This window comes from Neophocaena asiaeorientalis, unplaced genomic scaffold, assembly GCF_003031525.2.
Source record: "Neophocaena asiaeorientalis asiaeorientalis breed wild unplaced genomic scaffold, Neophocaena_asiaeorientalis_V1.1 scaffold629, whole genome shotgun sequence".
Lineage (NCBI taxonomy): Eukaryota > Metazoa > Chordata > Mammalia > Artiodactyla > Phocoenidae > Neophocaena > Neophocaena asiaeorientalis.
Window position 1 is genome coordinate 1 of NW_020175468.1, and position 129,416 is coordinate 129,416.

Here is a 129,416-nt window from a genome sequence, read left to right on the forward strand (position 1 = left end):
GCCACAATGGTGAGAGGCCCGCGTACGGCAAAAAAAACAAATAACAAACAAACAAACACATCAGCACAGAAAATTCAGTTGCATTTCTATGCCCAATGAACAATATCAAAAACTATTAGAAAACAATGCTATTTACTATAGCATCAAAAGGGATAGAATATTTAGCTAAGGAGGTAAAAGACTCGTACACTGAACACTGCTAAACGTTGCTAAAAGAAATCCATGGAGATACAAATAAAAGGTGCCCTGTACTCATGGACTGGAAGACTTATGAATCTTAAAATGACAGTATTACCCAAAGTGTTCTATAAATGCAATAGAATCCCTATTAAAATTTCAATGGCAATTTTTGCAGTCATAGAAAAAACAATGCTAAAATTTATAGGGAATCTCAAGGGACCCCAAGAGCCAAAATACTCTTGGAAAAGAAGATGGAGGCCATCATTTTTAGATTTCAAAACATATTACAGGGCTTCCCTGGTGGCGCAGTGGTTGGGAATCCGCCTGCCGATGCAGGGGACACGGGTTCGTGACCCGGTCTGGGAGGATCCCACGTGCCGCGGAGCAGCTGGGCCCGTGAGCCATGGCCACTGGGCCTGCGCATCCGGAGCCTGTGCTCTGCAGCGGAAGAGGCCACAATAGTGAGCGGCCTGCGTACCGCAAAAAAAAAAAACAAAACATATTACAAAGTAATCAAGATGATGTTGTACTGTCAGAAACGCAGATACATAAAACAATGGAGGAGATTAGAATACCAGAAATACTCCTTGGTATATATGCAAAATGTACTGACATGGATGCCAAGACTGTACAACAGGGAAAGGAGAGTCTCAATAACAAATGGTGCTAAGAAACTAGATATCTACTAACAAAAGAATCAAGCTGGAACACTGCCTGCATCAAAGGTAGAAACTGTGTGTCAAAGGATGCAATCCAAAGAATGAAAAGACAATTTCTGAGGAATGGAGGTGTGAAAGTGATTTAAAGAATTTCCAACTGTCAGAGATTTAGGCTGATTTCAGTTTAAATTCGATGATGGACTAAAACACATTCTACCACTGACGTCTGTCTCTGAACTGACCGTTTCCATTCCCTATTATTAAGAATTTGAAGTCAGCTACATTTAGTTTCAATTGCCTTAGAAAAAGCCAGAACAAATTTCTCCTAATTGGTCTGATATCCAGATTTTACCACGTATTGTGCATTTTAAGACCTGACTTGTACGTGCAGCTTTTTTTTTATAACATCTTTATTGGAGTATAATTGCTTTACAATGGTGTGTTAGTTTCTGCTTTATAACAAAGTGAATCAGCTATACATATACATATATCCCCATATCTCCTCCCTCTTGTGGTTCCCTCCCACCCTCCTACATGCAGCTTCTTTATCCTGGTTTATAGAGAGCGGACACTGCATCCACATGGGACCCCAGAACAATTCCTGCTGCCCAACAGCTCTGACACCACATCTCCAATCCTGCCCAGGACTATCAGGTCTATGCCCAGTGGAAAGCATTGGCTCTCCTCGTCCAGATCACTCTGTCATAGGGAAATGAAATCTAAGTGGAGCTGACAGGGACTGCGGGAATGCTCTTGATGACTGTGAAAGTACAAGTGTCAACCAGGATACTTCAGAGTCAGACAAGATTAGCGAGTCCAAAGAAGTGCATTTCAGAAAGAACAGACTGAGAATCAAATGAAAATATGACTTTACCTGAGAAACAGCCATTCCTGACTCCTTTTCTTTCCTCTCCCTCCTCTTCCGGGCTTCTTCCTCAGGCAACATGAGTCTTCAGAGGACAATCTTGAAAGATGAAAACATGCTTAGAATCAAAAGACCCCATTCCTGTACCACAACCATAAACACAAGGAAGATCTCTCCATGTGGAACAGACAGTCTGCTGCCCACTGTCCCAGGAGGGGCTCAGGACAGTAAACTCCCACACAGAGACCAACACAGGAGTTTCCCCACACTTTCTTCAGATCTCGCTCCCCTCCTGGTGAGGCCCTCACATACCCAGCAGCAGCGGGCACCTCAGCTGGACCCGACGATCCCCCGCAGGTCACAGACCAGCCCTGATCCAGCCCCACGCAGAGCAGAGCCCTCACCCTCAGCCCAGATCTCAGCCCTCAGGAACGGGGGGACTCAGAGTCACGATGCTCAGTGATGGATACAGAATGGAATCACCTCGGACACTTTAAATACTATTGAGGTTGGACCACATACCAACTATATGAAGGGAAATCTCTGGTCAGAGGGTACAAAACATGTATATACAAAATGCCTCAGCGATCTAATGGGAAGCCTGGGTTGAGCACCACTCAGAACAGGCAAGCCCAGCACACCTAGCACTTTAGTTTTCTTTTGCAGCTTTACTGAGGTATAGGTGATAAATAACAGTGCTGTACATGTAAGGCACACAATGTGATTATCTTACAGATGTATACACTGTGTAATAATTATCACAATAAAGTAATTTACCCTTCCATCAACTCACAATTACCCATGTGTGTCTGCGTGGTGAGAACATTTAAGTTTTACTCTCTCAGCAAATTCCAACTATATAGTAACACAGTATTAACTACAGTCAGCATACTGTACATTACATGTCCATGCTTTACTTATTCACTTCACAACTGAACTATTTGTAACCTTTGGCCAACATCTCCCCAACTGCCCTACCACCCAAGTCCTCATAACAACCTTTATACTCTATGGTTCTATGAGTTTGACATTTCTAGTTTCCATAAAAAATGTGTGTCTTCTTCAACCGAAATTATGTCAGAAATAATAACAGTAATGCCAGAATGTCATAATAATAATTTATGGCTGATATAAATTTCTATATACACTCATTTGTCAACAGACATTTTGGTTCTTTCTACATCTAGACTGTTGGGAATAATGCAATAATGCTCATTGGAGTGCAAATATTTCCTTCACTGGAATGATTTTGTTTCCTTTGGATATCTAGTCACAGGTGGGTTTCACAAATTGTGTGCCTGTTCTTTGTTTAATATATAGGAAACTCCATATCGCTTTCACTAAGAGCTGAACCAATTACATTCCCACCAACAAAGCATAAGGGCTCCCTGTTCTCTATACCATGTGTGCGTGCGTGTGTTTTGTTGAGACAGGTAGGGAGAGGACAGTAGAAGAACCAATACTGGCCTGGGAGCAAGAAAGTAGCAGCTACATTTTCCCAAGGACGTGCCTCTGGAATGCAGATCACTGTGGTGTTGCTGGTACTCTGATTCTTGGAACAATCTTTCCTACATCAAAGAACTTAATGGCCCTTCTCAAGTCGTGCCCACAGATACATACCTACCAGAATCTCTCTAATGAACATGTTCTGCCATTTGAAGCTTACTACTCATAATTTCCCTTCTGGGCTCAAGTAAACTTACAAAATCTCGTAAATCCAACACAGTCTCCATATGACCCATATTCACTCATCCTGCTATAAAATACCAGAAAACATTCCAAACTCTAATAAATCATGCCTGATGGCAAAATACATATGAGACACCCAAGGAACCACCAGACACAAAACACCACATTTTTATTCACAGTGGCCACAGACCAAACACGGATCTCATAAAGCTATATATAAAAGAAAGGTGCTTCCAGTGGTGCACATGCCCCCGTGAGAACCTGTAACCAAGAAGGACCCTATGGGGACTTCCCAGAACAGAGCCCCCCTCGATGCTCTCTCTCCCTGCCTTTTGTCTGTAGAAAACTTTAGTCAAAGAAAAAATTTAATCATAGAAGTGAGAAAATGCAGAAAGAAAGGAAAACAGTCAAACAAGACAAAATAAGAATACTTTAGCCATTAAACAACATCAAGGACCTTTAGTTTCTCCTCAAGGACTATAGGTAACATTCTGAGACCTGTCCTTTGAGCTGTTTTGCAGATACTGAAACCCCCACCAGGTGAAGAAAGTTAACTGTCTGCTGCCCATAAGGACGTAGACCCCAGACTGGTTGGAACCAGAAGTTTGATGATGTTGACTCCCAGTTACCTCACCAAGCCATCAGAAGAATGTCCACAAGCTGATCACGCACCCCACAATGCCCCTCCCTCATCCTGTCTTTAAAAGTCTTTGGGGCTTCCCTGGTGGCGCAGTGGTCAAGAATCCTCCTGCCTCGGACTTCCCTGGTGGTCCAGAGGTTAAGACTCTGTGCTCCCAATGCAGGGGATCCAGGTTCAATCCCTGGTCAGGGAACTAGATCCCTCATGCTGCAATAAAAGACCCAGCACAACCAAATAAATAAATAAATAAATATTTAACAAAAAAAAAGAATCTGCCTGCCAATACAGGGGACACAGGTTTGAGCCCTGGTCCGGGAAGATCCCACATGCTGCAGAGCAACTAAGCCCGTGCACCACAACTACTGAGCCTGTGCTCTAGAGCCTGTGAACCACAACTACTGAGCCCAGGAGCCACAATTACTGACGCCCGTGCACCTAGAGCCCGTGCTCTGCAACAAGAGAAGTCACTGCAATGAGAAGCCCACGTGCCACAATGAAGAGTAGCCACTGCTCGCCGCAACCAGAGAAAAGCCCGCACACAGCAACAAAGACCCAACACAGCAAAAAATAAAATAAATTTAATAAATTAAACAATAAATAAATAAATAAAAGGGCACAGCCCCGCCTCAGGGCTTAAAAAAAAAAAAGTTCCCAGAAAGCCTTCAGGGAGTTCAGGCCCTTTAAGCACAAGCTACCTGGACTCCTTGCTTGGCAGCCTACAATAAATGCTGCACTTTCCTTCACCACAACCTGGTGTCAATAGATTGGCTTCACTGCACGCAAGCGAGGGGACCCAAGTTTGGTTCGGTAACAAACCCAACATCTACCAGGAAAACATTCCAAATTCTCTTTTGTATCTTTCACAGTGGATCTGAAACTTTCTTCATTTGCAATCCCAAATACTAAATAACACTGAAGTATCCTGAATCCCTCCTGTGACAGTGGGCAAATGATCTCTGCAATTTTCCCTATATTACTACTCTAAAAACTGCATGATGATTCTTAACCTCCGTAACACCCAAGTCACCTGTGGAATAGATGCTGTGGGGCACCCTCTGGAGTCATCATCACCTAAGGACAAGGCACCCATCTTCCTGCACCCAAAGATCCCTGTGCACTCAGCTCAGGCCACACTTTTTTTAACCACAATGGAGGAAAATGTTTCTCTTTGCCTAAATCTTCATTCCTCCTCAGGCAGGATCATGAAATACCCAATTAAACCAATGCATGTAAACCTCAGTGTCAGCAGCTAGATCCCAGGGAACCTGAGCTAAGAGACTATGGCACCTCAAACCATGCAATGCACCCCACAACTACCCATAAACCCAATTCCAGGTGCTCCAGCCAGAACTGAAACACCCTTTGCCAGCAGTTCCACACACCCCACAAGGGACAAATGCAAATACCATTCATTGGGCTCATCTTGAAGCTCCCACTTGCTGCCATATCCCTCCTGCAGACCACTATAGGCTCCCTTCTAATTCCCCATTTTTCTGCCTCTTCATGCACTCATGGGAAAACAGGGCTAAAAGGCATAAGGACTGCTCAGCAAAGGAGTCGCAACAGGAATATTCACAAGCTACCTCCCAAAGAACACTGGGCATTCACTTGACCTTCAGTATGAAGGTCAAAAATTGGCCCCCAGGATTCTTGTCTCCTGTTCTCCACACTCACAGGCAATTTAAAAAATACCCTAGCTGTCTGAGGCGGCGCTCCTTCACGCCCCATTAGGCTCTAGACTTCTGCCCCCACTTAGCACACTAAGCGTGTGTGTGCTTACACACACAGAAATCATTATCCGTGATTCTGAGCAGAGGAACTGCTGAAAGGCAAAGCTCCTGTCCAAGGTGGCGACTGGTCCCTGGATGTGCACAGCCTGGAACACTGGGGGCTACAGCGGAGCAGTCACACAGCACACTAAACATGGGGACATCTCATGACACTGCACGAGGACACCAATTCTGTAAGGCTTTTTAGGACTCCCTACATCTTTTGGTTCTTATTTTGAGTTATTAAGTAGCCACATGGGGTAAGGATCAATTACAGTTGAAATATTCAAAACAAACATGGGAACCATCCTTATCACCTACCCTGTTCACCTGGTCTTCCCTGAGGATTATTTAGCCCAACCCACAGTCTTAGCATCTAAACACATCCCCAGAGGGAGATGCCGCAGCCATCCCAGAAGGAAGAGAAACACTACTCCCTCAATGGAGGAAACACAATAAAGACTCCAAAACAATAGAAAATGGCATTTCTGATGATGTTGATTGATACAGAGGCAATAAAACCTGGTCAACGTGACAGAGATTGTCGGGAAGGGATGGAGATAACTCTCTGAGCCTAATCCTGAAGGAGCACAAAGGGCCTGAGCCACTGGGATTTAAAGGCAGAAGGTAAGAATGGGAACTAAGATTTGAGAGAGAAACGGTTTTGGTGTTTGGGAACTTTTGGGGTAAAGTGAACCATGGGAAAAGGGCCAGATCCCACGATGAGGCAGGAGACACTAGCGGGGCCCTGAGGATGTTACAGGGGTGTGTAGCAACAGTGAGGAGTTCGGATTTTGTCCTGAGGACAAATAAGAGCCAGTGAAGGTCTGAGTGCCAGAACTGATATAAACTCTTCAAATTTACACTTAACGCAGAAAAATACATCTGACTATGGTCACTTCCCCTCTGACCCTATGTTCTTGTCTCCATTCTAGCATTTTGCTTTTGTTTTTCATTCTGGGAAGACAGGGACCCATTCAAAATTCTAAATAGAACTGGACACTCCTCTCTAAAAAGAACTGCCACACACAGACACATACACAATTTGGCCAATCATTTCAGGGCTCAGAGTTACCCAGGCTGAGAGTTTCTGGTCTAGTCTCTCATCTCCATGTTGCAAGTGGGCTCCCTGAGGCCCAGAGGGGAGACACGTATGAGAAAGTCCAGGTTGACTGAGCAGAATTAGGCGGAACTGAATTCTGAAGTGGGATCCAGAAGGGCCAGTGGGCAGAGTTTGTCCTGATCATCCTTCCAACCTAAAACACCAGGACCATCTTTCATTTGCCTCAGCAAAGGAACCTTCTGTTTCAAGGTCTGATCCGGTACCAAGCATTTAATTCTTCTTTTCCAGAAGACTGCAGTAAAATCTTTTAAACATGCAGATTTGCAAAAATATACCACTGGTGAAGAAAATATTGGAAAGAGTCAGGTTAGAAATCAGCTCTGAGCAAACTTCATCATGAATAGAGGAGCACTGATGGAAGAAGGTTCCAAGTCACTATACCCAATCCTTCAATATCTGTAGAGAACACACAAGAGGGACCTGAGGGAAGCATCTCCCTATCACTTCACAGCTCACTATCTTAACAGATCAAATACAATGGAAAAAAACTGAATATTAGACTAACTGGTTAAACTAGGTTTTGACTGTTAATATAAAAGACGATTGACATCTTAACATCATCTTAACTCATCATAACAGTCTAAAATTATTTAATAGTTACCAAAGAATTTTTCCAATACACAAGATAAAGAGGAGACAGGAGGCAGGCCTCAAACAAACCTTAAACACATTTTAAAAAGAAATATTTTGTGAATTTTTTAAAAATTCTGGTGTGAAAGTTAAAAAAACTAAGAATATATCATATTTAGAAAAGAATCACATGAGTTGATTATACAAAACCAGCAAAGCTTATTTCAGAAGTTTATAATTACTTACAGAGAAGTAGAAACTTAATGCACCAAGATTTATTCCAAGTTATAAAAAGAATTAAATGTAAAAAAAATGAAAAAGGAAAGAGAAAGAAGTGATTCCATTAGAAAAAAACTCACTTTTAATGTTCCTTCAAAGAGGCACCATGGGGCTTCCCTGGTGGCGCAGTGGTTGAGAGTCCGCCTGCCGATACAGGAGACGCAGGTTCGTGCCCCGGTCCGGGAGGATCCCACATGCCACGGAGCGGTTGGGCCCGTGAGCCATGGCCGCTGGGCCTGCGCGTCTGGAGCCTGTGTTCCGCGGTGGGAGAGGCCACAGCGGTGAGAGGCCCGCATACCGCAAAAAAAAAAAAAAAGAGGCACCATGCAGTAACAGAGTCACTTCTCTCCCCTGTGCTCTCATGCCAGGAAAAGGAAAGGGGGTGACCCACAGCTGTCTTGAGTCAAGTCACTGCCCCCTGGCTGAATAGGGACTGGAGATGGAAGTTATCTTCTGATACAAATAACTGCAAAATGCACAAACCTTATAAGGAAGTTTTCCAATTCTCACGCTCATCTGTATAGTTTAAGCAAACAAATTTAAAATTTACTACATTCTGAAACCACAGATCATACATCACAGCTTAATCATCCACATCCAAACAACTCACCACCACCCACCTGGATCCAGTTTCCGCTCTACCTGCACCACTAGGTGTTTCCATTTCATTGTTTATTCGTCTCCCTATATCATCTCGGTCTGTGTCTCTACTTTTGCTCCCCTCTGCTCTCCTGCTGTTCCTGCCCTCCTATTTCCTCCCTCACACCTGGCCTGCCCGACTCTGCAACCTGTTCCCCCCCTCGATGCTCTTTCTTCCCCCACCTCTGCTCCCTCTCTGCCCTCCGGGTTACATCCCTTCTGTCCGTGATACACGCCCTCCCCTCCTCACTCTCTGGCACCCCAGGTGGCTATGGTTCCTTGGTGTTGTTCTTTCTTCCTCTGCTGTTCTCTCTCCCAGCACCTTGATGCTCTGAAGGCCATGGTCCCACCTCATTTACCCTCTGCCCCCGCTCTCTGTGTGAAGGGCCTCATCACTGTTGCCTCCCTTGCTACCGCTGAATCAGGGCCCCTCTAGCTATGTTTTCCTCTAATCTGTGGCAATCCCTCTGTATAATTCACTTCTTTACTTTATCCACCTGTTACTTGCAAGGCTTAGTCTCTCTCATCTTATTGTCTCTTTACAAGTCCCTAAGCCAATCCTCTACGTCTCTATTGGTTCTCCCTCATTCTTTTCTCATCTCGGTTTTTCTATTGCTCTCTCAGTCGCTCTCTGTCTCAGCTTCTCCTGGTCCCCCTCGCCCACGTATTTACAAGGATGGCGACTGAATAAGATACCCGCCTACCGGAAAAACACATTTTCCAGCGGGGAGACAGAAGAACATTGGGTGTCACACGGCTGGCCAGGTCACCTCCCCCTACACGGGGTGAGGGGAAGGCCTGACTATGAAGGAGAGGCCTGCGGAGCAGAAGGACCGGCCTGAGGAGACGCGAGGACAGAGGGGCTGGGGGAGAGGAAGGGGGTATCAGGAGGGGGGCGGGCTCTCCAGAATCCCGGGACCCGGGAGAGGACGCGAGCTCTCCGGGAGCAGGGCGACCGGCGCTGCCCTCCAGGGTCCGAGAAGGCGAGGCTGCGCAGCCGCGAATCCACCTCGCGGAAGAGGGCCTTACAGGGGGAGGGCGGAGGCAGTAAAGGGCTTTATGAAGGAAAAAGAAGCGAAAGGTGGGGTCTACCTGGACCTAAGGCAGAAAAGCCAAGGGCTCAGGGACCCACCTCAGAGCGCTTTCAAACGCAAAGGAAAACACCAGACCTGTGACGGCGACGTCTGGATTTACTGGGGGCGAAGGCCGGGTGCCGGCATTTTAAGTCCACAGTGACTCCCAAATCGCGGAGGCTGAGGCATGGTGGACCACGCAGCACAAATTTACACTAGAAAGGAGAAACTTACCTACTGGAGCGCGTGACTCCCAAGACGCTGAGGGTGGGGTATGGTGGACCACGCAGCACAAATTCACACTAGAAAGGAGAAGCTTACCTAATGGAGCGCGAGCTCCACGCCGAGCTCTCTGCTTCCGGTTCCGTTAAGAAACTGCGCACGCGCAGAGTTAGAGGCAGGGCTTCCAGGGACTTGAACTAGTGGAGCCCGACCGCGAAGGGCGGGGCAAGGGAGCTCACAACCTCGCGGAGATCGCCAGGGGCGTAGTAAGGGGCTGAGGTATGTTACTTCCCGGCGCTTTGAAAGTGCCGATTTTAAGTTACTATTGTAAGGTCCGTTGGCCCGGGGGGTAAGAGAAAACATCGACCAGTATGAGGTAGGAGAGGCATCGGGACATAACGACCTCACCTGTTCTGGGAATCAACAAGAGACTCTAACTTCCTGCCCAGAAAACAATGTGGCTGACGGGAAGTGGGGCTTACGCCCCACAACAGACCAACCAACACCTGGCCCTGCTGTATCCTCACCAAATAAGGAATTACCCTGTATAGCAAACCACCCCCTCCCCTTGCAAGCCGCCTTCTGCTTTTACCCCCAATAAAAATCACCTTCATCCAGAACTGGGCGCGACTTCTCTGGCCCCTTTCTCTCGGACCAGTGAACCTCGCCCGGGAGCGCTCCCTAATAAAGCTCACTTGAAGCTTTCCTCTGTTTCGCGGTGCCGTTTGTTAAGATCCGACCTTACAACTATCATCTAGAAGTTTTATGCTGTCCAGGCGCCAAGAATAAATAAATAAACAGAATAAAATTTAGAAGTTTTATGGTAAAAGCTTTCCAGCTGTGTGAGCCACTGATGTCGTAAAACTAACGTTTCCTCCTAACGAGTTGAAATGGCTTCGATAAAAAGCTGTGTTTCCCAGCAGTTATCTTACAACTATCATCTAGAAGTTTTATGGTAAAAGCTTTCCAGCTGTGTGAGCCACTGATGTCGTAAAACTAACGTTTCCTCCTAACGAGTTGAAATGGCTTCGATAAAAAGCTGTGTTTCCCAGCAGTTTGCTCGCATGCCGCGTTCCAGAGGCTCAAGCAATTCAGAGGTTGGGAATGTGGGTCTCCGAGTGGTAGCTGTAGGGCAGTGGTTGGATCTGGGAACATTTCCTGCAGTTAGAATTAACTGAAGCGGTTTGAGGAAACAAAAGCTAGGTTTGTCTCTGTATAACAAACTAGAATGAGAAATACAAAATTCTTCCTAGGTAGAATGTTCCATTTCATACTGACATTCTACAGAAGCGCTCTTCCGTTTCTATTCCGCATTCAGCCAGGAGACCAAACTCAAAACTCTTGCTCAGTTCCAGAGACTCAGGTACAAAACCTGGGGTCTGAGACTGGAGAAGTAAGGCATGTGATAATGTTCCTCACTAACAATTGTTCTGGAAAAGCAATACATTTTTTTAAATTGTTATAAATTGCATTGTTCTTTCTTTCGGCTAAAGTGTTTTATTTGCCTTTTAAAACCACCCCCCCCCAGTTTTATTGAGATGTACTTGACATACATCACTGTATAAGTTTAAGTTGTACAGCATAATGTTCTTACATATATTGAAATAATTACCAAAATAAGGTTAGTGACTAAGTGGTAAAGAATCCGCCTTACAAGGCAGGGGACGCCGATTCGATCCCTGGTCAGGGATCTAAGATCCCACTTGCCGCGGGGCAACTAAGCCCACGCGCCACAACTACTGAGCTGGTGCACTTCAACTAGAGAGCCTGCGTGCCACAAACTACAGAGGCCACACGCCCTGGTGCCTTCGCACCACAACTAGAGAAGAGAAAACAACCCACACGCCACAGCTAGAGAGATGCCTGCGTGCTGCACCAAAGAGCCCGCGCACTGCGATGAAATATCCTGCAAGCCTCAACGAAGATCCCGAGTGCTGCAACTAAGACCGGACGCAGCCAAAAATAAATTAAATAAATAAATCTTAAAAAAAAACCAACTGCATTATTCATTAAAATACCTGCTCTATTCCACACTTGTTTTGTTGTTGTTGTTGTTTTAATTTTTGGCCACTCCCAAGGGTATGTGGGATCTTAGTTCCCTGACAAGGGATCAAACCCAAGCCCCCTGCACTGGAAGTGTGGAGTCTTAACCACTGGACCGCCAGGGAAATCCTATTCCACACTTTTGAGAGTTACCTTTAAATATCTTTCAGAAAAACTTATTTATGAAATTATAGTTAAGTATATAATAAACAATGCAATTTCAAACTGACTATATGTTCATTATGAGGGTAATTAGAAAGTTTCACTTTCTATATTCAAATTGTAATATATTTTAGCTCTTTGTTTTTTTATTTCGAAAAGTTCTGTCAAGTGTGGCTAAAAGAGCCTATAAAATATACAGCCTTTAGAAGACATTGGGATTTATTTCCATCTAAAGAATAATTAAGTTGCAATATTTCTAAGGGTATTTAGTAAGGAGAATGTCCTGGTGTAGCACATATATAAATACAAGAAGATATATCACATTTTAAAAGTTGCAGTGACTCAAATTTTGTGAACCCTATTAGGTAGATTACTCTGTATTATACACTATTTCTAACTAGCCATGTTGGCAAAAAAGCCATTTCAGCATGGACTTCCATGATTCCAAGCAAAGAAATGAGTCGATAGTGGAACTTTTCATTAAACACAGAAGAATAGAGGAGAAGCCAATTTTAGGGGAAAGTCATTTTTTGAATGGAGAGTTTCGTTGCAGGAAACTAAATATATTCACAAGGGAAAAAAAACCCCTAAATTTCCTAAATCACAGGAAGATTTTGATATGTCTCCCTGTATTTCATTATGAAACAGATGCAAACAATTCAAAAATGTAAAAAACACAAGGATATAGTTTGAGACACACACACAAACCCTGTCCTAGAAAATTAAAAAATACACATTTTTGAGTTCAGATGGAATGACTGAAATATTTACCACTGTCAGACTTAGGTAGGGACAGGTTTTATTCCAAATGATTATTACAATATAGAGAATGCTCCAGCCATAAAATCTGTAAAGCCTTAAAATTCAGACCAGAAAAGAACTTTTTTTTTTACACCAAGAGGTCAACAAGTGGGAAAACTCCCATATGGTGGAGTGGATGACCAGGTGGCACGAGCTTACATACCTGGGGGATGTTTTACACTAAAGTCACCCATGCTTGGTTAAGTTCCGGTAGCGCTGTTCTGAATTACCATGCTTAAAAGGGGTTCAAAACATAGGCCCCCTGGGAGAGGAGAAAAGCATAAGTAACTTTTGACTAAATCATGGTAACTGCCATTATATCCAGAGGTAACTGAAGACAAACAATAAGGCCATGGATGGGAATTTGGAGGATTCTCATCTGGCTGGTTTCTAAGTAAACAAGGGGGCTATCAGGAGTCTTACTGAAATTAACGGGGAAGTGTACTTCTTAGCAAATAAACTGTTTCCTCCCACGCAAAAGAAGAAAGGGAGGTCTTTAACCTTCAATATTTTCCAGAGTTACAGACTTGGAGTAAAGTCTAACATTGTCTCTACATAATATGATATCAAGCAAAATTCAAAAAATAATAAATACACGTTATATTTGAAAAATGGAATATTAGAAATTTAAGCCGATAATGATAATAAAAAACTGGCCCAGGAACCTCAGCATTCGAGTTTGAATGGTATTGAAGGACCCTGTATGCTCATTGTGCCTCTGTTGTGTCTGTCCCTGTCCCGTGCAAGAGAAATCATTGTGTTGAAAGATGTTGCTCTAAATCATCAAGTCAGAGGTCTGTGAACTATAAACTGAATAAAAAACCCTAGAGGTTATTTTAAGACCAAAATTGTTATAACTCTATTTCTGTTTTGTAGGTAAGTTCATTTGTACACTTTTTTTTAGATTCCACATATAAGCGATATCATATGATATTTGTCTTTCTCTGTCTGACTTCACTCAGTAATCTCTAGGTCCATCCATGTTGCTGCAAATGGCATTATTTCATTCTTTTTATGGCTGAGTAATATTCCATTGTATATATGTGCCGCATCTTCCTGATCCACTCCTCTGTTGATGGACACTTAGGTTGCTTCCATGTCCTGCCTGTTGTAAACAGTGCTGCAATGAACACTGGGGTGCACGTGTCTTTTCGAATTATGGTGTTTCAACTTTTTTTTCTAAAAGTCCCTGGGCAAGGTACCACTGCTGGGGAGGGGATGCTTTCCTCCCTCCACAGAGCACCTCCTGGTCCGTGCTGGGCTGGTTCTAGGCACGGGAACTGGCTTCAAAGTTTCACCACGTGCTGCCTAAGCCCGCCGGAGCACATTGAAGAATTTTCACCATCATCTTCAGTCAATATCACACCCTTTGCACATGAGAAAGTTGAGTACCTCCCCCGACCCCGGCTGTCACCACAACAAAGAGACATCAATAAATGAAACTAATAAAAATACGGTAATATATGAAGGAAAGCAAAAAACAAAAATCAGCCCGCCTCAGGCTCCTCCAAGTCAAGCAACAATGAGTTCACAGGAGCCGGATGGCAAGTGCAGCAGTTCATGACCAAGAATTTCCCTTGTCTCTGGTGGAGCTGCAGCACCAATGGAGGATGAAAGAACACATTTATTTTACATATGGATGGAGAAAGTGATAAGTTAGGGACAAGAAAATTTCCTATGAGAGTTCAAATAATAAATAAACTTCTGTATTCCCATAGAACTCTTCAAAGAGGGGAGAGTTTCTCAAACACTATTAATAAGGAGGCTTCCCCTCAGCCCTTCTGAGATCTGACCTGTGTTCACACTTCAGTACATCCCCAAAGGTATTCACCTCACTATCTACAGCCTAGGGCTCTTTCTCTTGCTACAAAGTGGGTAAAATATTCAAATGAAACGCAGAAATTCTTCCACGTAGGAAAAAAGAAACATGATTTGCTGTGGCTTTTCCTGAAAACTAGTTCTTTGTTCACCTGAGGATTGAGGACATTACCAATGGGTCTAGAAAAATATTTCAAAAATTCATCCACTACTTGCCTCCTTCTGAATACACAGGGAACAGTATAATATGCAGAAATGAAGCTCTTTTCCTAGAACTCCTAAATTGAAAGCACATGGGTAGAAGACAGGAAAGTGGGTATGTTAAAAGTTTGCCATTGAGCTTTATAAATAAACTGTACTCATTTGCAGAAGACATCTGACCATTGTCTCTCTTACTCTGACCCCCCCATTCCTGCCTCCATCCTAGCATTTTTGTTTTTCTTTTTCAGTTTTGAGGACTGAGACCCATTTTAAATACTAAGTACAGTTAGATACTCTCTCCAAAAAGAACTGCCACACACAGAAACACAGCCAATCTGGCCAATCATTTCAGGAGTCACTGTTGCTCAAACTGAGAGTTTCTGGTCTAGTCTCTCATCTCCATGTTACAAGTGGGCTCCCTGAGGCCCAGACGGGAGACATTTCTGAAGAGGTCTAAATTGAGTGAATAGAACCCTGTGTAATGGAATTCTGAAAATGGCCACCTGAGGGGGCCAGTGGACAGAGTGTGTCCTTATTTCCCCTCTCATTTAAAACACCATCTTTCAGGCGCTTCAGCAATGGAAACTTCTCGTTCAAGAACTGATCACACTGATTACCAAGCTTGAATGGCATTCCAGGAGCTTAGGCTTCAGGTTGAGGGCTACAGGGAGAAGGGGAGGTTTGTATGTGGAGGAGTGAAGGCCTCTTACAGGGAACAAATGGGAGTGTGGGCAGATCCAAGACAAGGAGATAGCGATGGGCTGTTGCACTGTCCAGCCGAGAGAAGATGGAGTCCTGGAGAACATGGGTGCAGTGATGACAGGAAGAATGCTGGTAATTCTTCTCCAGAAAAATCACGGTAACGTAAGTGTATTTTTAATGTATTTATTTAATGTATTTAATGTATTTTTAATGTGAAGTGGACTTCACCCCGTGTACATTAAAAATACAGGATAGCAAAACATAGCTGAAAACCTTTTTAGGGGTCAGCTTAGAAAGAAACTATGAGCAAACTTCTTCATCATGAATACAGGGGCTCTGATGGAAGAAGGTACCAAGTCAATCCAGTCCTTCCTTCATCATTTGCAGAGGACAGTTAAGAGGGACCTGATGGAAACGTCATCTCACATCTCACCATTTCAACAGATCACAGAAAAAGGAGGAAAATGGAATAGAAGGGAACTGGTTAAGCTAGATTTTGAATGTTAATATAAAAGATATTTGACATCTTTGCCAAGTACTCATCAAAATAGACTAAAATTATTTATCACTTACTGAAGTACTTTTCCAAAGTCTCAGATAAAGAGGAGGAAGCACACAAACATCAAACAAAAATGTCAAAGATATTTAATGGGAAATAATTTGTGAATTACATGAAATCTAAAATTTCTGGTGTCAGGAATTCACTGGCGGTCCAGTGGTTAGGACTCTGCGCTTTCACTGCCGAGGGAGCGGGTTCAATCCCTGGTCGGGGAACAAAGATCCCGGAAGCCATGCGGCGTGGTCAAAAAAACATAAAAATAAAAAAATTAAAATGCTGGTGTTAAAGATTTAAATTATTGAGAATCTATCATATGTAGAAAAGAACGACATGAGTTAATTACAGAAGGCCACCAAAGCTAAGTTCAGAAGTCAGTAATTATTTATAGAAAAGTAGAAATTGGACATATTAAGATTTATTTCAAACTCCAAATAATTAACTGTAAAAAAGAAAAAAAAAAGTAAATTCAGTCCAAAAAAACCCCCAAGAGTTTTAACATTTCTTTAAAGAGGCACCTTGTGGTGATAGGCATTTCTTTCCCCACTTCTCCTCTCCCCTGTCCTCTACCCCATGTCAGGAAAAGGGAACGGGGTGACGGACAAACTGTCTGAGTCAAGTCACTGCCCCCGGGCTGAACAGGAATTACAAAAGGGTATTACCTTCTGAAACAAATGATTACTAAATGCACAAACCTTATAGACAGTTTTGCAATTGTCATCCTCATCTGTATAACTAACCTAAGGCAACAAATTTGAAATCAGATTCTGAAGCCACAAATCAATTTATCACAAATTAATCATCCATATCCAAATACACCACCCACCTGAATCCGGTTTCCCCCCTCTAAATACTCTACTATGTATTTCCATTTCATTCTGTTTATCTATCTCCCTATTTCTTTCTCTTTCTTTTTGTTCCCCTCTGCTCTACTGGTGTTTCTCCCCTCCTATTTCGACCCTCACACATGTCATGCCTGCTCTACAACTTGTTTCCCCTCTCATTGCTCTTTCCCCTCAATCTTTGACTGCCTTAAATCTCTATGTCTTCCTGCCTTTCTTTCCCATCTCTGCTCCCTCTGTGCCTTTGGGGGTAAACCCCTTCTATCCCTGTTATGCTCACTTCCACCCCATTCTCTGGCACCCCAGGTGGCTATGCATCCTTCCTGCTCACTCTCTTCCTCTGCTGCTCCAATCACTAGTTTTCCTGCTTCTCTCCCAGCATCACAATGCCCTGAATGCCAAGTTTCCAACTCCTTTATCCTTGCCCCCCGACGCTCTGTGCGAAGTGCTTCACCGCTGTTGCTCCCCCTCCTATCAGACTCAGGACTCCTCTCCCTATGTTACATCCTACCCCTGCAGATCCTGTTTTAATTACTTTTTTAATTTTAGAGAACTGTGACTTTCAAGGTTAAATTTTTTATGTTACTGTCTCTTTGCAAGATCCTCAGCCATCATCTATATTCTCATCCGTTTTCCCACATTCTTCTCTCCTCAGTTTTTCTCTTTCTCAGTCCTTCTCTGTCTCTGCTTCCCCCGATCCACCTCGCCTACCTATTTGCAAGGATGCGACTGAAAAAGATGGCTGCCTACCAGAAGAGCACATTTTCCAATTGCGCTGAATACAGAAAAACAATGGCTGTCACATGGCTGACCCAGGTCACCTCCACAACGGGATAAGGGGAAGGGCTGGCTGCAAAGGGGAGGCCTGCAGACCAGAAGGACCACCCACAGGAAGACGCAAGGGTCTGGGAGGAAGGGTGGAGGGGGCGTGGCGAGCTCTCCAGAATCCCAGGACCAGGGAGAGGACGCGGCCTCTCGAGGAGCAGGGAAGCCAGCACCGCCCTCCAGGGGCGGAGAGGTCGAGGCTGGGGGGTAGATGTAGTAAAGGGTATTTACTTATTTATGCAGCGCACGGGATCTTCGTTGCCACGTGCGGGATCTTCCTTGCTGCGTGCGGGATCTTCCTTGCAGCATGCAAGATCTTTAGTTGCGGAATGTAGGGAACTTTAGCTGTGGCATGCGAACTCAGTTGCCGCATGTGGGATCAAGCTTCCTGACCATGGATGGAACCCAGGCCCCCTGCATGGGGAGCACGGAGCCTTAGCCACTGGATCACCAGGGAAGTCCTGGTAAAGGGTTTCAAGCAAGAAAATGTCGAAAGGCAGCTCCCACGTGGACGAATGGCAGAAAAACCAAGGGCAGGGACCAGCTTCAGGGTGAATTTAAACCCAAAGGAAAACATACACGACCTGCAACGGACCTGTAGGTGATGTCTGGATTAACTTGTATGCCGGATGCTGGGATATAAGGTCGAGCCTTTCCCAAGACTCTGAGGACAGAACAAGGGGGACCACGCAGCACAGACTTACAGAAAAGGAGACTGTTAAGTGTGGACTTCACCCCGTGTACTCCAATGCCGGTTCCAGAGGAAAGTGTGGGCGGAGAGAAGCAGGGCTGGGGGTGGGGCGAGTAGGGAGCGCAGATCAGCGCAAAGAGGACTGTAGGGCTAACCGGGGAAGGTGCTTCCCTGGACCTTGACCTGTTTATTTTAAATTACTATCTGTGACAGTTTTTGGTGCTTTTTAAAAAAATATATTTATTTTTGGCTGCATTGGGTCTTCGTTGCTGCGGGCGGGCTTTCTCTAGTTGCGGGGCGCGGGGGCTACTCTTCCTTGCAGTGCGCGGGTTTCTCATTGTGGTGGCTTCTCTTGTTGCAGAGCATGGGCTCTAGGCGCGTGGGCTTCAGTAGCTGCAGCACGCAGGCTCAGTAGTTGTGGCTCGCGGGCTCTAGAGCACAGGCTCAGTAGTTGTGGCTCATGGGCTTAGTTGCTCAATGGCATGTGGGATCTTCGAAAACCAGGGCTCGAACCCGTGTCCCTGCACTGGCAGGCAGATTCTTAACCACTGCGCCACCAGGGAAGTCCTCTGTGACAGTTTTAAGGTAAAAGCTTAAAATTTTGTGGGCCACTTACGTTGGAAGCTGTTTCTGCGAGACAAAAACGGTTTCAAAAAAGCTGTTTAGCCAGCGGGTTGCTCCCATACCCTGCTAGCGAGGAGAAAGCAGTTCAGAGGCCTGGAAACTTGGGTCTCCAAGTGGTTGCTGTGCGGCAGTGGATTCAGAAATACTTCCTGCACTGGGCGTTTCTCTGTATTACAAACTAGAATAACAAATACAAAACTCTCCCTAAGTAGTAAGTGCTAATTCTTCCTCACACCCTAAAGAACAGCTTTTCCATTTTCTCTTCACATTCAAGCAGGAGGCCAACCTCAACACTCTGCTCAGCTCCAGAGACTCAGGGACAAGACGTAGCATCTGAGACTGGAGGACTAAGGCATGCAAAGTTTATCTTCTTATCATAGAAGTAAGCTGGTGAGGACTTCCCTGGTGGTACAGTGGTTAAGCATCCGCCTGCCAATGCAGGGGACATGGGTTCGAGCCCTGGTCCGGGAAGATCCCACATGCTGCGGAGCAACTAAGCCCGTGCGCCACAACTACTGAGCCTGCACTTTAGAGCCTGCAAGCCACAACTACTGAACCCACGCGCTGCAAATACTGAAACCTGCGCACCTAGAGCCTATGCTCTGCAACGAGAAGCCACAGCAATGAGAAGCCTGCGCACCGCAACGAAGAGTAGCCCCTGCTCGCCACAACTAGAGAAAGCCTGCGTGCCTCAAGATGCAACGCAGCCAATAAATAAGTAAATAAAGGCTCAACTTAAAAAAAAAAAAAAAGCTGGCGAGACATGAGCTACTCTTTTTTTTACTTTTTTTGATGTGAACCATTTTTAAGTCTTTACTGAGTTTGTTACAATATTGCTTCTGTTTTATGTTTTGATTTTTTTGCCGCGAGGTATGTGGGATCTTAGCTCCCCAACCAGGGATCAAACCCACACCCCCTGCATTGGAAGGTTAAGTCTTAAACACTGGACCAGCAGGGAAGTCCCTAAGCTACTCTTTATTGATGTGATTAAGGGTCTTTTGTTTTCTGTTACCTGGGAAAGAGAACCACATGTGACTTGTCATTTGCATTGGGCATGGAGAGAGTACACACATGTGGATGAACTGGATATTATGTTAAATCTTTTCCAATGCAGACATACCTGCTGGTAAGTCTTCATGTAATCCTGCAGAGGACCAATTGAGGATGTATCGAATCTAAATGAGTATACAATAACTGACCTGATTTATCCAATAAATAATCTTTCTTTCACATCAACACTGTGGGGAAATACAATTACAAACAAAACCAAAATGTAAGACCAATAAATTTCCTCCACCTAGGTAATGTGGAAAGGAAACAGCTTTACTATTGAATAATCATTACTCATGATTACAACACACAACCCGCTTCGTATCCTGATCCAGCCACTTGCTGGGATGGAACTGAATGAGTCTTTAAACCTGTCTTTGTCCTAAATTCCTTCGTTTCTGAAACGAGAATACGTACTTTTTTCAGAGATGAAGATTCAGTAAGTTACTATGCATAACGCACTAATAACAGTGACTTGTATTTGAAATGTAATATGAAAGACAATAGAAATAAAAATTAAGATCACTTATTAAAGGGGACTTCCTTGGTGGTGCAGTGGTTAAGAATCCATGCTCCCAATGCAGGGGGCCCCGGCTGGATCTCTGGTCAGGTAACTAGATCCCACGTGCATGCCGCAACTAAGAGTTCACATACCACAACTAAGGAGCCCGCCTGCCGCAAATAAGACCCAGCACAACCGACTAAATAAAAATTTTTTTTTAAAGATCACTTATCAAAGAATCTGTATTATTTTGGTTAGTAACAAAGTCTAAGTGGAGCACAATGGGTATCAGTTGTCATGCTAAAAATAGCACAAATCTTATTTTCTCTGCAAGGAGCTCTGCCTTTGAATGTCAATACGTCACTGGGAAATGGCAGAATGGCTTCCAGGCATTTGGCAATGGAGACTGTCTCCTTGTTACAAACTATAGTTGGACTCTCGGGGTCTATCTCATTAATCCTTTTGGTTTCATTGTGTGCTTCCTAAACTCCACATACTGGATTTTGAAACACCTGACCACAGCCAGCTCCCACATTAAAAGATTTCAGTTTACCCTCGTGACACTCTAAAATGAACTAAAGTCCTAAAGGCTTCCATGGAATTAAAGTCCTAAAGGAACTCTCTTCATATTTAAAGTGCCTCTCATTGAGTTATGTTCAGTTTCATTTCACAGGAATCCTAAAACAACCCACTGATTTAGAGATCCTTTGGTTTAAAACAAGGGAAATATGTGGGGAAAGAAAAAAGTCATGCTAAGAAAAAACTGTATTCAAAAAAAAATTTTTTTCTGGAATTCCCTGGCAGGCCAGAGGTTAGGACTCTGCTCTTTCAATGCAGGGACCGGGTTCGATACCTGGATAAGGAACCAAGATCCCCTAAGCTGCATGGTGCAGCCAAAAAAATATATATATATCTTACAGTAGAAAACCATGTAAGACCACATTGCTTAATACCACAATTTGAAATTGAGATTTTAGGAGCCTATCAATAATTGCTCTTCTAGTAAATTGCTTATATTATCTGATAAACACATCCAAACACCCATTTTTATTAATCTAGGATAAAAATACCTTAGGCAATTTATTTAAATTTTTATAAGCATTTTCAACAACCACATTGCAGTGAGATGAATGTGTGCTGCAAACAAAAAAATATAATAAATTATTATCATAAAGAAAAGTGTGGTGTTCCTTATCAAGAAATCAGGAGTTTTAAGAGCAAATATTCACTGTTTTGTCAAACAGTTAGACTCCATTTTTCAGTGTTTGATTACTGACCCCTTTTAATCTTCGGGACAACATCTTCCCATTCCTCCTGAGCAAGCTGATAAAAAAAGCCAGAAGGGTCCCTTCTTTGACTTAACCTGGAAGTTCAAACGTCAAGCCTCATCAAGTAATTTCCTTAACACACCAAACCAATCACCATTCCCTGTTCTCTCAAACCATTTGTTGAACACCTTGGAAGTCTCTAACATGTGCCTATAAAGTTGAATTATGTAACATTCTTATAACATTTCAATGTTAATATCACCCTCAATAACCAAACCCAACTTGGGGTGGGGTTCTACTATACTCCAGTGAATGACCACAAGTGCAAACTAGCAAAAATAAAAACATTTTTTAAGGGTGAATATATGAAATTTCTAATTTCTCAAACAAAAACATTCCCATTGTATAATACTCATTTTTAAAAGAAAATCCATGAACACTGATCTTTTAAAATTAATACACTGATGGACTGCCCTGGTGGCGCAGTGGTTAAGAATCCACCTGCCAATGCAGGGGACAGGGGTTTGATCCCAGGTCTGGGAAAATCCCACATGCCACGGAGCAACTAAGCCCATGCGCCACAACTACTAAGCCTGTGCTCTAGAGCCTGCAGGCTGCAACTACTGAAGCCCATGTGCCTGGAGTTTGTGCTCTACAACAAGGGAAGCCACTGCATCACAATGAAGAGTAGCCCCTGCTCGCCACAACGAGAAAAAGCCTGCGGTCAAAAAACCATTGTATGATTTTTAAATTTTCTAATATTTTGCGTGTGTTTACTATATTGCTATTTTCCCATCATGTAAATCAAGGTGCACGTCATGACATTTATGTAAAGGACAAATGTGAAATTGCATGATTTTTAAATTTTTAGTGTTTTGCATACACTTACTACATTCCTGTTTTCTCTTCATCTAAATCAAGGTGCAGGGGGCTTCCCTCATGGCGCACTGGTTAAGAATCTGCCTGCCAGTGCAGGGGACAGGGGTTCAAGCCCTGGTCCACATGACACAGAGCAACTAAGCCTGAGCACCACAACTACTGAGCCTGTGTTCTAGAGGTCTCGAGCCACAACTACTGAGCCTGCGTGCCACAACTACTGATGCCCAAGCGCCTAGAGCCTGTGCTCTGCCACAAGAGAAGCCACCGCAATGAGAAGCCCACACACAGCAACGAAGAGCAGCCCCTGCTCGCCAATAGAGAAAGCCTGCACAGCAACCAAGACTCAACAGAGCCAATAAATAAATAAATAAATAAATAAATAAAAATCAAGGTGCACACCATGACATTTATTTAGACGCATGAAAGAACAAGAAAAAATACATTCATATACTGCATATTCAAGAATGGAGGCAGGTATTAAGGAGCGTTAAAAAAAAATACAACGGTCCCAAGGTGGAGAACAGTTGTAACATTCTGTTCAGTATGGACTGTCTTATGATTAGTGAGATGTGAGCCCCGAGTAAAGTTTTCTCTCCCATTCATAACATTTGTGAGGTAATCTCCAGAATGAATTCTTCGGTAAATAAATTCCTCGTTTAAAAGACAGGACACAATAATTACATTTGTCTGGTTTCTATCCATAATGAATTTTCTAATAAAGCCTAAGATGGGGACACCTGCTAAAAGCCTTGTCACATCAAAACATTATTGAAGTCTCTCACCAATATAGATTACCTGATGGTATTAACTTGGGCTTGAAAGCACACTGAAGAATTTGCCATGCTCATTATATCTGTAAGACTGCTCACTAGTATGTAATCTCCAATGACTTGATAGGGTTGAACTTTGACTAAAGGCTTTGCCACACTCATTACATTTGTAAGGTTTCTCTCCAGTATGAATTCGTTGGTGCCTTCTAAGGGCTGGCTTCTCACGAAAGGCTCTGCCACACTCATTACATTTGTAAGGTTTCTCTCCAGTATGAATTCGTTGGTGCCTTCTAAGGGCTGGCTTCTCACGAAAGGCTCTGCCACACTCATTACATTTGTAAGGTTTCTCTCCAGTATGAATTCGTTGATGCCTTCTAAGAGCTGGCTTCTCACGAAAGACTTTGCCACAGCTGTTACATTTGTAAGGTTTTTCTTCAGTATGAATTCTCTGATGAGCTGCAAGGTTTCCTTTCATACTAAAAGTCTTGCCACATTCATTACATTTGTAAGGTTTCTCTCCAGTATGAACTTGTTGATGCCTTCTAAGGGTTTGCTTCTCACGAAAGAACTTGCCACACTCATTACATTTGTGAGGTTTCTCTCCAGTATGAATTCTCTGATGATTCACAAGGACTGATTTTTGATTAAAGACTTTGCCACATACATCACATTTATATGGTTTTGCTCCTGTATGGATTATCCCATGTTTCCTGAGGCCTGTTTTAAAAAAAAAGGTTTTCCCACACAAATTACATTTGTAAGGTTTCTCTCCAGTATGAATTCTCTGGTGGCATTTAAGGTATGAATTCTGACCATAGACTTTATCACATACATCACATTTATATGCTTTTGCTCCTGGATGGATTATCTCATGTTTCCTGAGGTCTGTGCCACAAAGGAAGGTTTTCCCACAAAAACTACATTTGTAAGTTTTCTCTCCAGTATGAATTCCCTGATGACGTTGAAGGGATAGATTCTGACGATAGACTTTGCCACATATATCACATTTATATAATTTCTCTTGAATGTGTGTTATCTGATGTCTCCTGAGGTATGAGCCGATAGGAAAGGTTCTGCCACACTCACTGCATTTGTAAGGCTTCTCTCCAGTATGAATTCTCTGGTGAACTGCAAGACTTCCTTTCTTATCAAAGACCTTTCCACACTCATTACACTTGTGAGGTTTCTCTCCAGTATGAACTCTTTGATGAATGATAAGGTATGAATTTCGGCAAAAGACCTTGTCACATACATCACATTTATGCAATTTCTTTCCTATATGGATTCTCTGATGACTCCTGAGATTTGAGACCTGATGAAAGGTTTTGCCACACTCATTACACTTGTAAGGTACTTCCCTGTGTGGGCTCTGGTCTTGTGTCAGCATTGAAGGATGCATAAAATCACTCCCATATCTGTTAGAAATGTTGTTTTGGACAGGAGGAGAAATTCCCTGAAGTGGTGAAAATGAGGAACTACTGCTGATACTCTTAACAGCTTTATTAAATTCATCGATTTTCTGTTTACTTTTAAACATATGCAGTTCGTCCTGAAGGCTTAGCACAAGTCTATTTCCAGTAGGCTTGTTCCTTCCACCATGTGGACTTCTATCAGTGACATCTTGGTGACAGGATATGGGGACATTTCTGTAACTTCTTCCATCATCTCTCCACTGAAAACCATGGTCATACGTATTTTCCTGAATTTCCGGGAGGTAAAAATGTTTGATTCCCTGGCTTTCATGTCTTTCCAACATCAATGTTTGGAATACTCCACCTTTATCGGTGTTTGACTTTAGTTGTAATTTCTTGATCACATGTATATGAGAGATATCTACAAGACATAAAGAAACATACATGACCTACTCATTACAATGCATGAATAAATGTTTCATGTTAAATACATGATATTAAACCAAAAGTAATACTTAGAAACAATCAGTTATGAAACTGTGCAACCATTATGTTCAAATTTTTAGAAACACTAAATAGGATTACTTACTAAAGAAAGTGATAACACGTAATTCAAATTAAGTTTAGGGTAGCCTAGGGGATTGGGATTGACATATATACACTAATACATATAAAATATATAAGTAATAAGAACCTGCTGTATAGAAAAAAAAAAAGTTTAGGGTAGCCTAATTTGAAACACACTATGACAAAACATTCAAACTGTAAAAACTTATATGAGCTCTCAAAAAAAGTGTTTTTCCACCATGACCACAAAGGACATAGCAATTAACATTAAACACACAAATACCAGGAGTTTAGAGAAAAAACTTCTGGGGAGATGCAAGGAGAAGTGACCCATGGAACTAAAAACATTATTCACTCACCCCTACTTGAAATAGTTTCTGAGTCATCATAACTGCACATAATGATTTAGGTTGTGTCCTGAGAAAGTTGTTCAATGGATGAACGGGGATCATTTTTACAGTGTGAGTAATGAGGCAACTGAAAATACTGAAGTTAAAAGAAAAGAACTGGCCTAGCAAGTAACATAATACTGCTCCATTTTTAACAGCGGGAATTACAGTATAGGTATGGAACAGACACCGAAGACATTTAAAAACAGAGAAAATGAAGTATTATAGAAACAAAGCAGGTTTACATCTATCACATTGTTTCCTATGTAAGGCATAAACTGAATATTCCATAAGTCCCATTTCCATGCATATATTCACAAAGAGCACACATAATATTCCGTAAGATGTACAAGAATGTTCTTAGCTGAAACTTGAAGGAAAAGCCAGAAGAAGGCCATCAAAAACAGATGAATGAGTTTATGCTATACACAAACATACAGATATAAAAAAATCGAAAACTGTAAAAGTTCCTCAACATATTTTAAAAAGAACAAAACTGTCATAGAATGCAGCAATTACAGTGTTGGCAATATATCGAAACAAATGAAATCACTGTCTTAGAAGATACCTGCACTCCCACATTTATCAGAGCAGTAATCACAATAGCCCAGGCATCAAAACAACCTAAGTGTCCAACAGATGAATGGGGAAAAACCCTGTGAGATACATATTCACCCGTAAAGAAGAAAAAATTCCTACTAGTTTTAACAATACAGATGGACAACAAGGGTATAGACTCAGTAAAATAATCTACAGAGAAAGAATAATACTCAATAATCTCACTTATGTGTAAAACATATCAAAAAAAAAGGGCCAAACTAAGAGCCACATAGAGTAGCATAGTGATTACCAAAGGTTAGAGGTTAGTAGAATGGGAAGATATTCGTCAAAGGAGTAAATTTACCGTTTTAAGTTGAAAGATTTCTACGTATTTAATGTACAGCATGGTAATTATAATTATCAATACTATACTATATGCCTAAAAGTTGATAAGATGGTAGACCTTAAATGTTCTCACCACACATAAAAAACTGTAATTATGGGCTTCCCTGGTGGCGCAGTGGTTGAGAGTCTGCCTGCTAGTGCAGGGGACACGGGTTCGAGCCCTGGTCTGGGAAGATCCCACATGCTGTGGAGCAACTGGGCCCGTGAGCCACAACTACTGAGCCTGCGTGTCTGGAGCCTGTGCTCTGCAACAAGAGAGGCCCCGATAGTGAGAGGCCCGCGCACCGCGATGAAGAGTGGCCCCCGCTTGCCACAACTAGAGAAAGCCCTCGCACAGAAATGAAGACCCAACACAGCCGAAAATAAATAAATTAAAATAAATAAATAAAATTAAAAAAAAAAAACTGTAATTATGTCACAGATGAATGTATTAAGTGACCTACCAAGGTAATTATTTTGCAATACAACTGGATCAAATCATTACCCAGTACACCTTAAACTGATAAAATGATATATATTAATTAAATTTCAATAAATCGGGAAAGAGAAAATACAAATAAGTAGACAAAAAAGGTCGTGGTTTACCAAGTAAATAAATTTCAAGAAACTTAAAAAATAAATGATTTAGAAGTAGAAAATATGCCAAAACTAGCAGATGTAAAAAGCATTAGATTACAAATCAATGAAATAGAGAATAAAAACTACATAAAATCGCAAGCTCACAACTTGGTTCTTACCTACATCTAGAATAACTACCAAAAAGAGTAAAGACTCAAATTACTGAAATCAGAAATGAAAGAGAGGACATTACAACTGATTTGACAACAATCAAGAAAATTAGAACAAAATATTAAGACAATTCTATTCCTAAGTATTGGATAAACTAGAAGTAGTAAATAAATTCTTAGAAAAACAACCTATCAACGCTAACCAAAGAAGAAATTAAAATCTGTATGAACCAGTAACCAGAAAAAAGATGGAATCACTAATCAAAAACCATTCAACAAGAAAGGCCAGATACATTCACTGCAGAATTCTAGACAACATTTCCAAACAATTAAGAATACTCTTCCTAAACTCTGCCCCCAAAGAAACACAGAGAAAGGAACAGTTGCAAACTCTATGACACGAGAATTGCTCTAACACCAGCGCCAGACAGACATTAAGAAAAAACACAGACTAAAATCTCTATAATGAATAATCATGCAAAAAGCATCAATACAACAATGGTAAGTTAAACTTAACACCAAATTAAAAGGATTATATACCATAAAAAAAGAGAATACATTCTTGAAATATCAGGATGCTTCAACATATGAAAACATTCAGTGTAAAACAATGTATTAAGAGAATGAAAAAAGGACTTCTCTGGTGGCAGAGTGGTTGACACTCCGCCTGCCAATGCAGGGGACACGGGTTTGATCCCTGGTCCAGGAAGATCCCATGTGCCATGGAGCAACTAAGCCTGTGCACCACAACTACGGAGACTGTGCTCTAGAGCTCACGAGCCACAACTACTGAGCCCGAGTGCCACAACTACTGAAGCTCACACGCCTAGAGCCCGTGATTCGCAACAAGAGAAGCCACCGCAATGAGAAGCCCATGCACCTCAATGAAAAGTAGCCCCCGCCTGCTGCAACTAGAGAAAGCCCGCACACACCAATTAAGACCCACACAGCCAAAAATAAGTAAATAAAATAAATAAATGTATACAAAAAAGAGAATATAAAAAAACCCTACATGATGGTCTCAATTGATGCTGGCAAAGCATTTGAAAAAAGTCAACAGCCTTTCATGATAAAAGTACTCAATAAACCAAAAAAAGTTTTAAAAAGCTACCTCAACACAATAAAGGACATGTATTGACAGCACACAGCTAACATTATGCTCAATGGTGAAAGAATGAAAGCATTCCCTCTAAGATCAGATATAGGACAAGGATACTTGCTTGTACTTCTAAAAACTTATTCCTGGAAATCCTAGTAGGAACAAGAACAAGTAGGGAAAAAAAGAGATGAAAAGTACCCAAATATAAAAAGGAAACAAAATTATCTGTTTAAAACCAATATGATCTAATTTGTAGAAATCCTGAAGATTCTGGAAAAAAACAAAAAACCCTGCTAGAAATAATAAATTACCAGACATTTAATCAACATGCAAAAATCAATGTATTTCTATACAACAAAAATTCCACCATGAGGGGGCTCTTCCCCAGTCAAACACTCACATGGAAAATAGAAAACAAAAACACTAATAGTAACATCAAATACATAGACCTGATGATAAAATTAATAAAATCAAGACCACTTGTTACCCATAGAAATGTACAAAATGAAAGCAGCAGTGCTGTAAACAAAAAAATGATAGCTCACCGTTGATAAAGTATCACTCCACAAACTGTCTCATTAAGACGCTTCAAAATTAGCTGTGACGGTATCATGAACAACAGCACACACAGGCAACAAAAAATATGGCATGACAGTTGAGTCAATAACCTAACACGAGAACGTGAACTTGGACAATGTTATCCCTAGGAGAAATTCCTATACCCTTTCTTGAGGCTCAAACGATGGTAATTATTACATGTGAACAACACTGTCACAGTGCCTTTGAGACATGTTTTGGTGATATTCCTCAAAGCCAGAAAAAGAACTGCAAAGACTTATTAGGGTCTTACAACATATGAGGAAAAGTATTCTCCATCAAAAATTTTCTGTTACACAGCAAACCCATTCCACAGTATACACCAGAAGTTGTCCATTAACTACAGGTACATTATCAAGGCAAGAAACAAGATAAAATTTCAGTCCCTAGAAGCACGTCTTTCAAAAGCAACTTTCAAAGGCAAAATCATGCAAACTTAGGAGAATATTAAATCAGAAAGAATATATATTTCCTGACTAAGTACAGCAATAAGAAATGAAAAAAATATAAGATACGGGGTTCAGATATTATGGGTCCTTCACATGGAATCACGAGCTCAACCCATAGATTCCAAGATAAAGCCAGAAAGATTCATAAGCTCTCCCCGTGTAGGCCTGGGGATTAAAACGAGGATCTCTCTGTCCACCGTCTTTAGAGTTTCCGTAAGTTACAATAACAGAAGATCTAATGCACCTCCCTATTACACACATCCCTGATGGGTGTGGCAAAGTCAGAACAGAAGAAATGGCCGACAGATCTAAACAAGCAGACAGGGCTTGAGAAAGCTCCATGCAGGTTCTGAGGTGCCAGATGGAATGAAACAGCAAGCAGTGTTTTCCCATCTTATAATTAGATCTTCTAAAAAATACCAGATGGGGGTGTAATCCAGAAAGGCCCAGGGACTGGAGTCTGGAGACATCAGTTCTGATCTATATGGACTGAAAACTGAGCATTCAAGAGAATCAAGTCCAAAAGGAGAGATGAGAGAGCAAGAGACCCCTTTATTTTAAAAGTTTCCAGTTGGGTGTTTTAAATACTTAAGCACTGGAAAAAACTCCTGGTGTATCATGAAGTGGGCAGACCATCTAAAGAAATGGCACCTTTAAACTCCTGTGGTCTGAGACATCAAGGCATTGAGTTCAGTTAAGCAAGGCATGGGATTCCAAAAGGCAAATAAGGGTAAATGCAAAGATACCCTCCCAACATTTGGAGGGAAGTTATCCTCACCCACAAAGATCAGGTTTCTGTAGGTCTCCAACATCACGTCCCTGTACAAGGCCCTCTGAGCAGGGTCCAGGCATTCCCACTCCTCCTGAGAGAATTCGATGACCACGTCATTCAGTGTCAACTGACCCTGAAAGAAAAACACATTTCACCAAGTGTGAAAGAGTTTATTTGTGTATTCCACTAATAAAACACTGATTCAGAGGCTTCCCTGGTGGTGCAATGGTTAAGAATCCGCCTGTCAGTGCAAGGGACACAGGTTTGAGCCCTGGTCCGGGAAGACCCCACATGCCGCGGAGCAACTAGGCCAGTGCACCACAACTACTGAGCCTGTGCTCTAGAGCCCGCGAGCCACAACTACTGAAGCCCGCACTCCTAGAGCCCGTGCTCCACACCAAGAGAAGCCACCATGATGAGAAGCGCACGCACAGCAACGAAGAGTAGCCCCCGCTCGCCGCGACTAGAGAAAGCCCACACGCAGCAACGAAGACCCAATGCAGCCAAAAATAAATAAATAAATTTATATATATAAAAAAATACAGATTCAAAATTAGAAAAGTTATTACTATTATACATTAATTTAACAGATTCAGAAAAAAATTATCGCAATAGTAAAGTTAAAAACTTACTGGAAAATTAAAAACCATTAAAAAAAAAAGGAAAAAAATCTTGCAATTAAGTAAGAACATTTCACCGAACATGATGATCAGAAGGAAACATTCGGAGAGAAGTTAACGCTCTTACACTGTTGATGGGAATATAAATTGATGCAGCCATTATGGAAACCAGTGTGGATGTTCCTCAGTAAATTAAAAATGGAGTTGCCATATGTTCCAGCAATTCCACTCCTGGGCATATATCCAGACAAAACTATAATTCAAAAGACACATGATCCCCTATGTACATATGATCATTATTTACAAAATTCAAGACATGGAAACAACCTAAATGTCTACTGACAAATGAATGGATAAAGAAAATGTGGTGTACACACACACACACACACACACACACACACACACACACACACACACAGGAATATTACTCAGCCATAAAAAAGAATGAACGAATGTCATTTGCAGCAACATGGATGGATCTAGAGATTATCATACTAAGTGAAGTAAGTAAAAAGACAAATACCGGGGCTTCCCTGGTGGCACAGTGGTTGAGAGTCTGCCTGCCGATGCAGGGGACACGGGTTCGTGCTCCGGTCCAGGAAGATCCCACATGCCGCGGAGCGGCTGGGCCTATGAGCCATGGCCGCTGAGCCTGCGCGTCCGGAGCCTGTGCACCACAATGGGAGAGGCCACAACAGTGAGAGGTCCATGTACAGCAAAAAAAAAAAAAAAAAAGGACAAATACCATGTTATCACTTATATGTGGAATCTAAAATATGACACAAATGAACATATTTACAAAACAGAAATAGACTCACAGAGAACAGACTTGTGGTTGCAGGATTGTGGTGGGGGGAGGATTGCAAGTTTGGGATCAGCAGATGCAAACTAGTATATATAGGATGGAGAAACTACAAGGTCCTACTGTAGAGCACAGGGAACTAAATTCAATATCCTGTGATAAGACATAATGGAAAAGAATATAAAAAAGAATATATATGTATAACTGAGTCACTTTGCTATACAGCAGAAATTAACACAACATTGTAAATCAACTATATGTCAATAAAATTAAAAAAAAAAAAAAGAGGGAAATACTCAATGCATTCCCACTGACATTACAGTGGAGTGAAGGGGGCTGGCAAGGGCTCCTGACTTTCACCACGGTACGGTGTGGCTGAGCAGGGACCACTAGAGGAAGTAACAGAAGGAAAACAGAGAGCTAGAGCAAGACACAGAAACAGCATGTCAGAGAGTTGAAACTGTTAACATTCACAAATCTAAGGACACAGAAAAGCTAAAAGTGAAAGGATGGAAAAAGATATTGCGTCCCAAAGATAGCAGGGATGACTGCATAATATCAGACAAAATGAATTGAAGAGAAAAACTGACATAAGACAGAAAGGACATTATATTATCATAAAAAAGGGTAACTCTCCAAGATATAACAATTATAAATATTTAAACACCTAACAGAGTTCCCCTCAATACCCCAGTGTTAAGTACTAATGGAAGCAAAGAGAAGACCAAAAGGAAACAGAGCACCCGAACAACACTATAGACTCACAAGACCACAGAGATCACCCCATCCAACAAAAACAGAAAACACATGCTTCTCAAGCACACATGAAACGTTCTCCATCACAGACTACATGTTAGGCCACAAAGCAAATCTTAGCAAATTCAAGAAGACTCAGATCATAAAAAGTACTTCTCCAAACATAATGAAACCAAACTTCAAAAAGCCAGCAGAAGGAAAACAGAAAAATTTCAAAAACGTAGAAATTAAACAATTCATTTTTAAACCAATACTTGAAAGAAGACAAAGAAACTTTAAAAATATCTAAATGAAAGTAACAACACAACATACTAAAAATTATACAGTCAAGCAGTACAAAAAGCGAAGTCTACACTACTGAACATCTACAACAAAGAAGAGAAGAGAACACAAATCAGGAATATATTCACTACAAGGAAGGAGAAAAAGAAAAAACTAAACAAAAATTACTAGAAACAGAGAAGAATGATTAGATGAGAGATAACTGAAACAGAATGTAGGAAAACAAAATAAAAATCAACCAACCAAGAGTTGGCGTTTTAAAACTAGGCAGGAAACAGATTGCAACTGATGTCACAGAAATGTTTTTGAAAGGAAGATAAGGGAGAACTATGAACAATAATGCCTACAAATTACATAATCTAGAAGATACAGGTAAATTCTTACAAAAGTCAAACCTAACCAGGCCTAATCATTACAAAATAAAAACTTTGAATAGAATTATAACTGGGAGATTCAAGCAATAATCAAAAATCTCAAACAAGGAAAAACCCAGGACAAGATAGCCTCACTACTGAATTGTACCAAACATGTACAGAAGAATTACCTCTAATCCTGCTAAAATCTTCTTGAATTGTCTCAGAGGGAACACTAGCAAATTCCTTCTATGGAGCCTGCTTAACTCTGATAACAAAGCCAGAAAAAGACGAAAGAAAAGAAAACTACAAAAACAATATCACCCGCACACACGGATGCAAAATCCTTAACAAAATACTACAAAATCAAGTTCAACAGCACATGAAAACGTATTCAAATCAACACCAAGTACATTTTATTCCTATAATGCAAGGCTGACTCAACATAGAAAAATCAATTAATGTGATATAACACGTTGACAGAATAAAGGAAAGAACCACATATGATCATCTCAATTGATGCAGAAATAACCCACTTAACAAAATGCAGCAACCTTTCAAGATATAAACCCTCAACAAACCAGAAACACTAAACTATCTCGACATAATAAACACCAAATATGAAAAGAACACAGCTAACATTATACTCTACAGTCAAAGACTGAAAGGTTTTCCTCTCACATCAGGAGGAAGGCAAGCATGCACACTCTCTGCTATGCACACTCGCTACTATTCAACGAAGTACTGAAAATCCTACCAAAGCCATTAAATGGAAAAAGAAATCAAAGATACTCAAACTAAAAAAGTATTATCTTTTCTTGTGGGCGACAAGTTTTATACGGACAAACCACAAAGATACTACAAGAAAACAACTATGTCGGGACTTCCCTGATGGCGCAGTGGTTAAGAATCCGCCTGCCAATGCAGGGGACACGGGTTTGAGACCTGGTCCGGGAAGATCCCACACACCCCGGAACAACTAAGCCCACGCGCCACAACTACTGAGCCTGTGCTCTAGACCCTGCGAGCCACAACTACTGAGCCCGTGTGCCACACTACTGAAGCCTGTGCACTCTAGAGCCCATGCTCCGTAACAAGAGAAGCCATCGCAGTGAGAAGCCCAAGCACCGCAAGGAAGAGTAGCCCCTGCTCGCTGCAACCAGAGAAAGCCCGCGCAAAGCAACGAAGACCCAATGCAGCCAAAAATAAATAAATTAAATTAAAAAAAAAAAACCAACTATGTCAAAAAAATTTTTTAGAAAAGTTGGATAAAAAAATTAACATGTGGCTTCCCTGGTGGCGCAGTGGTTGGGAGTCTGCCTGCCGATGCAGGGGACACGGGTTCGTGCCCTGGTCCGGGAAGATCCCACATGCCGCGGAGCGGCTGGGCCCGTGAGCCATGGCCACTGAGCCTGCGCGTCCGGAGCCTGTGCTCCGCAACGGGAGAGGCCACAACAGTGAGAGGCCCACGTACCGCAAAAAAAAAAAAAAAAAAAAAAAAAAAAATTAACATGCAGAAATCAGACAAATTTCTATATGGAATGAAAAATGTCAAAAAAAATTAAGAGAACAATCCCATTAACTACAGCATTAAAAAGTACAAAATACTTAGGAATAAATTAGCCAAGGAGGTAAAACACTTGTACACTGAAAACTACAAAACTTGTTAAAAGTAATCCAAGGAGATACACACAAATAGAAAGATATCCTGTACGCATGCACTGGAAGACTTAATACTCTTAAAATGACCACAGTCCCAAAGTGTTCTATAGATACAACAGAATCCCTGTCAAAATTCCAATGGCAATATTTGCAGTGACAGAAAAAAACATAGTACAAAAAAACATGCTTTGCAGTAATACAAAAAAACATAGTAAAAAAACATGCTAAGAGAATCTCAAAGGACCCAAAATGGCCAAAATACTCTTGAAACAGGAGGGAGATGGAGAAGGCCCGTTTTGAATATCAAAACATTACATACAAATTAATCAAGATGGTGTGGTACTGGCATGAACACAGACACATAAAGCCAAGGAACAGAACAGAATGCTCACAAATAATCCTTGGCATGTGTGTAAAATGTACTCACAAGGGTGGTTAAGACTATACAATGGAAAAAGGACAGTCTCAGTAACAAATGCTGCTGGGAAACTGGGTATCTACCAGCAAAAGAAGAAAGTAGGAACCTTACTTGCATAAAACAGAAAAACCTCTCTGTCATGAAAAAGGCAATCAACCGAGTGTAAAGACAACCCCTGAGAAACGGAGGGGAAGAAAGTGACTTGAAGAATGCAGAGAATTTTGTTGATTTCATAGTTTAAAATCGATGATGGAATAAAACACCCTCTATCACTGACATCTCTTTCTGAACTTACCATTCCATTTTCCAATCATTCAGATTTTGAAGTCAGTGACTCACTCGTTTAGCTTCTAGTGTATTATTAAAAAAATCAGAACAAATTTCTTGTTATTGTTCAGTTTTCCAGAATTTACCAAGTATTGTGCATACTCAGATGATTCCACGAACAGGATGGGTCACGGAATTTACAGAGAGCGGACAGTGCACTCAGATGAAGCCCTTAAACAATACCTGCTGCCCAATAGCACTGAGACCCCATCCACAATCCATAGGTGCGAAGCCCTGCCTAAGACAATGTCCACTGGAACCTCAGGCGAGATGAAATCTAAGTGGACATGACAGGGACTGAGGGAAGGCACTAGATAAGGGTGAACGTACACGTGTCAGGAAGGATACCTCAGAGTGAGACAAGATTAGCAAGTCCAATTGAGGGCACTTCAGAAAGGAAAGACTGAAGAATCAACTGAGAATATGACTTTACCTCAGAAACAGCCATTCCTGACTCCTTTTCTTTTCCTTCTCTTAACGGCTTCTTTGTTAGACAACAGGACTCTTTAGAGGTCTACCCTGAGAGTTGAAAACATGCTGTTTAATGCTTAGAATCAACACACCCCCTTCCTGAGTCACCACCACACGCACAGGAAAGCCCTCAGCATGGGGAACAGACGGTTCTCTGCTGCCCACTGTCCCAGGAGGGACTCAGGACAGTAAACTCCCACACAGAGACCAACCAGTGAGTTTTCCCACCCTTTCCTTCAGATCAGGCTCCCCTCCTGGTGAGGCCCTCACGTACCCAGCAGCAGCGGGCACCTCAGCTGGACCCACGATCCCCTGCAGGTCACCGAGCAGCCCTGCTCCATCCCCACGCAGAGCAGAGCCCTCACCCTCAGCCCAGATCTCAGCCCTCAGAAACGGGAGGACCTGGAGCCATGATGCTCAGTGAGGGATCCGGATTGGAACATCCTGGGGCACTTAAAGGATTACTGATGTTGGACCCCATCCATACTACTGGAAAGCAACCCTCTTGTTATATGAAGGGGATATATGAAGATGCCTTCCTCAAAGCAATGTGACGTCTGGGTGGAACACCACCTAGAGGGGGTGAGCCCAGCACACCTCCCACGTTCTTTTTTACCCAAGCTCTATTAATGTATAGTTGATGAATAAACATGGTGTACATATAAGATATACAATGTGATTATTTGGCAGATATATACACTGTGTAATAATTATCACAAAAATTACATGTGAAGACACCCAAGGACCCACTAAACCTAAGATACCATATTTTCATTTACAATTCCAGCCCAAACACTGTCATCTCCAAAACCTACTAATTAAAAAAGAGACACATGCTGGGCTTCCCTGGTGGCGCAGTGGTTGAGAGTCCGCCTGCCGATGCAGGGGACACGGGTTCGTGCCCCGGTCTGGGAAGATCCCACATGCCACGGAGCGGCTAGGCCCGTGAGCCATGGCCGCTGAGCCTGCGCGTCCAGAGCCTGTGCTCCGCAGTGGGAGAGGCCACAACAGTGAGAGGCCCGCGTACCAACAACAACAAAAAAAAAGAGACACATGCAATAATGCACATGCCACAGTCAGACCACAACCTCTCCCAATGAAATGGCCCAAATTCTCCACTGTATCTTTCAAAGTGCATCTGAAATGGTCTTCACTTACACAATAAAATGCTCAAAAATACCAAAGGTAACCCACAAAATGATCTCTAGAATTTTCTGTGTATCACTTTAAGGGTTGCACGATGATTCTCCCACTCTCAAAGACCCAATGTGAGTCAATGTATAGAGTGGATTCTGTGGGGCACCCTATAGATCCATTCCCTCAGGACCATAGTGTCCATCCACCTGTACCCAGAGCGTGCTGTTTGCACAGCTCAGATCATATCTCTAAGAGCATAGGAGGAAAACGTTTGTCTTTCTAAATCCACTGCCTTCATTCCTACTCAGGTGTGACCATGAGTTATTCAATGCAACCAATGCATGCAGTCCTCAGTCTCAGCATCTATGTCCCAGGGAACCTGAGCTAGGACTTTATAGCAATTCAGTTCGTGTAATGAAGCCCACAACTACACATACCACCTCAAGGTGCTCCAACCACAATTAAGACACCCCTTTCAAATAGCTCTCCAGATGCCTTGACCCCACAAGGGACAGGTGCCCACACCATTCACTTGGCTCACCTTGAAGCCCACACTGGCTGCCACATCCCTCCTGAAGACCCCTACAGGCTCCGCTCCAACTTCCCAACTGTTCTGCCTCTCCTCCATGCACTCATGGGCAAACAGGGCTAAAAGGCACAAGGACCTCTCAGCAAAGCCATCGCAACAGGAATACACACAAGCTGCCACCCAAAGGACACTGGCCATTCATTATGAAGGTCAAGAAGTCGGTCATCCTGGGAGAACTGACCAACAATTGGGAACGTCATCAAGTCCAGTTACAAAGGCATTTGAGTTCATTTACGGAGACTCAAAGCAGACAGTTCCCAAGTTTCTTGACTCCTGTTCTACCCACTCACAGGTAATTAAAAGATACCCTAGCTCTTTGAGGGAGGCCTCCTTCATGCCCCATTAGGCTCCAGACTTCTGCCCACCCTTAGCACAGTGAAACCACTATCCTGGACTCTGAGCAGATGACCTGCCGGAAGGCAAGGCTCCTGTCCAAGGTGGCGACTGGTCACCTGATGTGCACAGCCCGGAACGCCTGGGGGCTACAGCAGAGCACTGACACAGCACACTAAACATGGGAACACGTCACCCACTGCTTGAGGACACCAGCTGTACAGGACTTTTTAGGCCTCCCTACATCTTTTTGCTCTTGAGTAAACAGACACATAAGGTAAGGATCAATTAGAGTGGAAATGTCCAAAACAAGTGTGAGAACCATCCTCATTACCTGCGCTGGCACCTTGATATTTCCTGAGGGGTACTCAGCCCAATCAATAATCCTAGCCTTGAAAACAGCCCCAGAGTGAGGTGTTGCAGTGACCCTGGGAAGATGATGAACACTGTGTCCTTCAATGGAGGTTAAGCACGAAAGACTAAAAATAATCAATACACAAGTACATTTCTGTTGAGGGTGACTGATACAGAGGCAGTAAAACCTGGGTAATTTCACAGAGGTTGTCGGAGCAAGGGGAAGTGGACACATCTCTGAAGTAAGATGTGGAGGACAAAGGGCCTGAGCCATGGTGACTTAAAGGCCAATGGTAAGAACAGGAACTAAGATCTGAGACAGAAAACGTGTTGGGGTTTGGGAACAGAAAAAAGGTGAATGTGTGCGGGGCAGAGTGAACCATGAGGAAACGGTCACTTCCCAAGATGAGGCTGGAGACACTGGCAGGGCCCTGAGCATGATACAGGGCTGTGTAGACACAGTGAGGAGACTGGACTTTGTCATAAAGACAAATAACAGCCAGTGGAGATATGAGTGCCAGGACTGACTAAACTCTCTTCAAATTTAAACTTTCTGCAGAGAAATACATCTCACTATGGTCACTTTAACTCTGAGCCTATGTTCTTGTCTCCTTTCTAGGGTTTGTTTTACTTTTACATTCTGGGATGACTGTGACCCATTTAAATTTCTAAATACAACTAGACACTCTCTTCAAAAATAATTGCCACACACAGCGGGTGGGGGTGGGAGGTGGGGAGGGATGATGGGAGATTCAGATTGACATATACACACTACGATGTATAAAATATATAACTAATGAGAACATACTGTATAGCACAGGGAAGGCTATACAGTATGTTCTCAGTGCTCTGTGGTGACCCAAATGGGAAGGAAATCCAAAAAAGAGGGGATATGTATACATATGGCTGATTCACTTTGCTGTACAGCAGAATCCGACAGTCTAGCAATGTAAAGAAACTATACTCCAAATAAAAAGTGCTACTTATACTTTTTATTAAAACTTTATCCAGGGCTTCCCTGGTGGCGCAGTGGTTGAGAGTCTGCGTGCCGATGCAGGGGACACGGGTTCGTGCCCCGGTCCGGGAGGATCCCACATGGCGCGGAGCGGCTGGGCCCGTGAACCATGGCCACTGAGCCTGCGCGTCCGGAGCCTGTGCTCCGCAACGGGAGAGGCCACAACAGTGAGAGGCCCACGTACCGCAAAAAAAAAAAACAAAAAAAAAAACTTTATCCATAAAATAAGACTATAATGATATATACTAAAAGGTTAATACCATCACCATCTTTTTTGAGTGGGATTAGAAATGATTTCCATTTTCTTCTTTTTGTCTGTATTCTCACATAGGCTTGATAGTACCTTTGCAATAAATATATACTCGATGAAAAAGAACTGCCACACACAGACACACACCCAATTTCACCAATGAATTCAGGGGTTAAGGGTTGCTCAGACTGAGAGTTTCTGGTCTAGTCTCTCATCTCTATGTTACGAGTGGGCTCCCTGAGGCCCAGAGGGGACACATTTCAGAAAGTCTGAACTGACTGAACAGAATCAGGTGGAAATGAATTCTGAGAAGGTCACCCGAAGGGCCTCTTCCTTTCAAGAGGTACCATGTGCTGACAGTTTTTTCTTACCCAGTCCCCTACTCCCTGACAAGAAATGTAAGGGGGTGAAGGACAACTGTCTGAGTCAAGTCACTGCCCCATGGCTGAATAGCAACTGAATATGGAAGTCACCTTATGATTCAAATAATTACAAAATTCACAAATCTTATAGCCAGTTTTTCAATTCTGATCCTTGTCTATGTAAGTCAAACAAACAAAATTTACATTTATTAGATTTTAAAGCCAGAAATCAATATATCACGACTTAATTGTCCACATCCAAAGAACTCACCACCCATCTGGACTCTGTTTCTCCCTTGTACCTGCACTACTACATCTTTACATTTCATTAGGTTTACCTGTCTCCCTATTCCTTTCTCTGTGGCCATCTTTTTCTTCCCTCTCTGTTTCCTCCCTCACGCCAGTCCTGCCCCACTCTGCGACCTGTTTCCCCTCCTGTTGCTCTCTCCGCCCAACCTTTCTGACTGTCCTAAATATCCGTATCTTTCTGCATCTTTCTTCCCAATCTCGGCCCCGTCTCTCATCCCCTGGTTACGGCGTTTCCATCCCAGCCACAGTCCCTTCCGCCCCAGTCTGTGGCACCACCAGGTGGCTGTACTTCCCATCGGCTCTCTCTTCCTCTGCTCTTCTAGTTCCTAGTTGTTCCTCTCTTGCTCTCCCAGAGCCACTTGGCTCTGAAGGCCAAGGTTCAAACTCCATTCTCTCCGGCCACTCTCTGCGTGAAGTGCCTCGCCACTGTATTGTCCTCCCTTCTACTGGTGATCCAGGGCCCCTCTTCCCACGGTGCAATGCCATGGGTTCTCCCCCATTCCTTCAACATCTCAGTTATTCCTACTTCTCTGTCAGTCGCTCCGTCTCTACTCCTCCTACTTCCCATCGCCCACGTGTTTCCAGAAATGGCGACTGAATAACATACCCGCCTAACGGAAAAGAGATATTTTCCAGCGGGTAGAATTCGGGAAGAAACAACACTGGGTGTCACACGGCTGGCCCAGGTCACCTCCCCCTTCGCGGGGTGAGGGGAAGGGCTGACTACGAAGGGGAGGCCGGGGGAGCAGAAGTATTGGCCCTTGGAGACGCGAGGACAGAAGGGCGGGGAGGGAGGGAGGGAGGGGGTCTCAGGAGAGGGGCGGGCTCTCCAGAACCCCAGGACCGGGGAGAGGACGCGGCCTGTCTGGGAGCGGGGCGGCCGGCGCTGCCCTCCAGGGGCCGCGAGGGCGAGGCTGGGGTCGCGAATCCACCTCGCGGAAGAGGACGTTACGGGGTGGGCCTGGGGGGGTGGTCACTGAAGGTTTGAAGCAGGAAAACGGCGCTAAAGACCGTGTCTACGTGGACTGAAGGCCGTAAAGCGAAGGGCAGGGACCAGCCTCAAAGCGATTTCAAGCCCAAAGGAAAACATACCCGACCTCTAACGGCGACGTCTGGATCTATTAGGTAGGAGGCCGGATGCTGGGATTTACGGTTCATAGTAACTCCGAAGCCAGGAGGTTGCAGTACGAGGAGCAGCGAAGCACAGATCTTCACTAGCGATGGGCAACTTACCTCTGCATCTTACTTCGTACCGTGACCTTCAAAACACGGCCCGTTTCCGGTTCCGCAGGTAACTACTAATTCGGGGGGAGAGGCGGGGCTCCCGGGGCGGGGCCTGGGCGGAGCAATGTGTGCGAGGGGCGGGGCCAGGAGAGAGCCCAGATGCTGGGATGGCCAGAGGGCGGGGCTGGCAGCAGGGAGCAGGGCAGTCACTTTCATTGAAAACTAAGACGTTTACTCTTAACTTAAAAACGGTTTAAATAAAAAGCTCCCCCACTCCGCCCCAAAACGGGTTGCTCTAAAGTCTCGTTAGTGAGGCTGAAGCAATTCAGAGCTCTGGAAACTTGGGTCTCCAAGTGGTAGCTGTGGGGCGGCGACTGGAGCCTGGAACATTTCCTGCAGTTAGAACTAATAAAAGCAATTCAGGAAACAAGAGCTGGACTTGTCTTTCTATTACAAACTAGAATGACAGAATTACAAAACTCTGGGTAGGATGGGCTTTTTCACACTGAAAACGCTACAGAACATTCTGTTTCTATTCCCTGCTCACTCAGGAGGCCAAACTCAACGCTCTGCTCATTTCCAGACAATCAGGGACTAGACCTGAGGTCTGAGACTGGTGAACTAAGGCATGTGATAATTCAGGGCACTAACCGTTGCTACAAAAAGAGCAATAAATTGTAGTATTCTTTTTTAGGTAAATTTTTTGATTGTTTTGCTTCTTTTTGCCTTTTAAAACCTGCTTTCCCCCGGAGTATAATAGAGAAATACTTGAGATACATCACTATTCAGTAAAGGTGTACCACAGAATTCTCTGCCTTAACGTATCTTGTGAAAAGATTAGGACAGTAAGTTTAGTTAGCATCCAGCATTTCATATAGATACAATAAAAAGAGAAAGAGAAACGTCGTATTCCTTTGATGAGAAGGCATTACCCCTTAAAATACTTCTCCTATTCTACACTTAATAATTTCCTTCAAATATCTTTGAGAAAAACTTCTTTATATCATAGTACACTTAAGTCAAACATAACTAACAATAATTTAATTGTAATTAGAAAGATTTTTATTTTGAAATTGTAACGTATTTTAGCTGTTTCCTTTTTTTAATATTTATTTTTTAAACCTTACTTTATTTTTGGCTGCATTGCATCTTCATGGCTGCACACGGGCTTCCTCTAGCTGATTCAAGCAGGGGCTACTCTTCGTTGCGATGTGCAGGCTTCTCATTGCAGTGGCTTCTCTTGTTGCGGAGCACAGGCTCTAGGCACACAGGCTCAGTAGTTGTGGCTCACGGGCTCTAGAGTGCAGGCTCAGTAGTTGTGTCTCTCAGGCTGTAGAGTGCAGGCTCAGTAGTTGTGGCACATGGGCTTAGCTGCTCAGTGGCATGTGAGATCTTCCCAGACCAGGGATCAAACCCGTGTCTCCCGCATTGGCAGGTGGATTCTTTTTTTTTTTTTTCCCCCACTGTTGAAGGTTTATTTATTGTTTTAGTTGGTATAACACTTAGACAGTTGGCTGCATTATTTATGTAGATCTTTCTTTTTTACATTACGTGGCAATGTACACTATTCTGATACATATAGTACATAAAATAAGATTCTTTAGAACAGTCATGCACAAGACATACAATACTGGGTTTATAATCAATCCCAGAATGTGATTAATTGGAGAAAAAAAGTTGGATTAGGCATCTTGGCTAAAGGAACCAGAAGTTATATAACACGAGTTAAATACACATCTGGTTTGAAGGGCAACTGCAGCATCTGCGACACCGTCAGTGGTACCACTTGAGGAAGTAGAGCTATTTTGCACGAACCAATTTAGGAACACACAAGATAAGTGCCATGCAGCATCAGGATACAGCTGCAGGGTTTCATGAACCATTCCTATTGCTAATGTTAGGAAACTGATGTTTTTCCTAGGCTGTCTTAACATTACTGCTTTAGTCACAGATCAGATATAAAGGACAATATGCACCACCCTCAACTGAAATCCTGTTGTAGCCTAGACAGTGAAGTGGTATATTAGACTTTAAAACTGCAGCTCTTTCTGGATCCCCCAAAGTGTATCTGCGCTCTTCTTCAAACAGGCCTGTTCCTCAGGAGTCAGAGTCACTTTCACAACATCTGAGGTTCCATTCTGTCCCAAGATGCAAGGAACACTAAGGAACACGTCCTCTTTCATTCCATAGAAACCCTTAAGCATGGTGGGAATCAGATGTACCCGCCTAAGATTCTTCATTATACTTTCTGCCAAATCTGCCACAGACAGTCCAGTGGGCCAGGATGTGTTCGTAGCCTTTCAGTCTGATCACCTCAAAAGCACTGTTTGTGAACTGCCTTCCACTGTTCCTTATCTGCATCAGTGCCTAATTCGGGGTGCAGATTCTTCAGGGAGACACCAGCAACATTCACTCCACTCCATACAGGCACACCAGAGTCTCCATGCTCCCCAAGGATCCACCCATGACAGCTTAATGGGTGAATTCCCAGCCTTTCCCCCATGAGGTAACAGAACCGGGCTGAATCCAAATTGCAACCGCTTCCAATAACACGGTTTTTGGGAAAGCTGCTTATCTTCCAAGCTGCATAGGTCAAGGTATCCACTGGATTGGAAACAACAAGCAACTTGCAGTTTGGGCTGTATTTTACAACATTAGGAATGATGAATTTAAAGATGTTCACATTACACTGGACCAAATTAAGACGGCTTTCTCCCTCTTGCTGGCATGCCCCAGCTGTGATAATAACCAGCCTGGAGTTTGTTGTTACATTATAGTCTTTGCCAGAGACGACTTCTGGTGTTCTGAGGAAAAGGCTGCCATGTTGGAGATCCATCATCTCTCCCTTCAGTTTGTCTTCTATGACATCAACAAGAGCAATTTCATCTGCCAAGTCCTTCATTAAGGTACTGATGGCACAGGCCATGCCAACAGCACCAACACCAGCCACTGTAATCTTATTCTGGGGGACATGTTCTTCCTTAATAAGATTCTGAATCAGCTGATCCTTGAGAGTTGCCATACTGGACTTAGAACCGAAAGGAATCAGGAGTGCACGTCGGGCGGGCTGGACTCGGAATTGGCGGTAGCTGCTCGGGTAACTCCGAGTGGGGAGCGGGAGGGGCCTTAAATAAAACCGCGAGGCTGACGTCAGGGGGGAGCCGGGAGGACGTGCGGGAACCCACCGGCAGGCGGATTCTTAACCACTGCGCCACCAGGGAAGCCCTAATATTGATTGTCTGATTGATTGATTTGGTTGTGCCAGGTCTTTAGTTGCAGCAACTCCTTAGTTGCGGCTTGCAGGCTCCTTAGTTGTGGCATGCAAACTCTTAGTTGAAGCATATACGTGGGGTCTAGTTCCCTGAGCAGGGATGGAACCCAGGCCGCCTGCATTGGAAGCGCAGAGCATTAACCACTCCGCCACCAAGGAAGTCCCTAGGTCTTTGTTTCTATTTTTGAAAGTTCTGTTATGTGTGGATGAGAAAGTTTGTAACGTATACAGTCTTCAGAGGAAATTAAGATTAGTTTCATCTAAAGACTAATCATTTTTACAATGTTTTAAGGGCATTTTATAGGGAGATATATTCTCTTTAATAATACAAACCCTAAAGAAATTAAAACTAGGCTATCAGCTATGCAAAAACTTCATTTCAACCCTCGATATATTTATGGAAGTAACTGATAACACCTACAATGTATGTTTTGTCACACGCCTACATGATGATATTTACATAGGGAAATAACCTAATTACAATATTTTCAGGTAAACAAATAACCTGCCACAATTCACCCTTATGAAACAGATCGTTTTGAGTAATTACTTTGAATTACAGACTACATTTTTTTTTGGGGGGGGGGTACGCGGGCCTCTCACTGCTGTGGCCTCTCCCATCGCGGAGCACAGGCTCCAGACGCGCAGGCTCAGCGGCCATGGCTCACGGGCCTAGCCGCTCCGCCGCATGTGGGATCTTCCCGGACTGGGGCACGAACCCCTGTCCCCTGCATCGGCAGGCGGACTCTCAACCACTGCGCCACCAGGGAAGCCCCCAGACTACATTTTTAATTTGAAAATCGCCACCACCCAGAAAACAAATCTAAAATCACAGATGGTGGCCAGGAGAGGCTAGGTAAAATACTCCATAATACGGTGATCTCAGCATTTATTTGGTGTAGGCAACTGGCCAACAGGGATCTCGATCTGACTCAAGCCTTTCCCCTGACAACACATCCTATGGAACAGCCCACAGAGTCACAGCAAGTTTAAGTTCCTGTTATGACTGACTCCCCCAGCTGCCCTTGTGATAACCATTTTCCCCTGTCAGCCAAGGCTTTCGCCTGGTTCTTCTTTGGATGAGACACGCTTCCAACAAGGAAGCCTACCAATTCCTGTTTTTTTGGTTTGCACTGACAAATGCAGCCTGAACCCAAGAAGCCAAAACATTTCATCCACGGACCCTAACGAAGGTACGTGCCTCAGGGCATGCCCCATGCTCTCTGCCTGCACCCTTCCTTGAATTCTGACGTGTTCCCTCCAGCTGTATCTTGTACCTCCTCCAGGACCTGTGAGTAATAAACGCCTCCATTTCATGTTCCCTTGCAGTCTTTTACTGAGTTGCGGCTCAACCATCGGTATCAAGAGGCTCTAGTTAACAAATGCTAAATTTAAAAAGTCACAAGAGGGATATTAGACAATTCTATCAACTGTATGAAGAATAATTAACAGTAATTCTATACAATTATATTGTTCCTTGTTCTCTGTCGTGTGTGTGTGTGTGTTTGTGTGTGTGTACACGCGAAGGTCTCACACAGGTAGGGAGAGGACCGTAGAGGAACCAGCACTGGCCTGGCAGCAAGAAAGTAGCGGCTACAGCTTCCCAAGGACGTGCCTCTGTACTGCTGACCACCGTGGTGTTGCTGGCCCTCTGATTTTTGGAATAAATTTTCCCTACATCCAAGAAGTTACTGGCCTCTCTCAAATTGTGTCCACTGACACACACCTACCAGAATCTATCTAATGAAAACCTTCTGCCATTTGAAGTTTATACTCATGATTTCCTTTCAGGATTCAAATGAACTTACAAACTCTCATGGGGTCCAACACAGCCTCCATACAACCCATAATGATCCACTCCATCCTGCTATAAAATACCAGAAAACATTCCAAACTCTAATAAATCATGCCTGAGGAAAAAATACATATGAAGACACCTAAGGAAACACTACATGCAAAACACCATATTTTCATACATAGTGGCCACAGACCAAACACTGTCATCTCCAAAAACTACATAAAAGAGATGTATCCAGTGTTGCACATGCCACAGAGAGACCCCACCATTTCCCAAGGAAACACTCCAAATTCTCTCTTTCTTACCTTTTGTATCAGTGCATCTGAAACTTTATTTGCAACACAAAATACTAAAAAATACAAAAGGTAACCCACAAAATGATCTCTGAACTTTTCCCTATATTACTCTAAAAATAGCAGTGATTCCCTCCCCATGCCCGCCCCTGGACAAGGAAGGATTTATTACTTGCAGCAATTAATAACGACACCAGAGTTCTTTCCCAAAGCAGTGCCCCTGTACAATGATCCTTGATCTCCCAAAAGACCGACACAAGTCACTTGTGGAGTGGATGCTGTAGGGCACCCTCTAGCTCCATCGCCTGAGGACAAGGCACCCATCCTCCTGCACTGAAGGATTCCTGCAGGCTCAGCTCAGGGAACACATCTAACATTGGAGAAAAAATGTTTTTCTCTGCCTAAATCCACTGCCTTCTTTCTTCCCAAGGTATGACCATGAAATATCCGAATAAACAAATGCACGTAAACCTCAGTGTCAGCAGCTATGTGCCAGGGAACCTGAGCTAAGACACTATGGCACCTCAAACCATGCAACGCCCCCCACAACTACCCATAAACCCAATTCCAGGTGCTCCAGCCAGAAGTGAGACACCCTTCGCCAACAGCTCCACACACCCTTTGAGCCCACAAGGGACAGGTGCACACATCTTGATGCCCCGACTTGCGGCCATGTCTCTGCTGCAGAGCCCTACAGGCTTCCCTCCGATTTCCCCAATTTTCTACCTGTTCCCAAAGCACTCATGGGCAAACAAGGCTGAAAGACACAAGGACCTCTCAGTAAAGCCATCACAACAGGAATACACACAAAGTGCCACCTAAAGGACACTGGCCATTCAGTATGAAGGTTAAGAAGTCGGCCCTCCTGGGAGAACTGACCCGCAACTGGGGTTGTTATGAAGTCCAGTGACAAAGGCATTTGAGTATAGTGAGGAAATCTCCAAGACAGACGGTTCCCAGGGTTTTTATCTCCTGTTCTCCCCACTCACAGGTAATTAAAAGATACCCTAGCTCATTGAGGGGGGCCTCCTACATGCCCCCTTAGGTGCCCAACATCTGCACCCTTAGCACAGTGAAATCACTATCGCTGACTTTGTGCAGATGACCTGCCAGAAGGCAAAGCTCCTGTCCAAGGTGGTGACTGGTCCCTGGATGTGCACAGCCTGGAACACCTGGGGGCTACAGTAAAGCAGTGACAGAGCACACTAAACATGGGGACAACTCAGGACACTGCATGAGGACACCAGTTCTGTAGGGCTTTTTAGGACTGCCTACATCTTTTCCTCCCATCCTGGGAGGAAAAGAAACACGGTGCACCCTTCAACGAATGGAAAAGGGGAGACTCCAAATGATCAATGGAAAAAGGCATTTCTGATGGGGGGGTTGACACAGGGGCATTAAACTCTGGTGAATGTGACAGAGATTGGCTGGAGGGGATGATGGGGACCTCTCAGAACCTAGAACTGAAGGAGGACAAAGGGCCTGAGCCATGGTAACTTAAAGGCAAAAGGTTAAAACAGGAACTAAGATCTGACACAGAAAAGGCACCCCAGGAAGGACCCTGAGTCAGACCAAAAATGGAGCAAGCCAGATGACTGGCCAGAGACAACCCAGAAACTAACCCCACGACCATCAACCTGAGACTGAGAGCCACATGACAGAGCCGTCCTCCTGGGGTCCCTTACTCTGATGCTCTTCACTCAGGCACCCCTTCCCAACAAAGTCTTTTGCTTTGTCAGTACGTGTGTCTCCTCGGACAATTCGTTTCCGAGTGTTAGACAAGGGCCCACTCTTGGGTCCTGGAAGGGGTCTTCCTTCCTGCATCAAAAGCATGAACGCTACACATGCACATTTTTACCAAGTGGGTTGAACAAACTAAAATTAATCCAGAATTACAGTGGCCATTATGACTATCATTCCATCTCCCAACACTCGTTTTCCTTAAGACTAAATCTGAAGATTGCAGTTCTAAAATTAAACAAGACGAATGGTATATTTATTTTCATGGGTACCTGGAAGCTTCCAAACAGGAATAAAATTCAAAAATTGCCTCTTTGCGAAACACTTTCTGAACTGACCAAACCAACCAAAAAGCTAGAAATGAACAAAATAGCTTCTGAAGCCTTATGCTGCGAGTCTTTTCCTCCCCCAACTTGACAACTTGTGTGTTTTCTCAGAACCCTTTGTTTCAGACTCCACCATACAACAGTGGGAACCTTAGCAGGGCAGGAAGGATTCAGCACAGTAAACTCTTACACAGAGACCAGCAAGGCAGTTTTCCCACACTTTCCTTCAAGTCACTGTGGCCTCTGGTGAGACGCTCAGCTGGACCCAACAATCCCCTCCAGGTCACAGACCAGCCCTGATCCATCCCCACGCAGAGCAGAGTCCCCTCACCCTCAGCCCAGATCTCAGCCCTCAGGAACGGGGGGACTCAGTCACGGTGCTCAATGGTACATACAGATTAGAACATACTAGAGATCCTTATTATTTACAAAATGCCTCATCCATCTAATGTGAAGACTGCATTGAGCACCACTGACGGACAAACTGATAACGAAAATGTGGTGTATATATATAGAATGCAATATTGCTCAGAAATGTTGCCATTTGCAACAACACCGATGGCTCTAGAACGTACTATGCTAAGTGAAAAAAGTCAGACAAAAACAAGTACCACACGGTTTCACTTATATATGGCATTAAAAAAAAAAGTGGAATACAGTGAAGAGAGACTGGTAGAACAAACATATGATTTTGAGAAAGGGGTAAAGGGGTGAGATAAGAGGGGCATATTTCAGGGACTTCCCTGGTGGTCCAGTGGCTAAGACTCCATGCTTCTACTGCAGGGGGTTCGGTTTAGATCTCTGGTCAGGGAACTAAGATCCTCCATGCCAGGCGGTACGGCCAAAAGAAAAAAAAAAAAGTTAAGAGGATCACATTTAAAACTGCACAATAGATAGGTCACAGTGATGTAACATACAGCATAAAGAATATGGTCTATAACGTCATAATAATTTTGTTTGGGGACAAGATGGCTACTAGACTCATTGTGGTGATCATTTCATAATGTATACAAATATTAAAACAGCGCATAGTGCACCTGAAACATTATATTGTACATCACCTGTATTCCAATTAGAAATAAAAAGAGAGGGAACTCCCTGGAGGTCCAGTGGTCAGGACTCGGCGCTTTCACTGCTGAGGGCCCGGGTTCAATACCCGGTTGGGGAACTAAGATCCCACAGGCCATGCCGTATGGCCAAAAAACAAACAAACAAAAAAATTTTTTAAAATAAAAACAAACTCCATTGTGGAGAGATACCATATAAAACTAATGTATGCGGCAAAGCCAGGAACCAGGGCTCATACCTCACTTGGTATCAGAATATACATTTTTGAGAAAAAAACACACAAATATATGGCAAAGCTGATCCAAATTTTAAGCCTTCTGGAACATAATAGAATTCTTTCCAGAAATTTGACAAATGTAATGAGTGTGATCAACTTTGTAAACAATACACAGCTTTGTGGTCATGGAAGCATTCATATAATATGGAAACGGTACAAGTGAGTCAAGGCCTTTCAGCAATTACCTCAGCATACGCCACGAAGAATTCATACTAGAAAGAAATGACAAATGTAATGGAGATAAATGTTCAAACAATGCTCTCAATGGACTTAACGCTAAGAAAGTTTACACTCAGGGGAACTAGGTTCATTACTTATAAAGATCAACCAAAAAAAAAAAAAAAAAAATTAAGAAGATCAACCAGGATCAGATAGGACTCGGTGCTTTCACTGCCATGGCCTGGGTTCAATCCCTGGTCAGGGAACTGAGATCCTGCAAGCAGCATGGAACAACAGGAAGGAAAAAAAAAGGCTACTTGAAAAAAAAAATAAAACTAGAGACTGTAATAGAGTGAAGTCAGAAAGAGAAAAACAAATACCGTGTATTAACGCATATATGTGGAACCTAGAAAAATGGTACAGATGAACCGGTTTGCAGGACAGAGATAGAGACACAGATGTAGAGAACAAATGTATGGACACCAAAGGGGGAAAGTGGCGGGGGGAGGGTGGTGGTGGTGTGATGAATTGGGAGATTGCGATTGATACGTATACACTAATATGTATAAAATGGACAACTAATAAGAACCTGCTGTATAAAAAAAAAACTCATGAGATGGTGTCTATCAATGAAGCAAGGATACCCGTGGAAAAGTCTAATTATCTGCAAATTATTAAATGTTTTTATTCAATTATTTGAAGTTTCTTGAAAACGGTGTATTCTTATTAACGACCTATAACCTGAAGTTTGAAATCTGCTGTTATTCTTTCGTTACTCGCTATTCTTTTATGACCATGATGGTTTTAGGGAAGGGATGGGTAAGATGAAAGGACCTACTTCATTAGGTGGGATTTATTCATACCCAGATTACTGTGAAAAACTAGGACACTCACTTTAAGGTGCAATGTTATAAATAAACTTGACAGCATGGGGAGGGGCAGAGTATAGATATAAAGCTATTATCTGAAATATAGTGCTTTTTGCGGTCATTGCCCCTTCTCTAGATTTGCTGTGACTGAGGGCTATTGTTGATGATTATAGGAAAGGGTTACCCCACCAGATGATCGTGAAACACAGGACAACTGGACACTGAGAGAATGAAGTTTTCTTGAGTATCACGATGGCAGAAAAAATGGAGGGGAACAATGGTCTTCTGTCCTCTTAAAAGGGAATAGCTGTTGTATATCATTTATTAATGAAAATTAGTATTATTTCTAGACGCTGAAGACATGGTGTTACAGAAGATAGTTTAATGAAAGGAACTAGAGTAAAGCATGCTTGTGAGGGATTCAAAAATTAATGTAATGTAAACTTTCCTTTATAATCCTGAATGAGTCATAAGCTTTCTATTGACCCCAGAGTATCCCACCTCTTTGGGGCACTTCATAATACATAATACGTCGTTAGGTTCTCTAGGTTGAGGGGCATCTAAACAATTTCTTTCCATGTTATATATAAAATGACATTCAACTTTGGAAATATATATTCATAATCTGCATTTGACTTATGAACTCCTAAGTGTATCCCTGATTATTTCTGGGACTACTATGAAAATGCCAAGTCGGTGAAACTTCAGATTCAAGCTCCCTACAAACTGCCTCTCCTTACCTGAATATACACAAGATTATATTTTTACAAGCCTTTTTTAGTGCTGAAGTTAGACCCATGGTTTGCATACCTACATGAAATGAAAATAGAAATATAGTAAGCATATGAAAACTATGAGGAAATAAAAGAACATTGCATAAATAAGGATTAAAAGGACACAATCTATCTTTTGTGTTGCAGTGCTCAGAGAAATAACCGGAAAAGATCAAGGTTCATGAGTTTCCTCTAAGAATGAACATACACAATGGGATTTATAAATTATAAATTTCACGTATGCACTCTCCAAAATATTTGTTGGGTTTTTTTTAAGGATTTTTTAAAAGGGTATTTTTTTTTAAATACATTTAATTATTTTTGACTGCGTTGGGTCTTCGTTGCTGCGTGCGGGCTTCTCATTGCGGTGGCTTCTCTTGTTGTGGAGCATGGGCTCTAAGCATGCAGGCTTCAGTAGTTGTGGTGCACAGGCTTAGTAGTTGTGGCTCGCAGGCTTTAGAGCACAGGCTCAGTAGTTGGGGCGCACAGGACTAGTTGCTCTGAAGAACTGGGATCTTCCCAGACCAGCGCTTGAACCCACGTCCCCTGAACTGGCAGGCAAATTCTTACCCACTGCACCACCAGGGAAGCCCTATTTGTTGTTAATTACTTTTGCTTTTTTTGTTTAATTAATGAATTTATTTATTTATTTTTGGCTGCGATGGGTCTTCATTGCTGCGTGGCTTTCTCTAGTCTCTGAGTGGGGGCTACTCTTTGTTGCGGCGCCCAGGCTTCTCATTGCGGTGGCTTCTCTTGTTGCAGAGCTCCGGCTCTAGGCACGCAGGCTTCAGTAGTTGAGGCTCGTGGGCTCTAGACCGCCGGCTCATGGTTGTGGCTCACAGGCTTAGTTGCTCCGCGGCAGGTGGGATCTTCCTGGGCCAGGGCTCGAACCCATGTTCCCTGCATTGGCAGGCGGATTCTTAACCACTGCACCACCAGGGAAGTCCCTGCACTTTTGCTTTCTCTGCTGGAAAAAGATGGAACCCCACACAAAGTTTAGTTTGGAGGGCTTTCTGTGGAGACCAGGGTGGACCAAGTTGTTCCCAAAATGGCTAGAGAAAGCAGAGCAGAGAATGGTGATGTTCTTGCGTTACAGTGGATACAAGACTGGGCTGTGGTGATGGTACTTGCTTGTGGTGTGAACCTACAAGTCCTGCCAAGGGATGGAGTGCTCAGGCTTTATTATCAGCCTGCCCTGATAACATGGGCAGAAGAGGAAGAGCTTGTACCGAGTCATAAGGTGTCTGTAGTCAGACCTCAAAAATGGAGTCAGACTCACAATGTTTTGGATTCATTCTGTACTTCTACCTTCCTGAACAACAAGAGCATAAATCTATGTTGATTTAAGGCATTTAGTTTGTGGTAAGTTGTTACAGCAGAAATAGAAATTTTAAAGAAATGATGTATATGGAAAATCAAAAGAATGAATCTACAGGGCTTCCCTGGTGGTGCAGTGGTTGAGAGTCCGCCTGCCAATGCAGGGGATACGGGTTCGTGCCCCAATCCAGGAAGATCCCCCATGCCATGGAGTGGCTGGGCCCGTGAGCCATGGCTGCTGAGCTTGCGCGTCCGGAGCCTGTGCTCCGCCACGGGAGAGGCCACAACAGTGAGAGGCCCGCGTACCACAAAAAAAAAAAAAGAATCTACAGAAATTTCTAGAAAGGGTATACGATGCAAGGTGTCAGGATACAAGTACACCATGCAAAAATTTATTGAAATTTTATATAGTAGCAATTTACAAATGAATACTGAAATTAAAAATCTAGTATCGGGGCTTCCCTGGTGGCACAGTGGTTGAGAGTCCGCCTGGCAATGCAGAGGACACGGGTTCGTGCCCCGGTCCAGGAAGATCCCACATGCTGCGGAGTGGCTGGGCCTGTGAGCCATGGCCGCTGAGCCTGCGCGTCCGGAGCCTGTGCTCCACAACGGGAGAGGCCACAACAGTGAGAGGCCCGCGTACAGCAAAAAAAAAAAAAAAAAAAAAAATGTAGTATCTTCTTTAAATGCTCAGAAAAGTAAAACTGGAAGAAAAATGTGTAAATCTAACAAAACATGGACTTTTATATGAAAAACTACAGTGGTCTGAAAGAAATCAAAGATGACATTTAATTTAAGTCATTTTAGAGAAACACACCACAGTGAATTGCTAGAGAAACATAGCATATTCATTGAAGGTAAGACACAACATAGAAATGATGACAAATCACCTCAAATTGACATACAGGTTTAATGCATTTCTCCACAAAATTTTTGAAGATACAAACAAGATTTTTCTAAAATAAATATGGAAGGCAAAAGAAATAGAAGAGCTGATATATCTGAAAAATACTATGTGGGCAAAAAATATACCTGAAGTGGTTGGAATCACTCCACACAATAACAAGATTTATAATACAGTGACAGTAATCAAGACTGTGTGGGATTTGTCGAGTGACAGACACACAGACCAACAGAACAGAATGAGGAAACCAGAAACAGCCCTACAGGAGTACAGCGTACCCTTGAACAACACGGGTTTAAGCTGTGTGGATTCACTTATAAGTGCATGTTTCCCAAAACACACTATCACAGTACGACAAGGTCACAACTCAGTTGAATCCAAGGATGCAGAACCACAGATATGGAGGGCCAATATTAAGTTATACGTGGATTTTTGACTACTCGGGACTCAACACCTCTAACTCACTGCACTGTTCAAGGGCCACTGTACTTCCAACAGATTTTTGACTAAGGTACCAAGGCAATTCAATAAACGAAGGATTTTCAAAAACTGGTAGTAGTCAATAACATGTTCACAATGGGGGAAAAACTCCATTTAAACTTCACACCTGTACAAATATTAGCTCAAAGGTAATCACTGGTTTAAAGGTAAAATTATAAAACTAAACAACAAGACATTTAGTAAAAACACTGCAGAATAAAATTTTGATACCCTATGGATAACTGCTCTTCTAAAAAATTGCTTACATATATTATCTGGTAAACATTTCCAAACATTAATTTGTTTACTGAAGTATAGTTGATTTACAACATTCTGTTAGTTTCTGCTGTACAGCAAAGTGACTTAGTTATACACATATATACACTCTTTTTAATATTCTTTTCCATTATGGTTTATTCCAGGAGACTGAATATAATTCCTTGTCCAAACATTAATTTTTATTAACCTAGGGTAAAAACACCTTGGGCAATTGATTTAAACAGTGTTTTACAAGCATTTTCAAAAACCATATTGCACAATGGAACATACGTGTGCCTCAGGTAAAGAAATGTAATACATTATTAGCATGAAGAAAACTGTATTGTTTCCTAATCAAGAAATCAGGAGTTTCAAGAGTAAACGTTCGGGGCTTCCCTGGTAGCACAGTTGTTGAGGGTCCGCCTGCCGATGCAGGGGACACGGGTTCGTGCCCCGGTCCGGGAAGATCCCACATGCTGCGGAGTGGCTGGGCCCGGGGGCCATGGCCGCTGAGCCTGCGCTCCGCAACGGGAGAGGCCACAACAGTGAGAGGCCCGTGTACCGCAAAAAAAAAAAAAAAAAAAGAGTAAACATTCGCTGTTTTGTTCAACAGTCTGAATCCATTTTATGATGTTGGACTACTGACAGCTTTAGGCAGCAGGACAACCTCTTCCTATTCTACCTATGTGGGCAAACTAATTAAAAAAAAAAACAACAACAACCTGAGGACTCCCTCCTTTGATACAAACTGAAAGTTCAAATCTCATCAAGTGATCTCCTTAACACACGAAGCCATTGACCATTCCCTGTTCTCTTCAACCATTTTTTGAACACCTTGGAAGTCTCCACCCTTCCCATAGAAAGCTGAATTATATAACAAACATTCTCATAACACTTCCATATAAATATCAGTCTCAATAATGAAACCAAATTCTGTGTGGGGTTCCACCCTGTTCCACTGAATGGTCACAAGTGCAAACCAGCAACAACAAAAACATGTCTTAAGGGTGAATACATGAAATTTCTAGTTTATCCACCAAACAAAAATGTCCCCATTGTATGTGGTTCATTTTGAAGAGAAAACTCATGAACATAGAACCCTAAAAATTATTTCACTGAGCACAATAAAGGAAAAATGTGATACTGCATGATTTTTTAATTTTTCTATTTTGCATATGCTTACTATTTTCCTAGTTTCTCTTCATCTAAATCAAAGTGTATACCATGACGTTTATTTAGACACATAAAAGAACAAGAAAAAATACATTCATATACTGCATACTCAAGAATGGGGAGCAGGTATTAAGGAGTGTTTAAAAAAATAGCATCCCAAGGCAGAGTGATGCTGTAATGTTCTGTTCAGTGCGGACTGTCTGATGATTAGTAGGATGTGAGCCCCAAGTGAAGGTTTTCCGCATTCATACATTCATGAGGTAATCTCCAGAGTGAATTCTTTGGTGAATACATTCCTTGTCAAAAGGCCAGGCCACAATAATTACAATTATTGGTTTCAATCAGGAATGAAGTTTCTAATAAAGCATAGATATGTTTTATTAAGCGTATATAAAGCGTAAGATGGGGACACCTGCTAAAAGCCTCGTCACATCACTACATTATTAAAGTCTCTCACCAATATGGATTGCCTGATGGCATTAAGTCAGGCTTGAAAGCACACTGAAGAATTTGACATGCTCATTACATGTGTAAGACTGCTCAGCATTATGAATTCTCCTAAGACTTGGAAGGGCTGAACTCTGACGAAAGACCTTGCCACACTCATTGCATTTGTAAGCCTTCTCACCATTATGAATTCTCTGATGACGTACAAGGTTTGCATTTTGACTAAACACTTTGCCACAATCATTACTCTTGTCATTTTGCTCCGTTATGTATTTTCCAATGAATTCGAAGTTGGGGTTTTTGACTAAAGACCTTGGCACACGCATTACATTTGTAAGGTTTCTCTGCAATATGAATTTCTTGATGCCTCGTAAGGGTTGTCTTCTCACAAAAGACCCTGCCACACTCATGACATCTGTAAGGTTTCTCTCCAGTAAGAATTCTCTGAAGAAGTGCAAGGACTGCATTTCGATTAAAGACTCTGCCACACACATCACATTTATATGGTTTGGATCCTGTATGGATTATCTGATGATGCCAGAGAGTTAAGCCATGATGAAAAGTTTTGCCACACACATTACGTTTGTAAGGTTTCTCTTCAGTATGAATTCTCCGGTGAATTGCAAGGTATGAATTTTAACCAAAGACCTTGCCGCATACATCACAATTATGTAATTTCTCTCCTGTACGGATTATCTGATGCCTACTGAGGTATGAGCCCTGATGAGAGGTTTTAGCCACACTCATTACATTTGTAAGATTACTCACTATTATGAACTGTTGGATGACTTGCAAGGTTTGTGTTTTGCCTAAGACTGAGACACACTCATTACATTTTTAAGGTTTCTCTCTAGTATGAATTTCCTGATGAAGTCCAAGGACAGCATTTTGATGAAAGACTGTCACATATGTCATATTTATATGGTCTTGCTACTCGATGGATTATGTCATGCCTACGGATGCCTGAGGAAGAAAGAAAGATTTTCCCACAGACACTATGTTCTCCACAGTATGAATTCTCTGACGAGTTACAAGGTCTGGATTTTGACTAAAGACCTTGGCGCACACATCACATTTATGTAATTTCTCTCCTGTATGGATTATCCGATGTCGAGTGAGGGTTGAGCTCTGATTAAAGGTTTTACCACAGTCACTACACTTGTAAGGTTTCTCTCCAGTATGAATTCTCTGATGAACTGAAAGCTTTCTTTTCTGACTAAAGACCTTGCCACACTCATTACATTCATAAGGTTTCTCTCCAGTATGAACTCTTTGATGAATTACAAGGTCTGAATTTTGACTAAAGACCTTGTCACATACATCACATTTATGTAATTTCTCTCCTGTATGGATTATCCGATGTCGAGTGAGGGTTGAGCTCTGATTAAAGGTTTTACCACAGTCACTACACTTGTAAGGTTTCTCTCCAGTATGAATTCTCTGATGAACTGAAAGCTTTCCTTTTGTACTAAAGACCTTGCCACACTCATTACATTTGTAAGGTTTCTCTCCAGTATGAATTCTCTGATGAACTGAAAGCTTTCCTTTTGTACTAAAGACCTTGCCACACTCATTACATTTGTAAGGTTTCTCTCCAGTATGAATTCTTTGATGAATTACAAGATCTGAATTTCGGCTAAAGACCTTGTCACATACATCACATTTATGTAATTTCTCTCCTATATGGATTCTCTGATGACTCCTGAGATTTGAGCCCTGATGAAACGTTTTGCCATACTCATTGTAAGGTATTTCCCTGTGTGGGCTCTGGTCTTGTGTCAGTATTGAAGGATGCATAAAATATATATTAGAAATGTTGGTTTGGACAGGAGGAGAAATTCCTTCAACTGGTGAAAATGAGGAAGTACTGCTGATACTCTTCTTAGCTTTATTAAAATCATCAATTTTCTGTTTACTTTTAAACATATGCAGTTCATCCTGAAGGCTTAACACAAGTCTATTTCCAATATGGTTGTTTCCCGCATCCCTTCCACCATGTTGACTTCTTCTATCAGTGACATTTTGGTTATGGGATGTAGGGATATTTCTGTAATTTCTTTCATCATGTCTCCACTGAAATCCAAAGTCAAACATATTCTCCTGTATTTCCAAGAGGTAAAAAGGTTCCTGGATTTCGTGTCTTCCCAAAATCACTGTTTGGAATACTCCTCCTCTATCAATGTTTGATTTTAGCTGTAATTTCCTTACCACGTGTATATGAGAAATATCTACAAGATATAAAGAACCATACATTTCCTATTCATTACACTGCATGAATAAGTGTTTCACGTTGAATATATGATATTAAACAAAAGTAACACTTTTATCAAACAGAGTTATGACACTTTTCAACCATGATGCTAAATTTTTGAAGAACAGTAAAGAACAGGATTCTTCACTACAGAGTGATTACACGTAATTCAAATTAAGTTCAGCGTAGCATCGTTTCAACCACTGTGACAAAAACATTCAAATGGAAAAACTTACATTAGCTCTCAAAAAAGGGTATTTTCCACGGTGACCACAAAGCACATACCAACTAAGAGTAAACACACAAATACCAGAAGTTTAAAAAGGAAATCTTAAGGGAGAGGCAAGAAGAAGTGAGCTATATAACTAATACTGTTATTCAAGCATCCCTACTGGAAATGGTTTCTGAGTCATCACGGCGGCACATATTGATTTCGGTCATCTACTGAAAAAGTTTTTCAATGGATGAAAGGGAATCATTTTTACAATGTGAGTAATGAGGAAGGTGGTGGGATGGATGATGAAGTGCTGCAGAAACTGGGGAGATCAAGAGAACAACTTAGATACGTGACCAACGACAGTGTTTCTATCCACATCAAGAGACAACGTAAATGGACTTCCCTGGCGGTCCATTGGTTAAGCCTATGTGTTTCCAAAGCAGGGGGTGCAGGTTCCATCTCAGGTCAGAGAACTAAGATCCCACATGCTACGGGGTGTGGCCATAAATAAATAAATAAATAAGTAATACAAAAAGAGAGCCAGAGAGAGACCATGTAAAGAAAGACCAGGACTGATAACGGGGCTGAGTGGAGGAGAGGGAATAATAAACATGGGGTATCACAGCTTGTGATTGCATATATGTGTGAATAAAACTGTATGAGGCAACTAAAAATAATGAGGTTAAAAGAAAAGAAGAGGACTTCCCTGGTGGTGCAGTGGTTAAGAATCCACCTGCCAATGGAGGGGACACGGGTTCGAGCCCTGGTCCAGGAAGATCCTGCATGCTGCAAAGCAACTAAGCCCGTGCGCCACAACTACTGAGACTGCGCTCTAGAGCCCGTGAGCCCCAGCTACTGAGCCCACATGACACAGCTACTGAGGCCCACATGCCTAGAGCCCATGCTCCTCAACAAGAGAAGCCACTGCAATGAGAGAAAGCCCGCACACTGCAATGAAGACCCAACGCAGCCAAAACTAAATAAATAAATAAATTTACAAAAAGAAAAAAATTAAACTAAATTTTAAAAATTAATTAAGGAAAAAAAAGAGAAAAGAAGAATTGGCCCAGCAAGTAACACAACACTATTCCTTTTTCTTTTGGCCATGCCATGCGGCTTGCTGGATTCTTAGTTTCCCAAAAAGGGATCAAACCTGAGCCCATGGCAGTGAAAAGAGCTGAGACCTAACCAGTGGACCACCAGGGAGGTCCCAGTACGATTCCATTTATAACTGTGGAAATTATACTCTGGGTATGGGGCCAAAACAAAAGGGATGTAAAAAGAGAGAGAATGGGACACTGAAGCAATAAAGCAGGTTTACATTTATTACATTATTTGCTACATAAGGTATCAAACTGAATATTCCATAGGCCCCATTTCTATGCATATAATCACAAAGTACATATATAATATCCCAGGAGATGTGAAAGAATGTTTTAGCCGAAACCTAAAGGAAAAACTACAATAAGGCCATCAAAAAGAGTTTCTTCCATATAAAAACATACAGATACAAAGAAACTGAAAAGTACAAAAGCTCTCCAGAATACTGTAAAAAGAACAAAACTATAATAGAATGCAGCAATTACATTATGGGGAATGTATCAAACAAAATGAAATCACTGTCTTAAAAGATACCTACATTTTTGGCTTCCCTGGTGCCGCAGTGGTTAAGAATCCGCCTGCCAATGCCCGGGACACAGGTTCAAGCCCTGGTCTGGGAAGATCCCATATGCTGTGGAGCAACTAAGCCCGCGCGCCACAACTACCGAGCCTGCACTCTACAGCCCACGAGCCACAACTACTGAAGCCCGCGCACCTAGGGACCGTGCTCCGCAACAAGAGAAGCCACCGCAATGAGAAGCCCGCACACCACAAGGAAGAGTAGCCCCCACTCGCCGCAACTAGAAAAAGCCCGTGCGCAGCAACAAAGACCCAATGCAGCCAAAAATAAATAAGTAAAATAAATAAATTTATTAAAAAAAAAAAAGATACCTGCACTCCCACATTCATAACAGCAGTAATCACAATTGCCCAGGCATTGAAACAACCTAACTGTCCAACAGATGGATGGGGAACAAATCTGGGAGATACACAGAATGCAATTTCATTTATACATAAAGAAGAAAAAAGTCCTGCTATTTTTAACAGCACAGATGGACAACGAGGGTATATACGCAGTAAAATTATTCAGAGAAAGAATAAAACTGTATGATCCCATTTATGTGCAAAATATATTTTTTAAAAAAGAGGCATGCTGGGACTTCCCTGGTGGTCCAGTGGTTAAGAATTCGCCTTCCATTGCAAGGGACGCAGGTTCGCTCCCTGGTCGGGGAACTAAGATCTCACATGCCAAGAGGTAAATAAACCCAAGTGCTGCCTCAACTGAGCCCGCGAGCTCTGGAGCCTGCCAGCCACAACTAGAGAAGCCTGCGCGCCACAATGAAGACCCAGTGCAGCCAATAAAAAAATACATAAATAAAAATAAAGTAAAATTTTAAAAAAAGGCATACTAAGAGCAACTTAAAGTAGAACAGCTGTTACCAAACTCCGATAGCAGAATGTGGAGATATTAGTCAAAGGAGTAAATGGCTGAGATAGCAAAACAAGCAGGCAGGGCTTGAGACAGCTCCTTGCAGGTTCTGAGGTGCCAGATGGAATGAAAGAGCAGCCAGTGTTTTCCCATCTTCTGATTAGGTCTTCAAAGAACACAAGATGGGGATGGAACCCAGAAAGGCTCAGGGGCTGGAGTCTGGAGGCATCAGCTCTGATCTATAGGGACTGAGAACTGAGCATCCAAGGGAATCAAGTCCAAAAGGAGAGCTGAGGGAGCAACAGACCCCTTTAAAACAACCGTGTTGGGGCTTCCCTGGTGGCGCAGTGGTTTAGTGTCTGCCTGCCAATGCAGGGGACACGGGTTCGTGCCCCGGTCCGGGAAGATCTCACATGCCGCAGAGCGGCTGGGCCCGTGAGCCATGGCCTCTGAGCCTGCGCGTCCGGAGCCTGTGCTCCACAACGGGAGAGGCCACAGCAGTGAGAGGCCCGCGTACTGCAAAAAAAAAAAACTGTTCACGCTCTCAAAATCAAGCAGCAACAAGTTCACAGGGGCCAGATAGCCGAGTGCAGCAGATCATGATAAAGACTGCCTTTGTCTTTGGTGGAGCTCCCACACCACTGGAGGGGGAAAGAATACATTTTACATGTTGAGGGACCGAGTGATAACTAAGGGAGAAGAAAAATTTCCTCTCAGACTTGACAACGAATAGATTTCTGTTTTCGCAAACAACTCTCCCATTTGGTAGAGTTTCCCAGACACTACTAATGCTGCGGTGGGTCTGGAAACATATTTCACAAACTCATCGACTGCTTGCCTCCTTCTCAATGCAGAGGGAACGATGGAATATGCAGACATCTAACTCTCTTCCAGTAGGTACTGAATCAAAAGCACAGAGGTAGAGCACAGGGAATGAAATATTTTAAAAGTTTCCACTTGGGCATTAGACACACTTAATCACTTAAAAAACTCCTGGTGCACCGCGAAGTGGCCAGATCATCTGAAGAAAGGGCATGTTTAAACTCCTGATGCTAAATCAAGAAGCTTTTCATGCCTCAGTCAACGTGGCTTTGAGCTCAGTTACGCAAGGCAGGGGATTCCAAAAGGCAAACCAGGGAAAATGCAAAGATACCCTCCCGACTTTTGGAGGGAAGTTATCCTCACCCACAGAGATCAGGTTCCTGTAGGTCTCCAACATCACGTCCCTGTACAAGGCCCTCTGAGCAAGGTCCAGGCATTCCCACTCTTCTGGAGAGAATTCGATGGCCACATCATTCAATGTCAACTGTCCCTTAAATAAAAAAACATTTCACCAAGAGGACGTGAGGAGAGTTCTTATTTCCATACGAAATGAGTAGAGGTAAAAGATCAATTAGGTTGAAGTATGTATTCTGACAGATCCATGGAAAGGTATTTGAAGCTACCTGGGTGTCTAATTTTAATTTCTTATGCTCTGTCATAGAGATTACAATATCCTTCATATCGATTTACCCTTCTCATTCTTGTGGGCAATACATAAAACATATGCAAATAAAAATTCAACACCGTGTTGTCCATGTGGAAGTGTTAGATATTACGTTCTAGACACTGAGGGATAATCATCCTCGCAGAGGTGGAGGAACGTGAGTGGTGTCTTCAGAGACAACAGAGTCCACAGTGGCTCTATAAAGAAAGCTCAAGACCTCCAATTATGAAGATGATAACAGCAGCAAAGAGGAACATTATGGGCTTCCCTCGTGGCGCAGTGGTTGGGAGTCCGCCTGCCGATGCAGGGGACGCGGGTTCGTGCCCCGGTCCGGGAAGATCCCACATGCCGCGGAGCGGCTGGGCCCGTGAGCCATGGCTGCTGGGCCTGCGCGTCCGGAGCCTGTGCTCCGCGGCAGGAGAGGCCACAGCAGTGAGAGGCCTGCATACAGCAAAAGAAAAAAAAAAAAGAAAGAGGAACATTATATGAACACTTCCTATATGCTATGCATTACTCTAAATGTTTTACTCTAAATGTTGTTACAACATCAAAGCTCATTAAAGAAAGATCTTTTCCCAACTTACAGAGGAGAAAACTGTGTCAGAGACACTCTGAAAAACTCGACTGAGTTCAGCAATCTAAGGAATCATACACTAAGCACGTGAACTTTGGTTGGGCTACACCATGGTTGGGCTCTGGAACTGAAGCTTAAAAATCAAAGAGTTAAGTAACACATAGAGCATTAAAATTTCATTGATAGACGATTACCTGAGAAAACTTTAAAGAAGTGCAAGGTAAACAACATGGAACAGCCTAAAAGTTCATTATATACGTGTACACACACACATACACACAAAATGTTAGTAATCTTATTACTATTTAAACCATGAACATGATACTGTAGAAAAAATTCAAGGCCAGTGAATATATTAAAGATATAATATGAACTGCAAAAAGATATCTATAGATTCAAAATCATGAGGTCTTTTACCTAAACCATGGACTTGCACATCCATGCACGTATGCACACGTGTCAACGATAAATTAACGGAAACGAGAGTGGTCTCCTGACAGATTTTCAGACTATTTTTTCATTATCATATGTATTCACGTGTATTTCAGGATATTTCTTACAGAAATGAAAATGTACAAACTGTACTAAACTGAGTTTCTCAACATGATTCTATAGTAGGCTACTAAAAAAGAAAATAGTGCAGACATTCAAAAAAAACAACAAGAATACTTTAACTCCAATTTCAATAACTATATTCAAAAATATAAATCTGTCCATTTGAATTTATACAGACAGGCAATAACAAAAGCCAAAAAGGGTTTCTCTGTTTTTCCACTAATAAAACATTGATTCAAAATTAGAAAAAAAAATTTTTTTAATTAGAAAAGTTATTACTCTTATATATTATTTTAACAGATTAAGAATAAAATTCTCACAATGGTAAAGTAAAAAGTTTCCTGGAGAATTATAAAACATGACAAAAAAGAATATGGAAAAAATATATTGTTATTAAGAAAGAACATTTCACCAATGTCATGATCAGAAGGAAAGGGTCGATGCATTCCCTCTGACGTTACAGTGGAGTGAAGGGGGCTGGCCAGGTCTCCTGCCGTTCACCACTGTACAGTGTGCCCGAGCAGGGACCACTAAAGAAAGTAACAGGAGGAAAACACAGAGCTGGAGTGAAAGACAAATCTAAGGACAGGAAAGGCCAACAGCAAAAGGAAGGAAAAAGACATTCTATCCCCCAGACAGCAAAAGTAAACAGAAAAACTGACATAAGAGACAAAGGACATTACGTAATCATAAAAGGGTCAATTCTCCAAGAAGATATAACAATTATAAACACGTACTGAGGGAAGGCACTAGGTAAGGATGAATGCACAGGTGTCAGGAACAACACCTCTGAGTCAGAGAGGATTAGCACGTCCAAAGAAGGGAATTTCAGGATGGATACACTGAAGAATCAACTGAGAACATGACTTCACCTGAGAAAGAGCCATTCCTTACTCCTCTTTCCTCTTCCTCCTCTTCTTATGGGCTTCTTCCTCAGACCACGTGAGGCTTTAGAGGTCGATCTTCAAAGTGGGAAACAGGCTGTTTAATGCTTAGAATCAACACACCCCCTTCCTGAGTCACCACCACACACACACACACAGGGAAGCCCTCAGCATGTGGAACAGACGGTCCTCTGCTGCCCACTGTCCCAGGAGGGACTCAGGACAGTAACTCCCACACACAGACCAACCAGTGAGTTTTCCCACACTTTCCTTCAGTTCAGGCTCCCCTCCTGGTGAGGCCCTCACGTACCCAGCAGCAGCGGCACCTCAGCTGGACCCGACGATCCCCTGCAGGTCACAGACCAGCCCTGCTCCATCCCCACGCAGAGCAGAGCCCTCACCCTCAGCCCAGATCTCAGCCCTCAGGAATGGGGGGACCCAGAGTCCTGATGTTCAATGACGGATCCAGATTGGAACATCCTGGGGAACCTTAAGTATTATTCATGTTGGGCCCCATCCCAGCTCCTTTAAAAGGCATCTCTGGTCAGAGGGTATAAAACATATGAAGATGCCTTACTCAAATCAATGTGAAGCCTGGGCTGAGCACCGCCTAGAGGAGGTGAGCCCAGCACACCTCACGCTTTCTTTTTCTTTTCAAGCACTACTGAGGTATAACTGATGAATAAAAATGGTGTACATATAGGCTGTACAACGTGATTACTTGGCAGATGTACACAATGTACAATAATTATCAGCATCAAGTAATTTACACTTCCATTACCTCACAGTTCCCGTTTTGTGCCTGTGTAGTGAGAACACTAAAATTTTACTCCCTCAACAATTCTCCAGTATACAGTAACACACTACGATCAACCGCAGTCAGCATGGTACACACAGATCCCCAGGACCTACTCATTCTACAAATGACAGTTTCTAACCCTTGGGCAACATCGCCCCATTTTCTCCAACACCCAGCCCCTGGTAACAACCTTTCTACTCTAGAGCTCTGTGAGTTTTACATTTCTAGTTTCCACACAGAATTTATCTTTTTCTGTCAGGCTTATTTCAGTGAGCATAGTCATTCTAGGTTCATTCATTTTGTCACAAATGATAGGCTCCTTCATTTTTATGGCTGAGTTTTGTGTGTGTGAATATACATACATACATATATATATTTATTTGTATATAAAATCTCTTCATTATTCATTCGTCAACATTATGGTTCTTTCTACAACTTGGCTGTTGCGAATAATGCATTAATGCTCGTTGGGGGCAGACATTTCACTCAATATACTGATCTCATTTCCTTTGGATATCGAGCCAGAGACGGGTTTGACAGATTGTGTCTGTTCTACATTAAATTTACTGAGAAACCACCATATTGTTTTCCACAATAGCCGTATCATTTACATTCCCACCAACAGGGCATTAAGTGTGCTCTGTTCTCTGTATTGGGCCTGTGTGTGTGTCTGTGTGTTGAGACAGATAAAGAGAGGATAGTACAGAAACAAGCATGAGCCTGGCAGCAAGAAAGTTAACAGCTATTTCTTCCCAAGGATGAGCCTCTAGACTTGAGATCACTGTGGTGTTGGGGCCCTTTGATTCTTGAAACAATCTTTCCAAACATGACAGGACTTTATGGTCCGTGCTAGACACATACCTAGCAGAAGCTCCCTGCTCAAAATATTCTGCCATCTGACATAGAACTCATAATTTCCCATATGGACACAAATAAACTAACAAACTCTCATGGGGTTCAACACAGTCTCCAGGCCCTCTCTTAATGATCCTCATATAAAATAACAAATAACAAACCAAGCTCTTCAAAACTCATGCATCAGGAAAAAACACATATGGAGACACCCAAGGATCAGTGGACCCAAAACCCCATATTTTCATTTACAATGATTCCAGCACAAACACTGTCGTCTCCAAAACCTACCAATTAAAAAGATGTCTCCAATGATACACATGCCTCAGGGAGACCCCAACATGCCCAGTGAAGTGCTCTCTTTTGTGTCTTTCATAGTGCATCTGAAATATTCTTCACTCACAGCCCAAAATGCTCAAAAATAGCAAAGGTAATGCGAAAAATGATGAGACTCTCCCTGTATTACTTGGAGGTTTACACGACGATTCCTACCCTCCCAAAAAAGCCAACACAAGTCACTGCTTTCAGTGGATTCTATAGGGCACCCTCTAGATCCATTCCTGCGGTACCATGGCAGCCATCCTCCTATACCCAGAGCTCCCTATGGGTATATCTCAGGCCACAGCTCTAACAATACTGGGGGAAAATGGTTCTCTCTTTCTAAATCCACTGTCTTCATTCCTCCTCAGGAATGAAGGTGTGACCCAATGTAACCAATACATGCAAGCCTCAGTCTCAGCATCTATGTTACAGGGAAGCTGAGCTAGGAGCCTATGGCACCTCAAACCCACAACCACCCATAAACCCGTGTCATGATGCTCCAGACAGAATTAAGACATCCCTTGCCAACTTCCCCACGTCCCTTGATCCCACAAGGGACAGGTGCACACATTCACTGGGCTCAACTTATGCCCACACCTGTGGCCATATCCCTCGTGCAGACCCACACAGGCTCTGCTTCACTTCCCCGACTTCTCTCTCTCTCCTCCAGGCGAACAAGAGGAAACGTGATAAAGGGCACAAAGACCTCTCAGCAAAGATCTTGCAACAAGAACACAGAAGCTCCTGCCCAAAGGACACTGGGCGTTCAGTATGAAGATCAAAAGGCTGGCCCTCCGGAGAATACTTGCCAGCAACTAGGGACGTTATGGAGTCCAGTTAAACAGGCATTTGAGTTCAGTGAGACAGTTACAAAGAGAGAGCATCCCTAAGTTTCTTGTCTCCTGTTCTCCCCACTCACATCAAGTGGGGAGCGCCCTATTTAGGGCGCTCTCCTTCACATCCCCTTAGGTTCTGGACCTTCTGCCCCCCACCTTAGCACAGTGAAATCACTACCGCTGACTCTGAGCAGCGGAACTGCTGGAAGGCAAAGCACCTGTCAAGGTGGCGACTGGTCCCTGGATGTGCACACCTGGAACACCTGTAGCTACAGTAGAGCAGTAACCCAGCAGAATAAACATGAGGACACCTGACAACACTGCAGGAGGAAACCAGTTGTACAGGGCTTCTTAGGCCTCCCTACATCTTTTTGCTCTGGAGTAAATAAGTAGGCACACAAGGTAAAGATCAATAAGCCCTGAAATATCCAGAACAAATATGGGAACCACCCTCATCACCTACCCTGTTACCTTCGTATTCCCTGAGGAGTACTCAGCCCAATGGAAATTCCTAGCACCTGAAAACATCCCACGAGTGAGGCGTTGCAGTGACCCTGGGAAAAAGATGAACACTGTGTCCTTCGGTGGAGGTTAAAGACAAGAGACTCAAAATAATCAATGGAGAAGTGTGTTTCTGTTGAGGGTGACTGATATTGAGGCAATAAAATCTGGTTAATGTCACAGAGATTGTCAGGGGTAGGGGGTGGATGGGGAGCCATCTCTGAACTAAGACCTGAAGGAGGGTATATGGCCAAAATCATGCTGGTTTAAAAGAGAAAGGTAAGAGGAGCAACTAAGATCTGAAACATGAAAGGTATTGGGGTGAGAGAGAAAAGGTAATGTGACCAGGACAGAGTGAACCATGAGAACAGGGTCAGCTCCCAGGATGAGGCTGGAGACACCGGCTGGGCCCTGAGGATGATACAGGTCTGTGTAGCTACAGGAAGGAAACTGGATTTTGTCCCGAGGACAAATAAAACCCTAGCATTTTTGCTTTTCATTCTAGGATGACTGGGAACCGTGAAAAATTCTAAATAACACAGGACACTCTCACTAGAAAGAATTCCCACACACAAACACACAATTTGGCCAAACACTTCAGGAGTCAATATTCCTCAGACTCACAGTTTCTGAGTCTAGACTCTCATCTCCATATTACAGGTGGGCTCCCTGAGGAGGCCCAGAGGGGAGACATGTCTGAGAAAGCCCAGGTTGAATCCAGAGAATCAGGTGGAACTAAAGTCTGAAATGGGATCCTGAAGGGCCAGTGGGCAGACTTTGTCCTCATCGCCTGTCGAATTTAAAACACCAGGACCAACCTTCATGTTCCTGACCAAAGGAAACTTCTCTTTCGAGGTCTGATCAATTCAATTGAGTATTCAATTCTTCTTTCCAGAAGATCTCAGTAAAATATTTAAACATGCAGATTTGCAAAAATACAGCTACTGGTGAAGAAAACATTGTAAGGGGTCAGCTGAAAAATAAACTGTGAGCAAACTTCTTCATCATGAATAGATGGCTCTGTTGGAGGAAGGTTCCAAGTCAATCCAACTCATCCTTCACCATTTGCAAAGAACACTAAAGAGGGACCTGAGTGAAACATCTTCCTGTCACCTCACAGCTATTTTAACACACCAAATAAAAGAGAAAAAAAACAAATATTAGACTAACTGGTTAAATTAGGTTTTGACTGTTAATGTAAAAGACCAATGACCTCTTTACCAAATACTCATCAAAATTGTCTAAAATTATTTACTAGTTATCAAAGAAGTTTTCCAATATATAAGATGAAGAGGAAAAGCACTCAGGCCTCATAGAAACCTGAATCAATAAAAAGAAATAATTTGTGAATTATTTTTAATCTAAAAACGCTGGTGTCGAAGTCTTTCAAAAATTGAGGATTTACCTTATTTAGAAAAGAATGACATGAGTAGACTACCTAAGGGAACCAAACTTATTCCAGAAGTTAATAATTACCCACAGGAAAGTAGAAATTGAATGCACTAAGATTTATTCCAAGCTACACAAAGAATTAAATGTAAAGAAACCAGAAAGAAAGAAAGAAAATTCATTACAGAAACCAAATCTTTTAATGTTCCTTTAAAGAGGCACCATGTGGTGACAAAGCTAGTTATTTCTTGTGCCACTAGTCTCTCTCCTCTCCTCTACCTCATGCCAGGAAAATGGAAGGGGGTGACCCACAACTGTCTGAGTCAAGTCACTGTGCCTTGGCCGAACAGGAACTGCAAATGGAAGTTATCTTCTCTTACAAATACTTACAGAATACACAAACCTTTCACTTTTTGCACTTCCCATCCTCATCTGTCTAATTGAAGCAAATAAATTTTAATTCATTAGATTCTAAAGCTACAAATCAACATTATCACAACATAATCATCCATATCCAAACAACTCACCACCCATCTGGACCCAGTTTCTCACCTCTACCTGCACCACTGTGTTTCCACTTCACTCTGTTTAGCTGTCTCCTATTTCACCTGTCTTTTTGTTCCCCTCTACACTCCTGCTGTTTCTCCCCTCCTAGTTCTCCCTCACCCTTGTCCTGCGACTTCTTCCCCTTCTTGCTGCTTTCTCCCCAACCTTTATGATTGTCCTAAATATCCATGTATGTCTCCATCTTTTTCCCAAACTCAGCTCCCTCTCCGATCTCCAGATTACATCCTTTCTGTAACTGCTACAATGCCTTAGTCTGCACTCCCTGGCACCCCAGGTGGCTATGCCTCCTTCCTGCTTTCTCTCTCCTGCTCTTCTAGTCACTAGTTTTCCTCTCTTTCTCTCCCAGCACCACGGTTCTCTGAAGGGCATGGTTGCAACTCTTTCGCTCTCCGCCCACTCCCTGTGTGAAGTGCCTCCCTCCTACCGGTGATACAAGGCCCCTGCCTATGTTACTATTCCATCGGTTCTCTCTCATTCTTTCCTCCTTCTCAGTTTTTCTGCTTCTCTCCCAGTCGCTCGGTCTCTGCTTCTCCTGATCCCCCTCGCCCACGAATTTACAAGGATGAGGGATGGTGACTGAATAAGATGCCACCCTACCGGAAGAGACTATATTCCAGCGGGGTGGAGCCTGAGGACAGACATACACTGGGTGTCACAGGGCTGGCCCAGGTCACCTCTCCCTACGCGGGATGAAAGGAAGAGCTGACTAGGAAGGAGAGGCCTGCGGAGCAGAAGCACCGGCCTGAGGAGACGCGAGGACAGAGGGGCTGGGAGGGAGGGAGGGGGTCTCCGGAGAGGGGCGGGCTCTCCAGAACCCTAGGGCCGGGGAGAAGACGCGGCCTCTCCGGGAGCGCGGCGGCCGGCGCTGCCCTCCAGGGGCCGAGAGGGCCAGGTTGGGGGCGCGAATCCACCTCGCGGAAGAGGACTTTACGCTGCGAGGGAGAGACATTAACAGGTTTGAAGCAGGGAAATGTTGCGAAAGGCGGTGTCTACGTGGACAAGGTAAAAAAGCCAAGGTCAGGGACCAGCCTCAGAGCGAATTCAAACCCAAAGGAAAAAACACCCGTCCTGTGACCGCGACGTCTGGATTTACTTGGCGTGGAGGGTCGGCTGCTGTGATTTTACCTCCATAGTGACTGCGAGACCCCGAGGATGGAGTAAGGGGGACCGCGCGGCACATATACACTACAAAGAGAAAACTTACGGTCAGCCGCACGATGTTCGCCTCGAACTCACCGGTTCTGCTTCCGTAGGAAACCGCGGACACGCAGAGAGAAGAGGCGGGGCTTCCGGGGCGGGGCCTGGGCGGAGCGCTACGTGCGAGGGGCGGGGCGGGGAGAGGGCAGGTCTACGGAGAGAGCGCGGCAGTGCGGCGCAGGGGCCGAGGTTCCCCTACCTTGACCTGTTTAGTTAACTGTCCATAATACTTTTAAGGTAAAAGCGTACAACTGTATGGGCCGGTTTTGCAAAAACTAAGAAGATTCCTCGTAAGTTAAAAACAGATTAAATAAAAACCTTTTTTTTGCCAACAGATTTCTCGCACGTCCCGCTAGTGAGGCTGAAGCAATTCAGAGCTCTGGAAATTTGGGTCTCCAAGTGGTAGCTGTGGGGCGGTGATTGGAGCCTGGAACATTTGCTGCAGTTACAATTAATATAAGCACTTTAAGGAAATAAAAACTGGATTTTTCTTTGTATTACAAATGAAAATGTGCATTAAAAAAAGAACTCTAGCTATGTAGAATGGTTATTTCATACTGAAACCCTAAAGAACGGATATTCCGACCTTCCAGCCTCCGCGGCCGCCTTGGAGCCCCTGAAAAAGCTTGTGGCAAAGGGGGGCAATTAAAAAACCAAAAGGAGCAGGTCCTGAAGTTTACTCTTGACTGTACCCATCCTGTACAAGATGGACTTATGGATGCTGCCAGTTTTGAGCAGGTTCTTCAGGAGAGAATCAAACTGAATGGAAAAGCTGGGAATCTTAGTGGAGGCGTTGTAACAATCAAAAGCAAAAGCAAGATTACCGCAACTTCTGAGGTGTCTTTTTCCAAAAGGTATTTGAAATATCTCACCAAAAAATATCTGAAGAAGACTAATCTCCGAGACTGGTTACGTAGGTTAGGTAGGTGCTATCACCAAAGAAAGTTACAAATTGCATTACTTCCAGATTAATCAAGATGAAGAAGAGGGCTTCCCTGGTGGCGCAGTGGTTGAGTCCGCCTGCTGATGCAGAGGACACGGGTTCGTGCCCCGGTCCGGGAAGATTCCACATGCTGGAGAACAACTAAGCTTATGTGCCACGACTACTGAGCCTGCGCTCTAGACCCCATGAGCTACAGCTAAGGAAGCCCATGGGCTCTAGAGCCCGCGTAACGCAACTACTGAGCCCACGTGCTGCAACTACTGAAGGCTGCACACCTAGAGCCCATGCTCCACAAGAGAAGCCACCGCAATGAGAAGCTGGTACACTGCAACAAAGAGTAGCCCATGCTCGCCACAACTAGAGAAAGCCCATGCACAGCAAAGAAGACCCAACGCAGCCAAAAATAAAAAATAATTTAAAAAATAAAATAAAGGGCACTAAAATGAGGTATGCCTGTATAGATGTTATAGAACATTATCACAATATAACCACAATTATATTTGCAGTTAAGTCATTTAAAAGAGTCAACAGATACTAACAAATTAAGTACAGATGTTGAGTTATGGAAGGATAGAAATAATGTCGTTAGTGTAGCAACATAATTAAGCAATTTGTCACTGAAACCAGACAACCTGGATTCAATTACTGATTCTGCCACTTGCTGGGATGCAAATGAATGGGTCTAAATCTGTGTTTGTCCTAAAATCATTTGTGAAATGAGAATAAATATCAGTGCTTTTCTGAGAGATGAAAATTTAGTAAGTTATTAGGCATAAACCCTTAATAAAAATAACTCTTACCTGAAGTGGGATAATGATGAAATATAATATAAATCACACTGAAGATTGCTTTTCCAAAGAAAATATTTTCTTTTTGCTCAGGATTAAGTTCTAAGTGGAGGATATTGGGTGTCAGTTGTCATGCTATATATACGTAGCACAAATCTTATTTTCTCTGCAAAATGTACTGGCCCTGAATGTGAATACCATCCACTGAGAAGTGGCAGAATGGCTTCCAGGCATTTTGGCAATGGAGACTGTCTCATTGTCACAAACTATACTTGGAATTGTGGGGTCTTTCTATCTTATTCATCCTTATAATCTCATTCAGTTCACTGCATCCTTGTTCATTTCCACAATCTTGATTTTCAAGCACTTTACCATACCAATTCCCAAATTAAAACATTTCATCTCACCATCTCCCCATTGCAGTTCTTTCATTAAATTGATCGCCTAGAGGAATGCTCTTTTATCATGTTTACAATGCACCTACTTTATATAAGTCACTGAGTTATGTACGTATTCATGTCACAAGAATCGGAAAACAAGTCACTGATTTATACGTCCCTTGATGTAAAAATGGAAGATGCAGATTAACTGGTGGCGCAGTGGTTAAGAATCCGCCTGCCAATGCAGGGGTCACGGGTTTGATCCCTGCTCCGGGAAGATCCCACATGTAGCGGAACAACAAAGCCCAGGTGCCAAACCTACTGAACCTGCACTCTAGAGCCCAAGAACCACAACTACTGAAGCCCGCGAGCCTAGAGCCCGTGCTCCGCAACAAGAGAAGCCACCGCAATGAGAAGCCCGCACACCGCAACGAAGAGTACCCCCCCCCGGCTCACCGCAACTAGAGAAAGCCCGCGCACAGCAACAAAGACCCAACGCAGCCAAAAATAAATAAATAAATTTAGTTTTCAAAAAAGCAATACATTTTTGGAAAATGGAATATGTCTGGAAGGAAAAAATAATGCTAAGGAAAAAGTGTATTTAAAAAAACACAACAGTTACTCAGGCATAAAAAGAAACGAAATTGAATTATTTGTAGTGACGTTGGACCTAGAGTCTGTCATACAGAGTGAAGTAAGTCAGAAAGAGAAAAACAAATACCATATGCTAACACATATATATGGAATCTAAAAAAAAAAAAAAAGGTTATGAAGAACCTAGGGGCAGGACGGGAATAAAGACGCAGACCTACTAGAGAATGGACTTGAGGACACGGGGCCAGGGGAAGGGTAAGCTGGGACAAAGTGAGAGAGTGGCACGGACATACACTACCAAATGTAAAATCGATAGCTAGTGGGAAGCAGCTGCATAGCACAGGGAGATCAGCTCGGTGCTTTGTGACCACCTAGAGGGGTGGGATAGGGAGGGTGGGAGATGCAAGAGGGAAGAGATATGGGGATATATGTATATGTATAGCTGATACACTTTGTTATAAAGCAGAAACTAACACACCATTGTAAAGCAATTATACTCCAATAAAGATGTTAGAAAAAACAAAAACAAAAAACAGGGACTTCCCTGGCTGTCCAGTGGACCGCCAGACTCTGCACTCCCAATGCAGGGGGCCCGGGTTTGATCCCTGATCAGGGAACTAGATCCCACATGCAGGCTGCAACTAAGAGTCCACATGCTGCAGCTAAGATCCCGCATACCACAGCTAAAAGATCCCGCATGCCGCAACGAAGATCCTCCATGCCTCAGCTAACACTCGGCACAACCAAATAAAAAAATATTTTTAGAAAAATAAAAAAATAAAAACAAAAATTATTACAGTAGAAAATAAACCATGTAACATATTGCTTAGTAACGTTATTTGAAATGAAAATTTTAATAGCCCTTGGATAATTGCTCTTCTACTAAATTGCCTAGTTATATTATCCAATAAACAGTTCCACCCATTAATTTTTTTTTTTTTTTTTTTTTTTTTTTTAAGGGAAGCCCCACACACATTAATTTTTATTAAACAGGGTTAATGTATTTAGCCAATTTTTAAAAACAGTATTTTACAAGCACTTTCAACAACCCAACTGAACAATATGTCTGCTACAGGAGAAAAAAAAAATGTAATAACATTATTAGCATGAAGAAGCGTATAGTGTGTCCTAACCAAGAAACCAGGAGGTTCAAGAGTAAATATTGCATTTAATTGAACAATCTGACTCCAGTTTTTGATGTTTCACTACTGACACCGAATAAGCACAACCTCTTCCTATCCAGCCTATGTGGGCAAGCTGATAAAGAAGCCTGATGGCTCCATCCTGTGATACAAACTGAAAGTTCAAACCGCAAGTGTATCCTCCATCAAGCCTCACCTGGTAATCACATCAACACACCAAGCCAGTCACCATTCCCTGTTCTCGCAAACCATTTTAAAACACCTTGGAAGTCTCCCCTGTCCCCCTGGACAGCTGAAGTATGTAACAAATATTCGCGTAACACTTTAATGTTAGCATCAGCCTCAATGACGAAACAAAACTTTGGATGGGGTTCCACCCTATTCCAGTGAATGGTTACAAGTGCACATTACCAAAAATAAAGAATGTTTGGGTAGTGAATGTATGAAATTTCTACTTTATCTCTCAAAGGAAAAAGTTCCTCTTATATATTGTTCGTTTTTAAAACTCATGAACATTGATATTTTCAAATTATTTCCCTGAGCGATCCAAGCATAAGAGATCGTATGATTTTAAATTTTTCTAATATTTCGCATGTGCTTATTATATTCCTATTTTCCCATAATGTAAATCAAGGTGCATGCCATGTACTGCATATTCATGAATGGGGGACAGGTTTTAGGGAGCGTTGAAAAAAATAAAACAGTCTCAAAGTGGTCATTTGCCCCAAAGACAGCAAAACAAGACTTTATTGCAGTTACACCCCTCCCAGAAATGTGACCTTAAACCAACCACTCTGGAATTTCATGAATGATACCACTGAGGTAAACAAAAGGATAAGACCTTTGCCTTACCTCCCCCAGAAAAATGTCACCTCGACGAAAAAATTTTTCTTCTCTTAGCAATAAAATTTTTTTTAAATTGTATGTCCTGGAATTATCTCCAAGATATATACTAATGAAAAATTTAAGTATAAAACAGTGTGCATAGTATGTTGTCATTTGCATCTATTTTTTAAACTTCATTTTTTATACAGCAAGTTATTAGTTACCCATTTTATACATATTAGTATATATATGTCAATCCCAATCTCCCAATTCATCCCACCACCACCACCCCCTTTCCCCCTTGGTGCCCATATGTTTGTTCTCTGCAGCTGTGTCTCTATTTCTGTCTTGCAAACCAGTTCATCTGTACCCTTTTTCTAGATTCCACATATATGCATTAATATACGATATTTTTCTCTTTCTGACTTACTTCACTCCGTATAACAGTCTCTAGGTCCATCCACGTCTCTACAGATAACCCAATTTCGTTCCTTTTTATGGCTAATACTCCATTGTATATATGTACCACATCTTCTTTATCCATTCGTCTGTCGATGGGCATTTAGGTTGCTTCCAGGACCTGGCTATTGTAAATAGTGCTGCAATGAACATTGGGGTGCATGTGTCTTGTTGAATTATGGTTTTCTCTGGGTATATGCCCAGTAGTGGGATTGCTGGGTCTTCGCAATAAAATTCTTATGCTGCCTAGGTTCTATCTATAAAAGCTTTCTGGCTTGTACAGCTTTGAGCACCACTTTATCATCTAGATGTGATGGCGAAAACTCAGCCTCTGCACAACGGTCCCAAATCAAATCTCAGAGACAGAGCTTTGAGTGAAGTAGAAAAGAATAACTTTATGGCTTTGCCAACCAAATGGGGACACAGCAGGCTCGTGCCCCTCAAAACTGTATGTCCAAAAAAAAAAAAAAAGCAAAAAACTGTACGTCCCAAGCAGAGGCGGGGGAGGGGGATATGGTGAGGAGTTTTACAGCACTTGTTCAAGGGCAGGGTTGTTGATAAGTATCAGGGTGTGTGCGGGCCTGCTTCCTTTAATCTGGCCTCAGGTGATCTCCTGATGTTTCCGGAATGAAGAATGCTTCATCAAATTTTGTTCTGCAGAAAAGATCAAAGATATTGTTATGTGTATCCCTTGAGGCAGGAGGATCCTATCCCAAGGATGCACTATTACTTGACTGCCCTTCCTTTGTCTCTGTATCCTGATAGCAACTGTTTCCACCTGCCCTTTGAAACTCAGGGAAGATCATGGAGGCTGAAGCCTATTCCCTACAAACAGGAAGCAAGAGACACAGAAAGGCTTCCATGTCCAGGAGGCCCTCAGGGTCCTGCTCGGTTTCAAATGGGATGCACCGCAATTCGTGAAGCACTCAAGAAACCCAATTTACTTGGTTCAATTTTTGTACTTCAATAGAAGGCAGAGCCTTAAATGAACTCCTATGGTATTTTCATTATAGCTGCATAAATATTCTGGAGCAGAGTTTACAGAGAATAAGTCAGGTACAAATTATGAATATATAATTCCTAAACTGTATGTTGTTTGATTCCACCACGGAAAGAAATTGTTACAGATTCTTTCAACCCTAAGAGCCTAATGGCGCTTCTGTTATAAGGCACTGAGGTGGAACCAAACTGTGCTGGCTGAGGACACATGATTCATAACCAGGGTTATGAAAACTGACTGAATTTTATTAATTAAAACAGGATACCCATTTTAATTAATTCAGAATTAAACTATAGCAAAATGTAATGGCAGCAGCTAAGTGGGAATCATACACATATAAATACTATTTTCATTCTTTTGATTAATTGTTCCATTCACAATTACTGGTAGTAAAGGGTTTTACGATGGAACATGTCACAGAAGGCTGTCCGTGGACCAAAGGCAGAAAAGCGAAGGGAAGAGAGCAGCCTCAGTGCGATTTCAAACCCAAATAAAAAGATACATGACTTGCAATGACAATCTCAGGATTTGGCAGGCAGAGGGCCGGGTGCTGGGATACCAGGTCTACAGTCACTCCCAACACCCTGAGGACTGAATAAGGGGGACAGCACAGCACAGGGTCCCACCAGTAAAGAAACATATACTCTGCAGAGTGACTTCCCCATGTACTATGTTTCTGCTTCTGGAGGGAAGTGTGCCTGAAGGGACCAGCCTGTACCCAGACAGTGGTACTGTTAAGGGGTGGGGTGAGGAAGGAGCCCAGGTGGGAGCAAAGAGCTCCGGAGGGCAGCTGGTGAAGCTGCTTCCCCGCACCTTGACCTGCTTACTTGAAGTGACAATCTGTAACAGCTTTAAAGTGAAAGCTTAAAATTGTGTGGGAGAGTTATTCCAACACTTCGAAAACTAAGATGTTTCCTATTAAGATGAAAATGGTTTCAATAAAAAGCCGTTTTTATAGCAGGTTGCTCGCATGTCCGGATGCTGAGGCTCAAACAATTCACAGGCCTGGAAACTTGGGTCTCCAAGTGTTTGCAGTGGGGCAGTGGTTAGATCCAGAAACATTTTCTACAATTTGAATTAATTTACGCAGTTTTAAGAAATAATAGCTGTTCTTGTCTCTGTATTAGAAACTAGCACGACAAATACAAAACTTACCCAGAGTAGTAAGGGCTATTTCATATCATACTCTCACCCTACAGATCAACTTTTCTGTTTCTATTCACATTCTAGCAGGAGGCCAAACTCAGCTCCAGAGACTCAGGGACAAGACCTGGGGTCTGAGACTGGAGGACTCAGGCATGTAAAATTTATCCAGAAATAAGCTGGTAAGTCAGAAGCTACTCTTTATGGAAGTGATGAAGGGTCTTCTGTTTTCTGTGACCTGGGAAAGAGAACTACACCTGAATTGTCAATTGAATTGGGCATCTAGACAATCCACATACATGGATGAGCTGAGTATTATGTTAAAACTCTTCCTATGCAGACCAACCTGATGGTAGGTCTTCATGTAATCCTACAGTGAGGACCTATTCAGGATGTAGTGAATCTAAATTAGTAAACAATAACTGAGCTGAATTATCCAAGACATGTTAATATCAGTCTCACTAACCAAACCAAACTCTGGGTGGGGTTCCATCCTACTCCACTGAATGGTCACAAGTACAAACTCGCAGAAACTTAAAAAAAAACGTTTTAAAGGGGAATATATGCAATTTACAGTTTATCTATCAAGCAAAAATGTTCCCATTGTACAGTGTTCATTTTAAAGAGAAAACTCATGAACATCGATCCTTTAAAATTATTGCACTGAGCGCAGAAAGGACAAAAGAGACACTGTATGATTTTAAAATTTTGTAATATTTTGTATATGCTTACTATACCCCTATTTTACCATCATGTAAATCAAGATGCATGTCATGACATTTATTTAGACACAAAAAAGGACATGAAGAAATATTCATATACTGCATATTCCAGAACGGGGAGCACATTTTAAGGAGTGCTTAAAAAAAAAAAAAAAAGTTGGAAGGTAGAGAACCTCTGTAATGTTATGCTCGTTATGGAGTGCCTGAAAATTGACTGGTGAGATGTGAGCTCCGAAAAAAGGTTTGTCCAATTCGTAACATTACCTTCTCTCCAGTATGAATACTCTGGTGGGTCATAAGGTTAGAGTTAGGGTTGAGACACATTTAGAGAGTCATTATACTTGGAAGGTTTCTTTTAATTATAAAATATCTCACAGTAATTTAGGATGAATGCGAAAAGCATTCAGTGGGGGTCGAGACCTGAGTAAAGGCTTCGCCACACTCAATATGAAAGCTTCTTCACAAAATGTATTCTCCAGTGACTTGTAAGGTGTGAATTGTGACTGAAGACCTTGCCACACTAATAGTATTTGAAAGGTTTCTATCCATTTCATGTTCTCTGATGAATTCGTAGATGTTGTTTATATCTAAAGACTTTGCAACACGCATTACATTTCTAAGGTTTCTCTCCAGTATGAATGATGAACTGCAAGCTTTCCCTTCTGATTAAAGACCTTGCCACATTCGTTACATTTGTAAGGTTTCTCTACAGCATGAATTCTTTGATGAATGACAAGGCCTGAATTTCGACTACAGACCTTCCCACATAAATCACATTCATGTACTTTCTCTCCTGTATGAGTTAACTGATGTCTCCTGACGTGTGAGCTGCAATGAAAGGTTTTCCCACACTCATTACATTTGTAAGGTTTCTCTCTAGTATGAATTCTTATGAATGACAAGGCCTGAATTTCGACTAAAGTCCTTCCCACATAAATCACATTCATGTAATTTCTCTTCTCTATGAGTTATGTGATGTCTATTGAGGTATGACCCACGATGAAAAGCTGTCCCAAACTCATTACATTTGTAAGGTCTTTCCCTCTGGGCTTTCTGTCTTGTGTCAATATTAAAGGATGCATAAAATCACCCCCATGTATATTACAAATTGTGGTTGGGACAGGAGGAGAAATTTCTTGACATGGTGAAAATGAGGCACTACTGTTGATACTCTTATCAGCTTGATTAAACTCATCAATTTTCTGTTCACTTTTAAAAATATGCAGTTCATCATGAAAGCTTAACGCAAGCCTATTTCCATTAGGCTTCTTCCCTGCATCCCTTTCAACATATTAACTTCTTCCATTAATGACATCTTTGTTGTGGGATGCAGGCATATTTTTTTTTATTTTTTTTTTTTAGGCATATTTTTGCAATTTCTTTCATCATCTCTCCACTGACACCCAAAATCATACATATTCTCCTGCAGGTAAAAATGTTTGATTTCGGGCTTCCCTGGTGGCGCAGTGGTTGAGAGTCCGCCTGCCGATGCAGGGGACACAGGTTCGTGCCCCGGTCCGGGAAGATCCCGCATGCCGCAGAGCGGCTGAGCCCGTGAGCCATGGCCGCTGAGCCTGCGTGTCCGGAGCCTGTGCTCCGCAACGGGAGAGGCCACAGCAGTGAGAGGCCCGCATACCGCAAAAAAAAAAAAAAAAAAAAAAAAAAATGTTTGATTTCACAGCTTCCATGCCTTCCCAACACCATTGTTTGGAATACTTCTCCTATATCTGTGTTTGATTTTACTTATAATTTCTTTATCACATGTATATGACAGATATCTACAAATTAAAAAGCACCATAGACATACTGTTCATTACAATGCATGAATAAATGTTTCATGTTGAATATACGGTATTACACCAAATTAAGACTTTTTTTTTTTTTTTTTTTTTTTTTTTTGGTACGCGGGCCTCTCACTGTTGTGGCCTCTCCCGTTGCGGAGCACAGGCTCCGGACGCGCAGGCTCAGCGGCCATGGCTCACGGGCCCAGCCGCTCCGCGGCATGTGGGATCTTCCCAGACCGGGGCATGAACCCGCGTCCCCTGCATCGGCAGGCGGACTCTCAACCACTGCGCCACCAGGGAGGCCCCAAATTAAGACTTTTATCAAACAGAATTATGAAACTTCACAACCATGACGTAAAATTTTTGAGAAAGACTAAAAAGGACAGCGTTTCTATCTGCATCAAGGGACCATATAAAGAAAGACCAGGACTGATAAGGGGACTGACTGGACACAGGGAATAATAAACATGGGGTATCACTGCTTTTCATTTCATATATGAGTGAGTGAACTTTTTCTTAAAAGAAAAGAAGAACTGGCTTAGCAAGTAACATTATACTGTTCCATTTTTTAACTGTGAGAATTATACTATTGATGTGGTACAGAAATAAAAGAGATTTTAAAGGGGAAAGAATAGGATGTTGTACAAACAAAGCAGGTTTACACTTATTACATTATTTGCTGTGTAAGGTATCAAACTAAATACTCCATAAGTCCCATTTCCATGCATATATTCACAAAGAACACACATAATATTCCGGGAGATGTGTAAGAATGTTGTTACCTGAAACCTGAAGGTAAGCTGGAAGAGGCCATCGAATGGAGATGGATAAATTTATCCCATACACAAATATACAGATACAAAAAATCAAATAGGATGAAACTTCTTCAAACGACTTTAAAAAGAACAAAGTTATTATATAGTGCAGAAATTACAGAAAAAATTACAGAAAAACGAAAAAAATCTAGCAGATATATGGAATATAGTATCATTTACTCAGGAAGAAGAAAAAAATCCTGCTATTTTTAACAACACAGAGGGACAATGAGGTTATCTGCTCCGTAAGGTAATTCACAGAGAATGAACAGATGGTACTAAGTTGAAAGTTCTAGAAATTTAATGTACATCATGGTACTTACAGTTATCAACACTATACTATATGCTTGAAAGTCAATAAGATAGTAGACCTTACATGTTCCCAAGACACATAAAAAAACTGTAATTATATCACAGGTGAATGTAGTAAAGACCCCACTGAGGTACTACAAAGACAAAAATACTGGTTATCAAATCCTGGGACTTGGTAGAATGGGGAGATATTAGTCAAAGGAATACATTTCCTGCTGTAAGTTGAAAGTTCTAGAAATTTAATGTACATCATGGTACTTACAGTTATCAACACTATACTATATGCTTGAAAGTCAATAAGATAGTAGACCTTACATGTTCCCAAGACACATAAAAAAACTGTAATTATATCACAGGTGAATGTAGTAAAGACCCCACTGAGGTACTCATTTTGCAAGAAAAGTTCACACTATACACCTTAAACTTATACAATGATATATATTAATTAAATTTCAATAAGTAAGGGAAAGAGAAAATTTTAAAAGTACAAAGAAAAGGTTGTGGTTTATCAAGTGTATGAAAACTAATTTCAAAAAAAAAATCCAAAACAAAATAAAAGATCTTACAAGTACAAAATATGCATAAACTAGCAGAACATAGAAGAAAGAATTAGATTAGAGATCAATAAAATAGGGGAAAAAAACTACATAAAATCACACCACCACAAGTTGGTTATTTGAAGAGAACAAAACTGACAAACCCATATCTAGAATAACTAACAAAAAGAGCAAAGACTCAAATTACTAAAATCAGAAATGAAAGAGCGGACATTACAAATAATTTCAACTGATTCAACAGAAATCAAGAAAATTAGAAGAAAATGCTATGAAAATTCTATCCCTGAGTATTGGATAAACTAGAAGAAATGAATAAATTCCTAGAGAAACATTAACTACCAAGACAGAACCATGAAGAAATTAAAACCTCTACAAACAAGTAACTGGAAAGGAGATGGAATCACTAATCAAAAACAATTCAACAAAGGAAAGCCAGATATATTCACTTCAGAATTCAAGACAACATTTGAAAACCATTAAGAACAAATTTACTTAAACTATTCCCCCCCAAAATGAAGAAAAAGGAACAGTTTCAAACTCTATGAGGCCAGAATTACTCTACTACCAATGCCAGTCAAAGACAATAAGAGAGAGCTTTCCCCAGTGGCGCAGTGGTTAAGAATCTGCCTGCCAATGCAGGGGACACAGGTTCGAGCACTGGTCCGGGAAGATCCCACATGCTGCGGAGCAACAAAGCCTGTGCGCCACAACTACTGAGCCTGCACTCTAGAGCCCGTGAGCCACAACTACTGAAGCCCAAGTGCCACAACTACTGAAGCCCACATGGCTAGAGCCCGTGCTCTGCAACGAGAAGTCACCACAATGAGAAGCCCGCGCACCGCAACAAAGAGTAGCCCCCACTCGCTGCAACTAGAGAAAGCCCGTGTGCAGCAACAAAGACCCAATGCAGCCAAAAATTAATTAATTAATTAATTAAAAAATTAACATACCAGGGACTTTCCCCGTGGTCCAGTGGTTAAGACTCTGTGCTTCCACTGCAGGGGGCACGGGTTCAATCTCTAGTCAAGGAACTAAGATCCCACATGCCTCACAGCAGGGCCAAAAACCAAAACAAAACAAAAACCATGCCAGGACTTCCCTGGTGGTGCAGTGGTTGGGAATCTGCCTGCCAATGCAGGGGACACAGGTTCAACCTGGTCCAGGAAGATCCCACATGCCGCGGAGCAACTGAGCCCACACGCCACAACTACTGAGTCTGCACGCCTAGAGCCCATGCTCCACAACAAAGAGAAGCCACCACAGTGAGAGGCCTATGCATGGCAACGAGGAGTAGCCCCCACTTGACGCAACTGGAGAGAGCCCGGACACCGCAACGAAGACCCAGCACAGCTATCTATCTATCTAACTATCTATCTATCAATCAATCAATCAATCAATTAAAAAAAACATATCAAAATTTACACCAGGCAGTGTAAGCTGTACTACAGGGGAAGTCCGCACTACTAAATCTTTGCAACAACAAAAGAGAAAGATGCACACTCTGCACTACTGCTCAAGAAAGTACTAAACGCCCTCTCTAGAACCGTAAGACAAAACCCAAAAACTCAGTTACCCACATGGAAAAGTACAATTTTCTTACTCTGTAGGTGACAAGGTTTTGTATGCACAAACCAAAAAGATTTCACGAGAAAACTACTTCTTCAAGAAACAACTTTAGGAAACTTGCAGCATAAAGAATCAGCACGCAAAAATCAGTTGCACTTCTATACACAATGAACAATGTCAACAGAAAATCAGAGAATAGTCCTATAGGACACTTGGGAAAAAATTAGCCAAGGAGTTGAAAGACTTGTACACTGAAAACTACTAAACGTTCTAAAAGAAGTTCATGGAGATACAAATAAATAGAAACACACCCTGTACTCATGGATTGGAATATTCCAATTTTAATATTTTTTAACTTATTTATTTATTTTTGGTTGTGTTGGGTCTTTGTTGCTGTGCGCGGGCTTTCTCTAGTTGCGGCGAGCGGGGGCTACTCTTTGTTGCGGTGCATGGGCTTCTCATTGCGGTGGCTTCTCTCCTTGCGGAGCACAGGCTCTAGGCGTGCGGGCTTCAGTAGTTGCAGCACGTGGGCTCTACAGCGCAGGCTCAATAGTTGTGGCACACGGGCTCCAGAGTGCAGGCTCAGTAGTTGCAGCACGTGGGCTCTAGAGCGCAGGCTCAGTAGTTGTGGCGTACGGACTTAGTTGCTCCGCAGCATGTGGGATCTTCCCAGACCAGGGCTCGAACCTGTGTCCCCTGCATTGGGAGACAGATTCTTAACCACTGCGCCACCAGGGAAGTCCAATTTTAATATTCTTAAAATGACCAAATTACCCAAAGTGTCCTACAGATTCAATGGAATCCCTATGAAAATTTCAAGGGCAATTTTTGTAGGAATAGGAAAAATCACGCTATAATTAACAGGGAGCGGACCTCAATGAAGAGTAGCCCCCATTCACTGCAACTAGAGAAAGCCCGTGCGCAGAGGCGAAGACCCAACGCAGCCATAAATAAATAAATAAAATTTATTTTAAAAATTATAAAATTAACAGAATCTCAAGGGACCCCCAAATATCCAAAATACTCTTGAAAAAGAAGATAGAGTCAGTCATTTTTATTTTCTTTTTTTTTGCAGTTACAACAAATGAGTTCTTGAAATTAAACATCCAGTTTTACAAACATAGTCTGATACAAATCGGAAAATGACACTTGGTTAGAAAGATACCTGGTGCTCGGGCATCACCAGAAAAAAAGCATGAAGTCAGATATCTCAAAAGCCAGACCATTTCCCACTTCTGAACTTGTCCTCTATTTTTGTTAAAAAAAAAAAAAAAAAAAAAAAAAAAAAAAAAAAAGAAATAAAGGTCAGAGACCTTCCTGGCAGTCCAGTGGTTAAGACTCCATGCTTCCACCACAGGGAGCACAGGTTTGATCTCTGGTCAAGGAACTAAGATTCCACATGCTGTACAGCGCAGCATCCACCCCCCCAAAAAAGAAATAAAGGGCATATATGAGTATAAGGAGGAAACCATTTGCTACAAAAAGTTTTCCTGACAATCTCTGTCTACGTAACAGACCGCTAATCGTGAACATTTAGCACACTAGCACTGAAAAGACACAGAGCCTGTGATGTGAATCCAGCACCACACAGGAGCCCAAAGTTCCATTCACTACGCAGCTGTCACCGGGCACCTTACCTCCCTGGGGGCCCTGTCACACTCTAGGACTTAATGAGAAAACCTAACACACCTGGGGGAAAATGGGAATCTAAAAGGGACAATGGTTTTCCAAAATCCTTTGGGGATTCCTAGAAGATGAGCCAGGGTGGGGTGTCTATCTTGATTTCAACGGCATCTCTCGGGCATCCGCAAAGCCCCTTCCTGCGTCACAGTACCTACAAGCACGCCCTTGGAGTGGCAAGGTCATCAGCGCGGCGATGTCGTCCAGATGACCCCACACTGTCCTGCAGTCTTCTTCCCATCAAGGTTCAGTTTTTCTCTCTGATTTTCCATCTAGCAAATCTCCAAACCCCAGGACCTCCTGGTGGTCCAGTGGTTAAGACTCAGTGCTTCCACTGCAGGGGATGAAGGTTCGTTGCCTAGTCAGGGAACAAAGATCCCGCATGCCACGTTGCATGGCCAAAAAGAAAACAAAACAAACAAATCTCCAAATTCCAGTTTTTCCAGGGGTTCTTGTAACATCAGTTGCCTCTCCGTCCTACATTCTAAATATATTGTTTTGATGCATTTCTGCAAAGTATTGTCAAAACTATTGCCCTGGAGACACTTCATGAAATTCTCTTTAAAGCTTTTACATTCACCGAAGTGATCCAGCAGGCAGCCACCCTTGTCCGGGGTGGGGCCCGGGCTGGAAGCACTTGGACCTGAAGATCATGACCATCGACCAAGCACATCAGTTTTAGATTTCAAAACATATTACAAAGTAATCAAGATGATGTGGTACTGGCATAAACGCAGATACATAAGCCAATGGAACAGATTAGAAAACTCAAACAATCCCTGGAATATATGGCAAATGTATAGAAAAGGGTGCCAACACTAAACAAATGGGAAAGGACAGTCTCAATAACAAATGGTGCTGAGAAACTAGATATCTACAAGCAAAAAAATAAAGCTGGTCCTTAACCTGCATCAAAGGTAAATACTATGTGTCAAAAGATACAATCCACAGAGTAAAAAGACAACCTCTCAGGAATGGAGGTGATGAAAGTGATATAAAGAATTTCCAACGGTCAGAGGTTTAGGTTGACTTCATGGTTCAAATTCCAGGCTGGAATAAAACACCCTCTATCACTGATGTCTAGTTCTGAACTTTCCATTCCATTCCCAGTCATTAAGGTTCAGTCAGTGACTTGCCCACTTGGCTTCAACTGCCTTTGAATAAGTCAGAACAAATTACCCTTAGTTGGCCTGACTTCCAGATCTTACCAGGTGTCGTGCCCATTAATACCCGACTTTCACGTGCACCATCTAGATCCTGGTTTACAGAGAGCAGACAGTGCATCCAGATGGGGCCCCTAAGCAGCTGCTGCTGGCCAATGGCATTGACACCCCGACTAAACCCACGGGGGTGAAGCCCCGCCCAGGACTACACCCAGTGGAGCCTCTTCACAAGTTCCAGGTCACTGGGTCACGGGGAGACGGGATCTAAGTGGAGATATCAGGCCCTGAGGGAAGGACCTGGGTGACGGTGCGTGTACAGCTGTCAGGCAGGATACTTCAGAGTCAGACAAGTTTACCGAGTCCAAAGAAGGGCATTTGAGGAAGGACAGACAGAAAAACCAACCGAGAATATGACATTACCTGAGAAAGAGCCATTGCAGACTCCAGTTCTTTCCTCTTTCGCCTCTTAAGGGCTTCTTCCTTAGGCAAGATGAATGTTTAGAGGTCTATCCTGAAAGTGGAAAAGATGGTGTTTAATGCTCAGAATCAACACACCCCCTTCCTGAGTCACCACCACACACACAGGGAAGCCCTCAGCATGTGGAACAGATGGTCCTCTAATGCCCACTGTCCCAGGAGGGACTCAGGACAGTAACTCCCACACACAGACCAACACAGGAGTTTCCCACCCTTTCTTCAGACCTCGCTCCCCTCCTGGTGAGGCCCTCACATACCCAGCAGCAGCGGGCACCTCAGCTGGACCCGACGATCCCCCGCAGGTCACAGACCAGCCCTGATCCAGCCCCATGCAGAGCAGAGCCCTCACCCTCAGCCCAGATCTCAGCCCTCAGGAACGGGGGGACCCAGAGTCACGATGCTCAATGATGGATCCAGATTGGAATCGCCTGGGGCACCTTAAATATGATTGAGGGCTTCCCTGGTGGCGCAGTGGTTGAGTCCGCCTGCCGATGCAGGGGACACGGGTTCGTGCCCCTGTCTGGGAAGATCCCACATGCAGCGGAGCAACTGGGCCCGTTTGCCACGGCTGCTGAGCCTGCGCGTCTGGAGCCTGTGCTCCTCAACAGGAGAGGCCGCGATAGTGAGAGGCCCGCGCCCCGCGGTGACGAGTGGCCCCCGCTTGCCACAACTAGAGAAAGCCCTCGCACAGAAACGAAGACCCAACACAGCAAAAATAAATAAAATAAATTAATAAACTCCTACCCCCAACATCTTCTAAAAAATATATATATATATGATTGAGGTTGGGTCCTACACTGACTACATGAAGGGGAATCCCTGGTCAGAGGGTACAACACATGCTTATGCAAAATGCCTCATCCATCTAATGTGAAGACTGGGTTGAGCACCATGGAAGGGCGAATGAATAGTGAAAACGTGGTGTATATATATAGAATGGAACATTACTCCGCCAGAAAATAAATCTTGCCATTTGCAGCCACATGGATGGATGAAGAAGGTACTATGCTAAGAGAAAAGAACTCAAAGACCAATACCACATGGTTTCACTTATATATGGAATCTAAAAAATTAAAAAACAAAAAACGCAAAATACAGTGAAAGGAGACTCATAGAACTAACGTGATTTCCAGAAGGGGGTAGGGGGTCGTGAGAGAATTGAAAAAGATCAATGTTCATGACTTTTCTCTAAGAATGAACGTACACAATGGGAGTTTTTGATAGATACACTAGAAATTTCACCTATTAACTCTCCCAACACATTTTTGTTAGTTTCTACTTAGGCTTTCTCCATTGGAAAAGGATGGATCCCCACTCAAAGTTTAGATTCGATGGCAGGACTGATGACTCCATACATTAAAGTGTTAGGAGTGAATTCCCTGATGGTCCAGTGGTTAGGACTCCGAGCTCAGCTTCAACTGCAGGGAGCCTGGGTTCGATCCCTTGTTGGGGAACTAAGATCCTGAAGGCCACATGGCGATATGGCGCGGCAAAAAAATAAATAAATAACATGTTAGGAAAATGTTTGTTATGTAATGAGGCCTTCTGGGGAGAGCAGGGTAGACTTCCCAAGTTTTTTAAAATGGCTAGAGAGAGCAGAGAACGCTGATGGGCTTGTGTTACTCTGGATACAGGACCGGGCTGAGGTGATGGTACTTGCTCGTTGCGCGAACCTACAACTACTGCCAAGGGAAGGCGCACTCAGCTTTATTATCAGCCTGCCCTGCTCACGTGAGCAGAAGAGGAACAGTTTGTAGTGAGACTTAAAGGTGTCTATAGTCAGACTTCAAATATGGAATCAGACTCTTTCATACAAAACTGAATGTTTATTCAAGAGTAAACTCCTGATGTCTTGCTTAGGAAAGACCACAATTTTCCACCTGCTAATAATATACACACTACATTCCTCTTCCCGATTCACAGAGATCTCATTGCACGTTTGTTGGAATCCTAACCACTAGGCCAACAGGGGACTCACCCACATCCATTCATCTGTTGATGGACATTTAGGTTGCATCCATATCTTGGCTACTGTGAATTGTGATACTATGAACCTTCAGGTGCCTGTATCTTTTCAAATTAGCGTTTTCTTTTTTCCTAGTCATGTGCCCAGGAGTGGAGTGGCTGAGTCATATGGTAGTTCGACTTTCAGGTTTTGAGGAATCTCATCTTGTCGATCATATATATTTTTCAAAGATACTGTTTTGTCCAAGTTATATATTTAATTTGTATTTCTCCCTTTACGTCAGTGAAATGCTTGGAGGTTGCATAAATCAAGGGGCTGTTTTCAAATTTGCGTCACATGAAAATGTACAAAGAGGAATGACACATGCAATTACACATATACATATTCTTTTCCATTATGGATTATTACAGGATATTGAATATAGTTTTCTGTGCTATATAGTAGGACCTTGTTGTTTATCCATTTTATATATTACTTTGCATCTGCTAATCCCAAACTCCTAATCCAACCCTCTGCTACCTGTCCCCCTCCACCTGGGCAAACCACAAGTCTGTTCTCTATACCTGTGACTCTGTTTTTTAGGTATGTTCATTTGTGTCGTATTTTAGATTCCACACATCATCAATGCTATACAAGATGTTCTCATGAAAAAAATCTTTTCAAATCTCTTGGGTATATTTTCAAAAGTAGAATTGCTGGGTGTGATATCCTGATGTTTAAGAAATAATGATTTCCTCATTCAAATGAGAAACACACAACTTCCATGCACAAACAACTGGGCAAAATTGGTCTCAAGACCTGGCCTTGATGCAAGAGGGCTGAGAAGTTAGGGGAACACATGGCTATGTGTAAAAAGGTATTAAAAGAGTGCAGAAAGTCATTATACTGAAACGATCTCTATTATACATAAAAAAACAAAGTGTAAAATCTTATATATAGCATCTATTGATATTTTGTTGTAAAAAAAAAAAATACACCTGAAAATCAGATGAAAGTTACCTTACTGAATAAATATACTTCAGAATGAAGATTGTAATGGTTATACTTGCAGTGTATATATTTGTAATATATATATTTCATGTGATTTTATGAATTAAAACAGGAGACCTATGATACATTTAGAATAGAACAATAGCAAAATGTAATGGCAGCATTTAAACGGCGAATCACATACACACACATACTATTTTGATTAAATTTCCTCTCAACATAACTGTTCTCTCTTCAATTTCAAAGAATAAAACTAATTTCCTTTAAACATAGATGTACACGACTGCTATCACCATCCAATGGAGAAAGTGACCCACTTTTCCTATGCATTATATCTACCTGATAATCAGTCCCTAGTAACCTGTCACTCTCCTGCCATGAAAAGCCCAGTCCCTTAATGTCCTGCCTGCTTTACTCATGGTCAATTGGTAGAGGATTCTGTCCTATAACCCACACTGGCCTATCCACAGAAGGGCTCCCTGAACGTAATAAGCATGATGAGTCATGTCATAATTGTACATTACTCCCTGCCCCGCCCTGCCACTAATTCACACACTATTGAATTTGATCATTCAGGGTCTTTGTTTTTCCAGGGAACATGGATGTGAAGGAATCATGCCTAACAAAGTTGGCCCCTTTATGTTACTGCTTCCTTCCCAGAAACAATCATCGAAGGCCTGTAATGAAGGCATAAGATCAACAGACTTTAACCTTCAGATTGCAAGACATAAATAGTAATTAAGCCTTTTGAAGAAAACTCAAATAATTATTCATACACTGAAGATAATGGGCCATTTCCACATATCTCCTTCCTCTTCTCATACACAAGTTTTAACATGCTGTGATTTGTAATTATTCTGAAGTATGTCAAAACTCAGGTTAATCTCAGACAACGATAGGATTATTTAGTCCTAGTATGCATTCTCTGAGGTGTGGTCTATTGAAGAATTGCTCAAAATATTCACCAAATTCATTATATTTGTGAGGATTCTCACAAATGTAAGTTCTTTGGGGACCCCTGAGGACGGACTGTTTCTTAAAAGGGTTTTCACGTTTGGTATACCTGTATACTTTGACCTGTAAGAATTCTCTTATTATACCAAACATGTGGATGTCTGATGAAACACTTTACAATATTCATTACACTTGAATGCTTCTTCTCCAACGTTAACGCTACGCTCCAGTTTTTCTTTTTTTTTTTTTTTTTTTTTTGTGGTAAAATTTATTTATTTACTTTTGGCTGCGTTGGGTTTTCGTTGCTGTGCGTGGGCTCTCTAGTTGCGGCGAGCAGGGGCTACTCTTCGCTGCGGTGCGCAGGCTTCTCACTGCAGTGGCTTCCCTTGTTGTGGAGCATGGGGCTCTAGGCGCGCAGGCTTCAGTAGTTGTGGCAGGACCAGGGCTCAAACCCGTATCTCCTGCATTGGCAGGCAGATTCTTAACCACTGCGCCACCAGGGAAGACCTGTTCCACAGTTTTGATCTTCAGGTTCAAGCATTAGCAAACATATTGCTCTGTGTGGATTCTCACAAAGATGTATATTCTGAAGTCTACTGCACGTTGAGTCTTGGATAAGATGCTTATGTGGATACATGGTTTCAAACATCTTGGGTGCCTTTCTAAAAGCGGCATCTCTGGGTCTGATATTGTGATTTATAAGAAATATGGGGCTTCCGTGATGGCACAGTGGTTAAAAATCCGCCTGCCAATGCAGGGGACACGGGTTCGAGCCCTGGTCCGGGAAGATCCCACATGCCGTGGAGCAATTAAGCTCGTGCGCCACAACTACTGAGCCTGCGCTCTAGAGCCTGTGAACCACAACTACTGAGTCTGCGACACACAACTACTGGGCCAGCATGCCACAACTACTGAAGCCTGCGCACCCAGAGCCCATGCTCTGCAACGAGAAGCCACAAGAAGCCGCGCACCGCAACAAAGAGTAGCCCCCAGTCGCCGCAACTAGAGATAGCCCACACGCAGCAACAAAGATCCACCAACTCAGCCAAAAAATAATAATAATATTTCTGAACTACAAGCCTTTGGTATATCTCTCGCTTTCAGGTAGGATGACATGAATTGAAAACATCTCAAAATGGATTCTTCTGGGGTAATTCCCTGTTGCTCCAGTGGTTAAGACTCGGCGCTTTCACTGCCATGGGCCCAGGGTTCGATCCCTGGTCTGGGAACTAAAATCCTGCAAGCCACACAGCATGGCCAGAAAAAATAAAGGATTCTTTCATTTCTTATCATGATACCAGAATCAGAATTATATTAAAACTGAAGGATTATTTCACTGTGTTTAGAATCAGAGCAGCAAGGAAATATACCTGTGAGTCAGAAAACACTACGGGCCTAATACTTTTTGCCCAACACTTGGAACACTGGGCAGACCGGCCAGGTGTTACTCGGAATATTACACTATCAGGAAAATGAACAAAGTCCATAGATACAATCTGGCCCTAACACCTTTCCCCTTTACCTATCTCTGTTCTTGAGATAGAAATACGAATCTTGAAAATTCACATTTCATGTTAAAATCATGGTGGATATTGAACACAAATTAAAATATTGGGAAAAGATGTCTCAAATTAATATTTCTATGAAAAGGAGACAAAATCTAAAATTGCAAAGGATTTTACGTCACAATGATCATTCTCCTTAGTCATCCAGCAGCCAGGTTGCTAGAAAAACACTGAAGACTAAGTGGTCATGGAGGAAGAAGGGAGAGGACCCATCACATCCAACACAGCACCCTCTGGACTTCCTGTTAGGTGAGAATGATAAACCTATTTCTTTCAGTTCCTGTTTTCCAGGCAATCTATCACAAATAGAAACTGTCCGACCTGAGAAATAGGATTGTTATTTAGTGATGGGGACAGAATGGAGCATTTGAGAAAGAATCTTGAATTTAAAATGTTGTGGCTTAAGAAAACTTCATGAAGACATCCCTTCACTCATGAGCTACAACTGTTTAGCACGTGTTGCGGAAAATTCATGTGTGAACAAATTATGGTGTGAGAATTTATGACAAATATTCAGAACATTATTAGGCTGTAAAGTACAGGACAATTAAATTTCAGTCCACAAATATAATCACGTTTATTTGACCATCTGACCTACTGATCTATGATCCTATCCATCACACTAACCGTCTTTGCACTCATAAAGTACATTCACTCATTCTGTCAATGGGGAATGAGTCCAATCACTGAATATGTAGGAAGAAATACAATAACCTGCCTTCAGGAGCTTATACTGTATAAGGGAATATCAGCAATTATTAAATAAGATATGACTGTGTTAGGTAAGATGAAGAGGTATATATATTAATACAATGGTAGACTGAGACGGTGGCCTAATTTAAACGATGTGTTCAGGAAATGCTCAAATGAAAAGAAGATAACTAAACAAAAGCATTGATTAATTAAGAGTGTGTCGTGCAAATCCACATGAAGACCATGAGGATAAGGATGAAAGTGATATTTGGAACTCAGGAAAGGAAAGAAAACGAATTGTGACCTGAAGTACCCGAAAGAGCCCAGTGCTCTGGGGCCATTTACAACTCTGGACAGAAAAAGAAGAGAATAAATCTGTTTACTTAAGGCACTCTGTGGTAATTTCGTACAGCATAAATAGGAAATTTAATTACATGGTGTATGTAAAAAAACAAAAGAACCTACAAACATTTCTGGAAAAAGAATAATTTACAAGGTATCAGGACACAAGTAGAACATGCAAAAATCGATCACAATTCTATATACTAGAAAATTATAAATGAAATTGAAATTTAAAATGTTATATCATATTGGTGAAAGCTCAAGAAAGTAAAAGAAAAATGTGTAAACTAAGAAAATAAGGGGTCAAGGAAAAGGAAGAGTCTCTGCTACACTGCAGTGATGTTCATTAGCAACTTGTAGTTGTTTGAGGGAATTGGCAACTGGAACCAAAGTTTTGCAGAAACGTTCTCACCACACAAAGTGTGCGCTATCCTTGCACTTCCGCTGAAGTTACGTTGCAGTTCTAGAAAATGGTTACGTCCGAATCACAAACACATCACAGAGACTGGCTGTCACCTTCTCCCCCAAACACTGTTACAAAATGCTAAGCAGGTAGTCCTGGCACCAGGAAACAATAAGAGGAGTATTTTGCTGCTTGAGACTAAGAGGCAGAGTCTATGAGAAGTGCGGAAAGTGCTCCCACCTCAAACAGGGATTTCTCTGGGACAGACAACAGTACAGTGGCAAAGATGCAAACGTAGGAGGAATAATTTCCTAACAATCCAGCACAAATTATCTGATGCCTGGTGAGCTGTTAGCCCCAAGGAAAGGTTTTCCCATTCATAACATCTGTGAGGTAATCTCCAGAATGAATTACTTGGTGAATAAATTCCTTTTCTAAAGACTTGGCCACAATAATTACATTTATCTGGTTTCTTTCCAGAATAAGTATTCTAATAAAGCCGAAAATGTGGACACCTACTAAATGCCTTGACACTTCACTACACTGTTAAACTCTCTCAAGATCATGGATCACCTGATGTTCAGTTAGGCTTAAAAGCACACTGAAGAATTTGCCACACTCATTACATTTGCAAGGTTTCTCTCCAGTATGAATTCTTGGGCAGGTTATAAGGTATGAATTTTGACTAAACACATGTAGACAGTCATTATACTTGCAAGGTTTCTTTCCATTACAGATTATCTGGCGGTAAGAGAGGCTGCACACACAAAAACTTTACAACACTCACGATACTTGTACAGTTTCTCCCCATTGTGATTTCGCCAAAGAATTGTAAGGTGTGAATTTTCACATTTTAATATTTTTTTCAAGTTTGAATTTTGAAGACCTTTCCACATACATTTATATGGTTTTTCTTAAGTATGGATTTTCTGATGTGTAGCAAAGGTTGAGACCTGAGTAAAGGCTTTTCCACACTCGATACATTTGCAAGGTTTCTATCCATTATGTAGTCTGTGATGAATTCGGAGACGTTGTTTGTAACGAAAGACCTTCCCACACTCATTACATTTGTAAGGTTTCTCCCCAGTATGAATTCTCTGATGACACACAAGGTTTGAATTTTTACTAAACACTCTGCCACACTCACCACATCTGTAAGGCTTCTCTCCAGTATGAATTCTCTGATGAACTGCAAGGTTTCCTTTTCGATTAAAGAGCTTGCCACACTGATTACATGTGTAAGGTTTCTCTCCAGTATGAATTCTCTGATGACGTGCAAGGTTTGAATTCTGACTAAAGACTCTGCCGCACTCATTACATGTGTAAGGTTTCTCTCCAGTGTGAACTTGCTGATGCCTTGTAAGGGTTGGCTTCTCACGAAAGAACTTCCCACACTCATTACATCTGTAAGGTTTCACTGCAGTATGAATTTGTTGATGCCTTGTAAAGGTTCTCTTATCCCGAAAAAACTTGCCACACTCATTACATTTGTGAGGTCTCTCTCCAGTATGAGTGACCAGATGACTCGTAAGGTGTGTTTTTTGACTAAAGACACTGCCACATTCACCACATTTGTAAGGTTTCTCTCCAGTATGAATTCTCTGATGAACTGCAAGGACTGCATTCTGATTAAAGACTTTGCCACATACATCACATTTATATTGTTTAGCTTCTCTATGGATTATCATATGTCTCCTGAGGCCTGAGGCAGAATAAATGGTCTTCCCACACACATTACATTTATAAGGCATCCCTCCAGTATGAATTCTCTGATGACTTGTAAGATGTGAATTTTGACTAAACCTCTTGCCACACTCATTACATTTATAAGGTTTCTCTCCAGTATGAACCCTCTTATGACTTACAAGGTGTGACTTTCGACTAAAGACCTTGTCACACACATCACATTTACGCAATTTCTCCCCTGTGTGGATTCTCTGATATCTACTGAGGTTTGAGCCTTTAGGAGAGGTTTTCCCATACTTACGACATTTGTAAGGACTTGCCCTGTGTGCTTTCTGGTCTTCTGTCAGTATTGAAAGATGCATAAAATCACTCCCATGTATATCAGAAATTGTGGATTGGCCAGTAGGAGAAATTTCTTGAGATGGTGAAAATGAGGTACCATTGCTGATGCTCTTATCAGCTTGATGAAATTCACAGATTTTCTGTTTACTTTTAAACATACGTAGTTCCTCCGAAAAGCTTAATGCCAGCCTATTTGCAATCGGCTTCTTTCCTGAATCCCTTCCACCATGTCGAACTCTTCTATAAGTGATATCTTCATTAGGGGATGTAGGGATATTTTTGTAATTTCTTTCATCATCTCTCCACTGACCCCCAAGGTCATGCATATTCTCCTGTATTTCCTGTAGGTAAAAATGCTTGATTTCACAGCTTCCATGGCTTCCCAACATCACTGTTGGGAATATTTCTCCTACATCAGTGTTTGATTTTAGTTGTAATTTCTTGATCACGTGTACATGAGAGAGATCTACAAGATAAAAAGGACCATAGGTATACTATTCATTACACTGCATGAGTAAATGTTTCATGGTGAATATATGATGTTACACCAAAAGTAATACTTTTACCAAACACAGTTATGAAACTTCTCAACCATGATGTTAAAGATTTCTAGGAACACTAAAGAATAGGATTCTTTACTAAAGAAACAGTGATTACACGTAATTCAACTTAAGTTTAGGGCAGCCTACCTGCAAACACACTGTGACAAAACATTCAATTGGAAAAACTTGTATTAGCTCTCAAAGAAAAGTTTTTCCACCATAACCACAAAGCATATACAAATTAAGACTCAACATACAAATACCAGTAGTTTTGAAAGGAAAACTCAAAGGAGATGCAACCAGAAGTGAGCTGTGTAACTAATACTGTTATTCAGCAATCCCTCCTTCAAATGGTTTCTGAGTCATCACGGCTGCACATGTTAATTTAAGTCGTATCCTGAGAAAGTTGTTCAGTGGATGAAAGGGGGTCATTTTTACAGTGTGAGTAGTGAGAAAGGTGGAGTGATGGCTGAAGAAATGCGGTGGAAACTGGGGAGATCAGGAGAACAACTTAAATATGGGAGCAAATGACAGTGTTTCTGTCAGCATCAAGGGACCATGTAAAGAAAGACCAGGACTGATAAGGGCCTCAGTGAAGCACAGGGAATAATAAACATGGGGTATCACTCCTTGTGACTGCATATATGTGTGAATAAAACTGTATGAGACAACTAAAAATAAGGAGGTTAAAAGAAAAGAAAAATTGGCTTAGCAAGTAACACAATACTGTTCAATTTTTAACTGTGGAAGTTATCCTATGGGTATGCGGCCAAAATGAAAGAGATTTAAAAAGAGAGCGAATAGAATATTTTAGATATAAAGCAGCTGTACATCTATGACATTATTTGCTATGTAGGGTATCAAATTCAATATTCCCTGAGTCCCATTTGCATGCATATTTTCACAAAGAACAGATATAATATTCCATGAGATGTGCAAGACTGTTCTTAGCTGAAAACTGAAGGAAAAACTAGAATAAGGCCATCAAAAGGAAATGGGGGACTTCTCAGCTAGGGCACTGGTTAAGAATCTGCCTGCCAATGCAGAGGACATGGGTTCAATCCCTGGTCTGGGAAGATCCCACACGCCGCGGGGCAGCTAAGCCCATGCACCACAACTATTGAGCCTGTGCTCTAGAGCCTGTGAGCCACAACTACTGAGCCCACGTGCCATAACTACTGAAGCCCACTCACCTAGAGCCTGTGCTCCATAACAAGAGAAGCCACAACGATGAGAAGCCCGCACACCACAACAAAGAGTAGCCCCTGTTCACTACAACTAGAGAAAGCCCACGCGCAACAACGAAGACCCAACAGAGTCATAAATCAATTGATTAATTACTTAATTTAAAAAAGTAAACTAAAACTAACACCACACTAAAAGGATTATATAAAATAAGGTGATATATTCTTGAAAAGTAAGATGGTTCAAGATATGTAAACTTTTGCTGTAAAACAGTACATTAACAGAATGAAACAAAATGACCATCTCAACTGATGCAGTAAAAACCATATAACACAAGTCAACAGGCTTTCATGATAAAAACACTCAATAAACAAGGAATTTAAAAAGCTACCGCAGCACACTGAAGGACATATATTAACTGCCAACAGCTAACATCAGGCTCACTGGTCAAAGACTGAAAGCATTCTTTCTAAATCAGAAACTGGAAGAGGATACCTGCTCTATTTCTAAAAGCTTATTCCTGGAAATCCTAGCAGGAACAAATAGGCATAAAAAGACAGAGAAGTATTAAAATAGAAAACGAAACAAAATCATGTGTTTAAAAGCAACATGATGTAATATGTAGAAAACCATGAAGATCCTGCTAAAAATCTGCTAGAAATAATGAATGAACTCAGAAAAATTACAAGATATTAAATGAACACACAAAAATCAATTGTGTTTCTATATATTAACGATGAAAAATCAAGAAAGAAATTGAGAAAACAATTCCATTTACAATAACATCAAAAAATAAAACAAGGGGACTTCCCTGGTGGCGCAGTGGTTAAGACTCCACGCTCCCAATGCAGGTGGCCCAGGTTCAATTCCTCGTCAGGGAACTAGATCCCACATGCATGCCGCAACTAAGGAGCCTGCCTGCCACAACTAAGGAGCCGGCGAGCAGCAACTAAGACCTGGTGCAACCAAATAAAAACAAATAAAATTTTAAAATAAGTAAATAAATAAAATAAAACTAAACACTTGGGCATAACCTTATAAAAGGACAGAAAGATGTGTACACCGTAAACTAAAAACATGACTAAAAATATTAGAAAAGACACAAATTGATGCAAGGATATCCTAAATTCATGTATTTGAAGTCAATAGTGTCAAGATGTCAATATTACCCACAGTGATCAACAGATCCAACCCACTCCCTAGTAAAATCCCAATAGCATTTCTTGAAGAAATAGATAAATACACCCTACAGATTCATTTGGAATCTCAAAAGATGCTGAACAGCAAAATAAGCTTGAAAAGAACAAAGTCATAGGTCTCACATGTCTTTACTTCAAAACTTACTCCAAACCTACACTAATCACAACAGTGTGGTACAGAGATAAAGACAGAGAGACTGGTGGAATAGTACAGAGACGTCAAAAAAAAATTCTCTTGTACATGGTCAAATGATGTTGTACAAGGCGGTCAAGACAACTCAACAGGGGAAGGGCAGTCTATTAAAAAGAAGATGTGGAGAAAACCAGTTATCCAAATACAGAACAGTTAAGTTGGACCATTAACTTATATGATATACAAAACTAATGAAAGACCTCAACCAAAGACCAAAATGTATAAAACTGCTAGAAGTAAACATACAGGAAAAGCTTTCTGACGTTGCATTCACCAACGATTTATCAGACATAACACAAAAATCACAGGTGACAAAGTAAAAGCAGCAATTTGAACTACCTCAAAGTTATAAACTACTGTGCCTTAGAGCACACTCAGTAGAGTCAAAAGTAATCTACTGTGTGGGAGAAAATATTACAAATGATCTACGCCGTAGTAGAATATCAAGACTATGTAAAGAACTAATCACCAGTTCTACCATAAGGGGGCTGGCTCTTCCCCAATCAACCAACCACACATGGAAAATAGGAAACAAAACCACTAAGAGCAACATCAAATACACAGACCTGATGATTAAAGAAATAAAATCAGGACCATTTATTATGCATAGAAAAGTACCAAATGAAAGTAGCAGTGCCATAAACAAAACAAATGATGGTTCATCATTGAAGGTATCACTCCACTCCATAAGCTGTCTCAATTTTTTTTTTTTTTTGACCACGGCGTGGCTTGTGGAATCTTAGTTCCCTGACCAGGGATTGAACCCTCACCTTCGGCAGTGAAAGTCCTAACCACTGGACCGCCAGGGAATTCCCAAGCTCTCTCATTAAGACACTGCAAAATTAAGGGTGGATGTAGAATGAAGAGTGGGCACACAGGTGACAAAAAATATGGCATCAACAACAGTTTAGTCAACAGCCTAACTTGAGGATGTGAACTTGGACAACGTTATCTCTAGGAGAAATTCCTATACCATTTCTTGAGGATCAAAGGGGATGATCAATAGTATATGTAAACAACATTGTCACAGTGCTATTGAGACATGCTTTGATAACATTCCTCATAACCAGAAAAAGAACTGGAAAGACTTATCAATCAGGGTCTTTATTTTGCATCCTAGAACATGCTCACCCCGCTACTAACTAGCTTATAGTGGTGATTTTCTACGTAGCAGGAAATATTGCAACAATGAGGGAAAGTATTTGCCATCAAGAATTTAATGTTGGGACTTCCCTGGTGGTGCCACGCTTAAGAATCCGCCTGCCAGTGCAGGGGACACAAGTTCGAGCCCTGGTCCAGGAAGATCCCACATGCTGCAGAGCAACTAAGCCCGTGTGCCACAACTACTGAGGCTGCGCTCTAGAGCCTGTGAGCCACAGCTGCTGAAGCCTGCACACCTAGAGCCCGTGCTCCACAACAAGAGAAGCCACCGCAATGAGAAGCCCGTGCACTGCAACAAAGAGTAGCCCCCGCTCGCCGCAACTAGAGAAAGCCCGTGCACAGCAACGAAGACCCAACGTAGCCAAAAATAAATAAATAAAATAAATAAATTTAGTTTTAAAAAAGAATTTAATGTTACACAGTAAACCCATTCCACAGAATGTGTCCAGCAGAAGTTGTCCATTAACTGCAGGTACATTATCACAGCAAAGAAATGGGATAAAATTTCAGACCCTGGGAGTATGTATTTCAAAATAAGTTTCACAGGCAAAATCATGCAAATGTGGGAGAATATGAAATCAGAAAGAATATATATTTCCCTACGAGGTAGAGCACTAACAGAGGAAAAAAACACGAGATATGCGGTTCAGATATTATGAGTCCTTGACATGGAATCACGAGCTTGACCCACAGATTCCAAGCTAGTCAGAAAGAGTCATACGTTCTCCCCAGGAGGGACTAGGGATTAAAAAGACGATCTCTCTGTCCACTGTCTTTACAGTTTTCCTAAGTAACAGTTACAGGAGACCTAATGCACCTCTCTATTACACATATCCGTGATATGTGTGGCCAAGTCAGAACAGAAAAAATGGCTGAGGGATCTAAACAAGCAGACAGGGCTTGAGACAGCTCCATGCAGGTTCTGAGGTGCCAGAACTGAGAACTGAGCATTGAAGGGAATCAAGTCCAAAAGGAGAGCTGAGGGAGCAATAGACCCTTCTTTAAAACAACCCTCCTTGTGACTCTCAAAATCAAAGAATAACAAGTCCACAGAAGCCAAATGGCCAAGTGATGTAGACCATGATAAAGACTTTGCCTTTGTTGCTGATGGAGCTCCTGCACCACTGGAGGGTGACATGATACATTTTACATGTTGAGAGACAGTGATAACTCAGGGAGAAGAAAAATTTCCTCTCAGACTTGACAACAAATAAACTTCTGTTTTCCCAAAGTACTCTCCATCTGGGTAGACTTTCCCAAACACTACTAATGCTGTGGCTTCCTCTCTGCCCTTCTGAGATCTGATCTGTGCTCACATTTCGATTCATTCCCACCCATTTGGTTTTTTGCTATTTTCATGTCACTCTTCACAGTCGAGAGTGCTTCCTCTTGCTCAAATATGCAAATAACACTCACATCAAAAATAGAAATTCCTGCCTATTGAAAGAAATGTCAACTGCTGTGGCTCTTCCAGAATTCCAGCTCTCCGTTTACATGAGAGTGAGGACATTACAGATGGGTCTGGAAAAATGTTTCACAAATTCAGCCACTGCCTGCCTCCTTCTCAATGCAGAGGGAACAATGTAACATACAGATATCCAGCTCTCTACCAAGAAGTACTGAATCAAAAGCACAGGGGTAGAGCACAGGGAATGAAATATTTTAAAAGTTTCCGGTTGGGCATTAGACGTACTCAAGCACTGGAAAAACTCCTGGCATATCATGAAGTGGCCAGATCATCTGAAGAAAGGGCATGTTTAAATTCCTGATGCTAGGATTTCCCTGGGACTTCCCTGGTGGCGCAGTGGTTAAAAATCCGCTTGTCAATGCAGGGGACACGGGTTCAAGTCCTGGTCTTGGAAGATCCTACATGCCGCGGAGCAACTAAGCCCGTGCGCCCCAACTACTGAGCCTGCGCTCTAGAGCCTGTGAGCCACAACTACTGAGCCCGCGTGCCACAACTACTGAAGCCCACGCACCTAGAGCCCAAGCTCTGCAACAAGAGAAGCCACCACAACAAGAAGCCCGCGCACCACAACGAAGAGAAGCCCCTGCTCACTGCAACTAGAGAAAGCCCGCGGACAGCAACCAAGACCCAACGAAATCATAAATAAATAAATAAATAAAATTGAAAAAATAAAATTAAAAAAAAACAACCCCAAAACTCCTGATGCTACATCACAAAACTTTTCTTGCCCGGTCAACATGACTTTGAGTTCAGTTAAGGAAGGTAGGCGATCCCCAAAGGCAAACAACGGTAAATGCAAAACTACCTTCCCAACTTTTGGAGTGAAGTTATCCTCACCTACAGAGATCAGGTTCCTGTAGGTCTCCACCATCACGTCCCTGTACAAGGCCCTCTGAGCAGGGTCCAGGCATTCCCACTCTTCTGGAGAGAATTCGATGACCACATCCTTGAAGGTCAACCGTGCCTTAAATAAAAAAAAACATTTCGCCAAGGGGCCATGAGCAGAGTTCTTATTTGCATATAAAATGAGTAGAGGTGAAAAGATCAATTAGGTTGAGTATGTATTCTTTTTTTTAAAACATCTTTATTGGAGTATAATTGCTTTACAATGGTGTGTTAGTTTCTGCTTTATAACAAAGTGAACCAGCTATACATACACACATATCCCCATATCTCTTCCCTCTTGCATCTCCCACCCTCCCTATCCCACCCCTCTAGGTGGTCACAAAGCACCAAGCTGATCTCCCTGTGCTATGCAAAAGTATGTATTCTGAAAGTCATTTAAAGGTATTTGGAGCTACTCGTGTGTCTAGTTTTAATTTCTTATGCTTTGTCATAGAGATTACGATATCCTTCAAATAGATATAGATTTATCATTTTTGTAGGAAATACATGAAATAGATACAAATAAAAATTCAATGCCGGGTTGTCTATATGGAAGTATTAGATATTATGTTCTACACACCGAGGGGTAATTAAACCTGGAGGAGCCTGAGTGGTGTCTTCAGAGATGACAGAGTCCACAGTGGGTTTAAGGAAAGCTCAAAACCTCCTATCATGATGATAACAGCAGCAAAGACGAACACTGTTTGAACACTTGCTACGTGGTATGCATTACTCTAAATGTTTTACTTGTATTAACTTGTTATCAACAACACAGCTCATTAAAGACCTGTTCCGATACTGCAGAGGAGAAAACTGTGTCAGACACTGAGAAACTCGACTCAGGTCAAGAAACTAAGGAATCACACAGCAAGCAGCCGAACTCCGAAGGTTGGACTTTGGAAATGAAGTTTAAAATCAAAGAGTTAAGTAACACATACAGCATTAAGTACATTGCCAGAATCTCAGGGCTTTCCCAACACCCCTCAAATGCTACCCCACCCTCCTCTGCCCTTGGGATCCTTTAGAAGGAAAAGGAAAAAGAGGAGATGGAAGGAGAGCCCGTTTTCCTGGAGGGAGCCTTGCCCTAAGCCTCCTTATCTGACTGTAGCTTCCCACAGGTCACTGCCCTTCCACGGAAGGGGTGTATGAACGGGATGGAAAATGCCAGTCTGCCTGGCAAAGGGAGGGAGAAACGGGCGGGCAGACAGGAGCTGCCTAAGAAACACGCAGTGGCTCACGTGGGACCACAGCGTCCCCTGGTGGAGCTGCTGGTGGCCAACGGTCTGGAGGGCCCTATGTTGGACCAAAGGGGCTTGGGGGCCCCGTCAGTGAGGCAGGGGCATGCTGGGAAAGGCAGTGCCAGCCCCACCAGGCTGTGTGAGGCGCAGTGAGGATGACTCCACACCAAGCACCAGGGCCCACTGCTGCCCAGCGCTCACATCAGCATGAATCTGTCTGTGGGAAGAGCTCAGGGTGGTGTGTTCAAGATTCTGGGCTAGGCTGCCTGGGTTCGAGTCTCAGCCACACCACATCCCAGCTGTGTGGCCCTGGGCAAGTCTCTTAACCTCTCTCTGAACCTCAGGCTCCTCCACTGTAAAATGAGGGTAATAACTAGGATCCACTTTGTGCATGGGAATTAAACACATTAATATTCTTAAAGCCCTCAGAACAATGCTGTGTTCATACTAAGTGCTACTGAGAGGAGAAGGAGGAAGTTAAATAAACAAAATGCTCTTGGAAGCTTAAAAAAAAAAAAAAGTACATTGCCAGACAGTTCCCTGAGAAAACGTGAATGAAGTTCAAGGTGAACAACGTGGAACGGCCTAAAAGGCCATTACACATGCGTGCACGCACATATGCACACAAAATATTAGTAATTGTATTACTATTTAAACCATTAACATAATAGTATAGAAAATATTCAAGGCCATGGAATATATTAAAAATATAATTTCTACTGCAAACAGGTAAAGTACATAGCTTCAGAATCATGACGACTTTTATCTAAAGCATGGAATTGTACATCCATGAATGTATGCACACACATGTCAACACTATATCAAGTGAAATGAAAGGAGTATTATCTGGACTAATTTTCAGACAATTTTTTCATCATCATTTTTATTCATGTGCATTTCAGGATCTTCCAGACAATGAAAATGTTATCGATCGTACTCAACTGCATTTGTCCACATAATTCCATAATGGGCTACTAAAAAATAACAGTAGAGACATGAAAAAATAGAAGAATACTTTAATTCCAACCTCAATATAATAACTATATTAAAAATTATGATTTTGTCCATTTAGCCTTAGATAGGTATTAACAAAGGCAAAAGAGTTTCTTTTTTTTCCACTAATAACTCTGACTCAAAATTGGAAAAGTTATTACTATTATACATTATTTGCACAGATTAATAATAAAATTATCATGATAGTAAAATTTAAAACTTATTGGACAACTAAAAATCATGACAGGGCTTCCCTGGTGGCACAGTGGTTGAGAGAAAATATTGTTATTAAGCAAGAATATTCCACCAAACATCACGATCAGAAGGAAACACTTGATTAATTCCTGCTGAAGTTACAGTGGAGTGAAGCGGGCTGGCCAGGGTTCCTGCCTTTCACCACTGTACAGTGTGCCTGAGCAGGGACCACTAGCAGAAGTAACAGGAGGAAAACAGAGAGCAAGAGACACACAGAGAGTGTGTCAGAGCTGCAACTGTGAACATTCACAAATCTAAGGACGTGGAAAGGCGAAAAGTGAAAGGATGGAAAAAGATATTCAATCCTAAAGGGAGCAGGGGTGACTGCACAATATCAGACAAAATAAACTAAGGAAAAAACTAACACAAGAGACAAAATACATTATGAAATGAGAAAAGGGTAAATCTACCAAGAAGCTATAACGATTACAAGTATGTATACACCTAACATCAGAGCTCCCCCCAAAATGAAGAAGCTCTTAACAGAAATAAAATTGGAAATAGATAACAGCACAATATTAGTATCAGATTTCAATACCTGAGTTTTACCAATGCATGGAAACCAAAAGATCAATGAGGAAACAGAGCACTTGAACAACACTGCAGAACAACTGTACCTAACAAACATGTTCAGAACACTCCACCCAACAGCAGCAGACACATCCTTCTCAAGCACGTGTGAAACGTTCTCCATGACAGACCACATGCTAGACAATAAAACAAATCTTAACAAATTTATGAAGATTCAGATCATAAAAAGTATCTTCTTTAACCACAGTGAAATGATACCAGAAATACAGATCAGAATGAAAACAGGAAAATGCTCCAAAAGTGGAAATTAAACAGCTCATTCTTAAAGAAGCAATGGGTCAAAGAAGAAATGACAAGGACATTTTTTTAATATCTGAGTGAAAATAAAAACAACATGCCAAAATCTATAACAGGTAGTCAGAGATGTATTAAACGGGAAGTCCACACTGCTAAATGAAACAACAACAAAGGAGAAAGATGCATACTCTGCACTACTGTTCAAGAAACTGTTGAACAAGTTAGCTAGAGTTATTGGAAAACGAAAAAAAATGCAAAGTTATCCAAACTGAAAAGAAGTAAAATTATCTTTTTTTTGTAGGTGACAAGGTTTTCTATATCGAAAGCAAAAAGATTCCAAGAGAAAACTACTACCTCAAAAAACAACTTTAAAAAAGTTGCAGCATAAATAGTCAGCACATGAAAATCAGCTGCATATACAATGAACAATGTCAACAGAAAATCAGAGAACAATCCTATAGAATCCTTAGGAAAAGATCAGCCAACTAGGTGCAAGACTTGTACACTGAAAAGTACTAAACGTTCTAAAAAAAAGTGCATAGAGATACATGGAAACACCCTGTACTCATGGATTGGGGACTTCATATATATATATATATATATTGTTTTGTGGTACACAGGCCTCCCACCGCTGCGGCCTCTCCTGCCACGGAGCACAGGCTCCGGACGCGCAGGCCCAGTGGCCATGGCCCATGGGCCCAGCCGCTCTGCGGCACGCGGGACCCTCCCGGACCGGGGCACGAACCCGCGCCCCCTGCACCAGCAGGCGGACCCTCAATCACTGCGCCACCAGGGAAGCCCTGGGAACTTCATATTTTTAAAATGACCAAATTAGGGAATTCCCTGGCAGTCCAGTGGTTAGGACTCCAAGCTTCCACTGCAGGGGTCACAGGTTCAATCACTGGTTAGGGAACTAAGATCCTGCAAGCCCTGTGAAGCAGCCGAAAAAAAAAGAACAAAATGACCAAATTACCCAAAGTGTTCTACAGATTCAACGGAATCCCTATATAAAATTTCAAAGGCAATTTTTGCAGTAATAGAAAAAAATCATGCTAAAATTCATAGGGAATGTCAAGAGGCAGCGAACAGCCAAAATACTCTTGAAAAAGAAGAGGAAGGCAGTCATTTTTAGATTTTAAAACCTATTACAAAGTAATCAACATGATGTGGTACTGGCATAAACACAGATACATAAACCAATGGAACAGATTAGAAAACTCAAATAATCCTTGGAATATATGTAAGATGCATAGACAAGGGTGCCAAGACTACACAAAAGGTAGGACAGTCTCAATAAGAAATGGTGCTGAGAAAATACATACCTACCAGCAAAAGAATGAAGCTGGAACCTTACCTACATTAAAGGTTAAAAACTTCTGTCTCAAAGGATACAATCCACAGGTAAAGTCAGCCTCTGAGGAACAGAGGTGATGAAGGTGATTTAAAGAATGTCCAACTGTCAGAGATTTAGGTTGATTTCATGGTTTAAATTCAAGGATGGAAGAAAACACCCTCTGTCACTGATGTAAGGTTCTGAACTTTCCATTCCATTCCCACTCATTAAGTCAGTGACTTGCTCCTTTAGCTTCAACTGAGTCTCTGAGTAAGTCAGAACAAATTTCCCCTTAATGCGTCTTCGCTAGAATCCACCTTGGCTGAGAGACTCGTGCAGGAGAGGACCCTGGGATAAACCAAATACAGACTCAGAGCCAGGCAAAGCAAGATGACTGTCCAGAGGAAACCCAGAAGAAATGCCCTATATAAGTGATTCAAACTACCACAAAGGTATGACTCTTTCTCTGAGCCTGCCCGTGTGTGTCTATTCAGACGTACTCTTTTGCCTTCTAATAAACACTTTACTTGCTTCCCTACTTTCCGTCTGTCGCAATTCATTTCTATGAACGAATTTGGGCCGGGGCCTTGTCAAAGGCCACTGGCCCTCGTGGTCTAGGGGCTAGGATTCAGCACTCTCACTGCCACGACCTGACTTCAACCTCCACCTGGGAGCTGAGATTCTGCTTCAAGCCTCTGTAGGTCGAGGCCACAAGAGATCAGCTTTTCAACATATCCCTATCTAAATGATGTCTATCGTCTCTTTCAGGCAATTAGATAAGTGAAATCAGGTAACTCTGCTGCCAGTATAATGTCCTAAAACGCAAATCTGATCAGACCACTGTTTTTGTTTTGGAGGCTGCAATATTCACATTTTCTTCATTCTGGAACCCAAAAGGGTAGAGCAGTCCTTATCTAGGACACCCTACTCATATCACAGAAGGATCCATGGTAGAACCACACGATGGTTCCTAAAGCTTCAGCTTGAAAAGGGCGTGGGTCACTTTTGCTCACATTTTATTGGCTTAAGCAAGTCCTCTGACCGTGCCTGATGCCCATAGAGAATTAGAAGTATAATTCTCCCATAGGATGGGGAGACAAATAATCGAGACCCATGACATAGTGTGCTAATGCTATGTTTAAGATTTTTGCATTTATATTTAGGGGTGAGATCGGCCAGCCTATAATCTTCCTTCCTCAAAGTGTCCTTGTTGTGCTCGCTTCGGCAGCACATATGCTAAAACTGCGAAGTGTCCTTGTGATCAGACCACTCTTAACTTTGATCCCTTTATTGGTTTTTCATTATTTGGTTAAATAAATTTCTTAGCCATGAAAAAAAAAATTCCCCCTTATCGTTCTGTTTTCCAGATTTTACCAGGTATTGTGCATATTAATACCTGACTTGCATGCGCAGCTTCTTTATCCTGGTTGACAGAAAGCAGACAGTGCATCCAGATGGGGCCCTAAGCGATCCCTGCTGTCCAACAGCACTGACACCCCATCTCCAATCCATGGGTGTGAAATCTGAATGGAGATGACAGGGACTGAGGGAAGGACCCAGGTGACTGTGATGTACAACTGTCAGGCAGGATACTTCAGAGTCAGGGAAGATGAACGAGTCCAAAGAAGGGCATTTTACAAGGACAGACTGTGAATCAACTGAAAATACAATTTTACCTGAGAAAGAGTCATTCCTGACTCCTCTGCTTTCCCCTTCCTCCTCTTCCTCTTAGCAGAACACAAGAAAAGGAGAAAACAAAATATTAGACTAACTGGTAAAACTAGGATTTGACTGTTAATATAAAAGATCATTGACAACTTTACCAAGTGTCCACCAAAACAGTCTAAAATTATTTGTAACCTACCAAAGAGCTTTTCCAGTACAAAAGATAAAGAGGAGAAAGCAGGCAGGCCTCCAAGAAATCTGAAACACATTTTAAAAAGAAACAAGTTGTGAGTTTTTTCATCTAATAATTGTGGTGTCAAAGTTTTAAAAATTTGACAATATATCATGTTTAGAAAAGAATGACTTGACATGATTATAGAAGACCACCAAAGCTTGTTACAGAAATTAATGATTATTTATAGGGAAGTAGAAACTGAATGAAAATTTATTCCACGCTACAAAAAGAATTATATGTAAAGAGATGAAAAAGAAAAGAAAACCCATCACAAAAAATGAACACTTTTAATGTTCCTTTTAAAACGTACCATGTAGGGGCTTCCCTGGGGCTTCCCTGGTGGCGCAGTGCTTAAGAATCCACCTGCCAATGCAGGGGACACAGGTTCAAGCCCTGTTCCAGGAAGATGCCACATGCTGTGGAGCAACTAAGTTCGTGCGCCACAACTACTGAGCCTGCGCTCTAGAACCTGCGAGCCACAACTACTGAAGCCCACGCGCCTAGAGCCTGTGCTCCACAACGAGAGAAGCCAACGCAATGAGAAGCCCACGCACCGCAATGAAGCGTAGCCCCCGCTCCCTGCAACTAGAGAAAGCCTGCGCACAGCAACGAAGACCCAACACAGCCAAAAATAAATTAGATACAACATTAAAGAAATAAAAAAATGTTTTAAAAATATACAAAAAATAAAAGGCAGCATGTAGTGACAGATTCAATCATTTCTTGCCCACGTGTCCTCTCCCTACTCCTCTGCCCCATGTCAGGAAAAGGGAAGGGGGTAACTCACAACTTAGTGAAGCAAATCACTGCCCCCTGGCTAAACAGGGTTTGCAAATGGAAGTTATCTTCTGATACAAATAATTACAAAATGCACATGACAGGAGTTCTGCAATTCTCATCCTCATCTGTATAATTAAAGAAAAATTAATTACATTTTAAAATAACAAATCATGTATCACAACTTAATCATCCATATCCAAACAACTCACCATCCATCTGCAGCCAGCTCCCACCACCTACCTGCACTACAATGTGTTTCCATTTCATGAGGTTTATGTCTCCCTATTTTTTTGTCTCTGTCTCTCTTCTTGTTCCCCTCTGCTCTGCTGCTGTTCCTGCCCTCCTATTTCCTCCCTCACACCTGTCCTGCCCAACTCTGCAACCTGTTCCCCCTCCTGATGCTCTTTCTCCCCAACCCTTCTGATTACCCTAAATCTCTATGTATTTCTGCCTCTTTCTTCCCCCACCTGCTCCCTCTCTGCCCTTCGGGTGACACCCCTTCTGTCCCTGTTACACGCCCTTCCTCCTCCCTATCTGGCATCTCAGATGGCTGCGCTTCCTTCCTGCTCTCTCGATCTCTCTCTCTTCCTCTTCTCTTCTAGTCACACTTTGTCCTCTTTCTCTCCCAGCACCACGTTGCTCTGCAGCCCAAGTTTCCAACTCTTTCATCCTCTCGCCCACTCTGTGTGAAGTGCCTCTCCTTTGTTACCCCCATCCCGCCGCTGACCCAGGGCCCTGTGTTGCTCTCCCATCCCTGGAGATCCAACTTTTTAAAAATTTACTTCTTTATTTTTTTCACCTATTTCAGTGCTTAATCGCTTTCATTTCCCTGTCTTTTTACAAGTCCTCAGCCACCCCCTGAATTCCCATCGATTCTCCCTCATTCTTTTCTCGTTCTGTTTTTTATTCCTGTCCGTCTCTGTCTCTGCTTCTCCTGATCCCCCTTGCCCACGTATTTACAGAGATGGTGACTGAATAAGATGCCCGCGTATCAAAAGAGGAAAATTTCCAGCGATATGGGCTTGGGACGGAAGAACACTGGGTGTCACACGCCTGTCCCAGGTCACTCCCCGCCCCCTACGCCGGGGGAGAGGAAGGGCTGACTACGAAGGGGAAGCCGGGAGAGCAAAAGGACCGGCCTGAGTAGACGCGAGGACAGAGGGGCGGGGAAGAAGGGGGTTCCGGAGAGGGGCCGGTTCTGAAGAATCCCAGGAGAGGACGCGGCCTGTCCGGGAGCGGGGCGGCAGGCGCTGCCCTCCAGGGGCCGGGAGGGCGAGGCTGCGGGGCGCGAGTCCACCTCGCGGAAGGGGACGTTACATAGGTGTGTGGGGGGAGCTACTAAAGCGTTTTAAGCAGGAAAATGTAGTGAAAGGCGGTGTGTACGTGGACCGAAGGCAGAAAAGCCAAGGGCAGGGACCAGCCGCGTAGCGAATTCAAACCCAAATGAAAGATACCCGACCCGTAACGGCGACGTCTGGATTTACAGGGGTAGGAAGGCCGGGCGCTGGGATTTTAGGTCCACAGTCGCTCGCAACACCCTGAGGTTTGAGTAAAGGGAGCCGGGCAGCACAAATTTACACTTCAAAGGAGACACTTACCCCCAACAGCTCGACCTTCACTCCGAGCTCCCCACTTCCGGTTCCGTAAGAAACTGAGCGGAGTTAGAGGCAGGGCTTCCGGGGGCGGGGCCTGAGCGGAGCGCTAGCGGCGAGGGGCGGGGCGAGGAGAGAGCCAGTTCTGTGAACGGAGTACGGGGTGTCGGGGAGGAATTGGTGCTTCTCCGTAACTTGGAGTAAAAGCTTACAGTTGTGTGGGCTACTTAGGTGGGAAGCTAATATGTTTCCTCCTAACAAGCTGAAACGGTTTCAATAAAAACATTTTTTTGCCAGCAGGTTGCTCGCATGTCATGGTCGTGAGGCTCAAGCAATTCAGTGGTTGGAAACGTGGGTCTCCAATGGGTTGCTGCGGAGCAGTGGTTGGATCCCGGAAATTTTCCTGCAATTAGAACTAATTTAAGCAGTTTAAGGAAACAAGAGCTAGACTGGCCTCTGTATTACACACTAGAATGAGAAATGAAAAAACACTCCCAGTGTAGAATGGGCCATTTCACAGTGACACCTTACAGAATAGATTTTCCTTTCCATTCTTCATTCAGCCAGGACCACAAACTCAACACTCTCTTGGTTCCAGACACTCAGAGACGAAACCTAGCATCTGAGGATGGAGGACTAAGGCATATGATAATTTCTGTCGCTAATCATTGCTTTTAAAAATGCAATACAGGGCTTCCCTGGTGGCGCAGTGGTTGGGAGTCCGCCTGCCGATGCAGGGGACACAGGTTCGTGCCCCGGTCCGGAAAGATCCCACATGCCGCTGAGCGGCTGGGCCCATGAGCCATGGCCGCTGAGCCTGCGCGTCTGGAGCCTGTGCTCCGCAACGGGAAAGGCCACAACAGTGAGAGGCCCGCGTACCGCGAAAAAACAAACAAACAAAAAACAAAAAAACAAAAAAAATGCAATACATTTTTTTAAATTGTTATAAATTGCCTTGTTCTTTTTGCTAAAGTGTTTTGCCTTTATTTAAAATCACATTCCGCTCCCACCTCCCCCAGTTTCGATACGTATTTGACTTTCATCACTGTGTGGGTTTAAGTTGTACAGCATGATGTTCTGACTTACATAGATTGAAATAATTACCGAAATAAGCTTAGTAAGTATCTATCATCTCATTCTCAGGATAAAGAACAAACTCCATTCACATACTCTGTCCCTAACATCTTTTCCCTTTACTTTTCTCTGTTCTTTGGGTGGAAATATGAAATTCAAAAATTCACATTTCTTATTAAACCTATGATGGCCACTTAAAAAGTAGGTAATATTTAGAAAAACATGTGAGACTAACGTTTCGCTGAAAACGAGACAAAATCTGAAAATGAAAAGGGTTTTGTTCTCAATCGTCACCCTTCTTGGTCATCCAGCAGCCATGTTGCTACAAGCAAAGTAAAGACTAAGTGCTCATGGAGATAGAAGGGGCAAAGGACCCATCACATCACAAACTTCGCCCCCTGGACTTCCTCTTATGTGAGAATGATAAACCTCCAACTTCTTTCAGTCACCATTCTCCAGGTGTTCCTGATAAACAGGATTATTATTTTCTGATGGGTACAGAATGAAGCCTTTCAGAAAGAATCTTGAATTCAAAATTTTGTGGCTTAGGACTTCTCTGGTGTCGCAGTGGTTAAGAATCCGCCTGCCAATGCAGGGGACATGGGTTCGAGCCCAGGAAGATACCACATGCGGCAGAGCAACTAAGCTCGTGAGCCACAACTACTGAGCCTGGGCTCTAGAGCCTGCGAACCACAACTACTAAGCCCCTGTGCTGCAACTACTGAGCCTGCGCGCCTAGAGCCCGTGCTCTGCAACAAGAGAAGCCACCGCAATGAGGAGTCCACGTACCACAACGAAAAGCAGCCCACGCTCACCGCAACTAGAGAAAGCCCGTGCACAGCAACGAAGACCCAACGCAGCCAAAAATTTTAAATAAATAAATTAAAAAAAACATTTCGTGGCTTAAAAAGACTTTATGAAAACATCACTTAAGTGATGAGTTAACAGCTGTTGAGCACATGTTGCCTAGAATTCACACCGCGTTAACAAAATATAGCATGAGAATTTATGTCAAATGTTCAGAATGTTAGGTTGTAATGTCACAGGGTAAGGAATCCAGTGCCACAAATACTTCCATGACCATTAAAGCTACTGGCCAATAAGCCTGTGCATTCCAGCACCCTTGTTTACACTGGCAACATGGATTCACTCATCGTGTCAGCCGTGAATGATTCCCTCACTGATGATCCAGCAGATAAAATCAATACCCTGCTTTCAGATAGCTTCTGTTCTATAAGGGACGGTCAAAAATAATTAAATACATTAAATAATTCAATAATACATGAAATTTAATGGAATGATGTGTGTAGAAAGTCAAAGGAGTCTACAGAAACTGAGAGAAAAACTGCAATTTGCAAGGTGTCATGATATAAGAACGCCCAAAAATCTACTATAATTGTATATACTAGCAATTTACAAATGGAAACTGAAATTAAAAATATAATATCATGTTTGAATGTTCAAAAAAGAAAAAGAAGAAAAATGAGTAAATCTAAGAAAACACTGACTTTCATGAAACAGTAATGAAAGAAGTCAATGATGAACTTTTACTTACACTTACTTATGACATCCCATATTGAATATGACATATCATATTCATTGATTGGAAAACAACATCTAAATGTTGTTAAATTACCCCATATTGTCATACAGGTATAATGCATTTCCAATCTAGATTTTTATAGAACAACCAATATTATTCTAAAATTAATATGGAAAGGCAAAAGAACGAGAAGAGCTACAGCATCACAAAAATACTGAAGTGGCTGGAATCATTCCACATGACCTCAAGATTTCTAATATAGTAGCAGTAATCAAGATTGTGTGGAAAAAAAAAAAAAAAAGATTGTGTGGGATTTGTTGAGGGACAGACACACAGACCAAAGGAACAGAATGAGGAAAACAGAACCCCACACAGCTACAAGTAACCTTTAACAACATGGGTGTGAGCTGTGCGGATTTATTTTTTTACACAGATGCCACAACAAATTTAATAATAATGAAAACATTTGAAACTTTCGGAGAATTGCCAAAATGTGACACAGAGACACAAAGTGGCTGTCGGAAAAATGGCCCAAAGACTTTCTCCATGCAAAGTTGCCAGAAAACTGTAATTTGTAAAAAAAAAAAAAAAAAAAAAAGCAGCATCTTGAAGCACAATAAAGCACATTGCAATGAAAGAGGTATAACTGGACTGACATAATAGGAAGTTACCATAACCACAATTATATATGACGATAGTCGATTTCAAAATGGAAATTATACTCGTAAAATTGACGATAGATGTTGTGTGGTTGAAGGATTTAAATAACTTGGCTTATTAGAGTAGCAAAATGGTTAAGATACCTCTCTTTGAAGCCAGTCAACATGGATTCAATTCCTGATTTACCCACTTGCTGGGATGGGACTAAATAAGTCTTTAAACCTGTCATTGTGCCAAGCTGCTTCATTCATGAAATATTAAACAACAGTACTTTTCTTCAGAGATGAAAATCCAGTATCTTATTATGCATAAAAGCAATAATAACAGTGACTCTCACTAATCAAAATCAAGAACTTATCAAAGAAAAATATATCATTCTGGGATGGGAAGAAACTCTAAGTGGAGGATATCAGGTGTCAGTTGTCATGCTAAACAGAACAAATCTTTTCTCTGTAAGATCCTCTGGCAATGCATGTGAATACATCACTGGGAAAGGACAGAATGATTTCCAGGAATTTGGCAATGGGGATTATCTCCTTGTCACAGACTATACTTGGACTCTTTCGATCTTTCTTTCTTACGTATCATGATATTTTCATTCTCTTCACTGCATGCTTCTTTACCTCCACACACTTGCTTTTCAAGCACCTAACCATAGCCAACTCTCAGAAAAAAAGTTTTCATGGCACCATTTTGCCATTTCAGTTCTTTCATTGAACTAAAGCCCCGAAATAACTTTCATCATGTTTACAGTACACCTACTTTGTGTCATTGCTTATATGCATTATCACATCACAAAAGTCCCAAAACAACCCACTGATTTATACACCCCTTGTTGCAAATCAAGGGAAATATGCAAGGGAGGAAATAATAATGCAAAAACAAAAAGTGTATAAAAAACATTTTACTATACTAGAAAATTAATGATGGAACATACTGCTTAATACTGTAATTTGAAACACAAATTTTAATAGTCTTTGGATAATTGATTCTCTAGTAAATTGTTTAGTTATATCATCAACTAAGCATTTCTAGACATTAATTTTTAGTAAACTAGTATAAAGATATCTTAGACAACTTATCTAAATAAAATCTTTATAGCATTTCCAAAAACCAAGTTGATTTTTTTTTTTTTTTGGTGATGCTGCTTAGCTTGTTGGATCTCAGTTCCCTGACCAGGGATTGAACCTGGGCCACAGTAGTAAAAGCCCCGAATCCTAACCCCTAGATCACCAGGGAACTCCCTACATTCTTTTTTATATTCTTTTCCATTACAGTTTAACCCAGAACATTGAACATAGTTCCCTGTGATCTACAGTAGGACCTTGTTGTCCATCCATTCTATATATAATAGTTTGCATCTACTAATCCCAAACTCCCGGTCCATCCCTCCCCTACTTCTCCTCCCCCTTGGCAACCACAAGTCTATTCTCTATGCCTGTAAGTCTGTTTCTGCTTCATAGATAGGTTCGTTTCGGTCGCATTTTATTTTTTATATTTTTTGCTCCACTGCTTGGCTTGCGGGATCTTAGTTCCCGGACCAGGGATCAAACCTGGGCCGCCGCAGTGAAAGCGCCAAGTCCAAAGCAATGGACTGAGGAGGAATTCCCTGTGTCATATTTCAGATTCCATAGATAAGTGATATCATATGGTATCTGTCTTTCTCTTCCTGACTTTCTTCACTCAGTGTGATAAGGTCTAGCTCCACCCATGTTCCCCAAAATGGCATTATTTCATTCTTTTATGGCTGAGTAGCATTCCATTGTATATGTGTACCACATATATCCATTCATCTGTCCACATCCATTTTTTAGCAGCCGGACAAAAAATAAAATAATCGAACTTGAACAATGGAATGTACATGTGGTGCAGGAAAAGAAATGAAATAAATTAGTAGCATAAAGAAAAGTGTGGTCTTTCCTAACCAAGAAAACAGGATTTTCAAGAGTAAACGTCCAGTGTTTTTTTTTTTATTTTTTTTTTTTACATCTTTATTGGAGTATAATTGCTTTACAATGTTGTGTTAGTTTCTGCTTTATAACAAAGTGAATCAGTTATACATATACATATGTTCCCGTATCTCTTCCCTCTTGCGTCTCCCTCCCTCCCACCCTCCCTATCCCACCCCTCCAGTGTTTTATTAAGGAGTCTCACATCATTTTTTGATGTTTGCCTACTTACAACTATATATTAAGATTCACCATAACCTCTCCTTATTTGGCCTATGTGGTGAAGAAGATCAAGTCTGAGGGCTTCCTTCTTTGATACCAACTGGAAGTTGAAACCATAAATGGTTAGCCTTCCCTAAGCCTGATCCTGTAATCACCTTAATACATCAAGTCATTAATCATTCCGTTATGTCAAACCATTTTTTGAACACCTTGGTATTCTTCCCTGTCCCCCTAGAAAGCGGAATTACATAACAAACATTCTCATAACACTTCAACATTAATATCAATCTAAATGACCAAACTAGCCTTTGCGTGGAGTTCCACCCTATCCCAGTAAATAGCCACAAGTGCAAACTAGCAACAACAAAAAACTGTTTTGGTGGTGATATGTGAAATTTCTAGTTTATCTATCAAGCAAAAATCTTCCCATTGTATGTTGTTTAGTGTTAATACTCAGGAACATTGTTATTTTCAAATTATTTTATTGAGCGGTTCAAGGACAAAAGTGAAACTGGATGATTTTAAATTTTTCTACTATTTTTTATGTGCTTCCATGTTCCTATTTTTCCTTCATGTAAATCAAGGTGCACGATGTTAGATTTACTGGGCACAAAAAAGGTCATGAACAAATACATTCATACACAGAGTATTCATGAATAGGGATGAGGCTGCACACACATTCACAAGGTGGACTCACTTGCCCCCAAGACAGAAAGCCAAGAAGTAATTGCAGTTTCACCCCTCGCAGGAATGTCACCTTAAACCAATCACTCTGGAGTTTCCTGAACACCAGTGAGGTAATCTGAAGGATAAGACTAAGACTTTGGTGCTACTTTCCCCCAAAAAAGGTAACCTTGCCTGAAAGAACCTTTTCTTTTACTAATAACATTCTTATGCCACCAAGTTACTGCCTATAAAAGCCTTCCAATTTGTACAGCACCGTTTAGGACCTCTTTAATTTCTAGGTGGGATACTGCCCAATTCATGAATCATTCAATACAGCCAATCAGATCTTTAAATTTACCCTGTTCAATTTTTGCATGTCAATAAAATACAGAGTCTGAAATAAACTGCTATGCTACTTGCATTATAGCCATCTGAATATTCTGGAATACAGTGGAGGGAATAATCAAGTACAAATTATGAGTATATAATCCCCAAATTATATGTTGTTTGATTCCATATTCGAAAGAAATTGCTATAGATTCTTTCCACCCTGACAGCCTAATGGTGCATTCTTAGCGTTTATTGTAAAGCACCAAGACAGGATAAAACTGTGTTGGTAAAAGAAACAGGATTCAACCAGGGTGATGAGGAGAGTGATTAAATTTTATTTTATCTGTGTGGTTTCTCTCCAGGATAAATATTCTGATATCTAGCGACAAGTAAGTAATAATTTGAAACATTGCCATATTTATTGCATTTTATTTACTTTACTTTTTTTTTTTTTTTTTTTCTGCATTGGGTCTTCATTGCTGTGCGCGGGCTTTCTCTAGCTGCTCTAGATGCAGCGAGCGGGGGCTATTCTTCACTGTGGTGTGCGGGCTTCTCATTGTGGTGACTTCTCTTGTTGCAGAGCACGAGGCTCTAGGCACACGGGCTTCAGTAGTTGTGGTTCACAGGCTCAGTAGTTGTCGCTCGCGGGCTCTAGAGCACAGGCTCAGTAGTTGTGGCGCACTGGCTTAGTTGCTCCGTGGCATGTGTAATCTTCCCGGACCAGAGCTCAAACCTGTGTCCCCTGCATTGGCAGGTGTATTCTTAACCACTGCCCTACCAGGGAAGTCCCTATTGCATTTTAAAGTATGAAGTATTTGGTGAACCCTCAGTTTAAGGCACAAGCAAAAAGCTTTGCCATATTCAGTACATCTGTAATGTCCTGTTGCGTACAGATTATCTGATGATTGATGAAATGTGAGCCCCGAGTAAAGGTTTTTCCCATTCATTGCATTTGTGAGGTAATAATCTCCAGAATGAATTATTTGGTGAATGAATTTGTTGCCTAAAGTCCTGGTCAAAGTAAATACATTTACCTGATATTTCTCCAGTATGACTTTTCCAATGAAGCTAAGATGTGTACACTTGATAAAACCCTGGCTTAAAGTCCCTCACCAATATGGATTACCTGATACTAAGTTAGACTTCAAAGTACAATAAATGATTTGCCATACTCATTATATTTGTAAGGTTTCTCTCCAGTATGAATTTTTTGGTGCACCTTAAGGTACAAATTTTGACTAAAAACTATGAGACATTTATGACATTTCTACGATTACTGTCCAGTATGGCTTATCTGATGGTAAGCGAGGTTTTGCCACAGTCATGAATGTGCATGTTTCCTCTCACTATGAATCTCCCATGAATTTAAACTGTCAGTTTTGAATGAGGACCTTCCCATATATATCACATTAATATGGTTTCCCCTCTGTATCTATTATCTGATGTGTAGTGAAGGTTCAGATGTGAGTAAGGTCTTTTCAACACTCATTATTTTTGAAAGGTTTCCCTCCATTATGAATTCTCTGATGCTTTGCAAGGGTGCCTTTTTGACGAAAGACCTTGCTGCACTCACTACAGTTGTAAAGTTTCTCTCCAGTATGAATTCTCTTATGAACTGCAAGGTTTGACTTCCGACTAAAGATCTTGCCACACTCATTTTACATTTGTGAAGTTTCTCTCCAGAATGAATCCTCTGATGAACTGCAAGGTCTGAATTTCTACTGAAGGCCTTGCAACATATATGACATTTATGTAACTTCTCTGCTGTATGGATTATCTGATGACGCCTGAGTTTTGAGCCCTGACTAAACGTTTTCCCACACTCATTGCATTTGTAAGGTTTCTCTCCAGTATGAATTCTCTGATGAGTTGCAAGGATTTGTTTTTGATTAAAGACCTTGCCACACTCGCTACATTTGTAAGGTTTCTCTCCAGTGTGAATTCTCTCATGAACTACAAGGTTTGATTTCTGACTAAACACCTTTACACATTCATTACATTTGTAAGGTTTCTCTCCAGTATGAATCCTCTGATGAACTATAAGGTTTGAATTTAGACTAAAGACTTTTTCACATATATCACATTTATGTAATTTCTCTCTGGTATGGATGATCTGATGTCTGCTGAGGTGTGATCCCTGAAAAAAGGTTTTGCCACACAGATTACATTTGTACGGTCTTTCCCTGGGTGCTTTCTGGTATTTTGTCAGTAACGATGGATGCATAAAATCACTCTCATGTATATTAGAAATGTTGGTTTGGACACCAGAAGAAATTCCTTGAAGTGGTGAACATAAGGCATTACTGCTAATAGTCTTGTCAGCTTGATTAAACTCATTAATTTTCTCTTCACTTTTAAAAATATGCATGTCATCCAGAAAGCTTAAGGCAAGGCTGTTTTCAATAAGCTCAACTCCTGCAGTACTTCTACCATGTCCATCTCTCTTACCAGTGAGATTTTGGTTATGGGTTATAGTCATGCCTTTGTAATTTCTTACCTCAGCTCTCCGCTGAGACTCAAGGTCATAAATATTTTCCTGGACAACCTTGAGGTAAAAATGTTTGATTTCATTCCTTTCATGTCTTCGCAGCATTATGGTTTGGAATACTTCTTCTCTATCAGTGTTTGCTTTTAGATGTAATTTCTTGATCACGTGTATACAAGAAATATCTATGAGATACAAAGAATCATATGTATCCAACACATTGTAATTCATAAATAAATATTTCAAGTTACATATATGATACTACTCTAAAAATAGTACTTATTTCAAAGAGAGTTAAGAAACTACCTACAATGATCTTAAAAACTGTAGTAAAGCAAAAAAAACAGGATTCTTGGGGCTTCCCTGGTGGCTCCGTGGTAAGAATCCGCCTGCCAATGCAGGGGACACGGGTTCGAGCCCTGGTCCAGGAAGATCCTACATGCCACGGAGCAAATAAGCCCGTGTGCCACAACTACTGAGCCTGCACCCTAGAGACTGAGAGCCACAACTACTGAGCCCACGTGCTGCAACTAGTGAGCCCGCATGCCTAGAGCCCATGCTCCGCAACAAGAGAAGCCACCACAATGAGGAGCCTGCGCACCACAATGAAGAGCGGCCCCCGCTCACTGCAACTAGAGAAAGCCCATGCACAGCAACGAAGACCCAATGCAGCCAAAAATAAAAATAAACAAATATTTTTTAAAAAGAATAGAATTCTTTACTAAAGAAAAAGTGATCAGAGGTAATTCTCATTATTTTAGAGCACCCTATTTTCAAACAACCTATGACAAAAACTCTCACATTAAACAAACTGATATTAGCTATCAAATAAAGTGTATTTTTCCACCATGACCCCAAAGCACATGACAGTTTTGAATTGGAAAACTAATCTAGCACAAAGAAAGTGAAGAATTTGACAAAACAATTTAATCAACCAAATATTTTTCTAAATACCTCTTATAAAACTATGTACCTATGAAGAAGCATAAAACATTCTAAAAGTACAGAACAGTGGAAAACATAGGCAGAACACTTTAACATTAACCGGAGCAGTATATTTTTGGATCCACCTACTAGAGTAATGGAAAGTAAAACAAAAATAAAGAAATTGGATCTAATTAAACTCAAAAGCCTCTGCACAGAAAAGGAAGCATAAACAAGATGAAAAGACAACCTACAGAATGGGAGAAAATATTTGCAAATGATGCAACTGAAAAAGGGTTAATCTCCTAAATAAACAAACAGCTCATACAACTTAATATCAAAACAACAAGGACTTCCCTGGTGGTGAGTGGCTAGGAATCCACCTGCCAACGCAGGGGACACAGGTTCAAGCCCTGGTCCGGGAAGATCCCACATGCCGAGGAGCAACTAAGCCCGTGCACCACAACTACTGAGCCTGCACTCTAGAGCCCGCGAGCCACACCTACTGAGCCCACATGCCACAACTACTGAAGCCCATGTGCCTAGGGCCCAGGCTCTGCAATGAGAGAAGCCAACTGCAGTGAAAATCCCGTGCACCACAACAAAGAGTAGCCCCCGCTCTCCGCAACTAGAGAAAGCCCATGGGCAGCAACAAAGACCCAACGCAGCCAAAATAAATAAATAAAATAAATTTATTTTAAAAAAAAACCCACCCAAAAACACTAATTGAAAAAGATACATACACTGCAGTGTTAATAGCAGCACTATTTACAATAGGCAAGACATGGAAGCAACCTAACTGTCCATCAACAGGTGAATGTATAAAGAAGATGTCATATATATATGCCATGGAATATTACTAAGCCATAAAAAAGAATGAAATAATGCTGTTTGAAGCAACATGGATGGACCTAGAGATTATCATACTAAGTGAAGTAAGCCAGACAGAGAAAGCCAAATATCATGTGATATGGCTTATATGTGAAATCTTTAAAAAAAAAAAAAAAAAAGGTACAAATGAACTTATTTACAAAATAAAAAGAGACTCACAGACATAGAAAACAAACTTATGATTACCAAAGGGGAAGATATGTATTTCTTTTTTAAAATGAATTTATTTATTTATTTATTTTTGTGCCACCAGGGAAGTCCAGGACTATGTATTTCAAAAGCAAGTTTCAGGGCTTCCCTGGTGGCACAGTGGTTGGGAGTCCACCTGCTGGTGCAGGGGACGCAGGTTCGTGCCCCGATCTGGGAGGATCCCGCATGCCGTGGGGCAGCTGGGCCCGTGGGCCATGGCCACTGGGCCTGCGCGTCCGGAGCCTGTGATCCACGACGGGAGAGGCCACAGCAGTGGGAGGCCCGCGTATCACCAAAAAAAAATAAAAATAAAAATATTTTAAAAAAGCAAGTTTCAGAGGCAAAATCATGCAAACTTAGAATACAAAATCAGGAAGGTAGACTAGGTAGAGCAGTACATGAGTGAAAAAAATACAAGATATGTTTGTCAGATATTATAGGACCTTCAGATGGAACCATGCACTCTACCCACAGATGCCAAACAAAAAGCCTGAAAGATGCACATATTCCCCCCATGAGGGACTGGGGATTAAAAAGAGGATCTCAGGACTTCCCTGGTGGCACAGTGGTTAAAACTCTGCGTTCCCAATGCAAGGAACAAGAGCCCACATGCACGCCACAACTAAAAATTCGCATGCCACAACTAAGGAACCCTCCTGATGCAACTAAGACCTGGCACAACCAAATTAATATAAAAAATAAAAACAAAATAAAAAAATTAAAAGAGGATCTCTCTGTACACTGTCCTTTCAGTTTTCCTAAGTAACAATAACAGAAGATCCAACCAACAGGGCTAGGACACACATCCCTGAACTGTGTGGCAAGAGGAGAACAAAAGAAGTAGACAGGACTTGAGACAGCTCCATGCAGGTTGTGAGGTGCCAGATGGAATCAAAGAGCAGCCAGTGTTTTCCCATCTTCTGTCTGGGTCTTCTAAAAACATCCAATGGCGATGGAACCAAGAAAGGTTCAGGGATTAGTCTGAGGCATCAACTCTTATCCATGTGGACTGAGAACTAAGCATCCAGTGGAATCATGCCCTGAAGGAGAGATGAGGGGGCAGGAGACTCCTTTAAAAAAATCCCACCTCATGCTACTCAAGGTCAAGCAACAACTAGTTCACAGGTACAAGATGGCAGAGTGTGGTAAATCACGATAAAGACTTTGCCTTTGTCTCTGGTAGAGCTACAGTACCACTGGAGGGTAAAAGAACACATTTTACATGCTGAAGGACAACGTGGTAAGTTGGGGAGAAGAAAAATTTCCTCTGAGGGTTCACAATAATAAATCATCTTCTGTATTCCCACAGAACTCTCCGATGAGGGGAGAGTTAACCAAACACTATTAATAACGAGGCTTCCTCTCGGCCCTTCTGAGATCTGACCTATGTCCACACTTTGATACGTGCTCAAAGGCATTCACATCACTCTCAACAGCCCAGCACTCTTTCTCTTGCTACAAAGTGAGTAAAATATTCAGCTGAGAAACAGAAATCCCTCCACACAAGAAGAAAGAAAGGTGATTTCCTGTGAATTTTCCAGAACTCTAATTCTTTGTTCAACTGGAGATTACAAATGAATCTAGAAAAATATTTCAAAAATTCACCTACTTTTCCCCTCCTGCTAAACGTACACGGAACAGTATAAAATGCAGAAATATAGCTCACTTCCTAGAACTCCTAACTCAAAAGCACAGGAGTAGAAAAATAGGAACGTGGGTATATTAAAAGTTTACCATTCAGCTTTATGAATACATAAGCTCTGAAACAACCCCTGATAAATCATGAAGTGGGGAGATCATCTAAGGAAAGGTAGGATTAAACTCCTGATGCCACATCATGAAGCTTTTCAATGTCTGAGATAATAGGGATTTTGGATCAGTCAAGCAAATGGCCTCCCAAGAGGCCCAAAAGAGAAAATGGAAAGATACCCAAGGGCAGAGCCCAACTTCTAGAGGGAAGTTATCCTCACCTAGGGAGACCAGGTTCCTGTAGGTCTCCAACATCACGTCCCTGTACAAGACCCTCTGAGCAGGGTCCAGGCATTCCCATTCCTCCTGAGAGAATTCTGTGGCCACATCCTTGAAGGTCAACTGTGTCTGAAATGAAAACACATTTAACCAAAGAGCCCTGAGGAGATTCTTATTTTCACACAAATGAGAAGAGGACAGAGGAGTAAGGATCAATTCAGTTGAAGTAAATATTCTGACAGATCCATGTAAAGCTATTTGAAGGAAATTGTCATTCTCTAATTTAATTTCTTAGGCTTTTTCTTAACATTATGATATACCCCATCAATCAATGGATTTTTTCCTTTTATAGTCAATACATAAAATACATACAAATAAAATTCAACAATGGATTGTCTATGCAGAAGTGTTACATATTATATTTTACACACTGAGTGATATTTAATATCTAGGTAAGCTACGCTATGGATGGTATCTTCAAGGATGACAGAGTCAACAGTGGCTTTTTTTTTTTTTGGCTGCATTGGGTCTTTGTTGCATCACTTGGGATCTTCATTGCAGCATGCGGGAGTTTTCGCTGCAGTGTGCAGGATCTTTTGTTCCAGCATGCGGGCAATCTGCTGTGGTGCGCAGGCTCCAGAGCACTTGGATTTCAGTAGTTGTGACTCACGGGCTCAGTAGTTGCGGCGCATGGCCTTAGTTGCCCAGCGGCACGTGGGATCTCACTTCTCCAACCAGGGATTGAACCTGAGTGCCCTGCATTGAAAGGCACATTCTTTTTCTTTTTAATAAATTTATTTACGTATTTATGCATTTATTTAATTTTTGGCTGCATTGGGTCTTCACTGCTGCGCGTAGGCTTTCTCTAGTTGTGGCGAGCAGGGGCTACTCTTCGTTGCGGTGCACAGGCTTCTCATTGCGGTGGCTTCTCTTATTATGGAGCACAGGCTCTAGGAGCATGGGCTTCAGTAGTTGTGGCATGCAGGCTCAGTAGTCGTGGCTTGCGGGCTCTAGAGCACAGGCTCAGTAGTTGTGGTGCACGGGCCTAGTTGCTCTGCAGCATGTGGGACCCTCCTGGACCAGGGCTCAAACCCACGTCTCTTTCATTGGCAGGCAGATTCTCCATCACTGCGCCACCAGGGAAGCCCGGAAGGCCCATTAACCACTGGACCACCAGGGAAGTCCCCAACAGTGGCTTTAAAGAAAAGTCAAAATCTTAAATTATAATAAGGATAGCAACAGCAATGACTAAAGGTGTTTGCATATTTAACATATACTAAGCATTACTGCAAATGTTTTACAAGTGTAAGCTTTTAATCATCATCAGAGCTCATTAGAGAAAGATCTGTTCCCACATTACAGAGGAGAAAACTGTCAGAAACACACTGAGAAACTCAATTCAGGTCAAGAAACTAAGAAACAATACACAAGCACATAAACTAAGGAAGTTTGGCTCTTGATTTGAAGATCAAGAAGAAAAACTTAGGGCTTCCCTGGTGGCGCAGTGGTTGAGAGTCCGCCTGCCAATGCAGGGGATGTGGGTTCGTGCTCCGGTCCGGGAAGATCCCACATGCCGCAGAGCGGCTAGGCCCGTGAGCCATGGCCGCTAAGCCTGTGCGTCCGGAGCCTGTGCTCCGCAATGGGAGAGGCCACAACAGTGAGAGGCCCGCGAACCACAAAAAAAAAAAAAAAAAAAAAAAAAAGAAGAAAAACTTAAGTAACAGAAAGAGAATTAAAGGTACACAGATAGAGGGTCACCTGAGAAAACTTAACTTCAAGGAGAACACCACGGAAGGGCATAAAATGTCATTATAGATGTGGACACACACACAAATGCACATAAAATGTTAGTAATCTTACTACTATTTGAACCATTAACATGATAGTGTAAAAAAATACAAGGCCAAAGAATATATTTAAGATACAATTGGGGGAGTTCCCTGGTGGCACAGTGGTTAAGAATCCACCTACCAGTGCAGGAGACATGGGTTCGAGCCCTGGTCTGGGAAGATCTCACACGCCTCGGATCAACTAAGCCCGTGAGCCACAAATACTGAGCCTGTACTCTAGAGCCTGGGTGCCACAACTACTCAGCCCATGTGCCACAACTACTGAAGCCCACGCACCTAGGGCCCGTGCTCCACAACAAGAGAAGCCACTGCAATGAGAAGCCCGCGCACCACAACGAAGAGTAGCCCCTGCTCGCCGCAACTAGAGAAAGCCCGTGCGCAGCAACGAAGACCCAATGCAGCTGAAAATAAATAAATTAAATAAATAATTAAAAAAAAAAAAGATACAATTGGAACTACAATTAGGTATAACACAGACTGATTGAACTACAATTAGGTATAACACAGACTTATGAAATCATGTTGTCTTTTATCAAAACCACAGACTTGGGACTTCCCTGGTGGCGCAGTGGTTAAGACTCCACACTCCCAATGCAAGGGGCCCGGGTTCGATCCCTAGTCAGGGAACTAGATCCCACATGCATGTGGCAACTAAGAGTTCGCATGCCAAATCTAAGGAGCCCATGTGCCACAACTAAAGAGCCTGTGAGCTGCAACTAAGGAGCCCACCTGTGGGAACTAAGAACCGGCACAACCAAGTAAATAAATAAATAAATATTAAAAACAAAACAAAACATAGACTTGCAAATCCATGAACTCATGGACACATATGTAAACACACAATCAACTGGAATGAGAGGAGTTCTCGTGAACATATTTTTTCATCATCAATGGTACTCATGTGAATTTTAGCACCTTTGGGACCATGAAAAAGTATCAACGTCACTAAATAGTACTAATATGAACAGTGTAGGACACTTAAATTCCAATCTCTATAAAATACCTAGAGTCAAAAATATAAATAAAATTTTATCCACTAAAATGTACACAAGTAGGTATTAACAAATGCAAAACAGTTTGTGTACTCCACCCATAAAACACTGATTCAAAATTAGAAAAGTTATTACTGTTATATACTAATTAAATAGATTAAGAAAAAAATTATCACAATATTAAAGTTTACAATTATGTGTAGAATTAAAAATCTTCACAAAAAACAATATTGAAAAAACATATCATTATTAAGCAAGAAGATTTCAACAAACATCATGATCAGAAGGAAACACCCAATGCATACCCTCAAAAGTTACAGTAAAGGGGGCTGGCCAGGACTCCTGCCTTTCACCACCGTACAGTGTGCCTGAGCAAGGACCACTAGAGGAAGTAACAGGAGGGAAAACAGAGACCCAGAGTGAGAAACAGAGAGACAGTAGGTCAAAGAGTAAAAACGGTGAACATTTACAAACCTAAGAACATCAAAAGGCGAAAAGTGAATGAATGAGAAAGATATTCCAGGACTTCCGGTGGCTCAGTGGTTAATAATCGCCTGCCAATGCAGGGGTCATGGGTTTGATCCCTGGTCCGGGAAGATCCCACATGCTGCAGAGCAACTAAGCCCGTGCACCACAACTACTGAGCCTGTGCTCTAGGGCCCGCATGCCGCAACTACTGAGCCTGCGTGCTGCAACTACTGAAGCCCGCGCACCTAGAGCCCATACTCCACAACAAGAGAAGCCACCGCAATGAGAAGCCCGAGCACTGCAACGAAGAGTAGCCCCTGCTCGCCACAACTAGAGAAAGCCCACACACAGTAACGAAGACCCAACGCAGCCAAAATAAATAAATAACCTTAAAAAAAAAGATATTCCATGCTAAAAAGAGCAGAGGTGACAATCTTATATCAGACAAATTTAATTAAAGAGAAAAACTGACACAAGACACAAAGGGTATTATATAATAATAAAACATACAAATCACCAAGAAGATATAACAATTATAAATAAATAAATAAATAAATAAATAAATAAATAAATAAATAAATATCAT

At 42.1% G+C, this 129,416-nt stretch overlaps 2 protein-coding genes and 4 pseudogenes across 3 annotated transcripts; 1 reads left to right on the forward strand and 5 right to left on the reverse strand.

Annotated features, from left to right (window-relative positions):
• Nucleotides 1-23,088: 23,088 nt before the first annotated feature.
• Nucleotides 23,089-24,997, reverse strand: LOC112415578 (zinc finger protein 347-like). Its single transcript, XM_024768653.1, has one exon. It carries the CDS (start codon nt 24,977-24,979, stop codon nt 23,477-23,479), a length of 1,503 nt encoding a protein of 500 aa, XP_024624421.1. The 5' UTR covers nt 24,980-24,997; the 3' UTR covers nt 23,089-23,476.
• An 18,693-nt stretch (nt 24,998-43,690) lies between these two features.
• LOC112415579 (L-lactate dehydrogenase A chain pseudogene) lies at nt 43,691-44,715 on the reverse strand (annotated as a pseudogene).
• Nucleotides 44,716-56,849: 12,134 nt separating this feature from the next.
• Nucleotides 56,850-65,317, reverse strand: LOC112415289 (zinc finger protein 347-like; annotated as a pseudogene).
• A 3,244-nt stretch (nt 65,318-68,561) lies between these two features.
• LOC112415290 (60S ribosomal protein L22 pseudogene) lies at nt 68,562-79,211 on the forward strand (annotated as a pseudogene).
• On the reverse strand, nt 77,401-112,664 carry LOC112415621 (zinc finger protein 347-like). 2 transcript variants are annotated; one of them, XM_024768734.1, is made up of 8 exons: nt 112,626-112,664; nt 111,035-111,152; nt 110,212-110,270; nt 110,024-110,074; nt 103,653-103,779; nt 96,187-97,533; nt 88,070-88,160; nt 77,401-77,561 (listed from the first exon to the last, which is right to left on the reverse strand). In XM_024768734.1, exons 4-7 carry the CDS (start codon nt 110,036-110,038, stop codon nt 88,156-88,158), a joined length of 1,494 nt encoding a protein of 497 aa, XP_024624502.1. In that variant the 5' UTR covers nt 110,039-110,074; nt 110,212-110,270; nt 111,035-111,152; nt 112,626-112,664; the 3' UTR covers nt 77,401-77,561; nt 88,070-88,155. The 2 variants fall into 2 exon arrangements, with proteins under 2 accessions (XP_024624502.1, XP_024624501.1); XM_024768733.1 differs by lacking the exons at nt 77,401-77,561; nt 88,070-88,160 and having other exon boundaries at nt 93,063-97,533.
• Nucleotides 112,665-120,541: 7,877 nt separating this feature from the next.
• LOC112415291 (zinc finger protein 347-like) overlaps nt 120,542-129,416 on the reverse strand; it is a 15,992-nt pseudogene continuing 7,117 nt past the window's right edge.

Coding starts and splice junctions, on each gene's coding strand:
- LOC112415621 (XM_024768733.1), bottom strand. Junction 97,534..103,652: donor CAGGAACCTGATCTCTGTAG/GTGAGGATAACT, acceptor TTTATCTTGTAG/ATCTCTCTCATGTACACGTG.
- LOC112415578 (XM_024768653.1), bottom strand. CDS start 24,979: ATGTTTAAAAGTAAACAGAAAATCGATGAATTTAATAAAGCTGTTAAG.